Consider the following 142,666-nt stretch of genomic DNA (forward strand, 5'->3'; position numbering starts at 1 on the left):
ATCTTCAGAGTATCTTCGTGTTAGGGGAACAGGAGACTGAAATGATACGTCTAGTTTTGTGAAATTATTTTTGTTCTGGGACAGTCTACATCACAGATTGTTTCAACCTCAAATTAATGTTTCCGGTAATATATGGCAATTACAACTAGTTATAGACACACTAGGGAGGGGATGTGGGGTTCCTTGAGTCCTACCCTTCCCGTGGTTTAGTGGAGCACTGAGGATATGTCTTCATTGCACGACTGGTCCATATGGTTGACACCCTGTTTAGGCTTACTAGGATGAGATCATCCTTTACACACAAAGATACCCATGTTATGATGAACTCATTCGCTCTGCAAATGTTTACATGTGTGATGGTACAGCTCTGAGCAAAGATGAGACAGGATTCACTTTCTGTCAATTACAGGGAAGCTTTTCCTCCTTCAGAAAAAGTTTTGGAAAAAAACTTTGAAAGACTCTACTTGAATGATTTTCTTAAAAAAAAAAATTACTGCTATTTTTGCCCTCCCTAGTGATCTTTATAGCAATATAATTCCCAGCAGAATGTGATTACAGTCCACACTGTAACTTAATTTCTATTCCACTGTGTAAGATGGACCCGCACCCAGATGAGAGTTTTCTCTGAGTGACTGGTAGGGCCATGTTAATATTAGGCCTAATATAACTGTCCAAAATTTGCTCTCATATGTCCTGTTGGACATGATTTACAGGAGCAGATCACTTGAGTCTGAATCTTTTCAAAGCCTCCATGTGAGGGACAGTCTGGGTGTTGGAAGGATGGGATATGAATTCTGCCTTGCCATGTTCTGAGCAGACTTACGAGTCATGTCAGTGAGTTTCTGTGTTGTTCAGACGCGCTGAAACTCCCAAGTCACCAGTGAAGGCAATAAGCCGTTGTAATCACTGGAATAGCAGCCATTTGGCTTGAACATGTAAACACTGACATATAAACTTTTCCATTGGATGGAGAAGTTTATCAGCAAGATGAGACTTCTGCATTTCTTAGAGATGACACTATTTTTTCTTCAGAAAATCTAGGACAGTAGAGTTCTGCCTGCATGGACTGTAGTGAGAGGAAAAAGGAGTGTTGGAGGAATGTTTTGATTGTGCTGTGAGGAAAGAATAGCAAAAGCAGTTTAACTGTGGAATTTTGCCAGGAAATGTTTCAGTTATCAGATTAATCTTTGCTCACTCACTGCAGCATAGAAGGAGCAGTAAAGAGCTTGTCTTCCATTACAGTTGTAAGGCTGTTCTGCTAAATATTTGTGAAGTTTGACTTGTTAATTTTGAAGGCAGGGTGTGTCTGGGTTTTCTGTTGTTTCGTTTTGAAGCTGGATTGAAATTCCATGGAGTGAGTGAATAAGGTTAACGATAGGAATATATTATACCTGCAGCATCTCTTAGCTTAATAGCACACACATTAGAAAAAAAATTGACAACTGTTCATGCCTATTGCAAGCCAGTTATCTCCTATTTGGGGTTCAGATCACTAAGCAGTAAATTGCAGGATGCAATACTTTAACTATCTCAGATTGAGCAGGAACTTTGTTGGCAAATGGGACTGAACATTTTAAAGTCGACCTTTTATTGGCCAGAGTATCTGGAATAAAACTTGAGTTCTTAGTAGAGAAAGTAAGAAAAATGTCCGATGTCCAGAAGGATGAGTTCTGCATGGGAGAACGAGGATCTCTAGGCACCTGAGAAGGCTAATGGAAGTTTTGGAAAGTCAGGAGAAGTAAATAAGTTAAGGCAAGAAAGTTGTTGCAATAATTTGTCCTGTTTTCTGAAGTGCGTGTTTGCATGTTCACATATACGAGCACCTTATTTTCTGAAAGAAAGTGCTAAGTTTTTGAAAAGAGGCCAAAAATCAGTGTATGTGTGTACCATATTGTGCCAGGTGAGATGTCTGTCCAGGCTGGTGTTTTGTGTTGGCTGGTCGTTGACTATGAATGCCTTGGAAGGGATGTAGAACTGCGGTGTAAAGAGAGATTCCTCCCCTTCTGCTTCACCCTCCCATCTGATTAGGGATAGCCTGATACATTCTTCAGACCTGGGGTATTCAGCAGTTTGAAGTTTTCTGGAAAAAAAAAGCACTGAAGAAAATACAAAGATTCTTTTGACTGGTTATGGGGTTTTGCTTCTGTAAAAAATTCGCAGATTCCCTTTACCAGGATAGGCAGATCAGGAAAAGACTCAGTGCTGGACCTGCCTTGAGTCAATTGAGATTCTGGAGAACATGGATCTTAAGTGCTGGAAACTAAATGCAGCAGCATGGTGATTGTTCAGCTTTATCAGTGCTGTTGCAATCTTAAATTGGAGGATAATATTCAGTGAACCAAGATTACTGGAAATTAGGGATTGGCCAACAGAAATCTTCAAATGAAATGCATTGCTAACTTCTCCACACTTTCATGTGTGAAAAGTGGTTTCAGGGATATCTGAGTCTCCAAAAAAAAAAATATCCCGAAGGAACAGCAAACTAAAAAATAAAAATCCCACTGAAAACCAAGCTATGCCAAAAACTTGCAGTGAAGTCAAGATTTAATATGTGGATAAATTTCACTCACTTATAATTTGTGATTTAAAGAACCAACATCATCACAATTAAATTTTGATGTTATGTGCTTCATGCAGTCAGAAGAATGCTTTAGCAAAAATGTTTTGCCAGATTCTCTGGTACCTTGTTCATCGTGTTGGAGTAGCAAACTCTTAACAGGGGTTAATTGTTTACCATCTTTGTGGAAGACTTTCCTTGACTTCTTGAGGCCTTTTTGCCTTGCCTGTTAGAAAATCTAGGATCTGCAATTCTGTAAAAGGTACATTGTAAGTATATACTTCATTGCGTAGTCTTGCATCATTATTTTGTTTTAATTACAGTTGTGTCAGTTTGACTGCTTTATTAAAGAAAAGTAATTACTTATTATGGGTTCTCACATTAAATTAATTCAGTAGTTGTAAGTAATTCTAAATATTGACTTGATGACAAATACTGTAAGAGGTGGCAGAATGACTTCGTGATTCTGTGATACAGCCATGATTAATGTGCCCTGGCACATTTTATTCAGAGAAAAATAGAAATATTCTCTGTAGGGGAAGTCTCTGAAGCAGTAGTGTCCTTACTTCTTTTTTTCCATTTGTACTAGTATTGTAAATCCCTTCTCCTTCAAATTAGAGGAGTTAAGTGGAGGAGAGTTGACCAAGTACATATGCAATTCATTACCTGTAGCTCCTTCTGAACAGTGTAAACAGAATAAAATTCTTTTATTTGTTGGGGATCAGAAAACTCACATTTTGTGTTATGCTGACTATCCAAGCATTGAGCCTAATCAGTCTAATTGGTCTTATTCCTTCTGATGTTGAAGTAGTAGATAGCTTATTCTATATATGTATTTTTTTTTTAAATTTTTTTTCCTTTTCACTGGAACTATGTTAATACTCATGTCCAAAGTCCATCTGGTCTAAAGTTTGTATTTGGGGAGGTGCCTGTTTATTTTTTATTTTATCTTATTGACAAAATATCATGGCATCTCGACTGCAGTTCTGTGCTTCTGGTGGGTAGGAAGCCCTAAAGTCTGAAAAGCTCGGAGGAGGAAATGGAATGGAAACTTTGATGATGCGTATTTTTTTTTAAAGGTGGCTAAGGAAGCAGGAGTAGAAGCATGACAACTTCTGACCCTTTTTATTGCCATTTGAGGCAGCAATCTTCCAGAGCCTCTGAAGTAATTATTTTCTAGTTAGGTACTGCTAGTGTACACCTGTTAGAACTGTATTGCCAAAGAAAATGATGTGTTACTTCAGTACATTTGTGAGTTTTTAAGGTGCATGGGATGGTTCTTCTCCCCCCCCTCCAAAATGGGATTCCCATTGCTGTCTTGACAGATCTCTGTAATGTACTTTCATCTTTTCCCTGTTTTTGTGTGGATGGGTAACCTGCTGTGATAAGCTAGTTATAACTGTCTTCAAGTTCTTCAAGTTCTGTTTAAGAATGATTTCAGTACATGGATTGGAAAATTGAGTATATGATTTGGTGAATATTCTGCCTTAGTAGATCTCAAACAATGCATTCTTCAGAACTGACAAAGCAGCAGTCCTAAAATAAAAATTCTGCTTTGCAAGTAGCATGGGTGTGTGTATACCAGCGTGGCAGTCTTGATGGTATGTCAATCCAACTTCTGTAGTGTGTACCAAATGAATTAAAGATTCTGTTTAAAAAGAATCCCAGATAAAGGACTTTGTTCCTTACTCTTAAAGGAGAAAATGGGCTGTGTTTGATTTGTTTGGTTGTTTGTTTTTAAATCTCTGAGTATTTGTGTCCTGTTTTTTCTTTCAGTGTCTGGGGAGAGAGCTGCTGGCATGGAAGTGAGCTGGGTTTGTCCGTGGGAACTGTGAGTAAGGTATGTATTGTGTTCTTTTTTCTGTCTTTAGTCTGCACCTTTTGTTCTTAGGTTTTGAATTGAAAATTGCTTGTAGTCACTAAAAGTGAGGGATAGTATTGTTTAGAGATAAAATATTTTGAATTTGTTTTAGTGTCAAGTGTGACAGCTGTGCAGCAAGGACTTTATAATGTTAAAAGAGTATAAACGGCACACGTGTCCATTTTTCAGTGCTGCTGAGCAATTAGTAAGACTTGTTGTTTTAAAGAAAGAAGCAGTTGAATTTGGTATCCTATGAATTGGGTGAACACCATGTTCTTTACTCACATTGATTAGATTTCCATGTTAGGGAGCACTTGCTACTTCTTTTCAATAAACTGGTTAGCTTAAACAAGACAGCAATATTGTTCTTAGCTTCTCTATGAATCACTGAAGAAAATTCTTACCTGTTTTCAGTAGTGGGGAAATCCAAGGGTGGAAAGTCAGCTGTTGTAAGGGAAAAAGGGAACAGAATATGTAGTAAATCAATTGCTGGGCATTCCACTTAGTGAATGTCATGCTGGGTAGCTGCATTAGAAGGTGCCAATAAATGCAAAGAAATTTGAATTCTACACCCAGTGTCTGTTGATGGGGAGCAGAGACAAAACCAGTTGGTTTAATTTCTGTAGACAGTTTCATACTGTCATGACTAAAGAATGTGACTGGGGTCGGAAAACTTCTTGCAGGCTGTTTCAGGCTTTGGTTTTACACTGTACTTCACATGAGGTGACTGCAAGCTGTCATTTTTCAGTGGGCCCTGCTCTTCTGTTTTTTTTCCTCTGTTTGTTGGTTTAGGGTGGGGTTTTTTTGTATTTTTTTGTTTGTTTTCTAATGAGATCTGAGGAATCTGGTTGCATGGTTCAGGTTGCTATCACAATGGGCAAATAAGCATGTTTCAAGGTGTAGCTTTCCATCAGAACAGCAAGCTGAATTGACTTGCTCTACGGCTGCAGTGTCACTACTTGAAAGAGAGAAGGTGAGAATTTCAAACTGTGGTGAGGTGTTACAATATGGACATGCAATCTCAGTCACAGCCCGTGGTCAGACTGAATTAGATAAAATGTGAAACTACTTCCTCAGACACACAAAAGTAAGTTGCCAAAAAACCTTGCCAAAAAATCCTTAAGATTCTACAGTTTTGAAGTTTTGCCTGCTGCTTTGTGCTGCAATGAGTGTTTGTGCCAGGAACTGAACTGACTGAAATTTAACTACCTTATCTTTGTTTTAATTCTTCTTTTTCTGTGAAAAATTTATAATTAAAAAAATATTTTCTTTTATTTTAGTCTAGATTTGTTCCCTGAGCTGTCTTTCTTGCCTTGCCCAAGTCACCACTTCATTATGTCCTGTCATCCAGTTCTAGACTCAAATTTCAAGTTTTCTGTCTGAAAGCATTTCTTCTGAGGTCTTCCTTCCATGCTTGTCTTGTCCAATGACTTTCTCATCTCAGTCTGCTCTATATCCATATTCAGCAAGAGTTCCTGCATACTGTTTCAGCTGTGATTTTCCAAGTCAAAGCTCACATCTGGCTGCAGATCATCAGCATTCCCTCTTCTAGTTTGCTGTAGCCTCCCTGCTTCCATCAGTTGTAGGCATCTACTGCCACATGCCGTTGCTGCTGGCTGAATCCATTGCTTCCACTACTTGCCCCTGTGGGGTGGGAAGGAGTGCTTTGCCTTTAACATGAAGGAAGTTTTAAAAGGTGCATCAAACAGCAATTGCAAGGAAGCCAGCCAGTCAGAAGGTGGTGGAAAGCAGGCAGTCTGTTCCAAACACACTGCAGTTCATATCATGCATTTCTTTGGGAGCAGTGCAGGCTCAGACAGCTTGCTCCCTTTCTCAGCTCCCTCTGTTTTGCTGGCATAGCTGTTTCTGTGGCCATGGTGAGCCACTCTGGAGAACACATCCTCCTGGAAAGAAGTGTTTTTCTCTAGGTTATTTTTCATCTGGTCCAGTACATGTTGTCTCTCTAAGATTTATGCTGGTTTCACAATGAGGAAGGTATGAGAGTGGGAATGTGTAGCAGGCTGCCTAAGTTGGCACTGCTGCTAGATATTTAAGTGTGCTCTTTGACATTACAGTTAAGTTGATCTTTCAGTGTGCTGCTCTTGCAAAGGCAGGTCAAACCTCTGCACAGCCATGCACTCCTGCTGCTTCCTTTGCATCAGAGCTGGTGATTGTGCAGCCACAAGGCACAGCCAGCCAGCTGACTGATCCGGGAAAAAATGGTTTCTGATCTTTCACAGAGTGAATCGTCTGCTGGTTCGGCTGACCTGAGTCACCCCATGGGTGCACAATCATTAGATCAGACAAAAGGAAAGCAGCAGGAACCAACAGCTTGGTAGCAGTAGGCTGAATTCTTCTTTTAATGATGATGTTGAGCTCTATCATGGCCAAGGTCTAATATACATTAGTGTACCCACGGACACATGACACCTGAACATGACATCTTTTTTGCTCTCTTTTGTTCATGGAACTTCAGCAGAAATTGTTATTTCTTCAGTAGCTATGATCTTTAGTCTCACAAGCTAGATCATTCATTCACACACTGGGTGGTATGAGAGCATTAGGTGTCTATAAAGGATTTTACCAGTTTGAGGCTTAATGTCCTCTGAAATTAGAAGGATGTCGTCCTCATTCATGCTCTGAACAAAAGTAAGAACTTCAGAAATTGGTGAAGAATTAATTTTTTTTTTCCCAGCAAGGATTGTTTGTTCTAAATATCATTGCTAATCTTCAAACTAGCTTTGGTATTATCAGTTCTCTGTGTACCCAAAGTTCCATGAGCTTGAAAGCCACAAAGTTCCTCCAAATAAGGTATGAGAGCATTAGGTGTCTATAAAGGATTTTACCAGTTTGAGGCTTAATGTCCTCTGAAATTAGAAGGATGTCGTCCTCATTCATGCTCTGAACAAAAGTAAGAACTTCAGAAATTGGTGAAGAATTAATTTTTTTTTTCCCAGCAAGGATTGTTTGTTCTAAATATCATTGCTAATCTTCAAACTAGCTTTGGTATTATCAGTTCTCTGTGTACCCAAAGTTCCATGAGCTTGAAAGCCACAAAGTTCCTCCAAATAAGTATTGAAGAATGAAAAATATTTCTGAAAAAATAGCTGGAATGTCAAACTACATTTCTTAGCTTGCTATTTGTGGGCTTTAAGAAATTAATGTTTAATCATTTTTCAAGACCTCTTAAAAATTTTCTATCACTGCTGGATGTAGTGAAGCAAATGTTAATGTTTTATGAAGGAAAGATTTAGGGCTTGAGAAATAATCATTATTGATGAGTGGTTGTTAAAATCATGTGCGAGGCTGTGTTTGTCTACAGCACAAATGATGCAGTTGATTGCTTTGGACTAGATGTGCATCTTTTCTCCCTCAAGTCCTCACGTCTCTAGACAGCTGTTCATGCCTTTTGTCTGATAACATTTCTTGCTGGCCCAAGCATATTTTGACTCTTGTGCCGCTAGATTTGTTGGAGGTGGTAGTAGAAAGAGAGACGGTGAAGATTCAAAGACATCCTCTGTTACTGCAGTGTAGTTACTGGCACAGTACACATACAGATTCAGGTTCTTTAGCTCAGATAAAGTTGTGCTCATCTGTGTTTTACCAGCATCTTCATTCCCATGTGTTGCCATCTTTGCCTTTATAATACAGGCTTTGCAGGGTAGTGGCTTGTGATCATGGTAGAATGGACAGTTTACACCTCCAAATCACTGGTTCTAATCCAGAACAAATTTGGTTACTTTTTGACTGCTTTTGCCCCTCTGCCCATCCCTGCTCCCAAATACTGTGAAAGTGAAGGAAGCTGATGACAGATTCATTTTGCAGAAGTCAAATGCATGTGGAATGTGTGTGTTAAAATAAAACTCCATCATCTAAGGTGGCATCTTTTTAGTGGTCTGCATAGTTTGGTTTCTTAACTTAAGGTGGTTCCTGAAGAAGAAGTCCTCAAAACTGTACCTCTTCCAGGTTACAGTCTTTGTGATGTTTGCCTCACTGCTGACTCTACTGTATATTCTTTATGGACAGTGTAATCATGTTAGCTAATTCTGTCAACAGTTGTGTGCCTAAGTTAAGCTGACTGACAGGAACTGAAATAATTTTTTCAATACAACTTTATAGGTCTTCCTTTTGGTGACTCTGATATCTAAAGATATCTCTCACTCTGATTGTTATAACTTCTCAAGCTAATGTGGTGCCTCTGCTTCCACCTGCTGAAAACTTCACTTCTCCTGGGTTATTCTTTTAATTTGTGATGTCCTGGGGGTATAGTTGCTTTTGGGCATGTCATGACATTCTCTTCAAGTCTTCTCACTCATTTCAAAGATTTGTCCACTTAAAACCACTTTGCCCCAAGATTTGTCTCTTAGCTGGATGATCTCAGCTGGCATAATCATTTAACAGAAGGCTGCACTTAAGTTTAAAATAAAAAAATGCCCTGTCTACTCAAAATAGCCCAGCTGCACACACATGCTGTTGCTGTTAGGTGCTGGAGGTTGCTTAGCAATTCTTAAATCAGTAGGAAATTGCTATTGCCCTGGCAACTTGGTCCTATAATGCAAACAAGGGAGAGCTGTTTAGAGAGGTGTCCTTTCTTGATTTGGGAATTGTATGTGTTCTGGGTTTTTTTCCCGGTGCTTCTTTGATTTTTACTTACTTATTTTAAAATTTCTTTTATGTTTTAATTTGAAATATGTTTAAATTTCTGTATGTTTTACTCTGGTTATTGAGTTTTCATGTAATGGAAGGTGACAGTGTTCCTTGGTTCGTTTAAACACTGACTGTCAAGATCTTAATTATGTCATGAGTATGCGAATATTGCCAAAATCATGCAGAGCCATAGCATGCTCTCAGGAACCAGGAGTTTTTAAATTATGTTCGTATAAAACACAAAACCACTGTTACAACACTACAAGCATGAACCATGACACCTGGGGGGAAATGGATCTGAGAGATCAAGAGAAACAGTGGACATTACTTGTAAACATATAAATAATCTTTATCCATTTCTAACTTCTGAAGGCATTTAAATACTTCAATTTCAGACAGACAAACAAGACAGCATCAATTTTGCACAAGGTATAGGATTAAGACCCACAGCCATTAAGAATTTTCAGAAAAGTATTCCCTTTATCAAGCCTGCAAACTACAAAGACTAAACTGCTCTGATGCTTGTTTTGCACGATAGCTGTTTAAGCGCATCCTCTTGCCATTGCAACACCATATCACAGTAAACATACAGGAAAGCTGATTATCTTAGTCATTGGTAAAAACAGTATTCTACTTTGCATTTACCATATGACAAAATTACTCATAGAAATTCCTCTTAAAGTTGCTCATCCAGAATCACTGAAGGATAGCTCAAAGCCTGGAAGGTGAGAGGGAAACGAAATGGACAGACATGTACAGTATGGAAATCTGTCTGCCCAACAGTAAGCTAGTGAAAAGTAAACTGGGAGGGGGAGAAAGGTTTAGGATTAGTTTCCTGTCATTTTAGCTCCATTAATCTTCCCATCATGAGGGCAGACAAGCACCAATGTTGGCACAGGGAAGCAACAAAGGCATGCATCCAAGACCGCCCCTTTTGGCAAGAGCTGGCTTAGATCAACTTAGCTGTATCATACAACCACATCCTCTGGTTAGACACTAAACTGGCACTGCCAACAAAAGGAGCAGTCCATCCTGCTCATTCCTCACCTACTGTCAGCCAGCACAGGCTGAAGCAGATCAAGGAACTGATCTGTGTTCAGTTTGACCTGGTCATACACACACACACACTACTAGTTTTAATCTGCATCTGTTGCTGATCTGGCTTGCCAGCCAGCCAGGCAAAAACTTGGTTATCATGAGGGAGAATAAGGCACAAGGAAGTAAAAAAGAAATCAGGATGGCTACTTTTGGTAGCAGTCATCTTAATGTGTTATTAAATGGTTTAATCTATCCAACATTTATGTTGGATATGGACACATGCACTATGGTGGCACAGCTGTGTGTGTAGCTGGCAGTGGCCTGGGGAGCTGATTTTATTGAATACCCAGGAAAAAATGTCTGGTTTTCAGCTAAATAAGATTCCCCAGTCGAAGAAGGGACAGTGTAGAGACAGAAATGGGCAGCTGGACAGTGGAGGACTTAAAGGTTGCTTAAGCTGATGTTGCTGCTGTGAACATCTGTGGTATCACAGCCGCTCTTGTCCCAGAAGCAGCTGGCCTAAAAGTAGAAAAATGCCATGATAGAAAGCTTTTGCCTGGTTAGGCAACAGATACAAATCCTTGAAGGTACTTACCCTGAAACCCTTATTAAGGATAAGAAATACTTGGTCTTACTACTATCCATCAGCTTCTGGGTGACTCACTTAAAGTTCATGGCATGGCACATTTCTCTATGGGAAAGTTTCTAGTCTGGTTGGAAATGACAGGAAAACAAACACTGTAAAATTTTAATTAGGTTCTAGATATTAATGTGTGTAACTATCTGATTGATCATTCTACAATGACAGTTATAGAGTGGTATAACTGTCTGGGAAGTCTAGAAACAGACTTATGTTGGTTGCAGGAAAGGATTCCATGTCTTTCACAGGACTTCCAAACATTGTAGCATGAATGGTTATAAATCCTCAAAGCATCTTTCAAATCCCTCTCTGCCCTCATCAGACTTTTAATTGAAAACATTTAAATCAAACTCATCCAATTATAGCTTTTATTGTAATCTTGAGGACTGGATGCTTTTTTTCATGTGGGGATGTGTTCCATACTAAGACTTGGCACTGATCTGAAAAAGAGTTCCCTTTCCCTTAGGAAGAGGCTGGATGTTTGGATGTACTAATGGTATAAGCTGGTTCTGTCCTTGTGAAGTGCCAGCACAAGTGCTGGTGGTACTGCACAGCAAACAGGGACCTGATTTAGCAGGAGTGTGAACCAAAAGACTGGCTTTTACACCTGGGTCAGTTTTCTAATTGGTTTAATGTGTGTCACTGCAGAGTCTTGTTCTGGTCTGAAGTGGGAGGTGATACGGAGGAAGGAGAAGACAGGCTTACCAAAGGCATTTAATGGTTCATCCCAGTTTAGTTTTATTTGAGCTGCAGCCCTTCTTGGACAGAATTGTCCAGATTGTTTGAGATGCAGAGAGTCAGACTGATTTTTTTTTTTTTTTAAATTTTGTGGCGGTGTTCCACTGTACCGTGCTGGTTCAACTGTGCCACGTATGGAGGAATTGATCCAGATGACAGATTGCATTTCAGCTGGATCAGCTTTCTGATACAGTTCACAGTATGGCTCTACAAGCAGCACTTCTGGCACAATTCAGGACATAGTGGCAGAGCAACAATGAGTGTCAAGTCAAGTTTTGCTTAAGCTGTGTTCCTTTGATGTGGGACAAACACTGACTGACATGCCAACTAGGATTAAGATACCTTCCATCTGTGTCTTTTTCTGCATGAGTTAGGAAATGTGCAGGTTCAGGTACAATTGTAGATAGTCCAGCTACTGTGATGAAGTTTCATTGGACAATTTACTGGAGGAGCTCTGGTTTGTAATCCCAGTACTAATTAACGTGGTTTGATATGGTGTTGCTCAAGGTCACATAGCAAACTGGTGTGTGAGCATGGGTCTCTTGCTCCTTGTTGTGCTGTAGCTGGCTCTGCTGGACTGCTTTTACTGTGGCTTGGTACCCTGCTTTTCCATAAATGATAGAGTTTCAGTAGTCTGGCTAATGTCAATATACTGATTAGGGAAATAGATTCTGTTTTACAACACTGTTGTTAAAGTGGTGTTTGAAATGTGATTTTCCTAGTTCACCATGCAGGTTACAAATTCCTCTTGAAAAGAAAATCCAATATGTTTGAAGTTCCTGAAGACGTTTTCTGTTTACCTAGTTGAAGCAGATCTTGCACATTTGAGACACGTCAAGGTTTTTTTGTACCTTTTGAGAAGAGGAAGGAAGTCTTTTTTTTTCTAGAGTAGATTGAGGAGGGAAGGTTGAGAATTCTGCCATTTCATATCCTTGTGGAGTGAGTGTTAGATATGTCTGTCACCTGTTTGTGATTTCAGGCCTGGCTGCACTTGTGCTTCTGCATGATCTGACCACCATGTGGAACTAGGCAAAGTGTAATGTCTCCAGTAGTCTCTTTCCATAAAGCAGGTTGGCTTTGGCTCCTCTAATGTGGTGACAGCAGTCGTTACCAGCCAGCCTCCTAACTGGGCAATTACTCTTCCTTTTAGCCCCGTTCCACAAGTCTCCGGTCCTACAGGGACGGGGCCTGAGGCCAACTATATTGGTTGTGTTTTAACTCTTTCCAGCCTTTGCAAAGGTTGTTGTGGTGTACCAAACTCTGTTCTTTTAAGTCTGTGGTTTAAGGGTGTGTGTTTTGAGGTTTTCTCTATCCATTTTTAAGAGAAGGGCATGATACCAACTTTTTCTCTTTTCAGATTACCGCTACAATTCGCTGTCAAATGGATATGATTCTATGTTTGCTTTGGACAGCAAAAATATCAGGGAAGGGGTAGGCACTTTCTAGCCAAATTTTAACTGAAGTAAAAGCAAATACTTCATATGGCAGTAAGGTTTGGCTCAGTCTCATTTGTTTTAACAAGCACCAGCTTCAGTTGGTGGTTTTTGTTGTTTTCTGCTTTTTTTCTCCACCCTTCTTTTCTTTGCTTCCGTTTAGATCATGACATAGGGTTCTGGGAATGAATATATGACAACATGGATGAAATAATGTTTTCATTACCAGTAAATTCTTATTGTTGTCTTAAATATACACTGAACACATTTTTGAAACAAATTTTTGTACCACTTATAACTTTATTCTGGATATTACAGAACAAATGTTGCTAATCAACTGAAATACGCAAATGGGGGAAGTGACTATTTGAGCTCTTTTGTCAACTATGGATGTGTTGATGTTGTCACACTTTTCCAGGTTAATTACGTTAAGTGGGGAATACTTAATAAAAAAATATATTGTTAAAATAGTTGTTTCAAGTTTGTTTTTTGATTGAATTCTGGAGGATTATCCTGATGGTTTTTATTTAGGTTGTTTTACCTGCATCTTTTTGAAGTTTGAGGCTAGCCTCTGCAAATACCTTTTACTTGCTAAATTACAACAGTGCAGCAGAGTCTTCCGAGATTAGACTGGTTTAAACAGCAGCATGCTAAGAAGCAGGAGACTTCCATCCTCATTAATCAAAACCAAATATGATTGCCCTTGTATAATGTCCGTTACTGTTTAAATGTTGACACAGTAACCATTTCACTGGAGACTTACAGCTGGTTTGTTTCTGTTTAAATTACTGAACAGAAAAGAATTTTAATTTGAACATAGTAGTGGCTTTTGAATACTTATTTAAAGAATTATGGAAATATAATAAAACTTTAAAAAATCACTTATTTCATTAAAGCCCTTTATGTATTGCATATTTTGGTTACTGTAGCTGAGGTTTGAGGCAGAAAAGCTTTTTTGTTTATGTGGAATATTTTTCTTTTATTAATTTTCACTGACTGTAAATGGGGAGGAGAGAATGGAACAAGAGAATTATATTTTGAAATGCAGTTGATTTTTATCTGAAAATCCTCATTTGTCATACTCAGCTGTCTTTCCAAGTTTATTATGAAGGATTACTTTACCCGACTGGATTTCAGGTAGACTGTTGTTAAAACACTGTTGCTGATATAAAAGGACAGTAGTCAAGAGTTCAGCAAGGTTCCAGATAGGCTGACTTCACTGCAGTGACTCAGTCTGTGTCTTCTCAAGACTGGGTTCCTAAAACACCAAAAATGGAGAATGTTCTCATACTTTCTAAGAAAATTATAATGATCTGTAGTTTCATCAGTAGTTTCTGTGGTGATGCTGTTGGAGGTCTATACAAGTTTTTAAACTGCTGAGTTGAGCAAGGTTCAGTGTTTTGTTGGATATCAATTGATGATGATCACACAAACTCAACATGTTTCTCTATAGCATGGAAGACACCACGTCGAACTGGGCTTATGGCTAAGACTCTCATGTGAGATTTATGGTCTGTATTTTTCTGCTTTGTCTTGCAGGTTGCCATCACGAAAGCCAAAGTGGATTTCTCCGGTGTGGTGTGCCTGCCCCCTTCCGTCATTGCTGGAAATGGGCTGGACGGAGGAGGGGCTGGCGAAAATGATGATGAGCCGGTGCTGGTGTCGCTGTCAGCGGCCCCCAGCCCGCAGAGCGAAGCTGTTGCCAATGAGCTGCAGGAGCTCTCCTTGCAGCCCGAGCTGACCCTCAACCTCCATCATGGCCGGAACCCCAACCTCCCTCCACTCAGCGAAAGGAAGAATGGTAAGGGGTGCAGTGTGCTCGTGTCTCATGTAGTGTGTCCTCACCAAGTGGTTGTGTCACGGTACACGTTCTGATGACAGATCTGCGTTTTATTGCTTCTTACTATGTTTTTCTGGTAGGAAAAACTAATGATCTAGAGTTGACAAAACCTATTTACAGTGTTTGATTGGAAGAATTGATGTTAGTGGCTGTGGAAGTTCCACAGAGCTCCAGTGATAAATGCTTTATAGTATTATTTTAGGTGAATACCAGAAACAGCTTCCCTGTACTTTGTGGTGACTGAGTTGTGCAATGCTGAGACAGTCAGTGAAAGGAAGTGATAGCTCACCTTCAGTCTGTAGCCATCTGTAGATTCTTCTTTGCCACCTTGGTCTGCACTTACCAAGAACGAGTAACCTTCTCACTGCAAATGTCTGATAGGTTCTTTCAGACTTCCTGGAAGGAGAAGCAAGACCTAGAGTTAAAAATTAAATGTCCCAGTAGGCCTTCTGATCCTAGAGTGAGAATGGCCTGTGTATGTTTCAAGTTGCAGGTACCTTATGGGCAACTATATAGTGGCAAAATACAGGGTCACTCACTGGCCAGAATTCCTGGCTTTTAAGACTGTTAACTGCCTGAAGCTCAGGATCACCAGGCTGCCATGAAAGCCTTTGCATATTCAGACTCATCCTCTGAGAGAGTGATGAAACCATTTGATACGTGGTGGCTTCTGTTTGTGAATTCCTTTTGGTGAGCTCCCTTCACTCCATCTTCTGGGGTATATGTTGGTAACTCTTGGCAATATGAGGGTCTTGCTGCAGTCTGAATTCATGCTATCACCTGCAAGGTACTGTGGATTTGAGCATGGTCGAGTCCTGTGCACCTTACAGTGTTGGACATTATGGAGTTGCATGGCACAGCGTATTAGAAATGCTGGGGAGCTTCAGAGTGGCTTTATAGCCCAAACAATGCTTATGGTAAAGTGATTTAGAATATGTGCACTGAAGACAGTAATTTGGATTGAAGGGGTACCTCACTTAACATGGCTGGATCTTTATCTCCAGAAAATGACTGTGCTTTTCTCTGAATAGCGTATCAGTATTTTGCAGTTTGGAAGAATTGATTAACTTAAATTGATTAAGTGTTGGGTTTTTAAGAGGTTAAAAAGAGTTTCCTCATTCATATACATTATACCATCATTGTGATCACAGTTATGTTTACAAAAAATGGAGAAGATAGAAACGGCAATAACAGAACAAAAAACTTGTAATCCTTAATGTTTGCAGTCTTCTAAGATAAAATACAACAGATGGAGATAAAGGTGGTGATGGTGAATAGAAGAAAATTGGAATTTTAGTCAGCAAGGTAGACTGTGATCTCAGCACATCTCAGCTAATGGTAGACTTGGGCATTTTATAGTTACGAAGGCAAGGAAGGATTTCAAATGGAATTTAATTGAGATAGCATTGAAAGTGATAGTGAGCTGGAACATGGGAAAAGCATATGAGCCTTTGTTTCTAGCACCTGACAGCTGGCCACCTGAAGGTGACATTGTGATTTTTACATCTTAAAAAATGAAACTTTGAATGGTATTGTTATGTTCAGAAGAAAGGATATTCTGGTACGGGAACAAAAGTCTTCACTGGATTCAGTTGTTGGGATAAGTTTAAAAATTGGTATTTTGGGAATCTTTTACAGAAACAGATAGTTTTCCTCTATCAGAATAATGTTATTTTTATGGACTCAGCTTTGAAGCGGTGTCATTTTGGGCTGCAAATCTGCTTGACTGGAACAGGTAAAATAGAGTTGTGCTTTAAAAGTATTTGAAAAGGAGCACCTCTGCCCAAAGCATTTGCCAAAGAAAACTAGGATATTCCCGGAAATGACTCATTAGGTGGGTCTTTTCAGAGCTGATTCTTTATCAGGGCTCAGCACAATAGTGGGAATTTTACTGCTGGAGGGGCAGCTTTTCAGGCAAGGCATAAAGTCCAAAGTCCCTGAGCTAGATTACCTGAATATTCCTTATCTTTGTAGGTACACAGGAGATACACAATGCTCTTTTCTCCTGGGCTGCAGTATTTTGTTGTGTGCTGTTTGTGTGTACATTCATTAAAGTACTATGAGAGTTAAAAGTTCTGTTGAAATATGGTTATTTGCAAACTGTCACAGCATAAAAGAACACTTGGTTTAGTGAGCTGTTAAGAAATTTAGCTGATGCATTTTGAATTAATAAATGTCTTCCTTCAAATGGGAACTTCTTAGTTATCTTGGAGTGGAGGTTGCGCAGCTGTTGAAAGCTGTTGAGCTTGTTAAAACGCCTTTTTAAAATATGGTGTATCTTTGTTGTTGTTGTGTCCTTGGCTTTAAGCATGTTAAAAAACGTTCAGAGATGATCTGCCAGTTGAGATGGCAATCTGCTTAAATATTTGAGCAATCCAAAGTGGTTGTAGAATATATCTTGTGCAGTGAAACTGCTTCTGTGACAACTTGCCAAATTCAAGGTATGAGGAAGATGCAAGCTGAGTGGCAGTGGGAGGGGAGGAGGTGGTAAGTAAGAGACTTGCTGGAAGCTGCCTATCTGTGTCAAAGGGTCTCCTGTTTGCAGTTCTAGACAGGCGCTGCTGACTCACAGCTGAACTAACTACTTAGCTGAGAGTTTCTAACAGATTAACTCTTTCTGTAGCTTTTGCTAAACAGACTTGGCTTATCTGTAGGTATCTGTAAAAAAGCATTGCATGGGTTTGTACAGTATCTGTTGTGACTGACTGTGGTTCTGGAACATAAACTATTAGCTGAGTTAAAATAGCAATTTCTTTGGCTTGTGAAGCATCATGGAATTATGTATCCCATGGGAAAACTGGGAGTGCAGTCCTGTATATGCATGCTGCCATGTGCCCTAGGACTGCAGATGGCTTTTAAATTTTTTTTTCCTTCTCATAGAACTGAAGACACAGACACAGTTTCTGGGGCTTTTTTTATTGCTTTTGGTTTGTTTCAGATCCAGACTTCTCTTCATATTCTCCCTTATCACAGCCACGCATTCTCCTTGTAGGCGTGAGTACCTGGAAGGATAGGTACAGCTGGACACGGGTGTAAAGACCTTGAACAACCTGACTGAACAGCTGCTGCTAAGTTACACAGTTAAAATGCAATAGAAGATATTAAGGGTATAGAAATCCAGTATGAAGCATTTGAACACAGGTAGCTAGGAAACAATTTTTTGTCACTTCAGTGGAAGGACACCTTCCGTGGTAAGGTGTTAGTAAACTATTTTGACAAAATTATTAGGTTCTATTCAAACATCAAGCTTAATGGGACATTTAAGGTGTAGTTATTTAATTTGTGTTTCAAAGTGAGTTTTCTACTCCAGATTTACATTCCTTCTCTTTTTCTACCCATGTTCATCAAGGCCTCAACTTTCTTTAACTATGGAGAGATTACCTGTGACCAACTCATTTGTTGCCACACAAGCCAGAAGAAGACCATTACGAGTCATCTGAAGCTCTTCAGTATATCTTGATTTTTCTCAAGTCACCTGTACTAAGATGCCAAGATAACTTTTCCCAGCCCTTAGGGCAGGGTTAGAACAAGTCCCTGATGAGTGCATTTACAAAAAAAAAAGAGAAAAACCCCTAGCTGATGAGTATACAAATCCTAGGTAGTTTGATAATTTCTAAAAAAAAAAAAAAAAAGTCCTTCTCCTTAACCTTCAATTCAAATTTTGATAATTGCTCCACTAGCTTATTGACTCTCTCTCTTGACCTCTTCCCCGCAGATGAATTCATAGTTATCTTTGACCAGGGATCATGAAAAACATTGTCTTAGAACCCACTGGCAGTCCTGGTTTCTTCTCACTGCAGGCTTGTTGAAGATGAGGTAACATTCTTTCCAGTGAACTGTTGCATTTTATGATTACCAGTTTGGACGGAACTTGCACCAGCTTGCCAGTGTTTGGGGTTTACTTGATCTGGGATGGTTGCCTTCTACAAAGGCAACCATATGTGTTGGGGGATGAGTCTAGTTGGAATGTGTGGAATTTCAGTATGACTCAACTCACATAAAAGGCATGTGCTTTAGGTTTGGGAAGGTACTCGTGCTAGTGCTGTACAAAGCATAGGATAGTTGCTACTTAAGCTGTTGATGATTATACTCAGAAATTGCAGAGCTGAACTTTTAAAATGGTTCTAAAGAGCTAATTTAATGCCTGTGTTCTTATGCCCATTTACTACTAAAATACATGAGTATTAGGGGACCCTATTTTGTTTTAAATAATTGTGTAAGTGATTTGCTCCTATAATTCTTTTATTAGGCTATACATTCCTACCTTCCTCCTCTGCTATCCCTTTCCCATTTTGAATTGTCATTACACTGAATACAGTTAGATTCAAATACTTAAAATACAACTTATTGTAGGGGTTTGGAAATTTTATTATTGTCTTCTTGTTACTCTGACTTTAAAAACATTAATAACGTTTTCTTAAAATCATAAAATAAACTGTCCTTTTAAGAAGTGAATTATGTGACTCATGAACTCATTTGAGAAGCTAGGCATGTTTACTTATAAACAAGGATGGTATTTTATTTCTGAGAAAGGGCTTTAAAGAGATAAGAGTATTCTGAAATTGTTTTCTCAGTTTTTGTGGTTTGGCGTGGGTTTGGGTTTGATTTTTTTTTTTTTTTTCTTCTAGTATATGTCTGCCTTCTGGAATAGTGTGACTCAAAGTTACATGTAATTACCAAGGGGTGGTTACTGCCTCATCCAGAACTTAGATGTGAAGAAGATTAAGTTTGTATTGTAGCAAAAGGACCAAGACAGGAAATATACAGTTTTCTCTGATCCGTTCTTCACACACATTCCAGTGAGACTTGCTGTTTTCTCTTGTGTGAGAGTACAAGGAATGGTTGTTAGAACAAAAACAACCAGTCTGTCTTGGATAGATTTGTGTTAAGAGACTTTATGTCCCAGGAGACCATAAATTTAGCATGCTGTCAGATAGAGCTATGAGATCCAGAGCATGACAGAAATGACTGGCCTGTTACTGATGGGAGCTACCAAACAACTGAGAAGTGGTAATCTCCATGAAATATTTTAAACAAACTTTTAAATACTGATGGGGGGGGAATAGTTGAGCTGGAAAGAATAATACCAAAGGCAGCTTTAATGTTGTGGCTTTAACAAGTTAGCTCTCAGCAAAGTTTTTGTTCCTTATCAAGTTAACAAGACTAACACCCTTCTACAATCACTGGCTTGTACTATTCCTCTCCTGTTTTTCCTTTCCAGTTTCTCTCTTCAGTTTGCCTTTGAGGTTTCAAGGTTCAGGGCTGATGGATGAAAATTAGACGTATAATTTGATAGCTGTTTAAAGAACTTTTCTTTTTCATGAATTTAAACTGCTTGCTAAACAAGTCAGGCCCGGATCTGGGCAGCTGTTTTGTCTGTGTAAGGACTTCTGTTGCTGGTTTTGCTGTTTTAAGTGTTAAGGGTAGTAATGGGGAAAAGAAGCCTGGCTCTTTAAAGGGAGAATGCCATTCAGCAGGATTCTCAATCTGTTCTACTTAAACAGAGAGCGGCTGCTTCACGCAAGAAAGGTTGCACTATTTCACAATAGTCAATTGCTGTTAGTACTTAGCCAAGTGAATCCTAGCTTTGGGACCTTTGTTGCTTCTGTAATGTGTGGCTTTCTATAATTAATTTTTATTGGAATACTATCAGCCACTTCTGCAGCTGTAGCTCTCCCCCTACCACAGTCGACACATTGCCATGAAGTATAACGAAGGAATCTCTGTTGGAAGACATCTGGTAGTTCGGTCTTCATCTTCCTTGCCGGTCAAATAAGCAACATCCTGGTTAATGCATTAAATTTCATTTGCCCCTTCATGATCACTGACAGTGCACACGTGTGTACTTCAGGGTGTTAAGTGATGTTCCTGGACACTGTGAAGGATTTCCTTTCCACTTGGGTCATACTGCTTCCTCTTGTATTTCCATGTATCACAACAAAAATAAGCATACCTTCTGCTAAAAATGGATATTTTCCTTTATTTATGATGCATATGAATATTCAGGGTAGGTGGTAAAGTGACTTATTTCTGTCACTAGTGTCTCTGAATTCTCAGGTTACAGTCTGCTGCTGCAGTTCCTTTTCATCGAGATTGCACAGCAAGAAGGAGCATTTTAGGCCTGCAATTTTTGCCTATTCTGGCTGCAAATGTAGGACTGCAAAAAAAAATTTGAGTTCGGGAGAAACCCAGATGAGCTGATTCTTGTCCTTTTACAACATACTGCTGATGTAAGGGGTGTGAAAATCAGATAAATACTACAATATCATCACTCTAAGGGATTTTCCTGCATTTTTTGAAGCTGCTAAATGAGTTTTTGCTGCCTCCTTTAAAGTTCCAGATGTGTTTGTGTGTGGGAAGGAAGATATGTTGCTAAAACCTGTCATGCTCTTCCCTCAGCAGTTGAGCAGCTGTCGGGGAGTTCTTGTGTCTGAGTGCTAGAGAAGTCCTGAAGTTATTTCACATAAGAGGGGTCAGCAAATAGGGTTCAGCAGTTTTGCACACACAACTACTCATTTTTATGCAATCCGTTGTGGCTGGAGAGGGATTCTGACTTGCTACAAAGGGATTTAAAACCTAAAAATTGGTCTGTATCTCAGATGCACAGCTCAATATATTTTAGGGCTTAGTACAAATATATGCAGCTACTTACTTAGATGACCTAAAGAGAAATGATGATGAGCCTTGTGGAAAGATGGGGAATAAAGGAAAAATGCTCTGGGGACAGAAGTGGTGGAATTAGTTTGTTAAGATAATTAAATTATCTGTTGGGCAAATTACTTGAGACTCTTCAGAGACCGAGACTGAATTTCCTTTCTGTTGGGAGCTGGAATTAACTAGTGAGGAAAGACTTAATTCTATTTTTATCTTTTACTCAATAAATACTTGACTATAAAAGTTTTGTCCACTATCCCAAATAATTTGAAATTGATCGTTTGGATGTGGGAAACAACACTGAATTTTTTTAACCCCTAGTCTGGTTGGATGGCGGGTGTGATCCACGGTGGGAAAAGTCTGAGTGACAAAGGCCAGTTTCTTGTTTTTAAGAAATAGACACTACCATCTCTTAGAGTAGCTCAGGTTTAGTGATCAGCAAGGGAAATTGATTAGGGGAGTAGTTTAATTATTGAGGAAAAAGGACCGGCAAAGGCTGAAGAAAAGTGACTGATCTGTCAGCAGGATGTATATGACTTTGGCCATGTTTCAAAGCTGAGGATGTCTGCTTGTTTATGTTAACATTGTGTCTCCTTGTCCTTGGAATGAAATTGCCTCATCAGCAGAGCCCCTTAGGGGATTGAAAGTCTACCCAAGACGTCATCCTCCTCTTATAAAAGGGGAAAAACTGCCAGTTCTGGTGTCTCTGACCCCTTCCGACCCCTCCCTTCGACTTACAGAGCATCAAGGGGCGGGCTTTACTTCTGCAAACTACACATCTTGCTCTCCCTTTGCGTATTCATTTTTCTCCTAGCAGTAATTTGATCTTGGGCTGTTCCAGCTTGCCGGTAGTGAATAAGCAGAGAACTGCATATTGAAAGACTTGAGTTTTCTCACTAGGCACAGTTTTCATCATATAAGGATGAGAATTTCTTGCAAGTTTTGAATGAGATTAAAGCTGAGAAGTCCTCTTGGATTATTTTTTTTTCTTTAACATATCTGTGTCTATATAAAGAGAGGTCTTTAAGGGCTTGTGTTGAGAAAAGGATCAACATGACACTGCTGGAACCAGAAATGCAGATGACAACACTCCAGTCAGGTATCACTCCAAACATATCCTGTGGTTAAATTTTGCTAGTGAATCATGGTTGCTGAACTATATAGGAAGTGCCAGGAGGCTGTGTGACTTTGGATAAAGAAAAATTAGAGAACTGCAGTGATTTCGTGTTCAGGTTACAGATGGGTACTTTTTGGATGTTAAATACTGTTCAATTTAGAGCTTCATCAGAGATAAAATGATCTCTTTTTTCTTCCCTTGTTGGTCTCCAGAGTTAAATTTACGTGGCTTATGAAGATTAGAAAACTCCAGTCAAAGCTAAGACTTGTTCTAAAGAGTTGTTCCTCTCTTTAGCTTTTGACTGATTTATGTGGTTTTACTGTTAATTATTTTCTGATTAAACATATTCTTGATACTTTGGAGAGATTTTAAATTGCGTAGTTTGGGAAAAACTCTTACTTGAAACTTTCCAATACTTGTTTCATATCTTGAAAGTCTGTTTCCTTGAGAATGACAATGGTATTTTGTTTACATGATTGCATTGTAAGCACTGTGGCCTTTTCGTGATTCTGTGCTTACCCTTTAGATAAAGACAGGATTGCATTTCTCACATGTAAGACATGCTAGAGGGAGAATTATCTGTTAATGGGAGCATGATATACTTCTGTAGGGCAGTTTTATCTGAGGCTCTAGGACATTATGTAGTTGTGAAACTTAATTAATATATGTAGAGATATGAATGACCTTTGCTCTATGGATGGGAGCCATAGAGACTGTAACCTTGGTAAGATTTCACCACAAACTTGTAGTAGCCTAGGAGTTTGGGTTTCCATTTGTGTACTCTTAATCTCTTGGGCAGCACTGTCTGAAAAGCAGTACATAGGTAATTCCAAAAGTGTGAAGACAAACTTGTTCCTGAAAGTAAAATGCTTTTTCTTTTTCTTAAGTAATGAGTGGGAAAGAGACAAGTAAAACAGTAATTTCTTAGTTTAATATAGGGTTTTTTAATGTTCTTTTTAAGTATCTGTGAAGATTATATATGTCTATAAAGGTCCTGTATGACCTTTATTTTATAGTCCTGACATATTCTTTGTTGTTTAGAGAACCAAAGTCTGGTTATTTTCTCTCTCGCACTGTAGATAGGAAAGACAGGCCTACATCTTATGCAGTGTTTGTCTCAATTCAGAAGGGTGTTTGTACATAATACATCATTCCTCTAGTTGTACTCTTGCAGTCTGTGAATTTTGGAGGTAGGGTTTAGACACTAAGAAGGTGTTTGGTATTGAACAGGATGCAAATGGCAGAATAGTATCTAATCTGGCTTTGCTGTAAAGAAAGCTCTTATGTGAAAGCCTGAAAAAAGATGTTGACTTTAACATGCTTTGTTTCTAATAAGTTTTTTAATTTTCTTTTTCCCCCAAACAAAGAATAGCCATGGAATTTACATTTCAGGGTAATTGTAACTAAATTTGTGCAGTATATTCTCAGGAATCTCACATAATAAAGTAACACTTGTTAAAATGAAGAAAACAGCCTTCGTATTAGTATTGCCTTTTCTCAAAGCTTTATTTGTGGTTGTGTTTCTTGTCACTTCCAAATTATGGGAACTCCTGAGGCTTTCATTTAATTCTGAGGGTGAGAGTTTCTCCCACTAAGGAGTACTTGTATGGAGTTTTTGCTTAAATCAGCTAACCCTAGTCCTAGATTATGCAGTGGCGTACTGTAACTTTGAGGCAATTTCCTGGCAAGCTTACCTTACCTAATGAGGAATACAGATTTATTGCACCTCTTCCATCAGTGGTCACTCTCTTCTCTCCTGGATCAACTACTGCTGGAAAAATCTTAAGCAAGAAGCAGGCGAATGTTTACGTAAATGGATTCTCAAGATTGGTGGGGAAATGGAGTGTGACAATAGGAACATGTGCATAATAAGTTTTAAAGATCTGTCTTGAATAATGGAAGTGTATTACGAGCTTCTAGATAAGGAAAACAGCTACTTGATGGCGAGGCCAATTTGTTCAGTTGTCATATTTAGAGACTTCAGATGCTCTTGGTGGCTGCTCTTGTTTGGCTTAAGTGAGGTAGTTGTATGTTGGGTAAACTGAGACTTTAGAGGCTGAAGTTGGATCTCCTGTCTGTTGAGAGCTAGAATGAGGAAATGAGGAAGATGACTTATCTGAGGAAAGACTTAACTTCTCAAATCTTCTTGGTCCTGATGTTCATCTCCAGAAGCCCTACTGGAAAGATGGAAGCTGGAAACAGTTGTCCCAGTCAAGTCATCAAAGTTTCCGAACAGCCACTGAAGAAATAGGAGAATCATGGCCTAAGCTGGGTAAATAAATTATCCTGGTAGAGCTTGCACTCTGTAGACCAAAAGTTCTTCAAGACTGCAGGTCAGGAGGCTGTGCTTATTTACTGCTTGGGTATTAATTGGAGTTGACTCAAGAAGTAGCAGTATCTGAAGCCATTGCTGACCTAGGACATAGTGTTTGTATTCTGTGTTGGTGGGCACATAAAAAGCAACTACTTTGATACTAAAGATGAGAAAGCATTCTTAGTGTTTTGGAGAAAGAACTGAGGAGGACATTACAACTTTACTCTTCTGAGAGCAGAATAGTTTAAGCAGGGAGGGACTGTTTCTTCAGAACAAAAATAACTGAAGCAAGAACAATATGAACAGTGAGGTGCACATTGTATTAACCAGAAAAAAATTAAACATGCCTGTCAAACTGAAAAAAAGGAGTAAAAAAACCAATGCGAGTGGTGACAGCTGAGGAAGGAAAAAGTAAAAGTGAAAATCAAGCTGAAAAGACATTCCAAAAAGGCAGTAGACCTAGAAAAAAATGCAAAAATAAGACCAAAAAACCTGCTCTATTTGACATCTCATTGGACTACTGAACTTACTTAAAGAACTGGTATTACTGATCCAATCATTCAACAAGCACACAAACACAGTGGGGCAAAATTCTACTTTCATTTTCAAGTGTGTAGTTTTGAGACCAGCCCTGGGCCAGTTTGTGTGTTTTCATTCTGTTGATGATGAAGCCAATGTGCAGATCTGTACCAAGCTCTTAGCAGTGGGACATCCCTCGTTAGTGTTTTTCCTCCAAGAGTCACTTGGTCTTTTTTGCTGCTCTGACTCTCTCAGCATCAAAACCATTTGTTTTCTTTATATTTATTTGCTGATTCCAAAAGCTTGCTGTTTCCTTCCCGTTATCTACTTCAACCTTATCTCCCTATGTAGCCTCTTTTTTTTGTTCCCCTGAAGCCTTTTTGTTATTCGTGTCACTATCTCATTATCACATGTCGAGATCTTGCAAATTCTTTTGCTGTTGGTCACTGTTCAGTCAGGATATGGACTAAACAGTTTTTAATGTGACCTGGCTTTGTAACAGGCTGGCCACTGAAGGAATGAGTCATGAATATTATTTTTCCTTTTTGTTTTTTTTTTTAATGCAGAGGCAAGAGTGCTAGAAGCATACGTTTTTTTGGACACAATCTACAATTCAGTAACACTTAAATGTTTTTGAACGGCCATATGAGGGACTCATGCAACTGGGGGAAATCTCAGGAGTCTTGGGTGTGCTGCTGGCCTTTATATGCAGATTTTGTGTTTAAGTAACAAAAACACAAACTTTCAAATAGAATTTCACTTTCTTTTTAATTTTAGTTGTTTCTGCCACAAGTCTCTTTTTGTGGCTTCTAGCAGGTGGCTGGGCAGAAGTGTGCCTGCAGTACTCATACAGAAGTGCAATCAGCCAGAGAGAAACCCTAAATTTCAGATCGTTGTTTCCCGACGTTTTGCATGGATGGATAAGAATTATGACCACTTAGGGTCATGTAGAGTCTAACAGTGCATTGCCAGAATTAATGGATGTTAGCACTTGGCCAAATGGCTACTTCTGTTAATGAATTCTATTTCCTTATGATTTTGCTCTATTTAAAACCTTTGTTTACTGTTCTGGGTAGCATTGGTTTGTTTTGGTGCACAGCACTGTTGTTTGCACTGTCTTGGTATAATTGTCCCATTTTAATTTCAACTTTTTTCTGTGAGCGTACTGAAAAAAATTAAGATTGTTCAGGATAGAATAGTCTATTGGATAGCATCTTTGGGTTTTGATATGTTTGTTCTGCTGACCTGCTGAAAAAAAATCTTCAAGTCTATTAGAGATCAAGGCAGGTATGCAAACCCAGAAGCAGGTGGTTCTAAACTGCCAGAAGTTTGGTTTAGATGAACAAGAGGGTTTTTTCCATGCATATTTAGAGAACAAAAAAAAGAGCTGTTTTGAAGTCAGCACTGTAAATGAGCACAGACGTAATTTAGTTCTCTGTAGTGGATAAAACTTGACTTCTGTGGTCTAATTTGCTTTTCGTCCAACAGGTTCTGAAAAAGGAACAATTCTTTCAGCTAAAAATTAGTGTCATTTTGAATCAAATGCAAAACTTCCCTCATTTTCCAGGGAAAAGTTGGATTTTTGAGCTACTTTAATGATTAGGCATATATTAAATTTAATTTAGGAAAAAGCAGTGCTGATCCCTTCATTCTTTCTTTCAAAACACAACTTCCAGGCTCTTCTTCTTCCCTCTTCACAGGATTTAAGTTGAAGTGCTTTAGGGATGTCAGCTGCTAAACTGCTTTTAATTGGAAGAAAGGGGACAGACAGCCTATCTGTGTATTCTTAGAAGGGAGATGTCCCCTTCCTCAGCCCTTTCAGGAGTGACAAATGTTGGAGCTGCAGTTTGTGGTTGATGTTCTCTTTCCTGTTTTAAATAAATTTAAAATTCAGTACTGGCTTTTAGTACATGAGGAATGACCTTTCATTGATGCAGTAAAGTGCCTTCTAATGTTGTCTTGTCTTTTTCAAGCACCTGTTACAAGGATTTTTTTTTCCTTGCTGTTGTTTTTATTTCCTAATGAGAGGTTTTTCTAGTTGTGAGGATTTTTTTCATTTCATTTTGTTTGAATAGTAGAACTTTTATTTTTCTTCTCTTTTCTTCACCCCTCCCTCCGACTTGGAATTTCAAGATTGCAATGAGTTCTTGAATCAACACAGTTGGGATTTTGGTTTTGGATGGAGGGTGGAGCTGAGGAGAAGACATTCCTGGCTCTGTAGTTTGCATCATCACTACTTTAAAAATAGAACTTTGATTTCTGGTTGGAATCTATGGCATTTGGAAATGTAGCCTTTTGTATCTAGGTAGCAAGGTCCTGGGGAGCGTAAAGAGTTCCCTGGTTACTGGTACAGCTCCCAGAGTGTGTATATTCTGAGTAGTGATAAAATGACTCTTCACTGGCTTTTAACCAGAATCCTGCATGTGATTCAAAGACTGAACAAAGTTATGTGAGCTTCATCGTCATCATGCAGTGGGAATTCTTTCCGAAGCAGCAAATGGGATGTTCCTGAAGTCAGCTTTAAATATGGAGATTTTTGTGCCGGAGCTACAAACTGCACAAAGTTCTGGGTTGGCTGTTATAAGATGTGGAGAGAGGAGTGCACAGCTGTAAGCTACACGTTAGTGAGTTATTCCATTCATGAAAGCTTTGAACATAACCTTTTGCTGCCTTTTATCCCTGTGATTAACTATTGAGTAAGCAAATCGCAGTGTGGTTGTGTTAGCCAAGCTAGAGTTAAAGGATTGTACTGAAACTAAGTATATAAGGGATGCTTTTCTTTTTTTTTTTCTTTTGGTGTCAAGAATGACAGTGTACAATGAATAGTACTCATTAGAACCACTTAGCTGAGCAGTACCTATTTCTACTGACAACCTTAACTTTAAACAAGAAACTCCTGGAAATCTCTTTAAACCTGGAGTATTTGTTGAAGCATTAAATCATCTTTTGAAAAGAATACTTTTTTTCTCCATCTGCTTTGAGAATACTCTGTTTATTCTTTTTATACAGCGTTACCCTATAGGTTGAGAAAGAGAGAGCAGGAAAAAACACTCAGGCAGCTTTTTGCCCTTATCCATTCTGTGAACTAAGATGAGCTTGCAGGGGGGCACACACAGGCTGCACTTGTTCTAAAACAGTAAAAATGTGGTAGACACAAACCAAAAATTCACTTGACTGCTTTGTCTCCTAACCCCTCTTATGGCTTCAGCTTACTTTAAAATATAGCTACTGAGAAATAACTTCAGGGGAGTGTGTGTGTGCATTTGAACCAGCTTCCAGTGTACACAGTAAAACTGTTATCATCATACTGCAATTTTTTGTATCATTCACCAATTGTTATTAAAAACAAGATGAAAGTTTAAAATGCATGTAAAGTCATGTCAGGTTTTATATGTTGTAACTGTAATCAAAACGAGTCTTCCTTGCTGTGAAATTAATGCATTATGTATAATAGGCCCTGTTTAGTTGTTGTCATCATTCTCTGTGAGTTACCCATTCAATTACATGATGAATATGAATCAACTTTTTTTTAGGAACATAGTTCAAGTGCTTTGGAAAGATGAAGTGAAAAAGAATTACTTTAATCAGGTTCTTTTTTGGGGTCTTTAGGCACAATTGTATAGAAATTATTATTGATTATCTGTGTAGGCTCAGACTGATGATTTTTCTCTGTGACTCAGGCAGATCATAGACATCTTCGTGGCCTGCCACTAATTTAGGTTCTGGATTAATATCTGAATGTGTGCTATGCTGAATCTCTCTAAACTGGTATGATGATTATACCACACCTTCTTTGCCTAAAGGGATACACTGCAGACACACATCCGTTCTGTCTCCCAGTTACCTGGTGACTCCTTGCTATCCAGTGTTTGCCAGATTTGAGAGATGACTAATATTTAACAAAGTGCTCAAGTTTCCATGCCTGTGTGATAGCAGAAATTTGCATTTGTGTTTATAATCAGGATTTTTTTTTTTTAATAATGGGATCCATGTTCAGTCTACATTTTGATCGTAGGCATTAAAGTACAATTTTTTAATGTCTAAACATCAATGTGAATCAATCTCTAATGTTCTAATGTGTGCCCAGAGCTGTATAGATCAGTGGTAGGAATTATAGGTAACTGCTGAGGTTCTGGGAATGTTTCTGATGTTATTGTTTGATGTTATGTGGAAGCTACTATAAATAAATTTTATTGTTGACCTGTTTGCTGTCTGCTTTTACCAGTCTCAAATGACTCCTGCTGCACCAAAAACCCCTCCAAAACCAAACAACAAAAACCCACAAAAAACCCACCCCAAAATCTGAAGTAACCTACAGCTTCGTGTTGCATCTGGATTCTCCTTGCTCCTGAGCTGCTGCACCTCAGTTCAGACTTACAGCACCCTCTGCTGTTCTGACCTTAGGGTTTTTCCAAGGAGAGACTGGCACTTACTCCAAATTGTCTTTTCAAATGGAGAAATCTCAGCTGGTCAGCTTGAGGCAGTCTGGTTTTTCGTTTGTGTCTAAAGAAACATGAGCCCTACTTTATGGAGGTGAAACTAGAATCTTAATGGAAGAAATATTGCTCCCCTTTCCCCTCAATTTCTTGTCAGGAGAATTTTACTATCAGAATCAATATAGAAAATGAGTTTAATTACATTGGCACAGCTCCCTTTTGTGATTAACCTTAGTGTGGCTGTATAATTTAGCAATAGTTTGAGTAGATAAGAAGTCATAAAACGAGCAAACCGGAATTGCTCTTCAGGGTTGCAGAGCCCCCTCCCCTGCTGCTGCAAGTAATCAGGTCATAATACATAATTTTATCAAGCACCACTTTAAAAAGTGTTCGATTTCTCACTCATACTGGAAAGCTGTCCTAGAATTTCTCTCTTTGGTTAAAAATCTTCTATTTTTCAATATTAAATGTACATGTATGGCAGTGGTTTTCAGTGCAAATAACTCCTCATAAACTGATGCAAACCTTAACGCAGGCAAAATATTTTCCCTAGAAGAAGCTTTATCTACTTAAAATATTCTTAAAGTAGGCAAGTGCTAAAATAGTGTCTGCTAATGTGTGACCTGCTCAATGTTTCTTTTATATCTTCTGTAGTGATACTTATTTTAAATCAGATCCTCTAAGTAATGTTAATGATGCTTCCCAGGCATTATGCACAGCATTGGATTCCCAACAGGATATGAACCTGTTTAATTATCCCATGTGAAAAGTAGGTTGCAAAATGTATTTGTAGTTTTTTGTAGTCTTCCATTTTCTTTGCCCTGTTTGTTTTTCCTCAAAAATGAGCGTATCGTAAATAAAGAAGTTGCAGCTTCCAGTGAAGCACAAGCAGGCTTGATCAACCTGTAATGATAAGTGACCTTAATGGGACTTTTTTTTCTTTTTTTATTTTAATTCTGCTGGAGAAACTCTGGTTGAAGCTGTTGTTCCTTGACTATGTTTTTCAATATTTGAGATTTGGACTCTGTTCACTGATGTCAACTCAAATATATGCCTTTTAAAAATAAATTGAGTGGTTTTGATTTATTAAAGTTACTGTGTCACACAGAGGTACCACAGATTAAAAATTGCAACTCCCAAAACATTTGGTTCAGAAAGTACCTTGAGCTCGACTTACTGCAAAACACTCCCAAAACTTACAGCCTTTAATGTTCTTTCACTAAAAACTAATAAACAGAAAACACTTTTCAGTATAGCTTTGCTGGTTTCATGTTACCTCTAAATAAGTAAGAACAAGATCCAGATTAGTAGACTCCTTATGGAAAAGCCTCTATTGCTAATCTTATCTTGGAAACCCAGAGATTAATGAGTTTCTGGAATATGTAGTGTATGAAAAGTGATATCTCAGGCAAGAAAATTTCAGCCTATTTAAAAGTCAAAGCATCTTTTAAGTTTAAGCTAGAAAGTTACTGGCAACTTTAAATGGACCAAAAGAGAACAGCAATTCTAAGCAGACGTGCAGTGCTCTACAGAATTTTGTTTTGTTTGTTTGCTTTTTAATTTATTATGGTTTGTATATAGTGCAAAATATGTAATCTCAATTCTGGGATTTTTAAAAAATTTCTGTTCTTATGCTTATTTTTCTTCTCTTTGTCCTGGGCTTTTGCGTTATGGTGGCAGACAAAGTGGCTGCTTTTAATAAGAGACTGTTCCACTCCTCCCAGTTTTCCTTGGAGAGAGGCAGTCACTGTTTGCTGTGGTTGTTGATTTAGTGCCTGGGAAGAAGGAGGTTTTTTTGGACCCCTTCCTCATCTCTCTCTTGCTAAGGGAGCCTGCGTCATTGAGAAATGTTTAACCTTCTGGCCCTGAAGCAGGACTGGAAACTTTGCTGCAAAATCTAGAAGCTAAAACTGGATCTTGAAAATGTTATTTATGTGAACTACTCTTTCCTTTGATTTAATTGGGACAGGAGATTGCAGAGCTTGATTTAGAATTTTGAGTAGCAACTAATTTGGAGAGTTAGCAGGGGGGAAAACAATTTTTAGTGAAAAATGGTGAGTAACTGATTTAAGGGAAGAGAAGAGCTGGGGGCAGAAAATGGAAAAGTGTGGGAGGACTGAGTGGAGAAAAATGTCCTAAGATCATAATTCTAGCATTGTCAAGTACTTGAGTAGTTCTTTCTAACTTGTATGAGGAGGCTGGCTGTGCATAATTTTATTCCTATAACATAAGCTGGTTGTGGAGAGCCAGGGGCCTAAATTGTGGTGGGAACCTTATTTCTGGGGGGTTGATTTAATAGCAGATACAGCTTCTTGTATCTGTCTTATTTTCCCAGACTGTCTACTTTTTTCCTTCTGCCTCCTCCCCCATCCTGGACCATGGGGGTTCTTCTAACATTTCTGCAGAATTTCCAGATGTCTGGCTGCCCTGCTGGAACTACGCTCCATTAACTGAGAGGGAAGAAGACATTCAGAAATCCCAAACATTTCTGCAGCATAACCATAATAAATCTGACATATCATGAAACTGTTGTGCTTGTGCTAATTAAGTATCTAGTGTGCTTGTAGTACAAAGAGTAATCCTGATGTGCCCACAGAGTGTTGATTTTATTTCACATGCTGTGGCTATCTATACACAGCACATGCCTGTATGTTTATCTTCAAGATACTCCAAACAGAAATGTGGCAGCTCTGTCTCTTGGGACCCAATCTCTTTATGGTAAAGAGATTGAAACTAAAATGAAGAAGCTTGACTCAAAGGTGAAATAATGAAATAACAGGAAACAGTTTAAACTGACCCAATGATTTGTCATGACCAGTGGGAGGGAGGGGAAGGGATTGTATTTTCCTTCACTCCTGTTTTGCAGCAGCTCAGTGCATCTGCTGCTTAGCCCCAGCTAGCATGGACAATTGGACTTTCTTGTGAGAAGTCTAATTCACTTTTGTAAAACAAACCCATTAAAACCCCCTCACTTTTCTGATGGAGCAGTGAGCCTAATTAACTCTCTGAACTTTCTTATCAAATCTCTAGAGCCCTCAAAAAGAAGGAATGATGAGAGGATACGGCTAGGTTATTTCATCTGGCTTGAGTAATGCCACTTAAACTCTGTACTGAACAGTGAAGCTGAGGAAACTTCAACAGTTTCAGCTCTGAAATCCTAAGTAGAGTGAGAAAACTACTGAGCTCTAGGTCATGGAACCTATAAATGGTGTCAGTGGCTGGGTAGTAAGTCCAGGAGACAGAGAAGATTGGACAGCAATATTAAGAAATTGAATATTAAGAAATACATTAAATTAGAAGTGAGTGATTTTTAGGAGAATATTAAAAATATGTGCATTTGCCCAGTATGAGGTTTGTCATGTTAGAATGTGCTTTGTTTTTACTCTGAGGTTGCTACATATCTATGAATGGACAAACAAGTCCCTGGAAGAAGGGTGGTTACATATCTCTCACAGAGTGGTTGAAGCTGGAAAAAAAAAGAAGTCATCTTCCCCACCCCCCCTGCTCAAGCAGATTCACCTAGAGCCAGTTGCCTAGGACTGTGTTCAGATGGCTTTTGAATATCTCTACGGATGGAGAATTCACAACTTCTCTGGGCCAACCTGTGACAGTGTTCAGTTGCACTCAGAGTAAAAAAATTCTTTCCTGGTGCTCATAGGGAACCTCCTGTGTTTTGGTTTGTGCCCATTGACTCTGGTCCTGTCACTGGGCATCATTTGAGAGAAGTCTGGTTCTGTGTTCTTTGTACCATTCCTTCAGGTTTTCAGATGGATAAGATCTCCAGTATGACCGTGTCTCTCCTGTACTGGGGTACAGAGCTTGAGCCAGCACTCCAGGTGTGGCCTCATCAGGGCTGAGCAGAGAAGGAGGATCACCTCCCTTGATCTGCTGGGAGCATTCCTCCTAGTGTGGCCAAGGATACCTTCCTTAGCTTTTTTGTCCGGCACGTTGCTGTCTCATGTTCAACTTGGTGTACAGTGAGATCCCCAGGCCCTTTTCTGCCAAACTGCTTTGTGACCACTTAGCCCCCAGCATGTGCTGATGCACCCTCTGGGCCCAACCAGTCAGCCAGTTTTCAGTCCAGCTCACAGTCTCCCCACCTGACTCATACTTCCATCAGCTTCTCTGTGAGGGTCTTGCAGGAAACAGTGCCAAAGCCTCACTAGGTCAGGGTAGACAGTATCCACTGCTCTCCTCTCTCTCACCAGGTCTGTCTCTCTACACTGTAGCTGAAACCTAGAGACAGTTTTGCTGTTGTGCCCAGGGAAAATATTTTCTGATAGGAGAGAATTGTGAGTTCATAGTAAATTCTGCCTTACTATAGCATAGTTGCTAAAAGTAAGCATATGGCAATGTCTGTACTGTTAAAATTGGCTTTGTTCTAAAGAGTTTGTTCTTAAGTGACTCCTCTTAAGCCGGCTTTTAGATGTACTGGCAGTGAGCAGCCAAGTCCTGTCAGATCATAACAACTGGCAGCCATATAAAAACCATCTTTTTTCCTTTGCATATTTGTCCATTCAATTAGATCATCCACCTGTTTGCTTTTATGCAGTCCCACTTTCATGGTCCCTCTCGTGTCTGGATTAATAAAATAGATTCAGTAGCCAAGGAGGGAAGGATACAAGGGTTTCTAATTCCAGTTGTGACACACGGACTCTGTGTTATATGTAAATCTCTCTACGTGTTTTAACCCAGTTTGTCCAACCAAAGGGTTTTTTAATAGATTTGAATTGATTAGAATCCATGAATGTGAGGTTCTGACTGATAAGTGCTGGCAACTTATACCAAAGCGAGAAATGAACATCTTAAAGGGGTGTGAGGCAGCTAATAGAAAATAGTGACTGAAGAGACTTTCTGCATATTGTTTCAGGTGAGCTTATAGATTTAGGAGGCATGCAGAATAGAAAGCTGATGTCTGAATCAGAGCATCATGTTCCAAGCACACTTACCCTTAGAGTTATAAGCACTTAGGCTACATATACTTCCAATGCTTTTAGGCCAATTGGTGATTAAAACTCCTGAGATCTGGCAGGTTTTACTGGGAAGAGGATACACTCTCACAGTTACTTGCCTTTTTTCTTTGCTTTCAAGGCTGAGATTACCAGAAATCTTGAATGTGAGATAAAATTTGTTTTGAAAGTAATCATGTTCCTTGCAAAGGAGGCCTGTATCTTCTCCCACCCAGATCAAACCAAATGCAATATGTTATTGTGCTTTCCCTACTTCTCTAAAATATTTTCTGCCTTCAAATTTTGCCAGTGATTTTGGTATCATGAGCACTTAAAAAAATAGTAGTCTCACATATGTGGAAGGGTCTTTGAGGCAGAGGTTTGGAACATGGATATGTGCTGGCTAAGTTTAGGATATAAAACTATGGCATTAATTTTTGTGGCAATTCCCAGTACGCTTGAATTTACGTTCTGATACCAAGCAGTAAAAGCAGAGTAGCTCACCCTGGTTTTCACTGCAGGGAGCTCTTGTCTGTGCAAGATTGCTATTTCTTGCTTGAACTTGGATTTTGCTGAGCATTTGTTTCCATCCAGACATGATTCTTCTCAAATGCCTGAAAAAGAAGATGTATTGTGAATGTTTTAGGTCACTTGAGGTTGTTTAGGGAAAATGCTGTGTTTTGGTCCTGTACCTATCAGTATTGTGACCAAACCACAGGGGAGAGGCACAAATGATGTATGAACTGGGTGAAGTTACAAATTTCATATCAAGAATCTGTCTTCTTTTATAGCCTTGAACAGGTTTAGATAAATAAAAGTAAAGCTGTGGTTTGGTTGATGCAGAATAGGATTCACTTAGAAATGTAGTCTATGGAAAAGGAATGGTGATACTGTCAAAACTGTATCTTCCTAAAGTGATGGGCAAGTGAGTCCCATGAAAACATTAAAGGACTTCTTCCACAATAGCATGACCAGAATATTTTTCCTGCTGATCAAAAGCAGGAGTAATTTAGCAGCATCCAGGTAAAAACTATCCCAAATCTAGTCTAAAATTCTCTCCTCCTTGAGATCATGCTGTATGTTGTACTTAAGGTCTGAAAGGTCTGCATGTGTGGAGGGGGCATGAATCCATACAAGACCCTGGAAGTTCTTTCCAGGATCAGTTTGTCCATATCATGAGTTTAACTGTATGATGGTTGTGTGCCTTGACATTTTCTCAGTCTTATTTCATGTTGTAGCTATAGATTAAAACTCAAACACACTGTACATTTTTATATTGGAAACAGAAAATCAGTTGTTGAAACCACCACGAGAACTTGAGATTGGCATTGTTAAATCCAGGGAATAGCTGAATTTCAGCACTAAAGGAGGATTTTGAGCATTTGACATTGGAGGTGATTTATAGATTTTTGGCAACTCAAGAACTGAATTTTACATTCTAAAGAGAAATTTATTTTCTTTCTCAAATAATCCTGACAATAGCATTTTTTTACTGTGGAGTGAGATGAGCATCCATGATGATGGAAAAGGAGGCCACTACTTTTAGTGGCAGCTGACCACTGAATTGGTTTAGAGGTCTCTGTCTCCTTCACCTCAACCAAGCCTCCACTACTACCTGATTGTGACAAAGGACTTGAACCACTTTTAGAGAAAAAGTTAAGAGTTGAAAAAAAACCCACATCTAAAATTATTAGGATTGGCTACTAACTTATTAAATGAATGGGATGGTTTATAGTCTTTTTAGAATTATGTCTCTATCAGTGTGTAGTTTTTTCAAGTTGTGAGGAAATCCTCTGTAACCATGAGGGGAAGATAGCCTTAAATGAAAACCAAGATTCTGAGATTGCAGTTCTGTATCAGATTAACCAAGAGTAATGGTCACATTAAGCCTCAACGATGTTGTTACTGCCCATGTAAACAATGTATTTGGAGAAGGAAGTAGCTTTCTGGGCAAAAGTCTGGAATGAAGGTTTACCTAGTAGCAATTCTGCTAGTATAAACTGAGAAGTAAATGAAGGGTTTGCTAATCCTTTCACAAGCGCTGTGCGTGAGCACAGAGTACAGCCTCTCTTGTTTAGGTACTTTAAAAATAGACTGCATTTTCCAACTGTTTGCAGGTAACCCTCTTGTGCTGTAATTAGGAGGGTTTGATAGAGAAGAAACCTTTTATTGCCAGACGTTTAAAGAATGTGGGAGAGAGAAGTGCAGGATAGCTTTTGCTCAACAGCCACAGGAAGTAGTGACATAACTTTTCAAACTCTTAGACATGCCTTAACATGAGGGGAAGGGTATCTTCCTCCTGTCCTTTCTCAGTTACTCCTTCCTAAAGACAATTTGCTGTTTTAAGACAAACTCAAATTGCTTCCTTTTCCACTCTATCCTGATCAGTAACCCCCTTGGTCTGGCAGCCAGAACTTCCTCTGTTTTTCTGCTCTTGAGAGCAAAACCAAATGTTTTGGACTTTGCTGTTTTCGCTTGTTCACAGTGGTTTAAATTAAAGTCTGGAATATCTGTAAGAGGAAATGTTTTGAAATGTTTTGAAAAGTCTTGTGCTCCGTGTTCTCCACTGGTCACAGTGTATACTCACATGTCAGTGCTGTTCACTTAAGAGTTGGACTTGATGCTCCTTGTGAGTCCCTTCCAACTCAGTATTCTCCGTGACTCTGTGTGTGTGATTCCTGCAACCTCTGGGTGTTCCTGCCTTTCTGCAGTGGTGAGGGTGGGGAAATGCACATCTGCACGTGTGTGAGCACATCTGCTTACCCCTGGAGAAGTTGAAGTTTTCTGGGGAGCATGTGGGCGAATTAGCAGATGAACTGTAGGCAGGAAGGCTGATAAGAACAATTTTGACTTGAACCTTGAGTAACTGTCTCTGGCTTGAAACCTCTGACTCTTTTATAACAAGTAAACTATTGCCCTTAGGTAAGAGCAAGGAACTGTTACTTCCTTTGGTCTAAGTAATTATTTTAGAGCAAGATGGGTAATAGCTGAACTAAAGGAATATATGGAATTCTGTTGTGATTCCAGCTGGAGCAGCTCTCAGTTAAGCCTCTACTGGAGATACGCACCCCACATTTGAGATGTGGTACTTGATGTGTGAGTTCTCACTGTGAAGCTCGTTGGCTTAGCCAAGGTAATTTGAGCTAATCTTTCTAACTTTGCACTGGAACACAGTGAGAGCATTCATACAACCAGTTCTAGGGGCTCACAACAGGGTGGTAACTTGAAGAAGGGCTAGTAACTTTGAACTATAAAGAGGTATGCAACAGTGTTTGCATCTAACCAGAATTTATCAACCAAAATGGTAGAAATAACAAATAAGATGTGCTTGGATATGTGTTTTTAATTTACTTGCTTGGTTTTTTTGGGCTTATATGCACAGTGGGCTGTAGTTGTTTGGGAACTAGTTATAAAACTTCTTTCTCTTAATCCCTCTGCTTTTCTTCTATCCTCTACTGTGAAGTTTTCTGTCATGGACAGAGTCCTTCCACTGCTTTGGTCAGAGAAATCCACCATTTCTTCTTCTCCGGGCTAGAAATCTCTACTTGAACAACACCTTTTTGTAGTCAAGGAGTGTATATGCAGCTTTTTAGAGCACAACATTGACAGAACTTCTGTCAATGGTTTTCTGAAGAAAATTCAACTAAGTTAACCAACTTGTCTTTAAAAGTTGCACCATTTTCTTTGGCTGCACAGGTGACACCTGAGCAGATGTAACACTAACATGTAGTAGTATCAGGAGCATGTGCTACATAATGCTTTTGTTTGGACATGATCTACAGTAGTACAGACTTCTGGACCATTTCCTTCTCTTTATCCCACCCAGCTTGCTCAGTGAAGTGGGTCCTGCAAGGAGGAAGGAGGAGAGTCATGGTCCATAAGTGAATCAACATCTCTGCTTTCCTTCCTCTCCCTCCTTTCCCTCTTTTCAGCCCTTGTAGCAGTATTTCCGGAGTCTCTTTGCAACACTGACATCTGAGTTCCTGGTCTGGGGAGGGGAGAGGTGGGAAAATCAAAAGTTTTGGCTTTGTTGTGCCACACTTTGCTCCTCAGGTCTGCAGAGCCTGGGAGAGAGGCAGGGCTGAGTTACTCAGTGTTAGCAGAGGGGGATGGGATTGCTGCTGCTGTCTTTCCACACCTCACTTACCATGTTGACTTGCCTTGCTGGTTGGAAATTGCTTATCTATGGAGTTAATCAAATGCAGATCAGAGTTGCATTCCTTGGACTGAACTGATTCTTCTTGGTCCAGTATTTTGCAGATAGGGATCGAGGATTTCATGTGCTGCGTGTTTTCAGGGAAAGGCAAACTGACATCTTGGCTGAATCCCAAGGAATGGAGTGGGTGGCAGAGTTTATATATGGGCTGGGGGTTGATTTGGCTCTAGCTGCTGTGTAAAGTTCACTTTGACAGCTGAAAGATGCAGAGAGAAGCACTTTCAGAATTAGAGACAGTGAGGTAATGAGAAAGTGACATAGGAAAGGAAGTGGAAGGGGGGAGGTGGGGGGAAGGGAGGGCTCAAAACTCGCCTTGACATCATCTGATAGGTTTTCCACCCTGTGCAGCAGCTATTTTTATGCTTTCAACTCACAGTAATTACAGCTCAATGACAGCCAACTTGCCAAAAGCAGGGGTGGTGGTATATCCCAGAGTGGGTTGGAGGACTGAAGAGCTGCTCAAAAGCTACAACAAAAGTCCAGGTTCCCAGGCATGGTTCCTGCTGCTGTGACCTATTTTTACATCTGCATGGTGGTTTACCTTTGGCTACCTGTCATCTCTAGGAGTTTTCTGAATGCTGACTGGCAGCACTAGCTGTCACCAGCTGGTTGAAAAGATAAGAGTAGGTAAATTTCAGGCTCCTCCTGAGAACTGGAGAAGCAAAAATGTACGGTGCTCCCAGCCTCGCTTTTCTTCCTCTTCCTAAAGGTCACTGTTGGTGGGAGGCACTGTTGGTGGATCCTGGGAATATCCACTCAGTGAACTCACGTTACGTAGATGTGATCCCTAGCTGAGAAATAAGCAACACATGTGGCAGTGTGAAGTCTGTATTTATTTTGAAGTATAAGAGGAATTGAGTTGTAAGACTTCAAAGCTTTACAGTGATGTAGTGCAGCATTCTATTATTTTTCCAGCTTTTGTCTGCTTGCTAGAAATCTCAGACAGATCTTCAAATGTAGTGGGCTCATACTTCTTTCTTGGGATTCATCTAGCTTAGACCTTGACTGAGATCTCTCTCATGTTGCCTGAGTGAGCATATTTTGCAGCTGTTTGCAAGTTTTTAGCAGTACATTGTTTATATTTCATCACTAAATTATGTGCATGCAGATGATTGCAGGCATTGTGTCCTGTGAGAACATTATTACTGGGGGAAAGAGGAGAACCTGCATTGAGCTGCAGAGAGGACTGGAGGTGAAATGAGGAAAAAAATGCACATTTGAAGGTGGTGGTGGTGGAGATTTTAAGCACATTTTCTATCTGCTTATTAATTTGAATTTAAAAATGCAGTATTTTTTGGGGGAGAAAACTAATGATGCGGTTTTGTGCTACAGCTGAGCTCATCCAAGGTCTACCCTATGTCAAGATTGGTGTGTCTCCTCTCTCCCTTTCCTTGGCTTTTCAAGATAGAAAGATACAAGAAGAGAAAGTTAATGAATTAATTAAAATTGTGTGTATTTGAGGTACCACTACCTACTCACCACTCACAGTAATGAGTAGGTAGTGGTACCTCAAATACAAGTGTTGTGTTCCATGCCCACCAGACCTCAGAAGGAGCAGAATGAGTATCTGTGCAAGCTGTGTATGCACCTGATGCAGCATCTTGAGGAAGAATACATCCCCACAGTCTGCACCTCATTTCACACTTGAAAGTCAAAGGATATATGGCTCAATTGATTTCTCATGCATAGATTATGAAAAATGGGCCTGATGTTTTTCAGATGAGAAATCTGTGGCAAATTCTCAGGTCCCCTTGGTAAAGGTGATTGTTTTGCCAACAGCACTTCTGCCAATTCCAGGGTAAAAGTTGTGCAAGACACTGAATGTTGGGTGTACATTAGTGGGGTTGATCCTACTTTCCTGGAGTGGTTAAGCAACTGAAACTGTTGTTGGAATCCTACCTCTGCTGTGAAATGTGTTTTCCAATCTACCCTGCTGATTTCCAGAGTAACTGTCAAAGTTACTTGTTCTTACATTGATATTTCTGTCCATGTGATTGTTGATCAGACTTTCAGATCTCTTACCAGTACATCAGGATCCAGTAAAACAAATTAAACTTCTTAAAGCTTTTTTGATGCTTATAAACAAGTGAAAATGGTATCAGTGTTTCATACAAGACAGGTTGCTCTTGGCCTTTACTTACCTATTAGAGTCCATGTTTTGCAAGGAGGTACCCCAGAAGCGCTTGCTCGTGTTGAAGGTATCCTCCAATCTAGGCCCTTTGGAGTTTATCTTCTTACAGCATGGAGGACATTATCCAAGTCTTTTTCAGAGTGCTGTGGCCCAGATGATCTGGATAATTACTCCTTCTTTTAGAACACTAAATAATGCTGTGGGACAAATTTGATGTTGTAAGACAAAATTTTAGAATATCTTCCTCAGCAAATAAAAGATTTCTCTACCATTGAGCCAGTCAAGTGTTTTTCTACCGAAGCCGTTTTCTGCATAGGAAAAAGAAAGGTATGTCTGTGTACATATCTACAGCTCTGCAGTAGTACATTGAAAAGACCAGATCTTCATCAGTTCTCTAAATTTTCTTCATCAGAACTTGAACAACGTCTTAGGGCTGTTTTGGCAGTACCTGGGTATTGGCAGGTTTGCTGGATAGAGCAGCTAGCTAGCGTTTCCCAGGTTTCGTATGCTGTAGTGACCTACTCAGAGGCCCTGGTTGGCAAAATACTAGCAGGTTCTGACCTCTGTAGCTGGATCTTGTCATTTTTACCATCCAGATGGTATATTGCTTGCCAGGAGAAGTAGAACTGGGTCTGACACTGGATAGTTGTTCTTCAGTTATTGCCGTAATTATGGGAACTCTCTGCTCAGACTGTCAGGCCTGACTCAATGTGCAGTTTTGTGTTGCTGCTGAAAGGGGGAATCTGGACAATGTGTTTCTTTATCTTCTCCTTCATCCTGTCTTTAGCACTCTTGTGGTGTGCTGGGTCTGTTTCCCAAGGCAGCTCTCCACAGTGCCGTGACTGCTAATGCTCACACAAAAACAGGCTCATCTATTTATGCAGTAATTTGACCTTATTGGCTAAAGTTCACTGTGAGACTGAACCTTCACCTGACTCTTACAAATCCTAAATTGAAGATGAAAATTTGAGTATATGGTGGTAATTCGGGAGTAGTGCAATTACAGAGCTTTATATTATCACCAAAGGTGTTTTTTCACTCATGGGAACATTGGAGTTTGGATTCTTTCCTGGGTAAAGGTTCAACATTTTGAAGTAAGAAGAGTACTGTTGAAAATACTCAGAAATGTCACCGATGCCATCTAGCATTTGGTTGAACACTACTTTTCTTAGATATTAGTTTCATTATTAGAGACAATCTTTCCCTGTGATTTTAATTCCAGCCTAGCTTTATAAAATGGCTTGAATGCCTCTCAAACTGTTTGAAAATGAGAAACTTTTGTCTTGATTGGGATGGGAACAGAATATGAATTGGAAACTGTTCCTATAGTGTTTAGAGTATTCATCTTTTTATTTTGGTAATGTCCGTGTGGTTATTGTTGCTTCAGGTGTGTAGGATAATGCCCATTGCCATTCATCTTTTTTTTTTTTTTTGAAAGACACAAGAATACCTTTTTTAGTGTAATCCTTGGATGACTCTCTTTTCTTTTCTTTTTTTTACCTCACCCCAGACTTCATTGCATCTCTTATGATTCATGCTTAGCAAAATTAAAAACCAGCAAAGCTACTGGCTGTACTGGTGAGAGTACCCCCTGGTTGTCGCTCAGATGGAATGTGTCTTTCCCTGGCCACTTCCAATTCCAGTACCATGCTGGGCAGTGTGTATAATCAAAGTTTGTCAGCCATATGGCATCTGTTCATGATGCACATGAATTAAGCTTGAGATGAGGTGGCTGCCTCCATACAAGCACAGATTCTGAAGTTCTAGTGCTTGCAGTAGAGGGTTATTGATTTGGGGCTGCAGATTACCTTCAGGTAGGTGTTTCTGCTAGGTTGGGAGAAAGGATTTAAGGGAAGAAGGGATGAGAATATGTGCTTGTACAGAAGTAGCCTGCTTCTTCTGTGTGTGGTCTCAGAGCAAATGCATATGAAGATTATGCATTATTATCAGTATTATCTTGGATTATCAGTTTAGCTTTCTCCACAGCTAAAACTCTTGTTTCTAATGGTTTAAGCAAGAAGGGAGAAAAAGCACGTGGCTTCTGCACTCAGAGCAGGGGTATTCTCCTGGCTGTGTGCACAGCGTGCTTACAGTCGGGAGATGCAGGGGCAGAGAGGGTACTGCTCAATCACATGATATTGCCTGTCTGGCAGGTGTCTGCAGTGTGAGTAGAGAAACCAACTGTTCACTATTTTGGGTGAATGAGGTTGGCTGTTACTGCAAGTGGCCCCACAAAGAAGTCCACGCATCTGTTGATAAGCAGTGCTCTGCATACTGGGTTCCTGAATGCTTATAGCTGCTTGCTGAAACAGTGAAGTTTCTGTCTGAGCTTTGAGATTGTAGGAAGAAAAATTTTGCCAAGAACCTTGCTGGTTTTAATCTTTAGATGTTGGCTGTCAGGGTTTGTCTGTGCCTACAGAACCTCTCTGTTCTGATGCAAGCACAGCCTTGGAATCTAGCAGTAAACTGATTTTTTTTTCTGCTCTACCACTTGGTGCAGTGACCGAAACCTGGTAGAGAGGGATTGCAGTTGGGTCTTTTGTGAGGATTAAGCACTCCTTCCACTTGCTTGGGACGCCTCCTGTGTTACAGAATCTGCCTTCAGGTCCAGGGATTTCCTCTAATATGTTGGATAAAGCCAAGACACTCCAGCCTGCCTATGTTGGGATTGTGCCACTTGCAGAGACTGTGTCAAAGCAAGGGAAGAGCTGTTCAAGCACATATCAGGATTCATACCACAGCTTACGAGAAGGTTAGCAGGCTCTGCTTTCTTTGTTGTCGGCACTGTGTAATTCATTTTTGGGGGTTTTATTTTGGGTTTTTTTGGTGGTGTTGTGGGGTTTTTTTCCCCTCTTGCATATTAAATCTGCCTGTTTTTTGTTTTCTGGGCAATAGTCCAGATTTTGGGTTTCCCACTGACTCCTGTGACCTCTTGTCCCTGAGGGTGCTCAAGCACATCACTCGACAAGCCCTGGAGCTCTGTATGTAGTGACTTGCAGTGCTGGGACCTTGAGACAATTTCACTTGAATTTGGAAGTTTTGATTTCAAAGTTAAGATTTCTTCTTCTCCCCTACATCTGTAGGCCACTTGGGAGCAATGTTTTAAGGCTGTTTCATTAAAGGTGTAAAGGCTTGTTCTGGAGTGGCAACTGCCTTGAAGAAGATAAGAGTATCACATTTTAAATTTCTGTGTGTTCTTGTTTTGAGAGCATGCAAGGACTGTGGTGTATATATCCAAATGTGACTTTGTTTTAATTGATGGTATTCTCCTGCAAATATGTGTGACTTTTTAATGAGGATTTAACAATTCTGAAAGATTATGTAGACAGAGAGAGGTCAGATTTCAGGGAGTGATATCTAGAAGGAAAGAAGAGGATCTGGAGGGATTGAAGAAGAATGAGAAGATGAAAACAGGCAATGATCCATTCATAGTGCGTAGCATAATAAATATCAACAAACAGGAACTGGGAAAAGATTACAGGGAAGAATGGCAGAACATCACAAAAAGCCAATGGCAAGCAGCAAGGTTTATGTTTTATCAGAAATACTGGATCTGTCTAGCTACAATTTTAGTAGGAACTTGCAGAAGGGAACAATGATCTGGAGTACAGTGGCCTCAGAATAAGGTGATGACTGATTTTAAGAGCGAGTAATGTCATCTGAAAGGAGGGGAAAATAACTTTCTGACATTTTGGACAGCAAAGTAAGATAAAGGGGGGGTAGGTGTTGAGGACAAGAATCCAGCTAGAATAAGGCCATGTTTGTTGCATAAAAGATGGCCAGTGTGTGGAAGAGGATTTTAGCAGCTGCATTTAGAGGATTTTTTCTCTGGTACGTAGTCTTAGCCTGCTGAAGCTGCCAAACAAAACTGTTAGGTTTCTGCCCCCAATTGTCACTCCCCCTACCAAGCCTATTTAACATCTATCAAGAGCTAGCTTGTTGCTAACTTTTAAAAATATTACTATTTTTGTTGCATGTTTTCATTGGAATATTCTTTGTTAAGAAAATATGGAAAAGGAAAAGAAAACTGAAGTCACCGTCCTCAAATTCAAGTTCAGGAGTTATAAATCCATTAGTATAGGCAGTGTTCCCAGATTTCTTTATCTGCTTTGGAGACATAGAGCTGCAGCATATCAATCTTCAGAGGAAAAAAACAACCCAAAATTTAAAAAAGTCAGAACTTGCATCTGTCCTGTATTTGTAAGCATTGATTTTCACAGAAGGTGAGCACTTTGCATTTGGATGTGCCAGGATGCATCTTTCATCCAGTCACTAAATATCACAAGCTGTACAGCAGGATAACATGCACAACAAGGAAAAAGCAATTCTGTCTTACTTTAACCAATATAAAAAGTTTTGTTGCTGTCTCGAGTTGAAGTGAATTAAGGCCATTGAAATCTTGTATAATTCTGGTTATTGGAAAAGCTGTGTTGACTCTGCAAAGTCCAGCAATACCATCAGCCTGCCCCATGGCTAATTCATGATACTCTAATATATGTGATGAGGAAAGCTGCTTTCCACCAGCTACCAGATGAAGGTTAGGGAGGAGAAATAGATGCTGCCAGCTTCTTTCCTGTCAGATGAAGAAAATAATAACCCTTTAGCTTTGCTGCTGCTCCATTCAAGTCTCCTGCAGTTTCGGGATGCCTGTTGTATTTATGCTGTAGCATGCCCTGTGTTTTGCGGAGCCAAATCTTACAGGCAGTGGAGGAAGAGATGCACCCACGTGTAAACCCTTCCAGAATTAGCATTGAGCTGAAACTAATGACTGTTGTCTTAGATTCTGGTCCCCCTAAAAATGGGACAGCTTAATTTTGTTGTCATCAAGACAGAGAATTCATGCATTTGTCTTCCTTACTCTTTACCACCTCTTAATAAAACTGGGCAAATAAGGGCTGTCTGTATTAATGCTGACAATGCTCATACCTATTCTCTTAATGATTCTCATGGGAAGCAGCTATCTGGAATAGACTATGTCTTGCTTCCTGGTTTCTGGAAAACAGATGTCTCCTAAATCTGATATATTTCTTCTTTTGAATTAGGACTTGACATTGAAGTTTGGGAACTGGTGATCCTTTCTGCACAGAAATGGGTTTGACATGCAGAAGTCAAAGAACTTAAGCTTGTATTTTTCAAAGTGTGTGTTAGGGCAGTTATTTGCAAAATTCCTAGAATTCAGGAATCCATAAACATGTTTTCTATTCAAGAATGCCTTGGAATGATTTAGTTTTCAAATACTAGAGCCCGGTTTGCAGTTCCTAGATCAGTTAGCACAACAGTATGGTAGCCCCTCATAAGAGATATGAAGAGGGAATTGCAGAAGGCTACTCAAAACCCAGTTAGCATTCACGTGAGTTTAGCTTAGAATTAAGTACTTCCAAAACTAAATTCCAACTTTTCCACTTCTGTGCTGCGTCTTTAATTTGTTGCTCTTGCACTAAACACTTTTTTTTTTTTGGCAAGTCCTCCCTTCAGAAACATTCAGTGAGACTCGGGGCCTGACAGTGAAACTCACCTGTCTTTTTCCAAGATTTGTATCTCCGGGCCCAGACACAGGAACAAGTTCCTGCATGCCATCTGATCTGCACGAACTGTGTGCACATTCTTGGTCCACAGCAAATGGGAGGTAATTTGAGTTAGCTTAGCCTTTGATTAAACTATTAATATCTGTTCAGTACTTTGAAGAGATCAGGAGTCGTGCAAGTGCTGGTTAACATTTGGATTTCTTCAGGAGTAATCTAGACCTTACTGTCATTACACCTGTGGGCACCTGAAGGTCCAGCTGGCCCATGGCCATACCTCATCGAGGAGGGGTCAGGAAACCTGCACATGTAGACTTGGAAGCTCTCAGTCCCAAGGAGATCCCCAGCAAGAGGGCAGCCCCTGTGCCCAAGGCATCTCACAGGAATGCAGTGACATTTTTCTGTAAAGGGTGATCTGTGTCTTCCTGCTTCAGAGTGGACCTGAAGTTGCTGTGGGAGATGCGTGAGCAATGCAAATGCATGGATAAACAGTGTCAGAAACCAGTCACAAAACACACAGATGCCTTTCTGAATTATGGCCTAATGCATCCCACTGTTTGGAATTATTTATGCAAGTAGTGCTCTGACACATTAAAACACAGAAAATGTGTTGAAAGTACGAGGAGCTGATGTGCTGGCATTTCTTATGGCAGATCCAGAGGCACACCAGAGTCCCTGTAGCCTCTTGCTGCAACCACAGCTTGTGACTATGCTTAAAAGTAAGAGGTGCATTGAAGGTAAGATAATGATATATTTATGTGAAGTGGCTTGAAGTTGTCAATTTAAGGGTCAATTTAACTGTCAATTTAAATTTATTTTTACTTAATAGCCAGTGTACCTTGTTTGACTGTGAGGACTAGAGGTGTTTCAGGGTATTTGTTAACTCTGTGACATGAGTGGGAAGCTTGGGGAAAGGGTTAACACTCAATGATCAGGGTTTTTGTAAGTCAGTTGTTATCAGTGGAAGAAAAGCCATAGCATTATCCCTGGAGCTGAATTCACATGTTTTTTCAGTCTTGATGCTCTAATGTGTTTTTGGTTTTTTTGGATATGACATGTTTTCCCCTCTTGCAGTTTACTGAACTATTCCTGTCAGTGTAATGATCCCCAGCTGTTGCTTTAGCCCTAGCTATTTTCATGCTGGGAATGGGAAGAGGAGGAGGAGTGGGACAGAGGCTAACTTGTTTACCACACTATGATCTACTTAATTTGTCAAAAATGGCTATTACAATGCTTTCTGTAGTGCAAAGTAATACTAAAAGGAAAGAGTTGCAGACTCTTACATCCTGCAAGAGCAAGGAGATATAAGGACTCAACGCATGCAGAAAACGAAAAAGAGTAGAAACTGGGTGTGGTGTGATGAGTACAGCTGTCAGTAGCATTTATGCAGACAATGCTTTGAACTAGTAATGATACCAAGTAAAATTTCCAGTAAGTGCTTTCCTGCCCTGTCAACTGAATTTTCTTCACAGTTGAACTGAGCTTCATATTCAGTGGCAGTGGTGCTGAGGTACTGATAATCCCAGCAACTGGGAAACATATTAATAAAGCTTTAAAACACTTGTGTGGCTTTCAGATTGTTGATTTTTTCATAATTATCTGTTGTTTCTTTTTTCAAGAAAACATCTCTGTTTGTACTTTTAAACAACAAATGACTGATGCTTAGACTTCCCAGGAGCTGTTGAAAAGCAGATGCTTTTTTTGAAAACAGAACTATGGTATTTAAACTCAAACTGCTTTCTTTGCATCCAGAAACAACTTCTGGAGTCCTTGTCCAAGGATGAGGGTCAGTGACAGGAGTGGGTTTTCCTTCTGTTTTCGGATCCACCTCAGGCTGCCTGTGTAAATCTTATCTCAGTAGTCACCCCCGATTTTTCATCGTGCTGTCACACCTGCAAGTCATTGATCAACAGCTTAGTGAATATCTATACCAAAAATAAGTGCCTGCTTAGATCTTTCATTTCGTGCCCCAACTCCCGTATCTCCAGTCTTTTCTGAGCGTTGAATTACTGATTTTGTCACCTGCTGCATCAATAAATTTCAGTCCAAAATGCAAAACCAGCACATTTTTTGGCAAGAACCTCTGCAACCTATGGTAGAAAATGGGATGTGACTCCTGATGTGGCTTAGGTTTATCAAATTAAGATGTGGAGTGGGCCTGTGGGGCAAATTGTGCTGCTTTTTCTTGCAGGAGGCTCTGCAGGATATATAATCTGCCCAAGGTCATTAACATGGAGCAGAATTCATAGTTTCTTTCTTTTACTTGGGCTAATGAAAGTAGATACAATGTTTTTCCCTGGCATTATGTAATATTTACTAATCTGGTATCTCTCCAAACTACGAGCAGACCTGCAGTAGCTGAAATACGTTGCAATATGGCGATTGCTAAGAAGAACTACAAAATGTTTTTTTGCTCATTGGTGTATTCAGGAGAGATGAGATGGGTAGTAAAACTGTGCAGGTGATCTTCTGTCAGAGTTTATTGTGCATATAATATAATCAACATTCTTTCAAGTGAACAAAGATTTGAACTTTCCAGCCTGCAGTTCTGCCATCTAAAGTTATATTGGCCTGATGCAGCTAATAAGAGATGTGAAAGAAGTTGATGATAAGGAAGAGGATATATTGCTTTGGGACTTAAATTGTTTTCAAAATTAACAGTGAAAATCCAGATTTTCTAGACTATCTTATTTTAAAACTGGCTTTCGGAAATAAACTATAGAAATCAGCTGTAGAGAAAACCTTTTGTAAAAAGATCGCTTTTTTGAAAGTTTTCAGTGGAAGTGCCTGTGATGGACTTTTCTCCATCATAGGGACAGGAATCACGTGTTGCAGTCATGCTTATAAAGACCTCATTCTGTGGTCTCCGTCCCCAAAGGCAGCTCAAAGGCCTGTCACCATTCTGAGGGTATTTCCCATAACAACTGTGCTGTACCAGCTGACACATTTAACATCTTTTGGTAACCTTCCTCACTCAAAAACGCTTGTCAGGCACAAACGTTGTGCTGCCCCGCTGGGTTGCTGGGGGCTGAGCTGAGTAGTGCTCTATGGGTGACAGAAGGAAGAGATCCACTTTTGACTTTCTCCAGTGGAGTTTCTGTAGCTTCCCGCTGCTCCATGTTTCTCTAGTAGTAAGTGTATGGAGACTATAGCTGTGTTTTTTGTAGGAATGGAATGTGGCAGGAGGTGTGTTCTTTGGTTACACACCTCTGCAAATTTCACAGTGGTGCTGGAAGCCAGAATACTAGCCAGAAACTCCCTTTGCATAATTTGATCAGTATTACAAGCAACATGTAACCTGTCCCTGGAAATAGTTGTGTGTTTTGTTTCTTATTTTGGTGGATGTTCTTTTTAATCACTTTCACTTTCCTAAGCATTCATGCCTCTGTCTGTGTTACACTTAGGTGTGAAGGTCCTTCTAAGCCTGCCTGCAGCCCTTTTCCGCTCTCTGATGCCAAATTCTCCCTCTTCAGAAGCAGAAGACGACATTTTAGAAGTAGATGCTACTTTGTGTCTCCCTGAGAGACTCTTTTACTGCTGCTAATAATACCTGTCACACTGACTGCAGGCAGTGTAGAGCGAGGATTGTATCTTCAGGACTGACATGTGATGGTGAATCTTAACTACGGCTGCAAACGCTGTCTCCCACAGCCAGCTCCCTGCCTCATTGCTGGAGGCAGTGACAGAAGGGAAACGTGTCTGCCCTTCACTTGCTTTTGTTCAGGATATGAGTGAAAGCCCACCTCCATTACCAGTTGGAGAGAATCTTGAAGTGTGTGTAATCTGCTGCTGCTGGCAGTCCCCTCTGTGCCCTTCAGCAGAGGACTGAGCCAGCAGTAACATTCTAAACGACTGCAGAATTTATCCACCAGTCTGAAGTTAGTGGTCATGCAGGCCATTCTGGACTGCTGGGTTTTTTTGGTTTGCCGATTGACCTGTTATACAGAATTATATTAGTTAAATATTTATAGCTATGATAGTACATTAAGCCTCATAGCTCGAATTGTTCAATACTGTGGATCTTCCCTCATGGAAAAAACCACAGTAGTCAGTCCTGGAGATGTGTAGTCCAGAGTTTATTTGAAAGAAAGTAAATGTCTTTCGAGAAAGGAGGTAACAAACAGTAGATAGATGTTGTATCATCACGGTGCGAAGATTCTGAGGGACTTTGATGTGCTTTTTATGTGTAATGCAAATTCTGGGGATCAGCTTCCACACTGGGCTGCTGTGGAGGAACTGATTTCTAATGCAGAGTAATATGATGACCACAGCTGAATCTTGCAATGTTTTTACAAGTAGCAACAGAATAGAATAAGTACAAATAGAATTTGTACTTAAACGATAAGAAGGTGTCAGACTGTTGGAATACGGAGGCCAGGATCTTTATTTGAACCTCAGATGCCATGACTGTGGCCTGTGTTCTTTGCAGAGAAAACAGCAAAGATGTTTTTAACTACCATGCATTAAAGAAATATGGTAATTCCTTGTAGCATCCACCTGAAATTCTTGCTAAGAGAGAATGCTGGGGCTTGGAGAGAAGCTGGTAAGAGGAATGCTAACTAGATAGGGAATGCTCTGAATCTTCGTTTTGCATGTAATATGCACCTTGGACAAAACCACTGTTGTTTTCCCATGAAATAACTGTCAGCACAATGAACTGGCTGAAGCTGGGAGATACTCAAGCTAGCTAATTTAAAATTTTAAGGCCCAGCTCTCTGAGTTCCCTATATAACTAGTTAATTATTTCTTCTAAAGAACTGCTGGTTTTGTATTTAAATTTGCATACTTCTAAGTAATTTTTTTTTACTACTTGTGGAATTTGCTCTCATTTGCATTTGGTTTCAGTAAACCAAAGATCTTTAGGTGGTTTTAAATCCGAAATGGTCTTGGAAATACAGAATTATTCCATGTTTTAGTGGAAAACCCCAAAACACAGCTCATATGTCGAGGTGTCCCAGCTGTTGCCACAGAAGTTCTGTGGTGTTTTGACCATTAGATGATTCCTGTGAGGGGGACTTTTAACCTCTATCTGTAGAGGGTGCCCTGTGGCAGAAGGAAGGCTGAGTCACTGGGCCAAAACCAGTCTCTCAGAAATGTTTGAGGAAGTTTGTGACCTTGATCTATGAGGCTCTTTGTGCACTGGAGCACTCTGCTGTAGCAGAAATTGAAGTATGGGAGGTGACCTATGAAGGAAAAATATTCAACCATGTCTCATTTGCTGCAAGAGGCATAGAAAGATTTCCTCATCAATTTTAGTGTTATAAACATATCTAATCAATCATGTGTGTTTATGGATGTGTCTGGGCATTGTCTCAGTGCTTGATTTTCTTTCTGCATGTTAGAAACCCACAAAAACTCATCCCTCGAACTCAGAATTTTAAATACAATGAAAAATTGTTCAGATTCTGACATACCTCGAAATGTTTGTTTTTTTCCTTCTGTATAGTTTTTCAGAAAAACTCCCATATATCATCTTTATGGAAAATGAGCTAGTTGGAACTCTTTCTTCTTATAGGCAGAGATTCCACTATCTTTGCAAGAAAAAAAATGAAGAGTTTGAACTTGTATTTCCCTTGTGTAGCCTGCCTTTTGTACTGTCACCTTAGTAGACAGCTGTAGATCTAATTGCCAGGATATATCTACCTATTCCTTCTTCTTTCTTCATTTGTCCCCATCTGCCATGTCATACTAAATTATGGGGGAGAATTTCTTTCTAGGGTCTTCTTTGCAAGCTGGTTAAGGGCAATGTTAGTTCCTCCTTATTCATTGTTTCATGGAAAAATACAAATCACTATAGACTGACTCAAGTTTACACAGGGAGTTGGGAAATTCTCTCTGTTTTTCCCTCCTCAAGACTTCTCTTCCAGCTATAAATAGTAACAATGGATATATAGATGGCATCAACAAGTACTGATTACAGTTAATATTTACTGTACTATGATACCAGTGGGTCAATTTTAGGTAGACCTTTCTGCCTAGGTATTTTGTTACAGGTCATCTTGTTGGATCATGCATGGTAGCCAGATTCCATAGATATGGATATGTGCCTAGTTACTCACATGCTTAGTTTTCACCTAACCAGCACTATTGAGACAGAATGATTTTATAAGAATCAGTACCCTGCACAGAAAGCAAACCAACTTTTCCTGCTGACTAGCTTGTTGTGCCTTTTTACATGTTGCATATCTTTCTAAATATACCATGTTACGTGTATTTCAGGTTAATTTCTTAAAGTTGTAACAGTTTCAGCAAGTGCTGAGATGGATTATAGGTGTACCAAGACTTTATGGTTGAGAGTGAGCTTTTATGTGTTCAGTAGAAACACTTATGTACTAATAGTAACAAACATATCTGATTTTAAAATTTTAGTATCCAGTAAGACAAAATTGGCTTTGCATGAAAAAGTAGCAGTGAATAAAATGGCATTAACTCCCCCTAAATCTTACATGTTTAATGGAAATGGAAGAAGTTAAGTTATGAAGGAAGAAGGTAAAGGTAAATGCTGTAAAATGCACAGCAACTGCTAGTCTTAATTATAAATATGTATGAAAAGAACCCTCCAAAGTTCAGCATAACTTTCATGGTAATAATCAAGTTTGCATTTATTTGGAGTCATATACATGAGTAGCTCCTGTGAAATAAGCATGTTCAATTGTGTGCAGTATTGAGACTGAATCTCAGAAGTAAAGAAGTAAACTTCTAAGGCTGTGAACTGGCTCTTTCTCTGGGATCTGCACATTTTACCACCAAAGCCAATGCTGACTTGAGCCTTGGAGAACCACTAACAGGAGTAACTGTTCTGTCCTGTCTGGAGCTTAGATCATATTATGTCTTGGTACTTGGAAGGAGCTACTGATTTATTTTGTTTTATAGCACTGTGTCCTAACAAAACTAAAATTGCTGTAAATGCTGGTTTTATCTTCTAAATACGGTTTTTAATTAACATTAATGCGATTTCTGCATTTACCAAATTTGATATTAAGCCTCAAAAATGACCTGCTGAGGTAGCTTGTTGTTCTATGCTCTGTGTGAGCCAGCTACCTTGTGGTAATATGAGGATGGAAATAGATCCTTTTACTTTTGACTGTGTACTTCTGTTTTCATATTCTTTGGGGAATTCTGTAGGTTGGGACTTACGATTCTGCTAAATGTATCAAAGAATCTATATTTGTCTGTCTCCACTAAGTGAACTACTTAATGCCTCATGACATTGACTCATTAAAAGATAATACAGTATTCCATCATCCTTTGAAAACATCTTTTTAAATTTTTCCTATTTCATATTTCTCTTCCCGTGGCATTGTTGGGAGATTTGCTATTGCCCTGAACCTGTTTTTTTTTTTTTTTTTTTTTTGTTTCTAGCCAAAACTAGTCTTCTGGAACACATTCATATAGGCAATCAACAGGCATGTGTAAGCTGCATGCCATGTCAATGATTTTATATGACCCAAGAATATTTTGAGCATTAGAACCTTTGAAGAGTGTGATTTTATCAAGAAACAAGCCCTTCTTCTTCTGAGAGTGAGAGTCAGTTAATTTTCTCATTTCCCTGTCTTTTTCTGTTCTTAATTGACCAGTCACTCCTTTTTCTGTACTTTCAGCTGCTTTTGAAAGCTTCTGGGCATTTGAGAGCCTGAAGGCTTTTAGAAGTGCTGGATGGCAAAAACCAATTCCAGCGTGATGTGACCCACACTGCATCCTTGGATTATTGCTAGCACATGCACTGTGAAATATTTTGAAAGTTACTGCTTTGGAGGTGAAGCACCTGTTCTGTTTTTTAAGAATCACTTGATAGAAGGTTTAGGTCTGCATCAGGCAGAATCATACTCCTGTTCACATCTGTATAAATGTTTAATGCTTTCATAAGCTTCCTAAGAGGATAAGAAATAAGAGGTGGTTATGGAAAAAGTTTCAAGTCCTCTATACAAGAAGTGCCTTTGATGCAGTTGTGTGGCTTTTTTGATTAAACCTCCTCTTTGGCTTTGTTCCCAGAATCATCTCTTTTGGACAAGCACAGCTGGGTAAGGAGTTGTCAGTGTTCCCTGGACTGGTACGAGACACCTTTCCATGTCAGCATGTTGCAGCAAGACATGCTGATTTCTGCAGGGCTGCAAAGAAAACTGCTTTTATCACTCTCAGAACCTGCAGTAGGGAGCTGCTCCTGATCCTGGTTTTGTTTCCTCTTCAGGATATGCTTCACAGAACTCCTCTTTGGGTGTATGGAGAGTGGTCCCAATCCTACTTCCCACAGGGGGAAAACCACAACATGAATATAAATAAGTGGCTTTTGCCTCTAGTGTGAAAGGTTCTTGTAACAGTTGAAGAGACCAAACCAAATTTTCTTTCTATGCTTTACCCTCCCAAACTCCATTTTCTCCACAGCATGGTTGCTAAGGAAGGGCAGAGGAAGCTGCCTGCACTTTAATAGCAGCCCTTGTTGTTGCTTCAGTAGAGAAAAGAGGTAGTGGAATGTGAGATAGTCTCAAATGGTAAAGAAATAAACTTCTGCTTAACTCTCCCTTTGTGCAGGCTTGCTTCAAGCTATTCTTTAAAATGCATTGAAATGAACAGAACCGTATGGCTGCTGCTCCCAACAACAGTGGATGCTTGCAAATTGTGAGGATCAACAGTGTATCTGCTGCTTCTCCTTCACGCCACAGAGGGACACGAATTTTTGGCATCCACTTCCCAGGGTAGCAAACTGTCATATAATCCCTGCAGTTTGGGTGTCATTTACAGTCTGCTTCACTTAAATGCTTCTCTGTTAACTGCACAGTCTGCTTAAATGCAAAGCCAGCATGTATTCTCCATCAGCAGTTAGTGGATTAAAATGCTGTTAGGCTCAGAAAATTGCCTTTAAAAAAGGCCCAAAAAGTTAGCTTTTCTTTGTTGGTAACGCCCATTCTAGCACATTCTGTGTAGTGTGGGGTGTGCTGTCAACAGCACCAGAAAAATGCAGCTCTAAAACAGAAAAAGCAATCCTCCTCAGCAATTTAAGTTATTGAGAATTAATTTTGACCATTGTATACTCACTCACTGATCATAAACTATCACAGCTGATTTTTTCTTTTAGCTTCTTGTGGATGCTACAAGTACTTTGGTACACTAACAGCCCTTTGCTGCTTTTGTACAGAAAGGTGTTGCAACTGGAGTTTTACAGATGCTGCCCTTGCTGTTGAATCTAATCTGGCTTCCTGTTGAGGCATGAAAAATCTAATGCAAGTCAACATTTGTTTTGTAAGCTGGCACAGCTGAAAAATGCTCAGAGACCATTTTTTGGTGTGAGACCATTTTTTGTGTTCTTACCACCTCTCCAAGGGACTGAATTCAGTAGGCTGTAGCTTCCACAGAAAACAACAGCTGGTGTACTGCATATTCAAAAGCTGAATTTGGCATTTGCTTCTGGTCAAATGTGACTATTTAATCAGAAAGTAGGAAAAATATTCTCTTCTTAGTGTAATTAGAAGGGCTGCTGGCCGAGTGGTAAGTGGAAAGGTGGCTTCATCCTTCAAAGCAGTAGTTACATGGTACTGTGATATTTGAGTTAGAGGCCCCAGTTCTGCACAACCAGCTGTGCCAATTTTGTTCAGCAAATACCCCATGCCATCAAAGTTGTCTTTTATTGTTGCATATTATAATTAAGTTGGTTGCATGCAGGCCATTGCATACGGTGTTAAACACACTGGACTGAAAAATTGGAAAGTGTGTGTGGGCTGCAAATGGTGGCCATGTGCCACATCTCCTTAGTCCATGGTCTCTGACCCTCACAAAGTAAACCTAGTCAGACCTGCTCAGTGCCACGCCAGTGAAAATTCTCCTGAAATACCTTTGTCACTACAGAAAGGCAGAGGTGTTCAACTAACTGGCAAGTTCCCATCCCAGCTTGTGCTGTATTAGTGCTTTCTTGTGAATTAACAGGGTACTGTAGCTGTTCAGTGCTTTCAAAGTGGGCTCTGCAGAGGTGCTGAACAATTTACAAATAAATGACTGTGAGCCCTTATGAGCATTAAATTGCTTTTTACTGCTTTTACTTACGCTTGCACTTTCCTCAGCTTAGATAATGAAGTTAGGCTAATTTCACTTGTTCTTCAGTAGTTTCTCTTCCTGATCACATGGTTTATTGATTGGGCTGCAAGGATAAATTCTTCTATCAGGCAGACTGCTTTCACTGAATTTACAAAATTGATAAATCACGTCTGTGAGCATACAGCCTTTCTTATTAATATGCAGTTTATGTCTTGCACTCTCCCATTTTGCATGGGTATCCCAGCCCGAATTCCATGGAGTTCTGCCTCCCTCAGTCCCTCTATAAGGTTTCATTTGGCTTTAGCAGCCTTCCTTCCTTCCTGCTCTGCACTGCTGCTCATGCTGTCCCAGTTGTAATCCACCATATGGCTGTGCTTAATCATTACCTTGGTTGGGTGACCTTAAGTATCGCCTGGGATTCCTCAGCAGGAAAGGTTTTGTAGAAATGTGAGCACAGACTCCCTTTGGCAGTAAGTCTGTATTGAATATAACATGCACAAGGTCTCACCACAAGCTGCAGTTCACAGCCCTGTGCTTCTTCTCTCTAGTTTTCAAAAAACAGGAAATGCAGAATATTTTTAAAATGTATTGTCACAAACCTATCCTGGTATGTGAGACAGTTTCTGAAAAGAGATCTTAATTTTATTTTTCTCTGTTGAAATGCTGAGATGCAGAATCTGCAGTCTAGTTTTCTGCAGTAGTTCTAGTCACATTACTAAATGCAGTGTGGTTTAGAAATAGAAGGGCTTTCAGATATCTATGTCTAAGGGCAGGCATGCTGCTGCAGATTTAGGTGATGATCTGCAAAAAACAACTTAGCTCATCATAGATATTTGTTCTTGCTTCTGCTTACTACTAATGCACCCCTGCACTACCACCAGAGTTGTAGCTGTCCTGAAAGTGCTTATGGGTGCAGGCTCTGTATATTATTTATGTGCTGTTGAATCTGAGCTGCCACCAGCTGTGAGTAGCTGGTCCTGGAATATGCCTGTGGCTGTTGAGAAAGTTTTATGCTAAGATGAACAAAAAATAATCATGACATGCTGTATTTTACTAACTCTGGTGACAGTAGCTGTATCACAATATTATTTGTCATTTAATACATCTCCCAGCACCGCAGGTCTTCTCTACTCCTCTTAAACTGCAGTGGTCCTCTCTCCTAGCTCCCAGATTTCTCTGGAACGTTTTACTGATCCTTGGAACAGTCCATTCGGGGATATAAAAACATTGTTCAAAATTTAATTGGGAACGTTTCATACTTGTGAAGTAAATAAATTATGCCCAGTTTTGAGTGGGAAAATCTGACAAGCATGCAAATCCCACAAAATATTGCAGATACCAGGTACCAGTTTGGAACTTACTTTCTAGCCAGTAGTTATGCACTGCCTTTTATATGACCTGATTTATTCTTAACTTGAAAATTAATGTACAGGTTACGTAAAGGGCTAAAGGAAACAGAAGATTGTCCATTAGTGATTGAAAGACTTACACTTCAGTTTGTCTTAGAGTAGCTTTGAATTTCTCTGGTCATTCTAGACCTTTGGCTGAGCTCCATGTACAACAGCCTTGGATTGGTGCTTGGGACATCTGTTAATCTATATATAGGATTCACACACTTGCACATGTAAACAGGTGATCTCCTAAATATATGAAATGGCATTGGGAACTCCAAGTACTTAGTTAAGCCAAAATGTATTCAGGAGTGAACTGAAATAATCCTTTTTGCCTTCTTCCCTGCCACAAAAATAAGCTGTATTGGGGAAAAAAAAGTACTTTATGGGGGTTATAACTTGTGCTTAATACGTATTTATATACATTCATAAATCCCAGGAATTACTTAGTCTTATAAAAAGGGTCTTGAAAATGACTTTTTTTCTATTCTCCAGTTTAGTCCTCTTGACAGTTTCTTTCTGTCAAGGGACATAGGGTTTAAAAATAAAAGGTGCATATAATGGGGAGAGAAAGCGGGTAGTAGATTGTAACTAATAAAGAAATAAGATATATTTAGAAAATTCATAAGGGAGGCTGCAGTTAGCAGGGGAATTTAAAATCATTTGATGAAGTCTCTAGCAGTCTGACTGAGATTCATTTCTAATAATTCTGGGAACAGCAGGGAGACTTCAGAAGAGCGAAAGACCAATAACATTTTGCATCACGAGTGATGTAAAGTGAGTAAAAAATGGCTCATCTGCTATCACTTCCAGGAAAAAAACTATGGAAAATTTTATCAAGAATTTAGGTGGTGTAAGAATAGCAGTATAATCACACTGATCAGCTTTTCGGTGTGTGAAAACAGGTCTGCTCAAATGTGATTTTGTCGTTTGGATTAGTGAAATTTGGTTGCTAGGGGTTTTGTCTGGGTGCAACAGATTTTTATAACATCTCTAACTTAGTAGTGTGGTATATTTTGGTTTTAAGAGGTATATTTGAATTTAATGAAGTGGTGCTTAATTGGATTAAGAACTGGTTGTAATCATAGAAAGCAGAAAAGTGTTTCTGGTTGAGATCAGCCTGGTAGAGTCTGGAAACACATGCAAGAGATTGTAACAGTGTGGACAGAACAAATACTAGTGGAGGAATAAATAATGACGTTAAAAAAAGGTTTAGACAATTTAAGCCAACTGAGACAGTGGAGCAAAATGCGCATTAATACAGATGACAATACAGGTGTGCACCCAGGAGCAAAAAATGCCAACCACACCTGTGTGGGGGAGTTTTTTGCTGAAAATCCCTGACTGGGAGGTGAAAGGTAAAAAGTAGGCGTAGTTAGAAATGTGAGGGAGGTAGATGGTCGTAGCAAGTAAGTGGCAGAAAGGGCTAACACATGTTACTAGATTGTAAATAGGAAAATGTGAGTAATAGTAAGATTATGTACACTTAAAGCTGGGGAGGTGGACCTGATGCTGTAGGTCTGTGCCTTGTCTGTATACATTTAGTAACATGTGCTAAGTTAGGGTATGGCTATGAGTCCCTAAACAGGTCAGTAGTAGAAGTAATGCCATGCAGTGGGAGATTTAATGGGCAGAAATCACGTAGTGGCAGTGTGTTGTTCGAAGGATGAAGTCTAACTCCCACCTTCAGTGCTGGCGAATACCTGGTGTCCTGGTTGTTCCACTACAACTCCTGGCTATGTGGTCATCCTCTTCAACTTGCCAACACAAAAACTGGTGCCTGTTTTGACTGGGCTGCGGTCACTGTCGTGCCAGTGAGTCCAGCCACCAGTCAGGGGGACATGAGAGGGGATAGAGGGAGTGAGAGATTTGACACTGTCTCAGCAAGGTGTTTGTTAGATCAAGTGCTTCTGTAGATTTGGGGTTTGATAACCTCAGAAGCAATCCAGCAAATGAGAAGCTCTGTGAGCAGGCTGGCTGTGAGCTGTGTTGGCCCTCACGCTAGCACAGAAGTAGGAGTGCGATCTCATGCTGGGTGGGAGGAAGAGTCTGGACCTACCACTTCTGTTTGCAGTTTCACAGCCAAACGAAGGGCCTGTTCCTTCCCCTCTGTGTTCACTCCTCCTTCTTCTGGCTCTTGGCTGATCCCACACAGAATTACCATGGTGCTCTGTACATCCTCCTCTCCTCTCTCACTTCCATGTACTAAAAGAAAGTAGTTTCCTGCCCAGGATCCATATAGTAAGAAATCATAATTTGTCTTAAGAAACAGAAGAGAGGTGAGTTGTTTGCACACTGTGCACAGAGGTACTTCCACAGGTAGGAGATACTTTTCTCAGTATCATAAACAGTTTCAAAGAAAGGGACATCAAGAGTCAATGGAAGTGGAAGCCAGACAAATCCAAGAAGAAAGTTAAGTGTGCATTTAAGTGAGGGTGATTAGGTGCTATGGAAACAACCATAGGAAGGAAGAGATGGATCTCTTTTTTTATACAGAACCCTTATTGGAAGATGTATCTTAGTCAAATGCAAACTGCATAGGTTGAAAGAAACAGGTAAAATGTGATGATGTCTGTAAGTAGACAAAGTGGCATCTTCTTAAATTTTTTGATTTCTGCTTTAGGGATTGTGCAGTACATATTTGGATATAATGTATGGAGTTAATGTACTGGACAAGCAAAGTACTTAAGAAAGGAGGCGTAAGGGTTATAATGGGATTGCATTGTTAGACTGTAGAACAGTTTTGCTCTGTAGTGGTTCCACTGCATTCGTGTGGACTTTCATTATGTGGACTATACAAAAGGCTTTAGCTTGACAGAGAAATTAAAATTAAGACTGGGGAGATGAGATGCCTTGCCATTCATTTTACAATATGTGGAGTATACTTAGGAGTTTGGGCTTGATTGCAAATGGGATTCAGTGATACTCAGGTTGTCCTAATTTGAGTCATGTGAATTTTCACATTCATGTGAATTTTTTCCTCAATTTCAAAAGGTCGCTTTCATATGGAAGCTGTCTTTGACTGTAAGAAAAATCTAGAATGTTGCTTTGATTGTATACTTTAAAGGGAAGCTGCTATTACAATCTAAATGTTGAAATTATGACTATTCCAGGGATTTGCACTAGAAAAAAACCCAGCTAATTGCATTTCACACAGGTCATGAATATGTTGAATATGCTAAAACAAATAGGAAAAATTCTAGTGATAAGGGGATTCCTTTTGCAGTGGAAGGACACCTCTAGATGTATCCGTGGTATTTCACTTTCACAAGATGTTTCTGAAGGTGAATTTCTGAGCTGAGGAAGGAAATCAGCCTTGTAATTTAGAGTAACGACCAACAATTTTGACATATCGTTTAATCTGCACATAGTAATTAGAGTCTTCAGGAGTCATTAGCAGCTGGGGTGTCACTCTGTGTTTATTGGAGGACTGTCAGCTGGTGTTTCTCTTTGTTTGTTTTTTAATATTAATGGTTTGGAAAGCAGTTGGTGCTCTAGAAAGAACTGAGAAACAGGCCTGGCTTTGTGGATTTTTATCACCCTGCCAAGACCCTGCGCAACTTCCTCTCCCCCTGGCTGCAGAAGCCTACGGAAACCTGACTGCTGGGGGCCACTTCTGCAATTGCAGCAGGGCAGGGCAGCAGGGTGGGAGGGGGGGTCTTTTCCTTCTGCTGCTCACCAGTGCCTTGGCATCCAAAGAAGAAAACAAGATGCATTTGAAAATGTCTCTTCAGTTGTTTCTTGCACTGATGGATTTCCTTCTCTCCCCTCTCTCTGCTGTCGTACAGTGCTGCAGTTGAAGCTCCAGCAGCGACGCACGCGGGAGGAGCTGGTGAGCCAAGGGATCATGCCGCGTAAGTACCACTTCAATTCTTTGCCCTGGTGTTTTTATGCATGTTTTTTGGTAGAGAGTGGTTTCCCATATGATTTGAAAGATCAGGTTCTCTGTTTCTGCATGGAAAACATCCTATGTAAGAGCCCCACCCTGGGGACCAGCCTGGTCCTTCTGAAGTGTTGGTGCCACCTCCGATACTGAGGAAGAGGGTAATGGCTGCAAGTGCAACTGTACTGCAAAACTAGGCTTGCATTTCATCACGGTGCACAGTCTTCTGGAGAACGTGCTATGTTAGAAGTGCCTTATATACTTGACTCCTGCTGGTAATCACTCTTCTAACAGGCTTCCTGCCTCTGCATTTTGTGTTCTTACAGTGTGTCAGCTCCCCAGACCTCTGAGGCACTTTTAACTTTGTGTGTACATATTCCATAAACCGACCAAAACCAGGCAGTGTGTATAAGATGTTAGCCAACAAGGGGCCCTCTTTTATGTTTGTAGCTAGAAAACAGCTAGGAAGAGCCCTGTGGGCATCAGCCATTGCCCTTCTTGCAGGGGAAGGCAAAATCTGTGGAGGTAGAGAACGTTTACTTTTCTGGGTAAACAGAGAGGATCTACCCTAAAGCCAAGCTTTCACTGTCAGATTAGCGTTGGAGAAGGTATTTTTCTGTTTTGTTCTCCTCCTTCCCCCAAAAATGCAAAAAAGGTATCTGACAAATAGTTTTGTCATGCTTTGGTACCTCTGAACTAGATGACTTATAGGTAACAATTTGAAGCAAGACCACACAGCAAATGTTTTATTTTTGAGGTCCTCTCAGTTTTACACAACAGCTGTAATAAAAGGCAGTGGATCAGGTATGTGTTTTCTTCTTTCAAAAGCTTTCCTGCTTCCCTGTTTCAGAAGCTTTAATTGAAGATGGTGTAGTAATGAGGATTTTCTCACTTCTTCTGTTTCTGGGGTGCATGCTGTAATATGACACAGTGGTGTGACTTAGACTTCGCTGAGGGCTGAAGGTTAGACTGTCAGCTCCTGCTCTGAGTGAAGAAAACCTGTCAGCAGCACTCTGTCAGCTGAAGTGGCTTGCTGGATGGCAGTAATGTTCTCAAGAGGTTTCTGGGACCCCTGCTTAAAATTATGTTACCAAAGCAAAAAGAAAATATTATCCTGTCTGGTTATATCCTGTCTGTTGTCTATTTTTTAACCTGGGGAGCTTGTATACAAGCTTCTACAGAATACACTTACCTGCTTTTGGATGAAAGTCTAGTGTCCCAGTGACTGGGCCTTTTTACTAATGCTTCTCAGAAGAAAATGTTCCTGACTTCTTTGTGGTCTCCTGCTTTAGGTGGATATGTATGCAAATACTTTATTAACTCATGTTCAGTACTGGCTTTCTTCAAAGTGTGGCTGGCCAAACTTGTGATTCCTGAGAGGGGTCTGTTTTACAGGCCTTTTGAAAATGAGGCCCTTGCAAGTAATTCAAGTAAGGCATCCAGAATAATTAGTAAGTCTTAAATTTGTTTAAAACATAGCCTAAATTACTAGTCTTTGCAGATTTGTGCCCTTCATTGCTTCCTTTATATCCTACATGTGAGTTTTGTGATGGACCAAAGAAAAATACTCAGTGAAATATTGTGAAAGTATTGGCAACACATGAAAAGGTCCTTTCTGCAATGGAGAAAACCCACTTTAGCACATCTGTTCTAAACAGGATTTGAAATTAGTTCCTCCCAGATAATGGTATCATTATCATTTACCCATACCTGCCAACTGGAAATAACTGCACATAGGGAAATGTTTAAAACATAATTTGCCTGGGCCATTTTTGAAGAGAAGATCAGATGTGAGATAAATTGTGATACTTAAAACAAAAGTCCCATTTTTGACCTGAGAAGTACAGAGGATGACTAGGGACCGTGTTCCTCCAGAAGGCATCTCAGAGCCACAACAGCTTTACTTCTACTTTCAGGAGTTCCTGGATACACATTTTTACTACTGCTAGGAATGTGCAAGTATCCTGTATTCTTTCTTCTCTCTGGCCTATACCTCTTGTCTGTGAAAATGTTTAGGTACTTAATTTTGTCTTGCTGTCATCTGCTACTGAACATGGCTATGCTGGACTCATGTGTCCCTCTTGGGTTTGTTAGCCAGGAACCAAGCTCCACACAGTCCTTTATGATGATTCAGCAAAAGTATAAAAGTTGGAATCCAGAGGATGGTTTGGTGCTGAACTAAAAGAGCTGGATTGCTCTTTCCATGTCAAATGCTAGTTGGCTTCTTTTCTTTCCTTTATTTTCCATCTGGAAAGTCTTAACACTCTTGAGAGAGCTGTGATGGCTGCAGTTCTATCTGCATTACAGGAATGTGCTTTTGAAATGAAGTTCCTGATTGCAACTGCCTACTGTACCTTGCTTTGCGCCATAAAATGAAGTTTGAGAGCTGGATTAAATTGGAATGAAGGTAAAGTGGAAAATATTTTGCCTAGAGCTAATATGCATCCAGCCCATGGCACCAGACTACAGCTTGTCTGGCACCACACCTCCAATTCACCTTCATATCCAGAGTGTGGATGTCACTTCCTCAGCATCGACTTTGTTTCTGTTTTGGTCTTACTGTGCTTTCCTACATGTTCGTTTAGATTAGCCTGTGATACAGATCAGTTCCTGTATATCTTGAGGCAAACAGCCATGGAAAAATCCATGAGCCAAGTGTGGGAGAAGCGAAAGGTTTTGTTTTACATTACAAGCTATGTAGTGTGCAAACTCCCATTGGTACCTTCGGTTCTCCTGACTGAATCTAAACCCCACATAAGATTTATTCTGCAAACTTGTGCCCTGAAAAAGAAATTTCATTTCAGGCTTTCATCAGCATGAGGTTTTTTGACACTGGAAATACGAGGAGTGGGAGATGACACATTTGTGTCACCTTTAAGTGAGAGTGAGAGTCATGCTACTCCTGTTGTGCTTGTTCATAACAGAACTGGGAATTGCTTACTTTGTCCCATGTGGAATTTTGTTTATATGATAGAGTGGAAAGGCAAATGTTTCAACATTTTTTTACCAAGTACACTTAATCTCACTTAAATAACCTTCCCAACCCACCAGCCACCTACAGTAGGACTTTGCTCCACTGAAGGATTAGTGTATTGTAGTAAGAAATAAAGCATTTATAGGCAGTGAAAGAGGATTCAAAGTAATTGGGTTTTATGCTTCATTACTTCTTCTTCCTTTCTGTTACCACTTTGTGTAACCTTTTACTAGTAGCAGGATTCATTAGTTGAAGATTAAAATTCTCAATTGCCCTTAGAAAAAAATGTGGGAAGCAAGTCTTCACCTGCAGCTGACATACCTGTGATCTGAGGTAGAATGACTGTATCTTGAAAAAAGGAGAGCTGAGTTTTTCTATTTATTCAGGTTTTGGCCTATTTTCTAACAGTGCAAATAGAAAAGCCATTTTGCTATTTGCATTTTTTGTAGCTATGCAGAGATGATTTTCATCTTCTTGTCCTCACAAAATGCAAGTTAAACAAAATCTGCTGTCTGTGTTCAACTCTTTGAACTCTTGTGCTGTAGAAGAACAGTCAGATGCTGTCATTTTTTAGTGTCAAATTTAAAGGTTACAGCTATTGTAAGGGTTTTTTGGTGACTATTAAACACCCCATTTTTCACCCTTGAAGAGAATATTTAAAACAGTAGCTAATGCACATCTGAGTAGATAGAAAGTTATGTGGAAAGATCTTCAACTAAAACAGCAAAAATTTTTAGGGGAAAGACATTTTGCAAATGTAGCAGTACTCTGTTATACAAAATATGTGGCTCTTTTTCTCTTTTGCAAGATTTAAAGCTTCACATGCCCTTTGTTTTATCCATCAGGATTGTAATCTTTGGCTTCTGGCTGCAAACACAAAACACAGGCAAGAATGCAAGGTTGTCATGTGGCACAATCCTGCAGGAAAGCTGTTTTGACCATCACTTCTATCTAAGCAGACGAAGCAGAAGTAGATAATTTCTGGGAATGTGCCTTGTGTTGCTCTGTAGTCGTGCTTTGTGAGTCTCTGAAAAATGTCACAGGCATCCTTTGAAAAGGGCATTGTGAGCACTGAAAGCTAGAAGGAGGGTGGCTGCTGTACAGGCTGAGAATTTCCAGGAGCTTCTTTTTCACTTCAGTGTATCTGATGCTTGCCAGTTTTTGTGCCCACATCCAACTCCTCTGTGTGTTTGTGTTCCGGGATGCAGAACACATGACTCTATGTAGATCCAAAGAGGATGGAATTTGTGCATGGAGATTCCAATAGGATTGCTTTTGCAGGTGCTGAGGTGTTTCTGTGCTCTAGGTCTGTGCTACCACACTCTGATGCAGTTTTTGCTTGGATGTGCAGCCTGCTGGATGCTCGAGCTTATTTCAGAGTACGAGTGTATTTTATCCTCAGACTCCATGAGGGGAGCGTGCTGTGGTTCAATTGCAACACGTCACACAATTAGAAATTATTGTGATACAGCAGGCAATCTCATGATTATCATCTTATTAGGCCTCTCATATCACTAGCTGCATTTTTTTCTAGCCTAAGGTTAGTGGATAAAACGTAGTATTTGTTATAAAACTAAAATGCAGTATTTACATTCTTGGGAGTCTGTGAGACATTACTTAAAATGAATTCTAAAGGAATTGCTATTTACTGGGGACAGTTAGTGACTTAAGGGTACAGAACACAGGTTATGCTTTGGCATACCAGTGGTGATCATCATCTAGACAAAGCTTGTGGTAGCTGGTCTTCTGCATCCAGCACAGCCACCATCACAAAAACCCAAGGATCTTTGAGGTACTGAATTCAGGAAGCGCAGTGCTTGCCACCTGTGAGTTTCTAAGGTTAAGTCATGTCTCTAGACTTCAACATCTCAACCCCAAGATTTGGCCATACATCCACACTTGTGTTTGTGTAGGGTAGCTAAAAATGCTATTTCTGTGTTAGTCTTTACCTGATAGTCTAATCACTTCTCAGTTAAAAAAAAAAAAGAAAAAGTTTTTTAAATACTTGAAAATTATACACTTCCAGCTTTATTGCATGGGTCTATAATTAATATTTCTGTTCATATTTTTGTAGTTATTTCTTATTATGAATCTTGTCAATATGTGTGCTAATTGAAGGAGACCTGTCTGTTGAGGATATAATCAACCTTTGGTTCCTGTTACATACAATAGCTACAGTAGAACATATTAAATGTCAGAAACAAAACAAAAGAAAAAGACAGTAGTATAAATTGTTTAACTGTTAATTGGGAGGTAGGAGCATCTTTCTATGTTTGTCAGAGAAAGGAGAGACAGCAAGCTGTTGGAACGTGATGATTACCTACAGGTGCAGTATTGTTCATGACATGAGCTGCTCTGCCATCATGCTGGTGACTTCAGGGGCAGTTCTTCAAGCCTCAGCCATATTTTGTCTTCTACCTAAGGGCTGGGATAGATGAACTGCTGTGCCTGCACGGAGTTTTACTGACTTGGAACCGTTGCAATGTGGCTACAGAGCCGACATTTCAAGGTTGTAGCGTGTTCTATTTGAGCTGCAGCTAAACCCATTGCTTTAGCACCCTGAAATAGCTCTTCCTGCTACGTAACGTGTCCCCGTCATTCTCACACCACTGTACGTATCAGATCTTTGTAGTGACATTCCTGTAGTTTTATGGAATCTATTTAGAGTAACGAAGCAAAAATTCAAATTTGCGCTTCCACATTGGCACCTGCTTCACTTCCAGGCTTTTAAGCTGGAACTGTAATTTCATTTAGGACAAGGAGTTAAAAACATATATGTGGACTGTAACTATTGTTACTCCCAGACTTGATTAATAAAATGTACAAACCTGTAAAGTCTTTTAAGATCTAAAAATGATAACTTATTTTAATACTCCATAAACCTCTGAATCCTTGCTATTTTCTGGTTCATAGCATATAGCACAGCACCTCAAGTACAGAAGCTGCAGCTAGACTTTTAATATACTTAGTGTCATGCTCTGAGAGTAAGACTGGAACACTAAGCAAGTATTGTAAAATAAAAAAAAAAAAAGTAGAGGACACTTGCAGCTGTCCTCTACATTTTTTCTGTTTCTGGCATGTTGCACAGAAGTCTGTAACTGGTTTTATTTTAATTTGATCATATACCTATAACTTGTGTCCCAGGAATTATTTGCTGGTTATTTGACTTTGATTTTTTTTTCTTGAAGCAAAATTTCAAAGCCTTCAGGCTTTATGTGTTGAAGGAATCTGTACATTTAAGTGGAGTCTCATTGTCAGAGGCCTAATAACTGCATCTGCTTTGTTTGTATTTTTAGATATCTGACTGTGTGTGTTTTCCATGTGTTTATATGATCTGTGCTTAATAAGACATGACTGAGCAATAAAGTTCATTGTGTTAGGATGGAAATATGCCCTTTCTGAAGCTGTAGAAGGAAGAACCATACTCAGGTGTTTGATAGGCTGTGTTTGGTCCTTGATCCCTGCCATGATAAAAGAATTGCAAGAGAAAAAGTTGCAAGAGAAACATAATAATTCAGGGGAGTAAAGCCTGATATGCAATATGGGTTTCTTCCCTTCGCATTCCCACAGTTGTCTTAGCTTCATTCTTACTTGTTGTCTGGGAATGGTCTCCTTTTTGTGGCCCCATACCTTTCCCACCCTGGGCACTCTGGAAAGTTATCAGATGAGTTTGCAAAGGCCGATTTTCCATGCAAGAAGCAGGTATGAAATCTGGTCCACGAATGCATGGATCAAAGGGTTCCTGGTAGAAGTTCCTTGTCTCCCTTTTCTTCTTCAGTTTGGAGGTGGTATAATCCTGATTGTAATGAAGCTTTGCCTTTTTTTATTTTTCATTTCAAGATTTAGGTAATGTCTTTTGAATGCCAAGAGTTAATGGTGGTGGATGGAGCAGATTATACCTTAGTTGTATTTGCTGTAAATGTTTTTTGACACAAAGCCGTAGCCATAGTCACCCACAGATCTGATAACTGTTACCATGGGTGACAATTTCCATTTTGCTCCTACAGAGGATGAACTTTGTGAGAAATTTCACATATGTAAGATTTTAAATTAACTCTGTGTTAGGCCTTGAAAATATCTTAGTCCTTTCTGCCAGTAATTTCATGTTTACTGTGACAAACCAATACCTCAGGCTTTTCACACAGTTAATGAAAATCTTAAACTTCAGCCGCATCATCAGAGAGCTACTGCTGTACTAGAGTTACTGACAGTCATGCTGAAAGTGGGCTCTGGTGAGCTGAAAGCAGCTCAGCTGGTGAGTGTCTCCATGGTGAGCTGAGGCAGGGTACCACAGTTCCCCCTGCCTGTGTGCTTCAGCAGCCAGGGCAAGCCCAATGCAGGCAGCTGGAAAGTGGCTCTTTTTGGGAAAAACAGCTGCATGAGCCAGTAGGCTGTGCAGGTTCAGAATGCTGACCCAGGAGAAGGGCTGGCTCTCTGAGGCAGGGTGTCAGGGAGGCAGGACCTCAGCTCTGGCTTCCACAGCAGCCTGGGACTCACCAAACAATGCAGCTAATGGGAACTTCATTTGGCTGTGTTCTGTGCCACGCTTCTGTTGATTGGAATAGCTGGGCAGTGGGGAAGACTCTGAAAAGCTGCAGCACCGTGTCTGTAATGCCGTGCTTTGGCAGTGCTGGCAACAGTAGCAACGTGGAAAGGAGCCTTTCTTCTGTTTGGGTCTAGGAACACTCATAATTCTTCAGTCACAGTAACATTCTCATTGAAGGGTGTCACTGAAGAGCAAGCTTCATCTGTTTGAGTGCCAGAGATGTGTTTCTTACCTTCATAAATATATTTGGATTGACTTTTTTAGGTCCATCTTAATTTTTAATTTTCTGAGTTTGTGTATTTTTGGATTTGAATAATCACAATTTAGCAGTTGTGGCTTCTTTTCCTGTCCTTAACTTGACACTCGTATTTTAGGCTTAATCCAAAGTCATTTACCAATGTTGGGGTATGGTATCTGCAAGAATTCTCAAGTATGATCAGGTCTGTGTACTGGATGAGAAGCTCCTCAGAGCTGCAAATGGAGAAAAGGATGCTGATGGAGATCTCTCTTCTCTCAGCTGTGTATTCTCCAGCCCCTTTTCATATTTCTGCAGCATGCAGCAGCTCTTAGACACTGCCCCACTGGCAAGATGACAACCCCTTCTGTGCATGTGACCCAGTTTTTTAATACCTTTTTCCTCCATGCTGTGAGAAATGCTTTTTGAAAGTGGGGTGAAGATGATGGGAGCAAGAGAGTGCTAACTGCCTTGCTCTGTGGTTCAGGTTCTGTGTCTCTTACCAAATCCTACGGGTGGGAGCCCCACCCTGAACCGACAGCGGAAGTCATCGAGCCTATTTGCAGCACTTTATCTCATCTTTTTACGAAAGCATAGTAAACAAGAGAGAGAAACCAGAATTTGGTTGAGAGCAGGGGTGAATAGCTGCAGCAGAAGGTCTTCTGCCATTCTGGATTAAATCAGCATGTCTGAGGTTGGGTTTGGACATGACACAAGCTTGCCTTTGTCATAGCAAAGGAAGGTTTTTCCTTTCCCTTAGGAACAGGTCTAACTGAAGAGCAAAGTATTTTACTCAGTATTCTGAATTTAGCTGTAGCCTTTCTACAGACACTGTGTGTTGTCTTACCAACTGTTTGCAGTTCAAATATCACCTTGTTGTCTATGATGAGGTAGATACTATGGCCAAGGAAAGCTCACATGCTGCCTCTGCTCTGTCAGTCTACAAGTCTGATAGCCTCGAGTAGTGATTTACTGATTATAGAAGGCTTTGCAGTCTCTGCTTCCCACAAGACACTTGAGCTATGAGGATCTGTGCAGATCCTTTCGCCTTTCTTTCTTCCCTGCGTTTGGTTCCATGCAAACCTCAGTGTTTCTGTCAGCTGCATAACCAAATGCAGGGTGTACGGGTGTTTTGACCTCTTTTTGTCAGCAGCTGGGTCAGTCCCCTTCCCCTGCTATGTTTCATTCTTAGAGTGTCTCAGCCTAGTTCTGATTTCACTTATTTCTTGTGCTAGATAACAGGAACTTGGACATCTTCATGTGAATATCTCTGAAAGTTTTGCACAGCTCAAATCTGCTTTTGTACACTGCAGGGTGAACCCTGAACAGAAATGTTTGGGCCATTTTGCCCAGCTTTTTGTCTCTGCTGTTATATTGAAGATTTGGGTTTGATTCCTGAGTCTTGATCCAGTCCGTTGTATATAGCAGCACCAGACTGATGCTTTGCTTGGCTTTTTGTGTCTCAAGGCCAGGCTGGATGGGACTTTGAGCAACCTGGTCTAGTGGGAGGTGCCCCTGCAGCCATAGCAGGGGGGTTGGAACTACATGATCTTTAAGGTCTCTTCCAACCCAAACCATTCTGTGGTTCTGTGATTCAGTCACACTTCCATTCACATCTGCAAAATGTGGCTTGGATGGGGGGAACACTCAACTCAGGCATTGCAGTTCTGGACCCTGTTTCATACAAGTTAATACATTGCTTTGATGTGAAGATTAGCAACTTTCATCTCTGGGCTTTGTATGAAAAGGTGTGGGTTGATGTAGATGGTCTTGTGTGCTTCTGCTTGGCTTTGGGGGGTCAGATGGAAGGACACAGTGGCAATGTACAGCTGCAACATTTTTGAAGCAGGGTGGAGGCACAGAACAGTTGCACCAGAACAGTTGATCTGCAGGGAGATTTGTTGTGGTAGCTGAGGGTGTGACCACAAAGATGCTCATTCTTCAGGAATTCTGGAGATGAAGCATCAAAATGCTCCAGAACAGGCAACAGAGAGACTAAAGAAATAGGATGTATGTGGTAGGAATTTCATGAGATCCTTGCTAGCCAGCCTGTCTGTGGCAGCAAAATCAAGTCCTGCTGTCAGTCATCTAAAGGTGAGGGGTAAAACTCATCCTCCTAACAGCAGATTTTACAAACTGCCACAGTTGTCCAAGTGGGACAAAAATGTGTACAGCTCAGTGGAGGGCACCTGCTGGGCTGTGCTGTCCCAAGCCCTATTGATGATGCTATTGTCCCATCTGTCACTGAGCCTTTTTTAGTGCTTGTTGGGCCATTTGTAACACCAGGCTGTTTTCCTGTGGTGGGTGGGGCAATTTGAAGACATGAGGGGCCGGCCATGGTTCAGCAGAGTGGGGGCTCCTGCTGCAATGCTGGCTTTAAACTCAGCCTCTCATTTCTGACTTTGTCTGGCAGGGCAGTTGTGCTCAGCTTTGCTGACACTATTATTTGTGGAGCAGTGCTGTAAACCAGCATACCAATCCAGGTTAAAAGAACTCTTTCAAAACAACTGTGATTGGAGTCCACAGACCGTTTTGTCAGCATAACCAAGGGCTGACATGCTTTGTCCCAGACCTAGGTACAGGAACGAGGGCAGAAAGTGTACCTGCAGGTTGCTGAGGCTGAAAATACCATGTACATGTCATGTAGAAGTAAAATCAAAAGGCAGGCAGGAGGTAACCTAACTGAAACTGGGCATTGCAGAAGTTACTTTTGCATTCTCAACTATTTCTTTTCTGCATACAGTGAAAACAGAAACTCAACAGCTCCTACAACTGTAGTTTGGCAAGTTTGGTGGTTTTTTTTCCTCTGGCAGCACTCTGTTCTCATCAGGGCTCACTCAAAGTTAGCTGGATAGTTAGATCAAGGATTCAGGTTAAGTTTGGAGAGGGGCAAGTGCCGTGGGGAGGTGCTGGAGATACTTTGTGGCAACAGTTCCACAGTACAGCTCCCTGTGCAGTACAATTGGAGCATCAATGGCAAGGCAGAAACAAACGGAGGTGGAAAAGAGATCATTACTTAAGCTGGATCTACCAGCAGACTAAATATTTGTTGAAATGCTTCCCAGGGAATTTGGGGTGTTAAATGTGTTTTTGCACTTCTTAGGTTTAGTAAGGCACTTGAAACAGCCTTGCCCGATGTTTTTGGAAGCAAGCTGGGACTACTTGAAGCTGCCTATGCAACTTGTGAGGGAACAGTATTGGAATAAAGGGTTGGTGTCAGACTGGGAGGTTGTGTTGGGCAGGGTTGTTGAATGGGATGGGAAGGGAGAAAATCAGTGTTTGACATGATTCAGTATTTTCAGTGATTTGATGTAAACAAAGGAACGGTCTGCATGTTTATTAAGCTCCTGGTCAGTAGGCTGGGGGGAGGACAGGACTGGGACTCACAGTGTTTGGAGAAGCCAAGAACTATGGAATAAAATGAAAGAAAAAGGCAGAATATCTACTTTTTGTAATGCCTAGTTGGTGGCATGAACTGAGAAGAGTGGCTGGCTTGGTACCGGCGTGGTTTGGTTGAGGTAAGCATAACTGAATGCTCTGCATTTCATGTACACAAAAAGGCAAACTGGCTGGGACATGTGACTGAGAAGTGTTATTGAAGAATCATTTAACTCTGTAACAGCCAATAAAGCCTAGGCTGTGGTATGTACCCAGTTCTGGACACTAGGCTTCAGCAAAAATGCAGATCAAATGGAAGGAGTCCAAAAGAGACTAAACAAGCAAAGGTCTGGATAATGTTCTGTGCAAGGGAACGTTGAAGCAACTGGCTTTGTTCATTTTATATAACAGAAGATTGTAGGAGAACCAAAGTTTTCAAAAGGGATAGATGCAAAGAGGAAGAAAATAAATTGTTCTTTGTAATGTTTGCAGGTAAGGTGGGGAACAAAGAGTATAAATTGTAGAAAGGGAAATATAAGTTAGACATTCAGAAGGGTTTTTAAATAGTAAAAACATGTATGCACTGGGATAATTTCTCTGCAATAATATTGCATTTTTCATGAGAGGCCTCCAAGAACAGGTTAGACAAACTACTGTAAGGAATAGTTTAGTGTATTTTATGCAGGTTGAGCAGTCAGAAAGCATCAGGTGACTGGAGTTGCCTCACCCATACCCTCTGTGGTTATATCTGATGCTTCAGGTACTAAGGGCTGTGGATGGAGTGGGAATGCTGCCGCACGCCCACCTGGTTCGCACAGGTTCTGCTCCACCAGCTCAGCCACTCATTCACATACATGGCCAGAACGAGCCACCACAGCTGATATGGCTGAGCACGGTAGAGCTTTATCAATATGGGTAGTTTTGAGTGGAATGGATAAAGCAGCACTCTGGTGAGTGAGCCAGATGGGTTATGAGGCACAGGAATAGTTTTGCAGGGATCAGTGCTAAGTGGCCGGGAACGGCAGTGGTAGGAGCTGGAAAAAGGGCATTTCTGCACTGTGGGTCTCCTTTAGAGCTCACCCAGAGCCTTATTGCTTCCGAGTTCTTCACAGGATTATATTTTTCCTTTTTTTTTTTCAAATTTGCTGTACTAAAGTTAACAGAGTTGTTCCACAGCTCTGGGCTAAGTAGTCATTTCAAAGCCAAAAAATGTGCAAGGCTTAGTTAACTACAAATGGAGTATGATTTTACAACAGACAGCCTATTCTGACATGTCAGCCTCATCCTAGATTGCTGAGGGAAGCAGTGAAGGATTTGTGCCCTCTTGACATTTTCAGAGGTCGAATATGAAGTCCTCTGTCATGTTGCCAGCCCAGAGAGCTACATCCCAGTGCACGTTTCCACAGGACTAGTCATGAGAGACTGAAATTGTTCTTTATGAGATTATTCCTGTAGCAGCTCTGCATTACTTACTGTTAAATGCATATGTGTTTTCCTTTTTTCCTACTCAGGGATTCTTTTCTTGCTTTGTTCTTCAGTATGCAAGAGTTTTCCTGGACTACCTGTGACACCAGCTGAACTCCTGCACTTTTCTGACCATTAGCTGTGGTCAGGGAAATGTCACTTAAAGTTCATCTGCTGCCTCATACTGACAGCAGAGGTAGGCAGGAAGGAGAGAGTAAAGAATTACTGCTGTGTCTGCACATTCTGGTAGAGAGCTTTTGAAGACTCAAGATGAATCCTGCTTTGCTTGTCTCCAGGGTAGATGTTTATGCAGATTTAAATGTTGCTTGCTATCTTTGCCCAAGTGGACCTGAGCTTTTATTTCACTTTTCCGTGATATGCACACAATGAAAGGAAAGCATGTTCAGCTTCAAGCACGTGTGTATTCACAAGCAGCTCATGCGACTTGAAAAGAGTATTGTTTGTTCCTTGCTCTTCAACGAAGTGCCACGGTCAGACTGCCCAGGACGCCTCCTTGCAGGCATCAGCTGAGGCCTTCTTGGTGCCTCAGCTAGATGGGAAAGTTTTTCTCATTACTTTGTAGTTGCTGCAAAACAATATCCCTACCATATGTCTTTGGTTTATCTCAAAGTGCATTTCACAGCTTGTGTGACTTTCTCTGGTGATTTCTCTCCATAACCAGATTTATGAAACTAATCTGAACAGGACCTATTTGGCCCATGTTGTAGGGTCTATATACTCACTCACTATAGTTTTCAGTTATTGTTAATTTATTCTACAAATTATTCTTCATTCACTTCTGTAGTCCAATTCCCATCTGTGATGCCTGGCATGTTCAGAATTCCTGCCATGTGGACTGAATTCTACTTCTTACCCCATTGATGTGAACCTAGAGGGACTCTGTATTTCATAGGATGTGTCTTAACGCTCTCTGTGGCTACTCCATTCCATTCTGTAGGAAAGGGCTTGGAAGGCTCCACATACATTAGAAGTAGTTTCTTACATTACATTTATGCAAGGGCTTTTATTTTTTAATAGTCTTTTGAGACTTCATTATGAACTTACCTTTGAGAAATACTTAATCACTGGTCTTAGGTGAAAAATAATATGAGCAGACTATGTTTCACAGGGCCTAGATGCAATACTTTGGGGTTACTAACTATGAGCTTAGTTTTATGTCTTTGAAGACTTGCAACTTATCTTTAAAGCTGAGATTCTTTAACTTTTCTGTTTAGCTTGATGGTAATTCAGACAGTTTAAAATATGAGTATTTCAGAAATATGAAAAGAAATTATTATGCTCCCTTCAGCTAATTCTTAATCCAAACCACAGTGTGGTCGTTTTTAAAAAAACAAGCTACTTGCAGCTTCAGGGAAACTGTGAGGAGCTGCTACACCCTCTCTCTCTGGTTTTACTGTGACGTGAGCTTTGTGTGCTCCAGAGGAGCCAGGCAGAGTGAGAGATTCCTCCAGGGTTAGTGTGGTCCTGGACAGCAGAGGATCAGTTTCTTAAAACCTGATCCATTTTGGCTCTGGTTTTTAACAGGGCCCGAGGGGGCAAGGAGGTCTGTTCTATGGAGAGGTGAAGCTAATTCCTCAGGTTGTGGTTTTCTGTCAATAGACAGATCTACTTTTCACTCCAAGTGTTCCTGTTCTTGCGGTAATTTCTCTTACAGGGAGCAATATATGTGTCCTGTGGACCTGCAGGATTTGCAGCCAGTCCTTGCACGTGTACAAAACACTGGTGCAGATTAAGGAAAGACTTGCACCTTCCTTTGACATTAAAAGATAGTAAAGGGGATTTACAGTTCATTTGCACTGTCCCCCATCCTTCCATCCATTTGATGTATCTCTTCAAAGTTTCAGAGTGTTTTCTTCCCATAAGGGTCCTGGGTATCTTACTATCTGTTGAAGCTTGTAAAAGGCATTTTTTGAGGGGCTGGTTTTGAATCATGTTCCTGGACCCAACTTTGGGAGCAGTGGTTAGTTTGACCAGAAGTGTACCTGTGTTAGACTCCCCAGTGGCCCACAAAAATTTCAGATCAGTTCCTGTGTCCCTGTGCTGTCAGACAGAGTATGACAATTCCCATTGCTTTGTACCAGCTGGAGATCTGCCTCAGTGTGTTGGAAGATGCAGGAGGCAGTTGCTGCGGTGCATTTGTTGACTTAGTTGGCCTGAAGGGTTGTGCAGTGAGAGAACTTCCATCATTCTAATTCATTCACTAAATGTTTTTCCTCTCCACAGCTCTGAAAAGTCCAGCTGCATTTCATGAACAAAGAAGGAGCTTGGAGCGGGCCAGGGTAAGATGCAATATAATCTTTAGTGTTTTGGGAAAGTCAGGAATAGTATGTCTTGTGTTTTGGGTATCCTGTAGCTGCTAATGAGATGCAGAAGGGAATTGTTCATATTCTGGATGTAATACAGCTTTCTGTAGTCAGAGATGTATTGGGTGGGGTGTTCTGCAGCTTGCATGTGGTGCTGGTTAACCCTCAGTGAACGAGTTGTGCCTAAAAGCCATTGACTATGGTGGCTGGATCTTCCCTAGAGTCATCTTTCCGGAAGTCACTGATACTCTTCTTCCTCACTGTCCATGCACTTGACATTTTTATTTTTATAGTGTCTGTTTCGCTCTTAATTGCTATTAAATGCTCTTATCATGTGGAGCTCAGTTCCAACCTTGAGGAAAGTTTCTCTGTTACCTGCACATACAATTGTTTATCTAGGAGACTAGAACTTCAAAACTGAATAGAGAGGATCTCCCCAAAATCTCGTGACACTGAAATCCCAGACTTCTGGCTCTATAGAAAGAGGAAGCTAGGCATCACACTTCATGTGCCACCTTTTCTAACTAGGGAGTTTCTTGGTAATTTCTGTTCCTCAGAAGACATCTGGGGCTGTTTTTTTCTGATGAGTCTACAGTGGAATGAAACTTGTTATGACCAAGTTTTGTTTTAAAAGTGAAAGCAACATAAGTGAAAAAAAACCAGCTGTGATTAAGACCTGTAAGGGAGGCCCTTTAAACTGTGGAAGGATTTGAACAGGGGATTTTGCATTAAGACCAGTGACCAAAGGGCTTTTGCTTATTTCTCCTCTTTTTTTCCTGAAACTTTATTAAGTTAATATTTTTATGTGGGCAGTTGAGCAACTATGGTGCAGTTTTCTGACTGACTTTAATACTTGCTTTCTCTGAAGGCCCATCCTGATGGCCAGTCCTTACCAGTCTAGTACCCACTGCTTCCAGATTCCCATTCCTCAGCTGTGTAAAGAGTAATGTGTTCAGCCTGTTGGGATCATCTCCATACATTGCTCTGTAGCACATTCTCCAAAGACAGAGCTAAAAGCAGCTGTGGAAGTGAAATAAGCTTTGTCACAGTATTTAGATTCTGCCCCCCAAGGGACTGCATGGGGTCTTCAGCTTAACAAATAACATATCTTTAATCAAATTAAAGAGTATGCCCAAACCATAACTCAGCCCTGAATGTTGGTAGTACACGAAAGTATTTTCTGTGAACAATGGAACCCCAGTGCATTTATCTTTAATGTAAAAAGAAATCTCATGGATGTTACCCTGGCACAAGTTAGTGGTGGTGCATACAACAGGAAAAGAGGACTTCATCTCCTGAGGAAGTCCTTCCCAGTTTCCGTTCTGTGGGGCAGCATTGCACAGTTGACTGAGGTAATTACACTGGAAGGTCATCTTTAGAGTAAGCTCATTTTCTGGGTGCTCTGGGACAGGAGATAGGCCCCTTCTCCATTCTGTGCTTATTTAGATCTCAGTAACAGCTAAAGATGGTTGTTTCTTTTCATTGTGCTGTTCAAGATTACCTCACTCCTGTGTCTGATCAGCTGAAAGTGGTTCTTGCTTGTCTGTTTTTGCTGCAGACAGAGGACTATCTGAAACGCAAAATCCGGTCTCGGCCAGAGAGATCAGAGCTGGTTAGGATGCACATTCTGGAAGGTATGGCACGTGCTGAACGTGGAAACACCGAAAAGAAACTTTATTGTAACTACTTTTTTAGCAGCTTTCTGTTTTGCCACTGACCTCCAACGCTTCCTTCCACTTGGGAGCAGGCAGAAGATCATGCCTGTTTGCATGATTCCTTGGGAGGGATTCAACTCTGCTTGCTTGGAGATTATTGTCATAAGGACCTGTTGTGTGAAATCAAGTTGTGCAGTTTTATGTAGCTGAGCAACAATGAAATAGAATGACCATGGACTGCTCTTCTACTAAGGGAAGACACTGTAAAATGTCCAAGAGGGAGTGAGGCAGATGTGATCTGATTCCTCAGCTTCAGAGAGGGAGTGCTGTGCTGCTGCTGAGCACCAAGCTTGGGGCACAACCAGAGGGAAAAGATGAACGAGAATTGGGTGACATCAGTTTAAGAACAGTGAATTTGTCACAAGGACTACTGTAGTTATCTTTATAACCTAAATATATATAGTATGTGTCATATGCCTTTATAGTGCGTATCTATTGTTCTCTATCACCTATTTTTCTGTACAGTTATCTACTGTTGCCTTTCTGAATAGAATTAAACTGCTGAAGGGTATGGGTTGACCATTGTTGGATTGATGCTATTTTATTTACTTTCCCCCAAACAGAGACCTCAGCTGAACCCTCCTTGCAGGCTAAGCAGCTGAAGCTGAAGAGAGCCAGACTGGCAGATGACCTCAATGAGAAGATAGCACAGAGGCCAGGGCCCATGGAGCTGGTGGAGAAGAACATCTTGCCTGTGGAATCGAGCCTGAAGGAAGCTATTATTGGTAAGGTCAGATGAGGATCCTTGTGGAGAGCATTTCCCACATGTGGCTGTGATTACCTATCAATCCACCTGCATGTCTAAGGGAGTGCAATCCCATGGCTGGTCTTGTTTTCCTGGCCCAGAATCACAGGCTTTCAGCCAAGGATTTGGAAAAGCAGATCTCTGGCCCAGATAATGCTATGGAGACGTTAAATTATAGGGAATGTGGACGTTCTGGAAAAATGTGAAAGTAATTGTATGCCCTAAAGACTTGAAAGACTGTTGAAGATTGTATTCCCTAGATTGTCTCCTTAAAATCCCTCTCTCAGTATAACATGTCAACAACATGGTCAGGCAGAACTCACTGACTTAGATCAGGAGGGGAGACAGAATATAAACAGGTGTGATGAAACAAAAGATGTCTGTGAACTCAAAAACTTCAGAGGATTCAACCCCTTTAAAAATAAACCAGAACAGATGTAAATCATGCCAGTGCCATTCCGAGGGTTGAAAGGAATGCTGAGGAATAGCCTTCCCACTGCCTCAGCAGTGCTCTTTCCCATCTCCCCAGACTGAGCAGTCTATGTGTCTGTGGTTATTCATCCCCTCAAACACGCACACCTACTGTAAAGACAAATGGGACACAACTGTGAGCGGGACGGAATACTTTCCATAAAAAAGGAAAAGGATGGTGTTGTGGGAGAGCCTGGCTTCACTATTGAGCAAGAAGTAGTTGCGGAAGGGTGAACTTGTGAACTGAAGCATAAGAGATGTGGCTTCCTTCTGACTGGGCAAAGTACATCTCTGGATTCCTCTTGATTTTAGGTGAGGTGCAAATGACAGTATTTCCCTGCTTAGCAGGATTAATTTGAGAAAATGTAGTCTAAAAAAACATTGTTACATTACAAATGTACACTTGTGAATTTATCTACTGGGCGTGTAGATGGACAGAAATGCTAATAGCAGCCAGGGCCACCACTTAATCCATACCCCTTGTTGCTTGTAAGACTAGAGGACAATTTGGGATTCTGTCTTCCAAGACAGAAGAATCCAGGAGAGATTCTACCTTCCACCATACAGGAGGAATACCAAAGAAACTGTGGCTCAACCTTATACTGTCCAGTCTTTTTCTTTGGTGCCAGATGATAGTGAAGTAAGCCATGCCACAGAGCTGGGTTTGGGCAGACCTAAGTACTCTTCTTACACTCACTGATCTTGCCTGGCTAAGAAGCAAGAGAAATGGTTCACCCCAGTCTGCATCATTTTATTCTACTGATAGACAGTGAATGTAAACACTTAAACCTGATCCAGGTGGGACTCTGTTCTCTCATTTTAGCTGGTGCTTTAAGCACAGCTCTCTCCATGCCATCATTGTCTTTGTGAAACATCTAGTGTCGAGCGAAATCATTTCTTACTCCACTTTACAGACCAGTTGATGTTTGTGTTTTTAGTTGGACAGGTGAACTACCCAAAGGTTGCAGACAATTCCTCCTTTGACGAGGACAGCAGTGATGCCCTCTCCCCAGAACAGCCAGCCAGCCATGAGTCCCAAGGGTCTGTCCCATCGCCGATGGACTCCCGGATTTGTGAGCCTCTCCCTAGCACCACTGGCACGTCACTAGCTCAGGTGAGACTGTGGAGGCCTCCTGCAGTGCCCTGGAGCTTCATGCTGATTTGTGGCAGAGGATCCTAAAAAGTGAGACTAAGGCTTTCCTAAGAGGTGTAGTCTGTGAGATTTCACTAGGGATCTGAGCTCTGTGTGGTGTCAGTCACGTCCTCCTCTGGTTATTCAGAAACCCTCATGGTGGTGCCATGTGGGGAAGGAGGCAGCCATTGCTTGGTGATACAGCCTGTGTGCAGCTGATCCCAGCAGGCAATGCTGGGAGATACAGGTGTGAGATTTTGATTCCTTTTCTGCCCTAAGAAGTTGTGCTGCTTCTCAGGGACAACTGAAGCAGTGGGTTAAAGGAGTCTGATTAAAGATTTGAAACCTGTGCTCCTTCCTTCTAAGTGGACAGTTCCTACACTCTATTAAACTGTTTCCCTCCTCTTGTGTGTATTCATGATGCCTTTTTCTGTCCCTGCAGGGTTCATCCCAGTTGCAGATTAGCGCAGACTCCAGTGAAACTCTTTTCCTACCTGAGCAGCCACCTCCGCCACTGCCACCTCCACCTCTTCTGCCCCCTGGTCTTACCAATGGAGTGGCTCTTACTGCTGCCAAGCCCCCACCAACACTCATTAAGGTACTATTTTGGGTGATGTCTTCATTGTTGTCGTCTGAAAGAAGATAAGGTGGTTACTTTTAAGCAGGTTTGGAGCTGGAAGTACTAGATTAACAGTTGCAAAGGAAGGAAACGTTTCTCATTAGTGTATTCCTCTGACACTAACTGTAACATATTTAATGGGATTTTCTGCTCCGTGGAAAGCAGAATTCACCTTCTATAAAATGAGTGCTGAATGCAAAACGTTTTGAAACAATAAGTGTTATCTATAATTAGAGTCAATGAGTCTGCACTGGATGAGCAGATGATCTGGTGTGCTGGGAAAGGTGACCTGCATTATGGTGCAGTGTAAGCTGCTGCCGGTGCTGTGTCTGTAATGTTATCTCAGAGAAGCATGGAAAGACCCTGAGGTGAACAAACTAGAGAATTTCAAAATTAAACTCCCAGTCTGTGTTCTGGTTTACATGGGATGTTATATCAGTGTTTCTATTCTTACTTGCTTCCTCCTTTTCTTCTGAATAGCAAAGCCAGCCCAAGTCTGCTAGTGAGAAGTCTCAGCGCAGTAAAAAAGCCAAGGATTTAAAGCCGAAAGTCAAGAAGCTTAAATATCATCAGTATATTCCCCCGGACCAAAAGCAGGACAAGGGAGCTCCTCCCATGGATTCATCCTATGCCAAAATACTGCAGCAGCAGCAACTCTTTCTCCAGCTTCAGATCCTCAACCAGCAGCAGCAGCACTACAACTATCAGACCATCCTGCCAGCCCCACCAAAGTACGGGTCCGCAGTGGCAGCTCTCTTAGGAAGTGCTTGCTTCCCCAGCATTGTTACCAAAGACGTGGTGTCCTGGGTGTGAGGGGTGGCCACTGGGTGTGACGGGTGTGACACACTTGGTCTTGTAGGTTCGAGAGGGCCTCAAAAAGAGGCAGTGCAAGATGAATCAGACAAAAGCAGCTGAAGTGAGTCGGTTGGCACAGTAAGGGGCACGGATATAGCCAAGAGCACTGGTGTGCTTCAGTGTTTAGGGCAGCACTGGTGACCCAGCTGTTTCTGAACATGTTTGACACTGAGGGCCTCTGGTGTCTTCCCACTGTGATTTTGATGTCTGCTTTCTTTTTTTTCCTGCAGGCCTCCAGGAGAGCAGCAGAGTGGTACCAGTGCCCCTACCGTACGCAATCACTCTGCCACAGTCAGCAGCACATCTTCAGTATCCTCTGGTTCTAGTGGGCTGATGAGACAAAACAGTAACTCTGCGGTGGGCAAGCCTGGCCCTCTCCCTGCCAACCTGGATGAGATGAAGGTAAATGTCCTGTGAAGCCGCAGAGACCCTTTTTGCCATTGTCAGTGGGGAGTACTGAACGATGTTGCTGCCCCAGAGCAGGGCTGAGGTGGACTGACAGGAGTTAGTGATAGCAGCTGGGACTGCTACCCCCCAGTCTGTACCTGAGGTGCAAGTTTGTTGGCCTGCAGGAAGATCAGTTTAGTCCTTTGTCTCATAGCTCTGGTAGCTGTTGATAGTTGTTTAGTTAGAAGTGTATGTTCTCTTAATGTTGCCCTCTTTTTTCACCATCTGTCAGGTAGCAGAGCTGAAGCAAGAGCTGAAGTTGAGGGCCTTGCCTGTCTCGGGCACAAAGACGGACCTAATTGAGCGTCTCCGAGCTTACCAAGAGCAGAACGGTGCAGCCGGCCAAACAACCCCCACTCCCAAGCCCAGCACAGCAGCCGTCCTCCCTAAAGCTGCCGAAGTGGTGGTAGCCTTCCCAACTGCCAGGCTGAGCACAGGGCCAGCCCTGGTCACCACTGGCATTGCACCAGCAGAAGTAGTTGTGGCCACAGTTACTGGTGGAGGCGTGATGAAGTTTGGGAGCACAGGCTCAACTCCTCCTGTTTCTCCAACTCCTTCTGAGCGCTCGCAAATGAGCACAGGGGACGAGAACTCGGGCACTGGAGATACCTTTGGAGAGATGGTGACTTCACCTCTGACCCAGCTCACCTTGCAGACATCTCCAGTGCAGTTCTTGGTGAAGGAAGAAAGCTCCAAGTCCGCCTCCTGCAGCATAAATGCGGCAGCCAGGTCAGAGCGGTGTAGCGCTGGTAACAGCAGAGATGCAGAAGTTAGGGACAAAGACCAGATGCTGCAGGAGAAGGACAAGCAGATCGAGGAACTCACCCGCATGCTGAAACAGAAGCAGCAGCTGGTGGAGATGCTTAGGCTACAGCTGGAGCAGGAGAAGCGCTCTCAGCAATCACAGCCAGCCCCAACAGCCGCAGGAGAAGGAACAGCCCTCGCCTCCAAACCAGGAGCATTCGGCACCCAGATCAAGAGTGAAAACGGTTTCCTGAGTTGCCAGTCTGCGAAGCAATCCAGTGGCCAAACAGACCAATTCAGCCCTGCACCAACCGCTAGCCAAATGGACACTTCGAATACAAGCCCAGTGCCAAAGAAAGCCGTGATAGTGAAGCAGGAGGTGCCAGCCGCGGAAGTAGAGCCACCATGCCAGTCCCACAGCCCGCGGCTTTTCCTTGGCCAGCAAGGGAGCGCCCTGAGCGACCTCATCAAGGGCACCCCTCCCCCCACCCTCATCACTGACTCCACAGGGACCCACATCGTCCTCACCGTGACCAAGCAGAGCGCTGAGAGGCAGGGCCTCTCTCCCCACGGAAAGGCAGGGAGCAGCTGCCCACCCTTGCAGGTAGGCAAGGGTTGGATCCCATCACTGCTGCATTGGATCCCATCACTGCTCACATTTGGGTTCCTCTCTCCTCTTCCCACTGCAGTTACCATAGGATGACTTAATGGGGTGGAAATTCAGTGCAGTAAATACTGAAAGGGCTGAGTTGCTCGCTACAGTGGCTGCTAGATCGTGGCTTTGTAAAACAGAGCAGTGTAAGCAGATCTTCAGCAAAACGACTGGAATTTGACAATGATGACCTGCATACAGCAGTGCACGATTGGCTCTGTGCATCACAGGCTGTTCAGCATTCTTCCAAACACATGGTTCTGCCTTTTGTCAGGCAGGACCTCAGGCTTGGATGACAAGAGTTTGCTGCCACAGTTCACTAGTTTTTGAAAGAACAACTATGCCTGTGGTAGTAAAATGAGCAGTGTATTTCACCTCTTGTCCTTTACTGTAGAGATCGTAGTTGGAGTGATAGATGGGTCATCTTATCTACCAAGAACTGAAATCAGACCCTGGGAGCAGACTGTTTGCTTTTTGGCTGCTCTTTGTTTTAATGAGTGTCAGTATTTCAGTGTTAACAAAGTCTTTCATCAGAAATGATTTACTGTTCCCCTGCTGGCATGAGCTCAGCACTTAACAGAAGTGTTCCGAGTGTTCCTTCCAGGAAGGGATAAATATGCCCAGGTTTTATGGCATATGTCAAACCCCAGCACCTTCCATGACATCAATGATAATTTTCATTCTCTGCTGATACATTTCTTGCACTTTCTGCAGAGCAAGTGGCAGTGTCTGCCATCAGGGACAGGCACTGAGCAGGCTATGTTTGCTGTATAGCAGGTGAGATGTTGGCAGCTGTCTAAACATCAGCATCCAGTGTCATCCTTGATACCCCAGAGTATCTCACCTGAACTCCACTGCTGCTCCACAAGAGCACAGCTCCTGTGTCAGGTCTGGCAGCCCTCGAGGCATGTCATGGGTAGCCCAGGGATTTAGGCTGGTACTACCTCCTCTCATAGGACTCTGAATTGCACCCCATCTGATTTCTCTGCTCAGTGAAAGAGAAGGATTGAATTTCATGAAGAATAAAGAGTGGGGAAAAACAAACTTACAAATCCTGTAAGAAACCTAAGCCCTGTGTCCATGTCATGTCTGGGGAATAACCTGTTATGGATACCCTTTTCTTTCCAGAGCGTACAATCATCACCCGCTAAACCTTCCAGCCAACCGCCGTGTCAGGTACCTACAAACACCCCTCAGCAGCCCACGCAGCAGCAGCAGCCCAGAGGACCAAACCAGTCTAAGGTAGCTCACTGCCTGCTCACTTTTCTGCCTTGGTTTTGTTTGTCTGCTGCCAGGGTTTGTACCCACAGGCAGATACCAGTGGGTGTTGTCTGTGGATTAAAAATGACGAGGGGCCAGAGTGGGCAGCCTTGATTCACAGGGATGTCCCAGATTGTTGAAGGAGTGCTGCTGAACAGAAAAGGTGGCTGCTGCATGGAGAGAGGGTGATCTGGGCAGAGTGCATGGTGCTGAAGGGGCATGCGAGCTCAGAGGGGTAAACAGGCTGTGACCTTTTAGTCTCTAGTAGTGCCGAGCATGCTGTAATTTCCATTCCCCTGCCTTGAGCATGCCAGTTAACCACCTCTTTGTGAAGTGCTATACTGCTTCAGGAAAGAGAGCACCTCTGCCTTTACCCCTCTCCAGGTGCTGGCTGTAAAGAGGCTCTGCTGTGCATCTCTCCCTTTCTAGCCTGCTTAGCTGTAGCTCTAACCTGTAATTAAGATAAGATACAGAAAGATTATGAAGAGTTTTTAGAGCTTGGAGGATCATTTCTGAGTCAGTTCCTGGAAAGGATATGAAGACAGAAGTAATTTCTAGTATATTTAGAGTGAGATACTTGCTTTGCAAAGGGTCAGTGCCTTGGTTTTACTTTGAGACCTTGGATAAAGTGCAGAAGGTAAATGAAGGGACCTTTTTCAAGAGTCCCTTAGCCTGTGTGCTGCAGAGGCGTCTGTACTGACTCTCCCAATCCTTTTGCCTCCCTGTAGGGTCAGAAGCTAGGTCTGCAGGTGGTCGGTCACAGGGCCGCTGGCTCACACCATATTGTCTTTCTCAATACCTGCAAACCTGCAGCCTTTCTTCCCCAGTGGTTTCCATAAGCAGTCCCTGAAAACTGGTGCTTCTGGCAAAACCAGCCCACCCAGTGTATCAAAAAAGGTACCCTCCCAGCACGTCCCAGCGGCCTGTGCCATAGCGATGGTTTCCAGCTGTTCTCAGAAGAGTGAACCCTGGCCAGCACAGCTGGTCTAGGGTTGCTCCTCTGCCTGTGGGTCACAGAACAGATGAGCAGCTTTCCAGGGAAAACAGGATGGGCAAGGGCATCAACATGTACACACGTGTTGGAAGTAGCATTCAGCTGCTGCCCAGGGTTTGCTGCTCCAGGGGAGCAAGTGTCCATGTGGGTCATGCATAGCTGCTGTAGAGGCAGAGGCCTGATGCTTGTTTCAGCTGTTCTTATGGGCAGTTGTGTGCTGATTCATCTGGTAAAGCTGAGTCATGAACACCGCTTCCTGCAGCACTTGGGGTTTCCTTTGGATCTCTGGTGCTGCTGAGTGCTCTGGTGCTCTCTGCCCACCATCAGGCTGTGAAACTTGTGCTAAATGAAGCTGGCTTGTTAACCCAAAGCAGGCACTGCAGAGGGAGGCAGGTAGAAGACAGGCCCTGGATGTACTGCACAGAGTAGGTTGAACACACAAGGGAAGTGCCCTTTTCCTCCAAAGTGCTGGAGGAATCCCCCACTTGGACAGATGAGGCTCTCCCGGTCCAGGAGAAGTGAGGAGGTGGTTTGTGGTGTGGCTGCTTTAGCACTGGAAAAATCAGCTAAAGATTTCCACCTGTGAGTTGGAGGGGAAATTTGTCTTCTTCCCCTGCAGCCCGGGCATAGGGCATAAAGTCCAGGAGAGAAGGCAGACCGCTGTGCAGTGCTCACAGGGAGAGGTGATGGTCTCTCAAAGCAGCCATGAATCAGGAGTTGATGTGGACTTTTCCCTGATTTGCATTCATTCCCTCTTCTGCCTTCATTCTAAACAGTCCTCATCGCAGCCTGGCTCTCCTGCTGCCCCTTCCCCCTCCCAGATGGACCTGGAGCAGCAACAGCACACGCCGCTTTTTGGAACTCCTCCACCACCTCTTTCTGTTCCCTCGGTCCCAATGAAAGAGCCACCACCAGGCTATGAAGAGGCCATGAAGCAACAGCCAAAGGCCCAGGTGAGAGCAGTTACTCTCCCTGGTTTCCTTGGAGAGCAGACGAAAAGTTGCCATTGTGAAACTACTTAGTTTCTTGATATGGGGGCCAGTGATAGGAAATGGAGACACAACTGCACCTTCCTTGTTGAATTTCCTCTGGAGGGTTTGGGGCAGACCGTAAATCACAGGTAAAAATCCCAAGCCATTCATTGCCATTGCTGACCATGCTTTCCCAGCCAGTAACAGCCTGGGTTACAGAGGACTCTGGTGCCATGCTCGTGGTGTGCTCGTTCTTGCTAGAGAACAGCCCTGTCCTTGGGGCAAGGGAGGAGAGCCAGCAGCCAAGGGTGCTGCTGGAGGTGGAAGCTCTGCTGGTAAATAGGAAGCTAATCCTGCACTTGCTCTCCCCAGGAGAACGGCTGTTCCAGCCAGCAGATGGACGACCTGTTTGATATCCTCATCGAAAGTGGAGGTAAGGAGACAAAGCCAGCATTTCCCATAGTCCCTGGGTCCGAATCTGGGGACTGCAGAGCACCAAGAGGAGAGTCTGTCATGGCCCCACTCTTCTCTCTGGTGTCCCTTCCAGTGCCTTTAGCACTGGCAGTAGTCGTTAAGGCACTGAGGGAGATGTCAGTCAGGCCTTAGTATGGTTCTGTGGTTCTTGATGGCACTGCTGCATCAGATCCGGGCACATTGCTTCTGAGATAGTGGACAGAGATGGAATTCCGTGGAGGTGGGCTGAAAACTCCCCATAGTGCAGCAAGCACAGGCACAGGATGAGTTTCCTTATCCCAGCTGGTGGTCAGTGATGGCTTAGTCTGGGGGGGGTCCCTGTGGCCCTGGTGGGTGGGAGGGATCCTTCTGATCTTCAGCCAGACTTTTCCTTACCTGGCTTGCTTGTTCCCTGTACAGAGATTTCTGCTGACTTCAAGGATCAGTCGTCCCCAGCTGGGAAAGAACCACCTGTGGCCCCAGCCTGTTCCCCACCAGCCAGCAGCCACCCCTCCTCTGAGCTGGCGGTGCCAGTGTCCTTGGGGCAGCCGGTGCCCGTGGGCCGGCTGGAGGACTTCCTGGAGAGCAGCACCGGCCTCCCGCTGCTGACAGCAGGCCACGATGGGCCAGAGCCCCTGTCCCTCATTGATGACCTCCACAGTGAGATGCTGAGCAGCTCGGCCATCCTGGACCACCCGCCTTCACCTATGGACACCTCGGAATTGCACTTTGCTCACGAGCCATCTGGGGGCATAACCCTGGATCTGGCTGAGGCTAACTTGGACAGCATGGACTGGCTGGAGCTGCCAGGGGGGTCTGTCATGAGCCTGGCTCCCCTGAGCACTGCGGCTCCCAGCCTCTTTTCCACAGACTTTCTTGATGGACATGATCTGCAGCTGCACTGGGATTCTTGCTTGTAATTCTGTGAGCAGAGACTGAAGGGAATGGGAGTGGGAGGGCACAGGCATGCAGGGGGAAGAGGCCAGTCAACCAAAAAAAAGAAAAAAGAGCGAGCTCCTAAGTATTTGTACTCCTCCCCTAACAGTGTCCTTCCTGCATGAAGCTGGCAGTGGGACAGGCCAGGGCAGGGAGAACGGCTGCTGGGGGGGATGAGGCAGGAGGAGCTGTGGGGCTGGTGGCCTCCTGCCCGCTCCACACAGCCTGGCCCAGCCGGGCTGAGAGCAGAGCCAGCAGCCCCTCTTCCTCCAGGCAGGAGCAGCGATGGCAGTGCATTGTTCCCTCACGTGGGACAGAGCATGACTGGGCCTGAGCTGTTTCCAGAAGCAGCCCTCTGCGCCTTCCTGGGATTGGCGGATAAAGGGGGTTGTGCTGCCCCAGCACGGTCGGTCTTAACGGTTGTGGAAGGGGATTCTACCTCTGGAGCAGGACACACAGGCAGGACGGCTGCCCGGGGCCCAGGGCAGCTGCCCTCTGCAGCACCTGCCGTCTGTCGGGGGGGAGGGTCTGATCTGCCGCAGGGCTGGGAGGAGCTGGGCAGAACAGGCAGCTTCTCCAAATGTAGCCAAAGGGAACCAGGGCTCCCCACCAACCTGGTAACGTCTAAGCTGGTTTCCCAAATATTGCTGAGCTTGGCAGAGGCCTGCTGGCCTGCCTGCTTGCTTCACTCGCTTTGGGCTGCAAAACCATTTTTTAAGGTGCTAAAATCAGGTCCTTATATGTTAAAATTGCTGTCAGGCACAGCCCATTGCCCCCAGCTCCCAGGCACTTGTGACATCCCCAAATGAGCAGGGCAGTCAGCCTGGGGCAGGGGCCGGTGTGTGTCCTGGGTAGTGGGTGAGGGCCACAGCTGGTAATCAGTAACATATCATTGGGGGGCCATGTGCAATCTGTCTCCTGCCTTCACTGTGTTGGTGCCTCACTGCAGCACATGCCCCAGTGGAAAGCAGCAGCTGGGGATGGATGTTGGACCCAGTAGGCAAGGAGGGGGAAGTGGGACTGCAAGAGGGGTGTTGTGTGGCGCAGCACAGGTCCCGGCTCAGTGACTGTGAGGGCCCCTTGCTGGGGAGGAGCCTGAAAGCAAGCAAGCTGGCCTCTGCTCTTCCCTCCCTCCAGTCCCACAGGGTAAGAGGCAAAAGTAAATGACTGCTTACACTGAGCTGGTTCCCTGTGTCCTTGTAGGACCCCAGGCTGGTGCCTCAGGGGAACTACAGACTGAGGAGGGGGTGGACAAGCCCCCAGGACCTCAGAGCCATGACAATGCTATCCTTGGGCAGGGCTCTGTGGTAGAACAGCAGCCTGTGGCTCACTCCTGTGCCTTTACTCCGTTACTTTAAAATTCCTGTGTCAGTTGTAACTCACGGCCATACTGAGCAGGTGGGACATGGCTTAGGTGGATGTGGCCACCTCGCCATGAAGCTGTCCCTGCTTTGGCCCTGAGCTGGGTCCAGGCTGCTTGGGCTGAGTGAGGTGGGGGAAGCTGTGGCTTCTGAAGTCATGCAGACTGAGGTACTGACCTGCTCAGGCAATGAAAGGATCAACTGCCATCCTCAGTATCTCCATGAAGATGCTGTCCCCACCTTTCCCCCACGCTGGGCTGCAGGGCTTCCTGCTGGGGAGGGGTAGCTGTGAGCCACATGCTGCTTCCCTGCAACTTTGGTACCTGGTCCTCTTCTCAGGGGGAGGCTGTGCCACAGGGGTGCTGGTACCTGTATTCCGTGGTGAGGCAGGTGAATGCCAACCCTGCACAATGTGCTCTCCCTCAGCCACTGAACTGGCAGCTGGGTGGGGTCACGCCTGTTTGCACCTGGGAGATACTCCTGCTTTCCTGAGCCCTGTTTTGCTTGTTAACTGCATGGGGAGCCACTTTCCTAATCATTTGCAGGGGGAGCCTGCTGGCAGCTTCCTTCTTTTCTGTCCCCTCCTCTCTCCTCTGGTCCCGAGCTGTAAGCAAGTTGGAGCCTCTTACCTGCCTCCCTCAGTGTCCAGGTTGGGGAGGACACCCTCCCTTCCCCCTTCCCCACAGTCTTTCGATTGCTGAAGCAACAGTGTCACATATTAAAATCAGAATAAAATAGACTGCTGGGCATCCCCTTTATCTTCATGAGCCCTCTCTGAATTCTCTCCTGGTGCAACCCAGATGCTTACTGGGAGCAGTGAGTATATAGCAATTGCCTTACAGAGGTCCCACCAGCTCCCCCAGGGCAGCTGCCCATCGGTAGGGGCAGGAGGCAAGGACTTTCTAAGGAGGAAAGTATGGGGGGAGTGGGAGGATCTCTGAAATGCTAAGGGGAAAAGTGAGGCTGCCTGTTTGTCAGACTCAAGCAAAATCAGGTTCTTCTAGCCCATAGTTGCAGTAGCCCCCAGAAAAACCAGCTGTGTAATTTCTTTTGTACAAATAATTACAAATCTGCAGCCATTAAATAAAGAAGGAAATTATCAATAAAGTGCAATGAGCTCCTAGAGGAAGGTGGGAGCACTCCAGCTGCAGTCCTGGCCTGACCCAGCCCTGGTTCCTTGCCCTGGGCCAGGTACTCCAGTCATTGGCAGAGAGATGCCAATGCCTGTTACCAGTGTAGCCCTTCCAGAGGTTGCTGGTGAAAGGCTGAGCTCACAGCTGCTCCCTTTCACCTTCACCCATCCACCATCAGGTGTGAAACTGTAAGAATTTAGTGACCCTGACTTGCCTACCATACTTGCATTGGCTGAAGGGCTGAAGAGCTTCAAGGAGCCCAGAGGATACAGAACCATGAGCCTCATGTTCCAAGGAGCCCGGCTGACCTGTGAGAGTCCCTCCGTACAAGGGGCTTCTGCCAGGAGAGCGAGCGATAACCCTGTGCCTGGGGGCAGAGGGGAAGGTGGTGCCTCAGCCCCAGAAATGTTAGAAAGTCTTTTCCCCAAGCAGTGCCCAGAGCAGGCTTGCCCAGTTCTCTGCTTTCTTACTATTATTTGTTTGAATAATAGTTCAATAGTTCTTTGTCGGAAGAGGTATTCCCCTGGACATACATTTTTGCACCCATTGGGAAAAAAGAAGTCTGATGTTCTGCCTCTACCTTGAATGTAATCCTGAATCTTTCTGCTGTAACCACTACTTGTTTGTAATGTGTATTTGACTAGCACGCACTCTCCCTTCCACTATGCAGCCAATGGCGAGGGGTGATCAGCACCATCACAGCTGGATGGTGTTGGGGCATCAGATCCAGAGCGAGTATTCAACTGGAAAAGGATAAAAGTGACAAGTTAATGGGGGAGAGAACTGATCTTTAAATTGAATTATTTTTTCAGTTACAAATATTTGAAGAAAAAAGTCCATTTTATTAAAAAAATTCCAAACAGCCACGTTCTCAAAAACTTCTCTGCTATGCTGGTGGGAGGGCTTGGGGCCATTCTGCCTTTTCCAGCTAAGGGTGGGTGATCCCTTTGTGTCTTTGTCAAACCTGAAAAAAGCAGCTTAAGTGGTGGTGGCTCATCCTTCTCAGCTGCAGGGAGATTCCCTCAGTGTATGGAAATTACCCACCCTGCAACCAGCAGGTTTTTACCAGGGGCAGCTATTACAGTCTCCCCCAGCCCAGCAGGCTGGTCTGGGCTGCAGGTGGTGATGAGGTGACACTACCCCTTCCACAGCCACATTCCAAAGGAATTACCTTCACTGAAAACACTCGCTTTCAAATCAGTACATATGCTGCAACTTCCACCCTCCCACGAGCTTGGACTTCTGAATACAGTTCTCCCAAGGGCCTGTGCCCTGTTACTGTCCCACTTTGCAGCTCAGCCTACACCTACTTTTTCCAGAGACATTTCTGGTACAGACAACACTCCTGTCCCCACCACCCAGCCCTGCTTTCTGCCAGCCTCTCTCCCTTCCTACGGGCCCTCCCCCTGCAGTGTCCTTACAACCCGTAGTTTCCAGTATTTCTGGCTTTTCTGGGGCTCTGCTGCGGACCTGCTCTTAGGGCTGGTGGTGCAGAGGCGAGGCAGGGCTGCCACTGCTGGCAGCAGAACTGGCTGTGCCCCGGCTGCTGCCTGACCTTGTGGGCTGCTCTGATGCAAGGAGCTCCCTCGGTGCCAGCACAAAAATGGAATCACCATTGTCAAATGGAAGAAAGGAAAAATGAAACTGAGTCCTGGTCCTGTCAAAAAATAAGACAAAGCCCAGCACTCTCCCAAGACGCAGTTTTTATTTACAAACCCACCAAATAAAGGAAAGTAAGAATCTAGTGTCATCCCATCAGTAGTTTGTGCTCACAGACAAGCGCTTTCAGTAGAAAGTCACAGACCCCGTATCCAGAGCCACCACCACAAAGCAGCAATTCTCCACTCCTGACCCGCGTCCCCGTTGCCATCACAGGGCAAGGAGGATGAGTTAAGTCTCCCTGAGCCAGCTCCAACCTAAACCTTGTCCTGAGCTACAACAGTGCCAAAATATACATGTTCCTGGAGTAAATTTACAGCTTTTTGGTTAACAGTAAAAATCATCTAGAGACTAAAATGACAGCATGAAACACTCTCATTTAGGGGAGAGATGGTTTTTGTCTGCTCCCAGAGGAGACAAGGACCATCCCCTAAGGCTGTTACAGTGGTAACAGGCTGGTAAATTTGGGCAACTCTTGTCAACACCCCACACCAGTGCCAGGGAGGTGGGATGAAACTGATGCCAGCTCCCCTTTCTCAGCTCCATGTCAAAGGAACTTGTCCAAGTGTCCCCCAGCACAGGGGAGCCCTTGGCCAGCACGGGGAGGGGATGTGCCCTCCCTGCTCCCATACTCGGACCCGCCCAATTCCACATGCAGCTGCAGTACCCACTGTCAATGGCAGCAGCCCTCATCGATCAAAGCCACTGCACAAGGGCTGTCTCTTCCCCACAGCTCCAGCCACAGACACACTCACACCCCTACATGACTGCCGGCCCATGGGGCCAGGCTGCTTCCCCAGGCACGGGTAGGGAGGCAGGGCTGAGGAAAGCAGAAGATGGGGGGGCAGAGATGTGAAAAGCTGGGAAGGGGCACTTGGTTTTTGTAGCCAGAACACACTTGCCACTCTGCAGCATCACCCTCGACCATCACCACCCTCGCGTCTGCAGCTCGGCCTCTCAGCCCTGCTGCCATCTGTCCCAGGTGGTCTGGCAGCCCCCGGGGGAGATTCTGTCACAGATACAAGTGGGTGGGGTGGGGAAGGACAGGGGGTGAGACATGAGGGGGTGGGGCAGAGGAGTGTGCGCCATCGAGAAGGTCCCCACGATGGGGCGGGGTGGGGGTCACCCATCTATGTCCCAGCTGAAGAGGTGGTGCTTCACAAGCATGTCCTGCACCCCTTCCTTCAGTGGCTTCTTCTCCTTCTCCTGCAGGACAACACAGAGACCCGGGTCAGTGCACCACACCCAGAAAAGGGGGAGGTCGTGTCTGTGGGCAGAGCCCAAGCACGCCAAGGCCTCTGGCACCCAGACAGAGCAGCTTCCTGTACTTCCCACCTTTGTACAGCTGGCACAGGGAGAGGCCCTGTGGTTTGGAGAGCACCGGGGAAAGGGAACCTGCCATTTCCCTCTGCCCCAGTTGGGCAGGGCAGGCAGCCCCCTCTGCCAGCACTGCCACACAGCTCCTGCTGCACAGCCTACTCTGGCAGGGAAAGCAGCCCCATCCACAGCCTCTGGAGCTGGCTCCAGAGGAGGCAGAGGATGGGCTGAAGCAGAAAGCTGGGAGAGGGAGGCAGTAAGCAAAGCCCCTGGCTGAGTGAGAGAATGAGAGATGCCACCTACTCACCTCCCTCTTTATTGGCAGCTCCCAGTCCTGAGAGAGGCTGAAGGCAAATTTGCAGAGAACTCTGCAATGCAAACAGAAGAGAGTGATGTTAAAACAGATCCCCCAGACCACACTCCCGGCCTCTGCCCACAACTGCTGCCCCAGGCACACAAATACACTGTGTCTCCCCAGCTTGTGCCAGCGCGCCACTAAGCTTACAAGGATGAAATTCCTTGTTTGATGGTGTTGAAAAGATAGCAGCAAGTCACTCATTCCCTGTTTCCCCTTCCTTGCTGGGCTTCACATCCTGCCAGGCCCAGGCTGCAAGGAGAAGCTTGAAGATGTGACTCAAGTGCAGCCCCTACAGAGCCTGGTGAAGTAGCACAGGGAGGCACAGGCAGCTGGCAATGGCAGATTGCAGATTCCCCTCCAGGAAGCAGACCCCTGCCAGTAGCACCTCAGAGTTCTGCAGCCTCCTCTCTCTCTCTGGAGCAAGAGAAGTGTCCTGCAGCAGAAGTGCTGTAAGGGATTGGCATGAGAAGCTCCCTTGCTGTTTGGGAGAATGACATAAGACATGAACCAGTCCCCCTCGGTTCTTTGGCTGTGCCCTACTGGCACTGCCCCCATGCTGTGAGAAAGCAGCTGTGGGACACAGCAGCCCAGAGGTGGAGGAAACCCCCTCCCATTCAGCAGCAGACTGAGAACACAACACCCTGAGGTGTGCACACAGGGGCCCGAGGCAGCCCAGTGATGCAGACAAAAGCCAGCTCCCACTGAATGGCAGCAGCAACGAGCAGTGGTGATGGCAGGGGATTTTCCCTCTAGCTCCCTGGGACTTCACCTGCCTTTGCAGAGTGCAGGATGGCCAGGAACACGGATGCCAGGAGTCGCAGGGATGTGCGCCCTGGGCTCCAAGCGACTGCCTTGTGTGAGCTCAGGCACTAATGCTGCTTTCAGCCCCTGACATCACTCCCTCACCTAACCAGGGAGTCAGTGGGTGACTGACTCCTTCCCAGCCAGTGACAGTCCAACTGTCTCCCTCACACATTCCCTGTTCCCTGTGTGGACTTAAAAGTGGCTGGCAAAGAACATGGAGAGCAGTGGGGTTGAAAAGGCAGTCTCTCCATCAGAGTAGGTGTACAGCAGGAGGTTGCTGGCAGGCGAAGGCTGCCTGCTTGTCACAACAGGTCCCCAGGAGCCAAGCTCTACTCTTGGATCAGGCAGGCACAGTGCCTCACATTAAACTGTCGAGGCATTTGTTGCTGCCTTAGCAGACAGCAGGAAATCTCTGCAGCTGGGATATCTGGGCAGCCCATGCTGCAACTCACTGGAGAGGGCCCAAACCCAGCCGTAGTCAGGGCCACCTCCCGCAGAGGAGGAAGAAATCCATTCCACACACTGGCAAGGCCCATGAGGACACTCACCTCAGCTCACATTTGATCTGCACCCAGCCAGGACTGCGCAGGAATGACCAGGGATGGAACCATTTCTCCACGGTCTGCAGGCTTGAGCACAGCACCTCTAGCCACAAATGCAGCACCTGCTCGCTGCAACAGTGGGGTAGAGGCACGTTACTCAGCTGCAGCCAGGCAAAGAAACCCCATCCCTCTGGGATAGTCTATTTTCAGCCCAAGCCTTGACCCCCACCCACAGTCCTGTCCCCAGTGGGAACAGGATAACCCAGTAAACTTGTGTGAGCCACTCCACACAATAGAAGCTCCTTCTTCCAGCTAGGAATCAGGCAAACACAATACACAAGGAGCAAGTCTCACCCAGTGGCTGCAGTGAAAGGGGGGAAAAACAATGCTGTGGCCTAAGATTGAAACCACTGCTGCCTTTAAGCCCACTCTGTCCCCTCCCAAGCTCTTGCACCCACAATGCTGAGGGTATCAGGGCCAGATGACTCACTTGAGTCCAACACAGATGAGAGAACGAAGCTTCACATCCATCTGTGCATGTGCAGCATCGTGTGTCATGTTCACAGCCTGAACCGCCTGCAGGGAGGGAACGTGTGGTTATGGCTGGGCAGCCATTTCAGCAACACAGCCAAATGCTGCCCTCCCTGGAGCTCCCACCCTCACCAGCGCACCAGAGGGGCTAAGGGAAGGTCTGGGAGACTTTCAAGCATCTCCCTCCAACAGTCTCCACAGGAAACATCCCCTAAGGAGGAGCTGGGCTCTGGCTGGGCTTGGGGAGCACTCACCCGGTAAAGCAGCTCCTCTGGAGTGAGGACTTTGCCATCTTCATCAAGCCTGCAAAGATCACAGCAGAGACCCAGCTAGCTCCAGAGACACCCTAGGCACACACAGGCCTTTCCTGCTTCATACCCCAACAGCTCTCATGTTACTGCTGAGCCCACAGGTGCTCCCACAGGCACAAGAGAGCCAGATACAGACCCAGAAGCAAATAGATGAGCCCAGGGGAGGGGACAAGAGCCAATGCCAGCCCAGGTCAGCACAGGCACAGCAGCCTACTGACACCCCACCCACAGGAGGATGGGACAGACCATGACCCTTGCCAAGGTGCAGAACAGCATCAGTTTTGAGGAGCGCGGAGAAGGAGGGCACAGACCTGTAAGTCTTGCAGAGCACGAGGCGAGAATACACAGAGTCAAAGTCCCGTTCCACTTCCCGGCTTGCAGCCTAGAGGAGCAGAAGAACAGTCAACACACTCTGCCCTACAACCCCTCACCTCGGCCCTCTGGCAATACTGCCCCAGGAAAGGAACTGGGACACCTCACCTCTTCGATGAACAGCCAAGGGTGGCAGGCTCCCCCCAGCAGAGATGGCTTCTTCAATCCATGTTCAAAGATGGACTTCAAGGCAGGACAGAGTGTCCCTCGCACCAAGTCCGTCACCCCCTCGGTGACAGAGTCATCTCCAGCGATGGAGTACTGAGGAACAGGAAGAGCCAGCTCTCAGCATACTGGCAGGCAGCAGAGCATGGAGGTGGTTCACTCACCTACACCTCTGCACAGACCAATTCCATTCCCAGGTGCCTGCCAGAACCCCCTCCCCCCTCTTTAACTGGCATGCTCTTGACATGAGCATGTTCTGTGCTACTGCAGGGGATCTCCTGGGACCTGTGTGCTTAGGTGGTACCCAGCAGACTACACAGCACCATCCCAGCACCATCCTGCAGCATTCAGCACATAGGAATGTGATGGTGTGATGCTGACTGAGCTAAGGTATGGAGAGGGACTTGCATTGAGGGTCTCTAAGACTCTGTAAGCTGCTAAAAGTCAAGACAAACAGAACTAGACAGGAGTTTCCAGGTCAAGGGGTACACCACTCTGAGGTAGCACACTGACGCTCTGCTAACACTCCCGTAAGTGGGATCCTCTCTGCTTCCACAATTAGGAGGAGAAATGCTCAGCAGGACATGTTTGCACAGAGAGGTGATCTGCATCTAAGGAGCCAGCCCTGAGAGATGGGGAAGGAAGCAAGTGAGATGTCAATAGTGACATCTCTCCGGGGGCTTCTCCTGGGCCTCCTGGGTCAGACTTTGAGCTCTTCCTCACTCCCCAAATGCTGAGAAGAGGGAGAACTGGGCCTTCTCCACTTCCCCTGAAAATTGCTTAGGTCAACAGCTGCTGCTGTTTGTCTCATACACACTACCCCAGCCTTGAGGGCATATTGAAGTATCTGCTACAGGTAAGTGCCATCTCATCACTGCCAGCTGTAAGAGGAACTAAGACAGCAATTGTCCCCTTGGGCACAGCTGTTTGGGGAGAATTTACTGTCATGGTCACAAAGCATGAGCAGGATCCATAGGTACAGCCTCAAAGGAGGAAAAGACCACAGGCAGCTGGGAGCAGACAGAAGCACTGCCCAATATGATCCTCCTGCTTCTCTCCCTGCTGCTTTCTCAGCTTTCATCTCTAGGGTCCTTGCAACCCCAGGCATCCCACATAGGTGCCCCTGGCAGCCCTCTGGGGCCCTCATTCACCGCTTGGTCAGCACGAGGAAGTTGAGCAAACAGGCTTAGGAAGATAAGCTGCCTGATCACATCACAAAGCACTCAATGGCCAGAGAAAGCAAACAGACTGAAGGAGGGAAATCTGTGGCTCTTTTCAACTGTGTTTTTTTCAGTTATGACGCAACCCTTTTTTTAATGTGGGGTTTTTTAAGTACCTCTTTACTCCGCTCATCCAAGATCTCCACAAATTTTGCAGGAAACCAACCTACAAAGAGTGAACAAAGAGATAAGCCTGACAAAGGTACAGAGAAACCCTTACAACAAAGCCCAGTGGGAGCTGAGAATAAATCCGAGTTCATAGGGCCCAACCCCAAAGAAGGAAGCAAGCAGCCTCAAAATCACAATAATTAAGGCAGCTGCATGAGAAAGTCAATTGCAGGACACTGCCCACATGCAGCAGTGGTGACATGCATCCAACCACCCCGTGCCAGGAGGATGAGGCCTAAACTTGCCATTTGCAAGAAGTAACCAGGTCACTGCTGCATGACTGCTCTCATACATTTCCTTTGTCCCTGGCAGATACTCTGGGTGCCTGGCACAGCCTTTGCTGCCAGAGCAGTTGTTGTAGATGAATGGATACTCTGCATCCGGCCCCACTCTCCCCAGTGCAACACATCCTGTTCTCACCTCTCAGTCCATTCAGCTCTCCCACCCAACAGTGCTCATCCTTCTGGGAAATGATCTGAAAAAGAGGGAGTAGAAAATGCCAGTTGAAGAGGTTGCAGTGGCAGGTGGGGTACAGTTGCCTGGCTTTATGTCCACAATGAGGAACTGCTTTCTTCTCAACTGCTTTGCCATAGTTCTCACACGGCCCAGGGCCTTCAAGGGGACAAAGCTAATGCAAACATCCTGTTCTCCCCAATTCCAGATGGGATGCTCACAGTTAAATGCAAATGGATGCTTTTACAGTCTTACCACAATTCAGTGTGCAGTGTTAAACTGGGACTTGGGTTGGACCAAATCCATGTTTTGCACATCTGTACAGCAGCCAGGAAAGGGACTTTGTGGTGGCAGCGAGAACAACCCACAAGACAACACTCACAGAAACACACTGCCTCATCCCCAGGCAGCCCCCAGGAGCACCAGCCGTTTCTCCTGGGCTCCCAACTGGGCTCTGAGCTTATCTTCTCCCTTCTTTCCTTGCAGGAGAGGTAGTGCAACCTCCCAAACAAGCTGGGTCTGCATGTCCCCCCATGGTGCCTGTCCCCTAAGGTGACACACCGTGATGATGTCGTTCTTGCGGAAGCCCAGCTCATCGTCATCGTGGCGCTCAAAATCCAGCAGTGCCTTGGCTCGGCGGCGCCGGTTACGGGAACAGGCCACGTAGTTCTCGTGGTCCCGCTGGTGGCTCTCCATGCTGTAGTCCGGGGTCAGATCCTAGCAGGCATGCACATAAGAGCAGAGAGGAATGAAAAACCACAGGTGACTCCCAGCTATCTGCCAAAGCTTGCCTGCCCCTGTTCCCAACCTTTTTCCTGCTCCTAGCCAGCAGACAACTTCCCAGCACAGCCCTCCTCCACCAGGAATGGATTAAGCAAGCCTCACCCTCAAGCCATTACACCTGGCATGTTCTTTCTCAAGCCCACACTTCAGGAGCATTTGAACAGCCCTGTTCTGTGGTTGACACTCAAAACCCATGCCTGGAGCACACAGCAGTGCAGATCCAGCTGTTTCTACTCACAATGCTGCAGTTCTTGGGATCCACACACTGGAAGTGCCGTGCCACCTGGAGAATGGCCTCACGCAGGTCAGCCACCAGCTCTGTCTGCTTGATGTTCTTGGCTTTCAGTGCCTCCAGATCATCATCCCCTGGTGGAACCCACACAGCCAGAGGGAAGGCCAGGGAAGGAAAACAAGTACATGGTATTTATTTTTTGTTACCATTAGAAATTACTGGTTCTGAAGAAACCAAAAAAGCCTAACCAGAAGTACCTAGACTAAGGCAAGTACTGCCAATCTATTCAATAACGTAAATAGCAAATACCGATTTGGCGGCATCAAATTTTAAGGAGATCGTACTTCAAACCACACATGGAACTGGGATATGTCATCTTTGATCTGTCTGGGAAACTCAGTATATCAAGCTACTACTTTAGGGAAGTGTCTACAATATATAGTCAGCTGAAGTGTGGCACACAAGGCTGGAGAACTAGCAGTAATTCTGTTCAACTGAAATTATCTTGAAATTGAATCAGCTTATGGTGGAACTACTTCTGATATTTGTATAACTCACAGGCTGAGAACACATTCTTCACTGAGTCTTGGAAAAGATTTGAAAAACCAAGTCAGCCCACTTTCCTGTGCCAGTTGCGAAGTCAGAGCCACAAGAGCAAAGCCACCACCTGCTTTAGACCAACCTCCTTAGGAACCACGCTTCAAAGGTTTGGGGTGTATAAAAATGGTCATGAGCCAAAATAAGTTACCAAAGAATCTTTCAACTATCACTAATCCGCCCAGGGTTTTGACAGCCTACGTCTATTACTTTATGCAGAAAGATACCTGATGGGATGGATTCTTTAGACAGTTAATGTATCTGAATGCCTTACACACTGGGTACATGATGTTTGGGAACAATGAACCATTTGCTTCTTTTTCTAAAAAAATCCTTTTGTATTAAATTCAAAGTGTACTTTCATATATCTATTTTTGCTCTCACTACAATATACTGAAGATATGGTAGCTTGATTAACAAAATGAACATTTAAATAAATGTATTTTTCACTGAACTCCAATGTTTATACAAACACAGCTTTTATTCAGGAGCCAAGAAAATCACTGGCTAGCAAATTAGTACCCTGCTTATCTTCTAGCAGCATTATAGAAAACAATATGAATAGAGCGTGGCCTGAGCTACAGCTGCTGCAACAGCTATATACACATTAAGCTTCTGCTAATTTAAAAGTTATTAACAGTGTCTTTTAATCATGTGATCCTAATTAAAAAGACCCAAACTTTAGGAGCGTAAATAGAAGCACAAAATTAGATTTAAAATTATTTTTATAATTGTTTTCTTTGCTACATTAAATTATTTGAGATACATCAGATACACAGAGCTTAACAGAAAAGTGAACTTTGCTTCTGGACTAGAAAAACTGTGGGGCACAGTTGCTCCCAGTCCAAGCAATAAAAAAATAAGAAAATCTCCCCCTCTGTGTCCAGGGTTAGGATACAGAGCATGCAAGAACTCTTACTATTCAGAGATGCAAAGATTGCAAACAGGTAGGTGAGCACGTAGATGTCAGGGATTCCCAGAAATTTCACGCTGCTAAAATAGAATGCAACTAGAGAAGAAACTAAACCACAGCCACAGCCACACTAGCTCTGTGGGCTGCTCTCATTTACATAGATCATTGATTCTTTCTGTCATCTCTCAGTCCCATCTGGTCAAAATACCATGCTCTTCCCTCTGTTCTCACATCAATCCTACCCAAACAAGGGCAGGAAACATGGGAAGCAAGTTCCACACTCTCCCACGTTAGAGTGGACACGGTACAGCGGAAGGCAGCTGGCATGTCCCTCAGCCTCACCTCACTGCACTCAACACGTACACTTTCAAACTTCAACACATACATTTCCAAACAGGAAACCAGTGCATGATCAGCCACACGTGAGGAGGCTCTACTTTGAGCCTTCAAAGGCTGACGAGCTGTACAGCTCTGCACAGGATGAGCTCTCCTGCATTCCCTTGGTGCAATGCCCACACAACAGGAAAACACATCTGGCACACTCTGCTCTCCACCAAATTACCTTTCGTTATTTCTTTCTATTCCTGCATTGGAAATCTGGTTCAGCTCCTTGAATCTCAGCTGGAGAAAGCCCTGACCAACCTCATCTAGCATGAGCAAGAGTCTGGCTTCGAGTGGGAGCTGTTGGAATACAGACACTGAGAGGTCTCTTCTAAACAGTGCTCCTGTGATTCTATGACTCCTGTCCAAGTTACTACCACGTCTGAATTCACTCGAAGAAGAATTATGCTCTGGGTAAATTCTCATTCCCTCCCAGATGAGGGCTAAGTACCAGTTCTATGCAGTAACTATGACAGGCAGCAGACTTTACATTTAGGATGGATGGATTGTCAGTTCACAGTAGAGGGTGAATTTATCACACCCAAGCTTTCCTTCCTCTCCCTTGGGCTGAATTTTTCCATTGTGGTCAACTGCTGCAGGATGACAACTTCTCAGTTTTAACCAACATTTTAAGTATTAAGAATAACGTCAGGTAAAAAACATGATGATCATTGTACAGAAGCGCCACTAAAATGAGAAAACCCTATCAATTATCTTGGTTCTGCCACTGATATATTTTGAAGCTTGAACTTAAAGTTTATCTTTGTGCATGTGTATAACTCACTATCACCTCCATAAAAATAATCAAGGAGACTGAGACACAAGAAAGGTGCATGTGGCAGCCAAGTTCCTGCCAGTTCAGTCTGTACCGACTGTATGATAACATTACATACAAAAGCTCTGAGTTTAGGTTGCACAAGCAACTTTCCTGTGTTTCTTCACTTCTGCATGCTTGACTTTACAGCATTATGGGTATTTTACCACAATTTTTCTATGTAATGCTCCGTGCACTTGTAGGAAGCCTGTGACAGTGTATCAGCTTCCTGGAGAACATCAGAAAAGCTGCTCTGTGGAAAGAACAGTAAAGCCCATTTTTAGATTTATTCAGGCCTTTCAACCACAACAGGAACACTGTTTGAGCCCTGTAAATTCAGTACATTGTCTTCTTCTGGAAAAACAATTCCTGTGGTGACATGTGGCAATTTCAAGAAAGCTAGCCAATTTCAAGTAAGGTGATGACAGTGAGGCTTACAGGAGAGGGCTCTCATGGAGTCAAGAAATAAGTTACTCTTAAACCCATGCAAAAGCTATTCTGACTGTGCCCTTTCTGGACATATGTTGGCTTGGTTTGTAAGTGAAGAAATTTAAGAGTCAAAAGCATTCACAACATTGAAGTCTCAGAGTAAGTAAGGGAAAATAAAATGATGCTTTCATTTATAATTTTGATGGGTGACACACTAGACATCCTGTCCTGTCTCAGATCTTCAGAGATGTTCCTGAATTGAGCACAGTAAGATCAGAGAGTACCACATCCAGACTGTGGGCTGCAGAAGGTCTGCCAGAAAATGTGTTTGACCTGTTGGTCAGTGCAAAAAGGACATTACAGCTGGGCTGAGCTGCACCTGCTGCTGGTTACAATTCATGGACTGTCTAACCTAAAATTTACTTTCTGGGCTCAAATCAAAGAAAGCAAGTAATAAACTGCACTTCTTCCCTCTCATTCTTCAGTTCTGACTCCCTCCTCTCCAATCCCTCCGTCCCAATGTTTCCCTGCTTTGCCTGCTCCCCCCTCCTTCCTAAGCTGCTGTAGCCATCAACTACATCAACACATGAAAGGCGTGGGATTGTCCTTACCGAAAAGCAGAGAGGTGATGCCAGATTTCCTGCGCTGAGTCCTGCGCCGCACAATCTGAGGGAGAGGGAAGAGTGAGAACAAAGTGCACACATTAGGACAGATTTCAGAAATAAAATAAAGCAACTCTCCACACCAGTCAGCTCTGGGCAAGTGATCCTGACAGCTACCTCCAGAAGGGGCAGGCCAGTGAAGTGGCAGTTTTAGACAGGAGTTGTTCTAGTCCTAACACATTGAATCAGCTCTACTGCTTCATCTGCTCCAAGTGCAATAGGTTATTTATACCTTAATTATTACAAAGGCATAATTGAAGTCCAAGAATCAACCATGATCCATGTAAAAAATTTTAATTCTACTTCTATTTTTTGTCAAAAGCAGTTCCACATGTAATTGTATATAAATTTCTAAGTGGATAGCTATTAAATTTTAGAACTGCCTGAGCGTCTTGTCTGCAACTGTGGATCTCAGTCCAAGATTAAACACAGGCGCATTTTTAATTCAGCTTCTCAAAAGCAGCTGCTGCTGTTTTCTGACTCTACCTCTCAAGGTTATTTTAGCATACCAGTTTCTTACTAATGGATTAAACCCAGTTCCTACTCTCTGTGTGCTTCAAGCAAATTCTGCCAAAAGCATATGTTGTTTCTTTAAGTTTCCATTAACTAAATGCATCACATATCATCATAACTCTCATGAATAATAATTACAATCATTGCCAATATCCCTTTCATCTGGGGATTTATCAACAAGGACAGATCTGGCACCATTTAATTGGTATAGAACTTCCAAATACATTTTCTCCACTGGATAACAATTATCCTGGAGCCAAAAATCCTCCCAAACAGGAAGACCTCTTGCTCACAAACCATAATTGGGTGGGAATACGTAAGGGAATGGTAAAAAGGGAGCAGCAGAGGCAGGTGGGACTCTGTGCACTCACTTTGGATAGATTGTTGACAGTGGTGCTGGAGTTGAGCAGCTGCCCCTGCTCAGCGATGAGGTAGGCCAGGTGTTTGCGGCGCTGGGTCTCCACTGCTACATCCGTCAGCGAGCTGGCCACGCGCATGGCCTCCCGCAGCAACACATCTGCGTCCTCAATCTGGCTCGGGATGTCTGACAGCGTGTTGAAGATCGAGGCAGAGTTCTCGGACTGGATCAGCTCATCCTCCTGCAACAACACAGTTATTTTTGCCTCATGGAGTGGTGAATACGACAGCTGTGCTCCTGAGGCTGCTAGATGCAGTTTTACATTCAGCGTACAGCCTGGGCAGGTACAACCAGAAAATTACATTAAAAAACCCTTCAGCAGGAAAAGTTCAAGCTACTTTTGAGAGGGGGACAGCATCTTTTACTGCTCTACTGCCCTCTCCTCCCAGAATTCTAGCTGGGGTTTTTTTTGAATCACGGCACTCACCATTGAAAGGAAATCAAATCAGCACAGAAAACCAAACTCAAACCTATTCTGCACCAACCACTAGGACTGGTCATAGCAGGGATCTTGCTAGGGATAAGAGAATGGAAGCTGCACTCTGGAGCACCGACCATGTCAAATTGTGCTCCACCTTCCCCTTATTCCCAGCAAGATCACCCTTGTCCTTCACACAGCAAACTGAATACAAAACTGTTTTTCACACAAAAAAGGAAAAGATCAGGCCAGCCAAATCAAATGCAGGCAGGACAACGCTCATCTCTTAGAGCATTCAGCAGTGCCATCCAAAACTTCCCAGATGATCACAACTTCAGCTTTCTCTCTCCTCCCAGACTGTGCAAAATCAAGAGGTATCTTGGTTCAGGTAAGATGGACTCTCAGGTTGGGATCTGGACTGATTAGAGGATGGCAGCTGATGAGGTTTAATTATGCGCCAACAAATGAGATATGCACAGGAAACAGCAATCTCTAATTTCTGTGAGGTGCCTTACAAGTTTTTCACAGCCTCCCATTCTGAAGGCAGCAGGAAGTTGTCTTCCCTAACACAATTCCAAACCACATACAGCAAGTGGATACAAAACCTTTTTGCCCCAAAATCTCAGTTAAACACTGAAGTACTATAAAGGAGGGAGAGGAGCTGGGAATTACCTTCATACTTAGCATGCCCAAAGTGACTTGGAACAGCACCAGAGAGCCCTCGTAGAAGAAGAGGTCCCAAATACGCAGCAGCAGCTTGATGTGGACAACACTAGCGAAAGAGGTGAGGAACCAGTGCAAGGTAATCAAGGAGAGCTCTGTGAACAGAGACGTGGAAAATAATCACAACAGAAGTAGGCAGTCAGTGAAGGTAGTCTCTTCTAAGGGCTGTCCTCCATGCACTGCCTCCAGGGGCAGGAAGTTTGCTCCTCTCCCTGATGCTTCCCTTTGTGAAAAAAGAACAATACTCTTTGCATGTCACCCTGGCAAGAAAAGCTATGGTTTCTAGGGCACACTTTTACCAATGTCGTGCTCCTGAAGCAGCTTGTCCAGGCGGGGCAAGTACTGCACGATGAGCTGCCGCAGGACACGCTGGTCTGTCTGCACACCCATGAGGGTGGTGCTGAAGTAGGAGGCAGGAACCAATTCCTCGATGATAGCACACATCATCCAGAAGGCATCTTCCTCCTCCAAGAAGAGCAGCAGAGAGGCAGCCACCTAGGATTTGGAAGGAAGAAAAACTGCATGTCCTAAGAGGAATAGAACTCTTTCCCCACTTTCTCACATGGAGAGATAGACCAGGATCTAGGTGACAAAAATCTTCCTTCTGCAGGAGCTCTCCTGCAATTTCCACTGAACGGATTTCTCCTCAGTATAACTACTGCCCCCTCCCCAACAGATGAACCAAAGTCTTCCGTATCTTTGGATGTGCGATGCTACTCTGCTCTCTCCTCCTTAGGAAAAGTATTCCAGGTGGAAGGGATTTCTCTTCAGCTCATCTGGAGACCACAGTATCTGCCAGCACTACCTCAAATCATTCTCTGGTACAGCAACCAGAGACAAACGGATCCCTGTCACAAAGACACTCTGAAAGCAGGTTACCATGCCAGTGCCCTGGCAATATCCAATGTCTGGGTAGAGCCAGGCAAGTCCCCGTAGTATCCTGCGCAGCCGTGGCACCCCGATGCTGTTCATGTTGGAGAAGCAGGCATTGCTGGGCATTGTGCGTAGCAAGTCCTTTTCAATCTGTCAGGCAGCCATAAACAAGGACAGAGTCAGCTTGCAGCATCTGAAAAATTGCCTTCAGCTTTCTGCACTTCCCCCTGGCCCCCTGCCTCAGGGACTCTGCCTTCCTACACACCCATCTGTAAATCCTCAGGCACCAAAGAAGGTGCCCTGTCCAAGCACCTGAGGTCAGTTAAACAGCCTTCACTGACATGTGGGAAAATGCCAGCGCAGACAGTGACTTGCCGAGTCCCTAGAAATACTTCCCTAACTCAGACCCTAGTTTCACTACTGACAACAGTAAACATACACTAGCTGGGAATTTCATCTGCTTGGATTTCAAGCGTGCCTTCCCAACAAACGTATTCCAGAGAAAAACCAACAACCTGGCCAAATCTGAGAGGTCAAAGGAAGAGGGAAAACACCCTCTAACAGTCTTGTTGGTGTTTGGAAACTTTGTGTTCGGGGGAACAAAGACAAGCCCTGAAAGCAGCTGCCACAACCTCAACAGGGGTGCACCTGCCAGCCTTTCACCCTTCCCTTCCCTCAGGGAGTACCAGGATGTTTGCTGAGATGCAACTGCAGCACTGTTTTCTAGTCTACAAGTAGCACGGATCAAACCTTTTCCCCGCTGTCCTAAGAAAGAGCAGAGCTAAACAATTGCTATTCCAACAAAAAAAAGGAGAAATATGCCCCACAGGATTAAGCTTTAGCAGGACTTAACCACACATCCTCTCAACTGCCCCTGCTGCAGGTGTCTTGCAGACACCCCTTCCCCCTCACACAGCAAATCTTGCCCTTCTTCCCACTCAGCACTAGGAAGTATCTCCTACCTGTTTGGCAGCAATGGTTTCATCGTTAGAGCTGTTTTTCACGATATCCCGATATGACATCTCTGAGTTCCTCTTCTTCTGCAAAGCCCCTGAAAGGCGCATCCACAGCTGGGGGGACAAGGTGAACAGAGATACAAGTCACTCAGCCAGCCACAGAAGGCCATAATCTGGCACCCCCTCAACCAAGAGATCCCACTCCATGATCTCGTACTCTGGGCAGGAGTGCCTGCCCAGAACAGGCAGCACTCTCACCTGTGGCCTCATGCTATGTGGGATGCCAGCCAGCACCAGGGAGCGTAGCTTGTCTGAATGTGGCAGGGTGACTTCAATTTTGTCCCAGGTGAGGTCACCCACATCATGGTTGTGTGTGAATTCCAGATGAGCCTGCCACTTGAGCCTCTGCTGCGGCTCCTCTGTCAGTGGGACCCCCAAAAGCTTGCTGGAGTTTGGCTCAGCACCATCTGCTTCAGCAAAGGGAAGGGAAAGGAATGGAGACAAGTGAGAGAGGGAACAGGAGAAGAAATGAACACAAGGCAGGGTGGGGAACAGGATGGCCATCTGAAAAAAGCACATTCAAAACATTAATTTCTTCCAGTCAGAGCATGGAAAGGCAAAGGTTGGTTTCTAACTGCCTACTCCATGCAGCAATTTTTATGGTCATAAGCAAAAGGCTTGGGACCTTGAGAACTAAGCTGCTGTCAGCAGGCTTCTTGTCTCTACTTACTCATGATTTAGAGCACAGTGTGGCTGGAATTAAACAAGATCCTGGCAGCAGTTATCCTGCTGGGTTTTGTAAGGATCTGTAAATCAGGCTGACAAAAGCATAGCAAGCCTCAGAGCTGGAAAGCAGAAGCTATATGTTCATGGAAGTAATGAGGTGCAAAATGTTAACTTTGGGGATATTTAATCACCAAAAAAGCTTTAATAAGGACACTTCCAAGTTCCCAATGAGAGAGCACCTTAACCTGAGGCTGGCTTCCCAAAATAGATACTTTCGCACAAGGACAGGTTTGACATAAGGCACTCTGTCCTTCATCATATAATACATCCCAATAATGCACTCCAAATCTTTCTGCTGATTTTATAATGCACAGGTCTACCAAATGCTCTGGCTGAAAGAAATCACTGTGTTCTGTCTTCATCTTCAGGTCACTGCTTCAAAAAGGATCCTCTATGACTCAAGGTGCCTCAGGGCACACACGAAAACAACTTCTCCCCTCACATTTTATAGCCTGAGCCCTGGGAATGACCCCCAGAGCACATGAAACAATTCCTACATCTCCCACTCCTTTCTCTTCCTCTTTGCTAAGGCTGTTGTAGTTCAATGCTCAGCTGCAATAGCACTCCATGCCTCCTTCTATGTGGTTGCCTGCCTCCATAGCTTGCAGAAAAAACAGGATGTAGGTTTTTCCCCTACAATTTACCCCACATAGCCGAGATGCTGAGGTGGGCAGAAGACAGAACACTCACCTTGGTCATGAGTTTTTCAACAGACAACACATTTCACTGTGCCTGCTATGAGCCCTTGCAGTGCTACTGAACACAATGGAGATCCCACTGTGAAATGGGAAAGTTGCCCTTTCCCAGCATGCAGCTGCTAATGGAAATGGTAACTTCTCAACTTTTCTCCCTCTTACCCGTGGCACTAACGTACGGGGAAGGAAATGACTGCTGCATAGTCTATGCTCTGGACTTCCATAAGGTCAGCACATCTAATGCACTTGATTACAAATGGTAGGATACAGAAACAGGTGAGTAGACAAGATCTAGTACAGGACAGTTGCAAAATCCTACCCCACTTGAAAACATGGGAAGGGCTGGACACAGTGCGGGTTGGAGGGACAGGACCGGTTTTACCTTCCTTGTCAACTCGGAAACCAAATTCATCATAGCGGAACTCTGGCTGCTCGACAGATTCTTCTTTCTGGGAGATGTGAGGAAGGAAAACAGACATTTTCTGCAGTTTATCACTGAATAACTAAACACAGACACATGGATATTGCCCCATCCCACCACTATCCATACTGTGTCCTCTGAGCAACTAAAGCCCTTGGCCCTTTAATTTTTAAAGCCTTGCACCACAATTTCCAGCTGAGGAGATGTTGCATGCCATTCCCATTTTGACTTCTCCATGGAAAAAACCTACAGATTTTCCCAGCAGGACATAAGCTCACCATCTTATGAAGATCAGAACTGCCCTCCTGGAGCAATAGGAAGCCCTCCTCATGGACTGAGGAATATACACACAGCAGCTGAAGTGGTCTTTACGGTCTGCATCACTAATACACAGCAGTCCTTCCTGTTACCTCTGCACACACACTGCAAATTCAGCTTCCTGCACCACTCCATCTCCTGCCTGTTGCTCTCAAATTTCCTTTGAAAGGCAGTGGGCAAAACTGGGATTTGCACGTGTTAGGCAAGTCCAAATTATAGGCCAAAGAAACTTAAGGTCCAGGACCCAAATCTCAACCTTCCTCATCTGTGCTCATGGTTGGCATTGGGGCATATTGGGGGATGCACACTGGAGGTTACAACCAGGCTTTTTTCAGGAGTAAAAACCTACTGCTCTTTCCCCTTTCCCGCAAGCCCACCTGTGCCTCCTGTGGGGACTCTCGCAAGCACTGCACCTGGGCAGCACTCAAGAAGCAAGAAGCACTGCCCACATAGCTCCACAAAAAGCTCTACTCTGCTTTCAGCAAACACTGTGGCTAAGTTACAAAATTCCACAGCTGCTTCCTTCCTTCCTGCTCTACCCACCTGGTAACAAGCTTGAGGCTAGCACTTCCTGCCATGCACAAGCCATCCAGAGTAGCTTGATGATGACAGAGGCTCCCTGAGGGTGTCAACATTTTTACTGTGGAGCAATAGTTGCAAAACAGCAGGGAAACAATTTACACAAGTTTCTTTGTGCTCTGCAAGATCCTCTTGCAAGAGCCAGGGTGCAACCACAAAACATGTGAAGTCCACAACCAAAGCACTGGAGGAAAAGTGCACCTCTCCCTCCTTTTCCCTGTGGCTTTCAGAGACCACCAGAAAACACCAGGATCCCTCTACTTTTGCAGAGTCAGAGAACATCCCCACCCTGCCCCACACTGTACCTGTGTGTATTTTGCCAGGATCTCCTGAGGCCAAATGCTGGGTGTGAGTGCTGAGAAGGGACCCCCAGCAGAGGGAGTGTGATGGCCTAAACAGAAAGAGATCAACAGGTAGCAGTGAAAACCTGGAAGAACATCCTTGGTGTCAATACAGACTGTTCCAGCATGGGAAGGACTAACTCAGCAGTTTGTTGCTACTGCTACTCTAGACACTGACACAGCTCCCACTTCACCAAGGAAGCCAGTAATTTCAGATGGTTTTGTTTCTTATTTTTGAGCAAAAGAGGCAAAAAAGCCAAATGGAGTTCCCTCCAAGAAAGTGATTCATAGGGAAGAGAAATAGTTCCATGGCATCATATGATCACTCACCTACTTGGAAAAGCTCTGTGATCAGCAACAAGCCAGGGAAATCATCACCAAATAACTATTATTTTGCAGAAGTAAATGCCTCCTATGGACTAGCATCAGCAGCACTCCAGAGGTTCCCTGAAACTCTGTCACCCAGACACCAGAATGGAAAATCAGAGTCCTCAGAAAGATGCTCAGCTGCTCCCTTTCTTCCCTGCTGGCTGGGATATTGTCAGACCACGTATAGAGAGCTGCAGCAATGAAAAGTATCCCTACAATCTTGGTCTTTTGTGTTCAAGACAAGCACCCTTCCAGTCTCACGTAGAGTCCCAGTGAACAGCTTCCCTTGGAATACAAGCAGACATCAAGTATTGCAGTTGAAGCAGACAAACATGTCCCAAGCCTTCAACTGTTCTATCAGCAAGACAAAGGTTTACTTGGCTTTGAAGCATTGTCTTCCCCATGGTTATATGCCCTGAAATAACCAGCTGGACCAGGAAGGAAGGCTTAGAAAAAAGTACAAGGTGGGAAAGCTGGCTTCTACATGAAGCCGAAGACCTAGTTTTAGTAAAGCTTGTATCTCAGCAGTCCACAACTGAACTCCAGTTATTCTTCAGCATTCTGCCTGCCCTAGAGCTACCACTGTACAGCAAAAATCTCTCACAGTCATTGTGAGCCACTCACTTTGGGGGAAATCTTGGGAGGAGAACAGAACCAAGCAAATCTTAATGAAAAATGGGGAAGGCAAACCACATTTCAACCTCCTTCTTCCTCTCTGTTCAATGGCTGAAAAAGGTTCTGCGTGGTAAAAGAAGGAACGGAATTCACCCTGAGTGAAAAGGCTGCTGGGTCACAAAGTTTCCTCTCTCTCAATCTGACCAGAAAGTATGTTCACGTAAAGAATGGCTCTTGGACCCAGAAACCTTTGTAATGAAGTTTCAGACTTCATTTCAGACTTTGTAATGAAAGCTGCAGACAGAGCAAGCAACCAAACGAGAAGATAGTGTGGCCATTTCTGTGTGCTCACCTGACATTGCACTAGGCAAGGCTGAGTGGCACAGGTGTCAGCAGGTCCTGAAATGCTGTCCAGAGAGGTGAGATGTTACACTCCTGTTAGAAAAAAAAGGGTGATGAGAGAATTCAATTAGCATCTAAGAACGTGGTGGGGGACTGACAGACCCCTCACACACAACTTCCTCACATGAAAATTAAATTCTTAAATATTTAAGTTCCACCCCCACAAAAAATAAATTCCAGAGACTGGAATTTCCTTTTGGTTTCATACCTACTGACTGGCTAGAAAGAGCACACTGTCATTTGCCAAATTTCTTGTGAAAATAACAGCATTGCTGATTGAAAGAATGACAAAAAACAAGTCAACTTTTACCACCTTTTCCACTGCATATCGTGAGTCCTGTATTTAATTATGTAAACTGAAAAAACACACCATACATCATCATTCTCTGAAGACATTAACCATGAAGAAGGGACAGGAATGGTGAAAAAGGTTTAAGAGGGTATCACTAGATGCAGTAAGTCCAAAAGAGATTTTTGGAGTAGCACCAGGAATAAAGTGTGTAGGACTGTGGACAACTCCCTGAAGGATGTGGATGTGGACAAGATGCTATCAAGTACCTCTGCAATGAGTCTGGAACCAGGCTCCTCTGAACTAAATCAGGTGATAGAGCTCCCCTCCTTGCTTTCCCGACACTAGATAACAGCAGATTTTTATGGGGATTTCTATGGGGATTTCCAGGAAAACAATGGAATATTTCAGTAATCAAAGAGAGAGATTCTGGACTTTTAAGATCAGCCTTACAATTTGTGTGTGGGAGACAGCAAGAGCCACCTCTACCAAGCAGATAAAGCCAGTGCTGGGATATATCAGTCACTCACACTTCCTTGGGAAAGAACCTGGGAGAAACTAACATTTGCACATCTAGGATGGTTTTTCCAGCTTCCCTTTTCAGTAAAGCTACTTATAATTGTAAGGTGCTAAAAGGAGGAACCCCACGGATTCATCCCACAAGCCCTATCCAAGTTGTTTCACAGTGCCGGTTAGTACAAGGTTATATTGCCTTTGCATCTTAGTGAGCTTTCCAGGGAGCACTTGCAGCCAGGAAGCGACTTGCTAGAGCACTCCAAGATAAGCAGCTCTACAGCACTGCAAAAGCATAAAAAACAGCTGTGTCTGGGAACACAAATGATAAGGTTTCCTCCTCACAGATTTAAACAGCTCTCTGCCAGAGAAAGGCCAGCATGGATGAACAGACACTCTGTTCCATTCTGACACCAACTCTTAGGGCAAAAAGAGTAACAAAGAAACAAACAAAGAAACAAATAAAATCTAACTTTTGTTTCTGAGAAGTAATGCTGTCCACAGGAAGGTCAGCTGCATATCCACCAGTTCTGCAAACGTTTGTCTGTTCTTCCCATCACTCTAGTCCCATTTGTTCCCTTAGCACCAACTCTTCTGTTAGTAGCTGAAGACGCATGCTCGTATTACTTGGGAACACACACAGTGTGCACCCCAAGCAGGTAAATTGGCAGACAACACTTACTTTCCTTTCAGCATCACTGTGAATGTATTTCAATGCTTTTTTCACTGCCTTGCAACCATGGCTGTTCTGTTCCTGAGCCTGCAAGGTTCTTCTCCCCTGCCTGTTCTCAGCCCAGTTAACCCTGTTCCCAATGACTTTTATTAGGAATGCAGTTACCACGTGGTATGTCTGCCACGCTTCTCACTGCCTGTGCGCCGAATGCATCCTCAGTGCCTCAAGCCTGTGAGCAGGGATTCCCCTCAGCCATTATTAACCTTCCCTGCATGCACAACCACTGCTGACCCAACCTGCTGTGGAGGAGCCAGGCCAAGGTGTCAGGCACGCGGCTGAGAAAAAAACCCGTAATAAGGGAATTAACCACAGTGCTTGGAAACAGGAGAGCACTGAGTGAGTCTCTCCTTGTCCCAAGACAGGTGTAGCAGATGGAACACCTTCCCTTGTCCACGTCATCACACGCTGGCCTCCGCCTTGCTGGGGATCACTCCCCTGCCTGCCCTCCTGTCCCTGACTTTACAGCACGGAACTTGGTGGGCAGGTTTTTCCTGCCCCTGGTTCCCATAGAAACCTTCCTGCAAGCACTCATCTGGGACAGAGCTCAGAGAGAGCGTCAGGCTTACCTTGCTGCTGGTGTGGTTGTGCAGAAGGGCAGGGTGAGAGGCATGAATCACACCAAGGGAAGGCTCCTGCTGTGGCACATGGAGACAATGACCTGGGCACTGCCCACAGGGCCAGGTATCTCCAAGAGAAGGTGCTGAGGCCAGTACACCAGCCCTGCCAGCACCACAGGAACTGACACAGCCAGGCACCACCTAGTGCAAGCCAGGAGGAGGAGGAGGATATCTGGTATTTGGGAATGACACAGTAAGGTCTTTCCTTTGACTGATATAAACCTAAAGCAACTCTCAAGCTCTCCTAGCCAGCAGATAGCAAGTAACAAAAAGCTTATGAAACCACATGTGTGAAATTGCTGTGTTATTTGCAGTGTACACATTTCTGAAAACAAGCAACAGTAAGAAATACAAAGGAAAAAACACATCAGATCCAACAAATATTAATGGCAACTCCCAAACCCTCAGTACTACAAAATTAAAACCAGTTCCACCCACACATTAAGGAGTATCGCCCAAGTTTAAAGGCAATTTAAGTTTCTTGTATTAAGCAATTTTGGTCACACAACAGGTAGTCTTCACATTTTGAAAGAAATGTACTTTTTGCTAAAATGCAAATGATACTTGTTATTCACAGAGTTACTTTTTGAATTCAGTGTCCAAAACAAATCACACCACCACCGGTTCCAGCCTGCTAGAAGACAGGTGTAATGAATGTGTGTACCTGAAAAAGAAGACTGCAAAGGAAGCATGCAGTCAGCACCAGAAACAACCATTTGAAGAACTCTACCTGCAACACCTTTGTTGGAATTGCAAACACACGCCATGCAGGATTATATCCAATTAGTTTATTTTCCAGTGCAGGTGTGCTTTGGAAATTGATGTTTGCAAAGGAGTCTTGCGAATTTACTTCCACGTGGCAATTCTGTGCCTCCTCTGGACACATTGGCTCTTCACCACAGCTGTAGTATGAGAGAATTACTTGGCTCCTGGCAAACACCAGATGGCAATCTCCTGCTGCCTGTGTTTTACTTGCTTGGCCTCTTTTGCCACATGACCTCCACCTAAGCCTCTGGTGGTAGGGCCTGGATGTGCTAAGCACAAAATGACGCTGTCTGGAGCCTTTCAGTAGGATCTTTATTTTGGGACAGAAGCTCCTTCCCAGGAGTGTTCTTCGCCCACTGATTTTAGCAACAACAACAAAAGGATCCACCAAAAAGGCAACATACCTCTAGCAGACTGTGCAGAAGACAAACATTTTATCAAGCAATGTTTTTGTATCCTGAGAACTTTACAACCAGTAACTATGCAGGAGCCTCCACTGAGTATCATGAGAAGGAGCAGAACAAGCATAATAATTCTTTCTAAAATAATTCTCATCCACTGTTACAAGAACTGCACCTCTGTTCTGATGGTTACAACACCTCTTCTGACAGTAAGCTCACATGGGAAAAACTCCGTTTTCCTTTACGTTTAACGAACAGAAAGCAACAGTGTATGCAGTAAATCCCACTGCCACCTCTGGACTGTCAGCTGGTATCCACTGCTCTCTATTCTCTTCCTTTATTAAGAAAAAAAGCTTTGGAAGGGAGAAAAGTGATTGAAAGTCACCGTAGCCATCAGGAGGCTATGAACTTAGGTGTAGTTCTAGAAGCCTCTTCCAGCTCAGCTTTTGAAATCCCAAGTAGATTGGATCCACTTTAACATCTCCCTCTCTCAGAAATCAGACAAAAGCTCTACATGAATCAGGCAGTTCAATTTCATACTCTCACAACCAGAAAACTTACATTTTCCAAATTAAAATCCTGACTTGCTCAATGAAACATCCAAGGGAAACTCTTAGCAGGATGCTCTTGGCCTTCCTTCCCTTCCCCCATCAGTGTCTCCCTCAGGTCAGGCAAAGGCATATCCTGGAGCTGCAAATGCCATTAGTCCCCAAGTCAATATTTGCTTTGCACACAGAGTCAGAAGAAAACTCCAGCTTCACAAATACCTAAGTGAGCAAAGCGCAGCCACATACCTGAGCAAGGGGCGGACAAGATGCAGAGAGTTCCTGGCCCTCGCACCCTGGCTTTGGAAAAAATGCAGAATCCCACACAGACACTGACACACCCCAGCTCCCGGTTAAGGAGTCAATATGGTGTTAGTGAACCTGGCTCATCCCAAACTTTTTGTCCAAGGCTTACAAACCACAACCACCCTCACACTGCTTTGGGTGTTGAGCAACAAATACAAATGCAGACCAGAGGTGCTGAGGTGGCCTTCATGCTTCCTCCCGACAAAATGACTGGGAATGAAGAGCTGGGAACTTTAACTACCCTCAGCCCACTTCCTTGTGGCACTGGAAGTGAACCAGAGATACACCAAAAGCCTAGGGCAGGTCTCAAAAAGGGGATGCAAGACCCGGAGAGCACCAAGGGGGAGGCTTGCAGAGCCAGGTGGACAGGCAAGCAGGAGGGCAAGCTGCTGACAGGTTATGCCACTGACTCCAGAGGCACCACCCAGGAGGACTCCAGTGCTGCCCAGCCACCAACTGGGATCACATACTGACAGCAGGAATGTGGCAAAGCGAAGTGTTTCCTCCCAGCTGCCTCAGGGCACTACTAAAGCAACAGAGACAGCAAAAGGTAAACTGGAACTCTGTGTCTCCTGCCATAAAGCACCTTGTAGATTGCTGGCCTCTTTGGAAAAGTAATTCAGTGTAGAAATGTAACTAAAAGGTACTTCCATGCAACAGTTCTGCTCCTTGCACTGCTCAGTGTCCAGCAATGCCCACTGCAATGACAGGGAGAGCCCCAGTGGAGCTGAAGCTGCTGAACCATTCTCAGTTTACACAAAAGGAACAAAACAGTAACTTTCAGTTTTGTTCCCATTGCATCTCCATTTTGAAAATAAGGATGTGAAAAAGCGGAATCCTGCTTCCTACTGCTTATGCATTGGACAGACAGACCACAGATGGACTTCCTGATCCCAGTTCAGTGTGTCAAATTTGTCTCAGAAACCCCCTACGTAACACCTACTTATGTAGAATGCAGATGTCTCCTACATATCAGCAGATATTTTATTCCCAGAGCAGAACTGCCTTTTACCTGGTTCCAAAGCAAAGAGCATGCCAGCTAAGCATGAACCGCACCTCTGTGGAGAACCTCTTGTTAGCCAAGACCCTTGGGATCAGAGGAAAAGGAGGAGTTTCCCCTTTCCCAGTACTCCCACTATTTGAGTGGTGAAAAGATCCATGACAAGAATATAGAATGCTTCTTGCAACTCACACAGGAGGATTACAATTGAGTACTGGAACAACAGTTTTGGGGGTTTTCTATCTGCATCAAATGAGGTTAGAAAATAGAGGCCAGGATACAAACTAGCATGGTGGTCATCCTTTCTGCACTGCAAAATTCTCCTTGCTTCTAACACAGAGACAAGAAAACCTGTATGTGCCAAAAAAGGCAAGCCTGCAGTCACCCTAGTCTTCAAGACTTAGGGTAAAGGCAATTCCATGTTAGACACCACTATGCAAATATAAACCAAAGGTTTCTGATTAGTGTCTAAGGAGACCCCAAACATATCTTCCATGAGAGTCAAGTACTGCACAAAAAATGGGCACTTTCACCCAAATAACCACAGTGCAGGGCCAGGGCACTTCTGCAGAGCTCTACAGAAATTTGTTTTCCCAAAAAGTTTTCCCAAGAGTTTTTTACCTTCTGGTCCATTGCAGGACTGCAAACTATTTATGAGATGTCTGTGGAAAGCAATCACAACTGCCCAGTTTCATTTGAATACAGAAGCTTGAAAGAAAATATTTCTGTTAGAGATGCAGGGCTGCCCCCATCAAAGAAAGGCTGAAAGACACTACTGACAGTAGGGTGTTAAAGTTGGGTATTACGAAGTGTTTCATCTCACACTCCCGTCCCGAGTGGTGACAAGCAATGCCATCCAAGGCTCTCTCCATCACCAGCCCTGTAGGCTCACACAGGGGGAAGCTTGATTCTCAAGCTGGTCTCATCCTACTGCTTCCAGTGACAATGGAACAAGGGCCTGAAGAATGGCTCTTCCTTGATACAGCCTCAGAGGATTTGCAGAGGTTCAGCCGTCAGGGCTTGCTGTTACCTTGGTGAGGCACAGGAAAGGCTCAATTCAGGTCACTCTCCTGTAGTTCTGTTTTGTTACTATTTGCTCTGGTATTCACAAAAAAGTCAGATTCACTTCGTAGGACTCTAAGCAGGTCTCACTTTGTTTGGCTCCAGAAAATGGCTTTTAAGGCAAGTATATCCCACAGCATTCAAAACATTTCTCCTTTAGGGCTCTGTCTTTACAGGACTCAACTTTCTCAAGAGGTTAGTAACACTCAAAACACCTCTCAGGACTGTTTGCAAAGCTCTTATCTAGCATGTCATGCTGGACTACTTAGATCTTGCTCCTGCAGAAATTTATATGCACAGATAACTTAAGAGGAAAAAAAAGCAAAATATACAATGATTGTTAACACTTGTAAGAAAACAAGACAAAACCTCTGATATTTCCTGATTCTGGGGATCAGGAAGATTACGTCTCCAGAAAAAAAAAAGACTATCACGTTATGGACTTTTTCTCTCATCTCTGAATCATCAAATACTTCCCAGCCAGCAGTGATTGGGCAGTAACAACAGTTCTTGTAGTCATACTAACACCAATATACTCTCTTCTCTTCAACTATCTCATAAAAATGTAGGCAAGACAACATCCTTCTCTTCCCTACCCGGTATCAACAGTAACACACCGACAAGTGAGATTTTCCCCAGCGCTCCCACATACTCACCCTGTGTAAGCTTTATGTATCAAAACCCTTGACCTTGTGATTAAAGAGTGGCAGAAGAAAAAGTTTAGGCAAGTCTTTGTGTGGCTGAGGACACAAACCTGAAGTACCAACACCTCTCCATCTCTTAAGGGACACTTAGGACACTGCACTCACAACACAGAATGAAGCTGTTTGTTTACCTCCTCCTACTGGACAGTTGCAAATTCTATGTATCTTATCCATTTGAATTAGGGTAGGATCTAGAATAACCAGTGTGATACAGATCACCAGCAAGGGTCATTGCTAATTTAGCTAAAAGAGCTGTAGGACCACATACACCAAAATATAAAGCACCTGAACTTTACCACTGCAGATAAAGTTGCAATGCTCCTTAGGATTTATTTAAGTTTTCATTACTTCTGATGTGTTGCTGAGAAGTTTGCAATTAACAGTCAGGAAGAGGCATCATTCCAACCATTTCCAAACCAGTTATTGCCTTAAAAATGGTATCACCAATTCCTTTGTCAAAGCATCCCAAATACCAAACATGGGAAACAATTTTGCAACACACAAATCAATTCATCAAGAATGGGACTAAGACTGGCAGCTCTCACACAGATCTCTTAACCAATAATCTCTACTGTTACCATGTCACCTTGGTAAGACACATTAATTTTTAAAAGCTAAAGATTTTGATTATTTTCTGGTTTTTAAGATTATCACAGTCCTTTAGAACACTGAGATTGGCAAAAGATCCCATCTTGTGGGAGGTGACAGGTTAAAAACACAACAAAGAAGAAAAACCTAAACAACATTAGCAGAGACCTCTAAAATTGAAGAATTATTTCAGTCCTGAGCAGGTGTGCAGAACTTTCCTCACCTCAACTCTATCATTCCCTGACCAGTGCAATTCCTCCAGAAATATGCCCCTCCTCTGCTGCCCCTCAGGGATTCCCTTCATCCTTCTTCAGAAGAAGAGTCACTATGAATGACATCCCCCTAAGAATATCAAACCACATTATCAAAATATTATCACAGACAGGAATTAAGAAAGGCAGCACTTGTCATTTTAATCTGTTAAATACAGAATAAACATTGTATTAACATGACACAACCAGTCCCCACCCTGACCTCTTTAATTACATGTCATGCCTCTTCTCACCCTCTTCCTTTCCTTCTACTTTATGAATTCTCCAGCCTTTATTTCTGCATAGGAACAGTCACACATACATTGTGTGAATCCAGAAATAAATAATGAAATTGAATTTTGTTTCAGTGGCTGTTTCTTTCCAGGCAACCACTCCAGACTCTGTAGCAGCTGAGAAACTATTCTAGAATTCAGATTATCCAGCAACTGTATTCTGATCAACAGCTCAGCAAAAGCACGGCAATGCTCCACTCCTGCTAGCCTGACAGTTCCTTCTTGAGTGATTTTAAGACCTAGTCTTGCTATTAAAACCCCACTGATCTTAATTCCAGTAAGACTGCTTTGCTCTCCCATCTATTTGCGCTAAAGGATCCTCCATTTCTTCAAGACACTGCTATTACTTTATTCCCCCCTTTATTTGCCCCCCGGAAAAAAAAAAAAATCACGAACCATGCAGAGTAGGGCTGAGACATCATGAGAAGGAAGCTATGACATCACATAACCCCCCCCCCCCATCAACACTTAAACGGACTTGTTTAGAAGGAAAGTACCTGCTTAAAACCAGGCATCCCTCAAAAAATTAGGAAGGAAGGAAAGCCGACACAGAGGAAATTTTTTCTGTCCCGCCCTTACCAGTTCTGTGAAGAGACATCAAGAGCCGTCCCGGAGCCCACAGACACTGCCTGCAACGAGATTAAAATCCGCGTGACTGTGGCTCTTCACTCCCTTAGATTTACATCACCAGGTACGAAGAATTATATCTGTCGCCTGCTCTCCTTCTAACATTTATTACAGCTGACAATCACAGGGCCTGCAGCACGTCTATTTGTGCCCATTACCTAGAGGATACTGCCATATTTCCATCTCTGTTTCGTGACTGTTCCTTCCCCCCAGCCAGACAGGAGACAGACTCTGTCTCTCCTCTGGGGCACCTCCGAAAAGGCGCAGGCGTGGAGAGCAGATGAGTATGGCAGAGCAGGACCCCCGGGAGTCGCAGCCACAGGCAGAAGAGGCGGGTTAGAGGAGAGGCACGTCCCGGGGAGAGCCCAGCCGGGGGAAGCGGGGCGCAGGGAGAACGTGCCCCGGGCAGCCCTGACGGAGAAGCACAGCGTGAGTCACTCTCCGGAGCCAAACCCTGCGTCAGCGCGGCCGGTGCGCGGAGCCTTCCGCGGGCCGGGGGTCCCTCCCCTGCTCCCCCGCCCCAGCCCGGCGAGCGGAGCCGCGGCCGCGCACCCCCGCCCCGCACACAGCCCCAGCAGCGGGGCCGCCCCGGCGGCCTCGGCCCCCGCTCCGTCCGAGGGGGGAGCAGGGCAGGAGGGTGCCGGGGTGAGGTGTGCGCGGAGGTCGCCGCACAGGTGGCGCAGCCGCTCCTGGGGAGCCCCCCGGCGCGGGGGCAGGCGCGGGGCTCAGAGCCCCGCAGGGCGAGGGGCGGGTCCCCGCCAGCCCCGGCCCGCACCTGGCCCGGCACCCACCTGCTGCCGCCACCGCCGTCCCCTCAGGGGCGCCCGGCCCCAACCCGGCGGCCCCACACGCCGCTGCCGAGGCGCATGCGCGGGACGCGGGCGGCGGCGCGCGGCGCGGCGGGGGCTGTAGGCTGGGCAGGCGCGGAGAGGCGCCGGGATGGCGCTGGTCACCGCCGGCACGGGCTGCGGGGACATGCACCGAGTAGCCCACAGTGTGATCTGGCCTCACGAAGCTGTCACAAAATCAAAGAATCAATTAGGTTGGAAAATCCTCTGAGATCGTGGAGTCCAGCCTCTGACCGAACACCACCTTGTCAGCCAGGCCATGGCACTGAGTGCCACGTCCAGTCTTCCCCTAAACGCCTCCAGGGACGGTGACTCCACCACCCTGTCTAATCACCCATTCTGTGAAATTCCCTTGAGGTCCAACCTGAACCTCCCCTGGTGCAGCTTAAGGCTATGCCTTGTCCTGTTGCTGGTTACCTGGGAGAAGAGGCTGACCCCCATCTGGCTACAACCTACTTCCAGGTAGTTGTAGAGTGACAACTCACCTAAACATCCTTCTCTCCAGGCTAAACAACACCAGCTCCCTCAGCTGCTCCTCATCAGACTCATGCTCCAGACTCTTCACCAGCTTTGCTGCCCCTCTCTGGACTTGCTCCAGCACCTCAATGTCCTTTCTGAACTGAGGGGCCCAGAACTGGACACAGTACTCAAGGTGTGGCCTCACTAGTGCTGAGTACAGGGGGAGAATCAAGAGCTGTACATCTGAAGCACTGCTTGGTGACTTCCTCCCAACAACCAAGCAGAGGGGAGAATTAATCTCTGGCTGGTGCCACTGCCAACTCTGTGGGAAAGTAGAAGTCTCCTAAAGGATTTGCGCATCATGCCAGTTTTCTAGGATGACATTTCCTCTCTACCAGTTACTCTTTTTAAAATTTCCAGGAAAACAAGTCCAACAGCTCACAGCTGGCAGCCTCTACCTGACAAAAATTTATTTCCAATGATGAGAAAAGATACATTAACTGTTCCTCCTCTCCACACAGGGTTGGTTGGTTTTTTTTTTAAGGAGGAAAGAGGACCAAAGAAGGAGGACTTACACATCTGTCTGTTTTCTTTCTTGGCTATCCGTTTGAGTAATAGCCTGAAAATTATGAGGGTTCAATTAGAGTTATCCTTTCAAACAGATGGGTAATTAAATGTTAATAGCCCAAGCAAACAAAATGTTTTAAACACCATCAAACTCACAAACGTTTGAGACATTTTGAATGCCATATTCTAGAGGCAAGGTAAAGCCAGAGCAATCTTGACAGAAGGAGACCACAGCCTGAAGCTTCCCATTACTCTGACTACTTAATAAAGACAAGCCTTATTAAAACATACAGTATTTTTAAATCCTCTTTCATCAAGGATGGCCTGAAGGACAGCAGGTAGCTTCTTTCAGTTACTTCCGCTTTGCTTAATTCTCTTCAGCAACCACACTTCAAAAATCAAGTAATCCTTATCGTGTCATCTCTGAGAGTCTGAATAAATAACAGAGGCAAGAGGGAGCTTTTTTTATTGCACTGATGCAGAGGAAATGCTCTGTGATTTAGTAACACTGGAAGAAGAGTTAAGGGAATTATTCCAGTTTAAGTCAAAGGGAGAAGAGTTTGATCCAGTACTGAATGTCCAGTAAAGCACAGACATTACAAAACAGATCATTAATGTCAGAAATAAACCCAATTCTCTTGAATTTCTCTGGCATTCAATGAATTTCCATTATCTTTTTTCTTTCCTTATCAGACAAAACTTGTAGTAGACAACAACTTTCACATGCCAGAGTCCACCTGCCACTCAGTATCAAGCACCTACAGCCAAGGACCACAATCACAGCCAAAACGTGACTGGTTTCTTACCCACACCTGTAAATGTGATTTTCAGAAGCTACAGAGCCACAGCTACAGTATTAAACTATGAAAGCAGCACTAAAGGAGCACCTGTTTGATGACCCAAGAAGTTCCATGGTTTCTCTCATTATTTTTAATTTTTTGGCCTATTTGCTCCCCAAGGCACATCACTCTGAAAACCAGGACAAAGTTTTATCAACTTTGAGACACCTGTGGAGAAAGTTTCAGGGCATGGAAAGAAAGATGAAAATGGGAGTGGACTCAGCTCCCCTTACCTCTGCTCTTCAACAAGTCAGTCCTACACGAATGTCAGGCAGCACCTGGCCTCGCTCTTTAAGAGCTGACAGTGCTCTGTAAGGTGCCAATGAAAGGTGCTGTGATAAAGTTACCTTGTCACAATTGGGTGTTTCTCAGTAACTCAGCACACTATAGATGGAGGCTTGACCAAACAGCAGGCAAAGAACGAAAAGCCCATCTGGAATCGAGGTGGCTGTAAGCTCTGGGGGTTAAATGTACTGTAGAGAACCAAAATAACATGACACAGTAAATAGACCTGGGTCAATAAGGCTTTTATTATCTTCCTGTACCCACACACATTTGCAGACAATAACTAAAGTGCCAGTTCAATTTTCCCACCCATCTGGCTTTGGTATGGAATCAGCGCAGGTCGAACCTCCTCCTTCAGAAACTTTGCCACCTGTTCAAGATGAGAAAAATAAAATTAGGAAAAGGGCTTGCCTCCTCCTCCCCACTTAGACCTGCTTGTTTCACTGGGGTTTCTCTTTCACAAAGACACCCAGCAGTGGTATGTCCAGGGTCAAAAGTGTGAAGCCACAGGGAAGAAAGGCAAGAAAGCCAAGGAAATCCAAAGAGAGAAATGTGTCTTAGTAGTATGGCCAGAGTTATATAATATGTGCACTCTGTAGCATACAAAAAGGATGCAGGAATTAACTACACATTGCATTACAACCCATAGCCTCTTCCCACTACTTTACCTGTTGAGGAGCACGTCCAGTGAAGGAGGAGGGATCCAAAAGGCTTTCAAGCTGTTTATGGATAGGGCTGAAGTAAGGATCAGCACGGACACGGGCAATGAAGTCATTATCACCCCCTTCCTGTTTCACAACAGCTGCTGCTTGCTGAGAGAGAACACGAATCTTCTCATGGCAGTCCTGTAGGTATAGGGGGAAGAAGATGGGAAAAGAAAAGAATTCCATTGCCACTGACAGCACATGGTTATCTCACCAACTTGTGTGGGAGGGAAAAATATTGCCCTGGACAGTGCAAAAAGAAGACACAGTTTGGACTGCAGTCTCACATGCCACTACATTAAAACAAGATTTTCTTCATGCTTTCAAATCTGCCCTTTGAGGCTAAAACAGTCTGAATGTCACATACACTCCCTGTTGAACTATAACATAAACTAATGACACTGGAATCATTTTTACTTCTTCAAATTTCCCAAATACTCTGAGTCACTATAGGGTTTTTTTTTTCAACTGTAAACCATGTAAAACCTCTACAGATTTGAAAAAGGGAAAATAAAAGAATCTGTCCAACTTAACAAGCAGTGAGACTTTGCAAACCATGGCTTACATAAGGACATACTGAGGAAAAAAACCCGTTCCTTTGGAATCAATTGGTAAGAACAAGGGAACCCAACTGTAGTCAGGTACCACCTGCAAAATCAGATATTGCCATGCTAGTCCTAAAATACAGCCATGTGGTTGCATTTACAGCTATGCAAGCAGCTTCTCCTTAAATGTATTATCACTGATCTACAATTAGGACAAAAATTATCCTGTTTCCTCCATCCAAATATAATTTGGCTTCAGCACTGACCTGCCTCAGGTGAACAGATCTATCTTCTGGATGTTTAGGAGACGGAGCTGTTTAATAGTGGGGAAGTGAGCTTCTGTGCTATGAGGTGGGAAAGCCTAGAAAATATGCTGTTCCAAAGTTCTCAGCACAGGAAAACAGAACATACGAATGTGAACATGAACACCTTCTACAAATGGACTAAGTCCTATAGGTGTGTAATTAAACAGCACCAGAAAGAAGGCAGGTCAACAAGAGACACAAATGAATCACACAATGTGATTCACATGATGTGACCCTTAATGTGTTTAGTCAGGAAGCTTACTCACTGACCCACTGACATCAGAGACACAGGGGAAAGGAAAAAAGGGAAAAAGGATGTTTCCTGACTAATACAGTGGCTGATTTGACACAAGTGTTTCAGAAAACTAGAACTATTCTGCTCAAAGCTTCTATCAAACCCTTTCGTTATTCTTCCAAGTTTTAACTTCTGTCCTTGATGTGGAAATAATCATAGAAGGAAAACTTACTATCTAAAAGGTAAGTGAAAATTAGGTGTTTTATTACAATGGAAATTTAATTATCAATTTTGACCTGAATTGTGAAATTAAATGATAAGGAAATATAATCTAATTGTGTCTGGCTTTACTTACTAAGGAAAATATTTAATTACAGTTTGCTTGAACACAGGAAGCCGAATGAAGAACTATAAACAAAGTGGTTAATACACTATACTGAGTTAGGGAAGAATGACACATGAATGAGTGGTTCAGATGGTTTTACTTGCTTTTTTGTTAACAGCACTGATTCATCCTCTTCTAATTTATAAGGTAGCCAACTGCCAACATGTTCCATTTAAAGAAGCTTGGCCTGTGCTCCAAGTTCCTTCAAACACTTAAAAAAGGAAAACGCCTACGAGTATCAAATATAAAAATAGGTCTCCCTCTTCTCCAGCACAGCCAGCTAGATCAGCTCAAACACACAGTGTTCCTAACAGAAAATAGGGATTTCCACAAGTGCTCTCCCCTCAGAGAACAGACCCTGGCTTTGCAGCAGCAGTGTAATTATCATAACTCCATGGGAGCAGGTGAAGAGCAGAGAAAGGTGAGACAGGACAAGAGCTCAGATACATTTGTTTCTCAGGAGACAAACACCAGGCCGTGAACAAAGGTATTCTGGACACTTCATTTGTACCTGACGATTGCCCCCAGCCTTCACCATTGCCATGATTATATTCTCTGTGGCCATGAATGGCAACTCCTGACGGATCCTTCTCTCAATCACCTTAAACACACACAAAAAAAAACAAAACAGGAAAAAAGAAACAGCATTATAGAAAGCCTATAGACAACTGAAAACTTCACAGTGAGGTTTTTTTTTTCCTGTCCCCTTGAATCTCTAGGACTGGACAATGGTCACAGAATCGCAGAAAAGTAGGGGCTGGAAGGCATCTTTAAAGGCCATCTAGTCCAACCCCCCTGCAATGAGCAGGGACATCTTCAACTGGATTAGGTTGCTCAGAGCCCTGTCCAACCTGACTGTGAATGTTTCCAGGGATGGGGCATCCACCACCTCTCTGGGTAACCTTTTCTAGTGTTTCACCATCCTCTTTTTAATAAAAATTCTTTCCTATATCATCTAAATTGTCCCTCTGTCAGTGTAAAACTGTTACTCCTTGTCCTATATAACAGGCCCTGGTAAAAAGTTTGTCCCCATGATGCAAAGACAAATTCTTGTTTTGAACTTAGCTCTGGAAATCCAGATGTTGAAGTTGATAATACTTAGAAGCCATATCTTGTAAGAGACATTACTTTGGAAAAGATGTAGTAAGTTACAGGACTGGACGAGATCTGTCTAGACAGTATATTTTGCTGCTAAGTTATACAGATCCATTCTGTAATTCAGAGAAAAATATCCTTTGTGAGAAGTTTCATATTTACTCTTATTGACCTCACAAGAGACCTTTCATGTATGTCCTACAACAGTGAGAATATGGCAAGAATAGAGCAAAATCCAGAAACCATTTGAACAGATAAAAATGTAATCCTTGGAGTGGGAGCATTTTTATACACTTTGGCATAGTTGTAGCATTACCAAGGAAGTCCATTATCTCCTGCTTTACCTTTGGATACACCACAAGTCCCTCGGAGACATTCTGCAGCGTACTCAGAATGATGTCAGCTGTGAGGAAAGCCTCAGCCAGACACACGCGCCTACGAAACACACATACCCAGAGCCCTGGTCAGCAACAAAGGCCAGGTTCCAGATCCTTCAGGTTCTGTAAATAATGCTGTAAATAGCCTTACTGTGGCCTAACCCTGGAACTGTTCTCTTTTTTTTTCTTTTTGGTTAGTACAGAGGGAGAGAGAAAAGGGTGAAGGCACACACAGAAAGCTCCAAGGTAATGCCATGATTACACAGATAGGAAACAGGGCAGCAATCTACAGTATCTTCCCTTGTGTGTTCTGTGTTGAACTGTCTACTACTGATCCTACCCTGCAGGAGTAAGACATGCTGCATGCTCACGCTGTGCTCAGTGGGGAACTTCCAAAGAGATCCATGCATTTGGTGAGGGCTTCCTCCACGAAACCAGCTCACAGTCACAACCAGTCACAAAGGTAGCTCCTGACAAAAAGGAGAGGAGGGAAGCAAGAGGAGTAGTGGAGACTGAGCTCTATCAGGCAAAATGCTCTGCATCACAGTGCAGCAAACACAGCATCATCCATCCGTGACAGCAGGGCCTGGCCCATTCTAAACTGTGGTCTTATGAAACGTTCTAGTTCTCGAACCTTGTGCTACATCTAGGCCCTCCAATTCTATCACAGTGTCTTAAAACAACTTTTCTGGACTGCAGATTTATTGAACTTATTCTGGCTTGTTCTCCTTCCAAAACACTAGACCTTTAACAAGAAAAATCCAGGGCACAGATTTTTACAATTCGTTAATGAAGTGGACAAATGAGTCTTTTTATCAGATGAGATGAAAATAAAATTTTAAAAACATTCCAGTACATCTCTCAACACTTGGTAGCTATTGGGAAATAAACACACCATATCAACCAGTATGCAATTTCTTAAATTTACATTGTTTTCTGCTGCCTATGCAACTCTTTTTTTAAAGAGACTAGGAGCTGTGGAGTAAAGTCCCTTTGGGAAAAATCTATTTTTAAATGAAATTTTATGCAGGTATTACGTTTGTGGAGACATTTTAAAAATAACGTTCTCATCAGCAATCTTAATGCTAATCTACAGCCAAAACTGCTGCTGTTCATTGTTTCACAGGTGCCATACCTTGGAATTATAGAGATTTCTAAGATTCTAAGAGATCAAATTCTGCAACAGAATATGACTTTGAAGCTAAAATGTTTCAAAGGTAGGTACGAGCTTTATGCAGATTTAGTACTAAATAAAGGATGGAAGCATTGAATTTAATTGCTGTAATTTACTTGATAATAATTGTAGATAACTTCTGCTCAGCTCAAAATAATTGTAATGAGGAATCATAAAACAAAGTAAAATTTGCTGAGCAATATCCTAAAGACCTGTGCAGATTTTCATGAAACATTTTTTAAAAAAGTAGAGTAATTGTGCTCTTTCTCTAGGATCTGAACTACTTCTTGTAAAGAACAACATTTTTCAAAATTAAGATATGTTTGTTTAGATTATTTGGAGGGTTAAGGTATTGAACTATTCTTTAAGAGGCCAAAAAAAGCAAGGTCAAAACAAGGAGGAAAATTTGAGAAATGGGAGTACTGTAATACTATGCTATTGAAACAGGAAGACTGTGAAAGCAATTTATTACCCTGGCTTCTGTATCCCTCCCTTTCACTGCTGGTTTACTTAGCAGAAGATCTTGACATTAAAAAAAACTTAAAAGTTTTTATCTCGTGTTACAGAGGAAACCAGTTTATAGTTTCTAGGTTCTACTGAGACCGCTTTTTGTCAAGGTGGTATCTTGTGGGTTTAGTTTAAAGGCAGTATTTTCTAAACAGAGCCCAGGACCTTTCTGGACAAGGCCATCTGCAATTGCTGCACTGCACAATCTGAACAGACCTGTTGGCACTGTCATCCAGCGTTCGCTCAAACCACTGCACGGCGGCTGTTTGGAGGGGATCCATCACCAGCGTCATCAGGTGCCGAGCGAGGCTGCAGCAGCGCTCCGAACGCATTGGGTTCCTCTTGTACGGCATAGCACTCGAACCTGTCAAAGGAGGAAAAGGGATGCAAACAGGGCAACAGCAGGAGTGCATTCGGCAAGAAGAGATGAAGGTCCTCCCCCAGGAAAGAAAAATGTGTCAGGAATCATAGTTTTGACTAAAGCTTCAAAACACAACAATTTTCTAAGGGCAATATGTAATAACGAAAATGACACTACCACTTTCCCCTTCAGACCAGAAACATCAAAATGTGGGCACAGAAAAAGTGAGAAGACATTTTTGCAATTCTGCAAAATGGAAGTACTACCACATAAAAAGGACAAATAGTCTTACTTTTTAATGTAGTATTTAGCACCATCTCTTTAAGGCTACCCATGGTAATCTTAGCAGTGTTTGAGCGTCCACCTGTTCAATAACACTGTCCTTCAAAGTCAGATAGTTAGACTGCTGCCTGTTGCTCTAGTGAATGGATATTAAAATCATCCACAGAATGTAGAATGGTACAAGTACTAGATAGGACTAAGGCTTAATTTGCTGATTCAATTTTATACAACTATTTAGGGGATCTGAACTTTCAGCCAAGAGCAAAAACACTACATTTCCTTTCCCCTTTCTAGCAATGTCAGAATCACATCTTCTGGCAAGGGTGAAAGGGTCCACCCTAGCTCCACTGTTCCTAATTTGTCTGCTTATAAAGATAAAAATGCTGAGTTGAGATGAAAAATTACTTTCCAGTCAGCTTCATGAGGACTGGAAAATGTTAAGCACTCCTCAGACCCAAGTCTTCCTCTCTAGGCAATGGGGCATACATGGGTACTTCTTCTCTCCCCCCAAACACGGAAAGTGCACAAATACAACTCTGATTTTAATTACTTAATATCCAGAAACCTTTAGGTAAGGTGTTTTTTTCTTTTTCCTTCTCTTCTGCCCCCCTTTCTTTTTGCTTTAAAAGGGCCCAAAATACTAACAATGTCAACTCCAGTTCATTTAAAGCAACTTCTGTCAGTGACATTTCTAAGTTTGTTTCAAAGGCCACACCACATAAATGAAAAGAAATATACACCAGTCCAGGAAATCTCTCTATCCCTTACCAATCTGGTCTTTCTCAAAAGGCTCCTCTATCTCCTTCAGGTTGGCCAAAAGACGAATGTCAGTGCAAATCTAGAAAGCAAGCATAAGAAATTAACAAAACAGAACCAAACTGACACACACCAATATATCTTACTCTTAGTGCTCTTGAAGAATCTTTGCATCTATGTGCAAGAAGTACACTGGGGGCAGTGAAAAATTTGACAAAAAAATGGACACTGCAATCATACTTCCTGGCCTAAAAATGTTTGTCAAGAAAACAAAGACAGCATTAGATGAGAACAGGACTCCAACAAGGGCAAATATTTGCAGGGAATTGAAGACAGATCAGAAGAGAACACTGAAAATGCATAACAAAATTACTCAGTGATTTGCAAACACATATAATGTGTGCTCACTGAACTGGGAAAAAACCAAAACAGAAGAAAATACCACAGATTACTTCAGCCCAGGAGGAGGAAAAGGGAGGGAACAGAAATAAATCAATGAAAAGAATCCACAAGGATAGAGAGAATAACACCATTATCAGAAGGGCAATTAACTAGGACCAAATGGTGAAATTTAAAAACTCACACACCACTAGGAAAGACATTTACTCTAATGGGATCAATTTAGCAGAGATTAGACTAATATCTAGTGTGGGAGTTGTTAACCCATCTTGGAATCTGCTCAGTTAACTTGCTTTATTTGTCACTGGTCTTAAGATCTTTGAGATTTGAGTACCAGGTGTGTACCCAGCGGTGAATTTACATGATCACAAAGAAGACAGCTAAACAAGGAACACCAGTATTTCTTGAGAAGAGCATTCTACACCATGAGCATGTTCCTTCAAGATCTGAAATCTTTCTCCCTCTTCTCAATGTATACAAGCAGGGTGCTCACCTTGTGTATAGAAGCCCCCAGACTGGCCAGCACAGCCAGGACTCCAATATCCACCTTGCGACTGTAAGTCTGCCCTGTGACCATGTAAGCCCTAGAAACAAGCACACAAGTTGAGTGTTCCAGCCAGACACAACAGTAGCGCAAGACTGAGCAAGGAATGACATGGCTTGTGAAGTGGAGGGCTGTCATTCTGCCCTGATGAAAACAACTTTGGATTCAGGCTGTCAATTTCTTAGGGCAACATGAGATGGGAGAGAGGTAAACAGAGGAAAAATGGACAGCTGTGCTTTGACAGGGAGACAAGTAGAAGTGGCCTATTTAGGAGGTGAAGCTTCATGTGGGAAAATGCAACTGAGAATGGAAGATATCAAGGGGGAATAAGTGAACAGCAGCACAGATGTCAATTTGGCAACCAGGGGAATCTGGGCCAACACCACCAGCAGGAGTCACACACTACTAAGAATGCTTGTTACATACCGCTTAAATCCTGCCTTTGCAGTCACTAATCTGTCCAGTTCTTCAACCTTGGGATGAAGTGAAAAATAAAAGAGTTCAAAATACAACTCAGGTAAGGTCAGCAAGAGCAAAAATGATCCTTTGCTTTTCTCAAAAAATCTTTTACTTTCTGTGAAACATCCCTTCCCAAATGCTGCTCACTTTCACACAGAGCCTTGTCAGTGAGCCCCAGAGGGATCATGGTGCCCTTGTAAATTTAATGCCAGAACCTCAATGTTCCCTCAAAGAGAACAGCATTCCAGAACAGAAAATAGCTAAGACTGTAAGTCTGCACCCTGGGCTGTCTGACGTACTTTACTATGGTCTCCCTCAAAGAGCTGCAAGAAGCTGGCTTGAGTGCCAGTGGTGCCTTTCACACCCCGAAAGAGCAGGTCATCCCGAGCCCGCTCCAGGCTCTGCAGGTCCATGCACAAGTCCTGAATCCACAAGCAGCAGCGTTTTCCCACAGTGGTGAGCTGGGCAGGTCTGAAAACAATCAAGAAAACAACATGACTGACTCATTGAGGATTTGCACAAGCATCACACTTCACTGCTGAGTCTGCCATTAGGACCTCCCTACAGATTCATCTCGACTCATTTGAGCAGAAATTAACAGGTTTTGGCTTAGGCAGAAGGATGGACCAATGTCAGCAGTAAATGGTACTGAAGATGCAATCATTCCTTTCAGGAATTAGATGGAATTACATTACCAGAAAACAGCAATTTCGTGTCCCTGTGCCAGGCGGGCGCCCCCTGCCGGCCCACAGGGGCTGGGACAGACTGGGGGCACGTCTGTCCCCCCACCCCAATTCTGCTCACCTAAGGCACGGGGGGCACCCTGGCTGACTTACAGCACCGGTGTGAACTTCTCAGCACAGAAACATCTGCCTTCGCTTTGTGATTTTAAATGATTCCTCTCAGGAACCATTCCTTCTTATTTATAAAAATGTGCTCCTCAGCCTCTGGGCAAACACACTTCAACAGTGCTGTCAGCCAACACTTCTTGTAGGACCTCTACCTTGGAATAAGTAACTGCAAGCTTCAGCTACACTTCAGTCCACCTGAAAATGCTTTGAGGCAAAAACAGGGGTGTTACGCAGAACCCAGAAATAGAAATATTTCAAATTATCCACATAAACTCCAAAGAAAACCTCTATACTACTTCAAAAAACCATACACACATGAAAAAGGTGCTCCTGACTAAGCTCAGACATAAAAAGGAAGCTTGTAAGATCTGGAAGCAGGGACAGGTGATCCAGGAGGAATACAAAGACACTATTCCACACTGCAGGGATGGGGAAAGGAAAGCCAAAACCCACCTGGATGAATTTAGTGTGGGATGTGAAAGGCAACAAGACAGGCCTCTGTAAGTACAGAAGCAGGAAAAAGGAAGGCTAGGGAAAACATGGACCTAATTCTAAATAGAGCGAAGGCTCTGCTAACAAACAATGCAGAAAAGGCTGAGGCATCAATTATGATTTCACCTTGTATACACTTCTTGAATACTCCTCTGTCCTCTTTCCAAGAGCCAAAATAAAACCAACAGAGATACTCCTCCAAAAAGCTGTAGAAGAAGAGGGCCCTAGGACTAGAGCTGATGGAACTGACACTGCATGTACAGTAAGACAATTAATCAGAGACCTGACCTTTCACTCTCCTTTGGGAGAAATGTTAACGTGCCAGACAGAGCCTGACACGACCTGTGCGTAATTTCCCTGCCTCTGCTGTTCCTGTATCACTGGGGTAGAAGATCCAGGCTTACCTCATGGTGTAGTTTAATGCTTCTGAAAACAGTCTTCATGAAGCAGGAGATTAAACTACCCCAAGAACAGAACCACCCAGATCTCATTGTCCTTTGACTCGCTATCTGTAGTAACAAGTAGCCATTAGCAAAACTTTCTAGGCTGCAGCAGAAAATAACTCAGAGAAAAACAAAGAAAATGTGACTGGAAGACAGGCTTAGTGCAATCCCGTTACAGTTTCTCGAAACAGCCCAGAATATGCACATCTGTGTTTGCCTGAAAGTCATCCTTTATGAAGCTGAGTTGAAGCAACTGCTGACAGCTAGTCAAAGCAGCAGTCCAATTTCCTGAGACAAGCCTGGAGTCAGGCACATACGCCTTTTCTCAACCACCAACTGCCACTGGTCAGAGATGGGAAAAAGGATGACAAAAGAGCAGTAGCAGGTCAATTTAATCAAAGCACAGAGAACAAAAAGAAAGCAAAGACTGATGGCTACTTACTGGTAGTGAGTGAAGCCCAAAGCAGGCATGTCAGCATACTTCTCAGCAAAGTCGGCCAGCCGGCTGATCACCCTTGCAAGCTGGTGGAAGCAGGAAGGATAGAAAAGAGGTGGAATGAGACAGAAAAAAACCCCAAACAACACAGCAGAAGTTAGCATGCTTAAGCACAACATTATGAAAAAAGGGGAGGGAAACAACTGTGCAGGAAGGGACAGTTGTGCAGGGAGGGACTTTGAGGGGCAATGGTGCAGCCCCCTCCAACTGATGTAGAATGTAGAATATGGTGTGTTTCAGTTCTTCAGGGCATGCATGCAATTTCTGCTTGCTACAAAACTCAAGCAAGAGCTAACACAAATCATTGGACTTGAGCTCAAACTAGTCTAATCTTCATGCCCACCCTAATCCTGCAGTTAGTTCATCCTTGGGTATTTTCTTTACTCCTGGAATTGGTAAGAAATAAAGTTGGTTTGGGTATAATCAACACACGTACAGTCCAGGGCAAATTGGATGCCAACTCATTCAGGTCAGATAGACACCACTGCACTACACTCCTGCTATATTTGACCTCAGAAAATTTTATTATATAGTTTCTTGAATGCTGACACACTCCTAGGAATACAGCTAAGACTAAGATAATCCTGAAAGCAATACAATTGCTTTCTGAAACTAGTACCTGTGGCACAGATAAACAAGGAGAGGCTTGTAATTCCCACTGTGAGCAAAAAAGCTCTGGGGAAAGACTTGAGAAAGGAAGGGAACTGTTCACTTTTCTGAGAACAACCCAGACAGACAACTCCTCCTAGCTTCCCACAAAGGTTTAGGAAAATCCAAGTTAAACACAGGCTTTGCACAGGACATGAGTGCTCCCCAATTCTGAGACACTGCAGAACCGCCTTCTCACCTTGGGTAGCAGCAGGTTAAACCCATCACGGAGGACAATCAGATCCTGAAAGAAGCAAAGAAATGAACTTTGGGCCATGTCTAAAGGACCAGATGTAACAGTTTCTCTCAGAGAGGACACAGATCTTGCTTCGTAGACTCAAAAGTCTCCTCTTAAAACTTTCTTAAAGCTTTACTCTCCTTCTTGTAATAGAACTTGCACTGAACTTGCACTGAACTTGCTTATGACAAAAATGCTGGATCCACCATTGCTCCTTTTATACTGTCCATGGAAAGTCATAATGAGTGGTGGAAGGCCTGTTTCCACCAAGTGCCTATGAATGATTATTTTGAGGTTCTTGGGACTGCCCATGGAATGACAGACTAAATCATACCGTCCCCAGTGGAAAACACAGGCATTGTAGGCCAAAGACAGCAGGAGGGTAAGTGGACTGATGAGGCACCAGTCATCTTTACTCCTTCTTTTGTGACTGAGGTACAGCTGGGCGCAAGTGTCACCAGGAAGGTGATAGTACCAAAAAGCTAAACAGGTTTGCAAAGAAGTAGAGAAAAAATAATCACACAGCAGCTTCTCATGTGACAAAAGCAGCTGTGAAGTTGCAGTGGCTTCAACAGTGGAACAGCAACATATACTGAGAAATGAGGCTTCCATTTGTACTCTGTTTTAGATGAGGTTTTTCACAAATATTTTACACTTTTATAGAATGGTAGTACTTCCTTTTTCACTTAACACTGATCCATTCTCTTGGCTGCTGAAAAGCTTGTTTTCCCCTGAATTACGCAGGGGTTCCAAGAACAAATTGAAAGCTCATGGACCTTGTTTTGTAAGTCAGTGACCTCTTGTCCCAGTGTTGTAACTGATAAATCACACAGTTCACATGTTTCTTCGTGTGCTTGCAACTCCCGTCTTATCTCCTTGAGTATTTAACATGCGAGCAGAGGTGAGGGAACAGTTTCCAGATAGATCTTGCTTCACATCAGAAGAAAGAAGGCAAGTGAAGCTTGCCTTCCTGGGGTAGCCAGGTTAGGGAACTGAATTAACTTCAACAGTAAAATTAACAATAATGTCTGAAAATCCATTTAATATTTTATAAAGAAAAGCTTTTAAAGAGCTCTAAAATAAACAACTGTAGCTTTGTTTTGCCCAGCTCTGCAGGCAGAAAACTGGAAATATTATATTACCGTGTTATCCCCTACATAGCAGGAAGTTGCTCCAAGGTGAATGATGGCTGCAGCTTTCGGACAGCAGTGGGCAAAGGTGTGCACGTGGGCCATCACATCGTGACGCAGCTTCTTCTCTTCCTCTGCTGCCATCTTGAAGTCAATGTTGTCCAGATTTGCTTCCATCTCCCGTATCTGCTCATCTGTGATAGGAAGCCCAAGTGACTGCAAGGGGAAAAGAACTTTTATTGCTTTTTCTCTTTACCAACAAACTGAGACAGAAGCTGTTTAAATAGTTTACTCCTGTATGACATCTCCCAGAAGCATGATAATTTGATATAATTGAGCTGTAACAGCAAATGCTTTCTTTCTAGGGCTCTCCAGCCTTTTCCAATAGGATAGGACAGTGTTCATTCTTAGATGTTCCTCTTGGGCTTCATACTTTCCTCAATCATGTAACATTCCTGTGAAAACTACAAAAATTAAAACACATGGGGAAAACTGATATAAAACCAGTACAGTTTAAACTTCTTTTAATGAATTTTACCTTTTAGGTAAAGAAAAATCCAGCTACCATGTAACTAAATAGCTTGTGTCAGGAAAAACTCTGGACCACAACTAGACCTACACAACTGTAAACAGGGGGCTTAGAACACATGGAAAGGTATATATGTTTTATATGTTTGTATCTTTTCAAAAGTCCTGAAGTACCTCATCTCCGACTGAATATGAAACCTTGCAAAATCAATTACTTGATCTGGAAGAAGGAGATGAATGCTCCTAGTTCATGTTCGAGACTAATTGCTAGAGCTTTTCAGCAAGCTGACTTAAAAACAAAGATATCCAACCACAAGATTACACACTGGTGTAATTCTTGCACAAACTAACTAAGATGAGAAAAATGTCTTTTCCTGATGCTGAGAAATTAAAAGTATCACAAGGAACTTGGCATTATGGCCTTTTCCAAATTAAAATTGTATTGTCCTGTGCATCAGTAATGAGAAATCACCAACCAGGAGGTTTCCAGGATTCAAAGTATTTCAAAAACTGGTTCTGTTCAGAATCAAACTGATTGAAAAAATGTTTTGCAGACATGGAACCTGGAAGTGAAGAAGACAGCAAGTGAAGCAGATGTGTCAAGGTCCTCATCAGATAATTAGTACCCAAATTTATTCTACTGCAAGCATATACACGACTGTGAGTGTCCAGCTAAATGAGGAAAAGCACTGGGCCCCAGACTGCTGCCTTTGAGGTGCACTGATACAGACTGTAACTGCCTAAAAGCACAGGCAGCTCAGCAGGGAATACACTCTTGTGCCAAGATTAAAATCTCATGCCTTGCTCAGATATCTGTGATCCTTTGGGAAAAGCTGACCATACTACAGAGTCATACAGACAGCAAGGAAATAACCCCCCAAAAAGGGATGACTTGACATAGAACATATGCAAGGTAGGGTAGTACCAAGACAAATGATGTTCTCATCTGTCCACAAATGTGTGAGGCCTCTTCCCTATGAGCTTTCTCTGACATTGGCAGTACCTCAGAAAGAAAGCAATCAAACGTCCTTCAAACCCATGTACCTAAGAAAACCAAGTAGGAAAGCTACAGGAAGGAGAACATAAGGTTTTCCCAAAGCACCATAGGTCAGTGAGGTCAGTGATGAGCTCTCTGGACTGTCCTTTTAGGGTGTCATTCCTTCAAGACTGTCCCAGTATTTTGATGTGCCACTCTAACAGCTATGGCTATTCATCACTATTCCTAAAGGATGGGGCAGAGCAGGCAGATGACATGGCACAGCTCCTTCACACAAAATGAGAACACTGGGTTGCTCATCATATAAAGAACAGAAGAATATTGAAAATTGAATTGGACAGAAAAAACAGATGGAGGGTTACAGAAAGAGAGAAAACATTTCTATTTCACATGTGCAAAACATATTGTAAGTCAGTTTGATGCTGCAGGATGTCAAAGCTACTTCTACGAGAAGGAAGAGCTCCAGGAAATTTGTACTTAACTTTCAAATACAATTAAGTCAAGAATTCAAGATAAAAAGTGTAGGTACAAAAATGCTGCTAGCAAGGATTTTCTTGCTATTTTCTAAGTCTGTGAGAGACTTTTCTCTCTCACAGAAGATGTAGCAGGGAATGTAAACAACCAAGACACCTGCAACCTTGGAAAGTCTTGTTTATGGTATAGTAGAAAAATATTTTGACAATGGATGTTTTAGGATTTTAGCCAATCACCCCCAAGGGGTGGCTGGTCCTTTGTCCAATTAGACTATGAAGAAAAAAGTCTATAAAAGAGTTTGTAAAATAATTAAACAAATCAATCTTGCTGCACAATTCCTGCCTGCTGGATCTTCTCCTCCTCCTCGTCCCTATGGCTGCGGGACACGGTGATACACCGTAGGAACCAGGCCTACGATAATAAAAAAGTGTTAACAGAAGAATCATAACACAAGGGAATTTATGCAAAAAAATTAAACTAGAGTTTTGGGATGGGTACAAATTCAGCTCTTAACCCAAACTTTAAATACTGTCAGTTGGGAAAAAAAAAGCTTTTCTTACTAATCACACACTTTGCTAAGCCTGCTCTTTCAAACTCCTGCTATTGCCTGCTGAAAGGAGCAAAACACTGTATAGACTTTCTGCCAAATTCAGCTTCTACTGAAATAATTCTTCCATTCTTATCTCACATATTCCAAGTGGACCACTTGAAAATTTCACCTATTAAGTAGAGTGAATATTGAAGCCATCAGCCTGGCCTTGTACTTTACCTAAAATTTTATCACTAAGTTGGCATGTCTTCTCTCTTACTACTCTCTGCAACTTTCAGAAAACCGATGATTAGATCCTCCTAGATCTGATTTATCAGAAGACAAAAGTAAGTATTGCCATTGCCCACAGTTCATCTGTTACTGTTTGGTTTTTAATGTATCTGAAAAGATACACTATGTATCTTCAGTAAGAATGACTGAAGAAGCAACATATGAATATCTTGGAAGTGAGGAAATGTGCTGCAGTAAATTGCCATAGTTCATTTATTACCTGGTATTGGAATTGGTATTCTTTTCCATAGAAATACTATGCATCTTCTATAAGGAACCTAAAGAAACTGTTTATATCTGTAACTAACTGATCACTGACAGAGGTAACAGGTGGTGGAAGTAGCTGACTCTTCCTCCTTTAGTCCAAAGCTGACATTAGATTACAAACTGCTCTGGAATGAGAAGACAGATAAAAATAGTAGTCTCCCTCTTCCCACTATGAAAAGAGAGCTCAGGAAGTTTTAAGACCTGTCTCTACTTTCTGGGAACAAAACTCGGGGGCAGCAATGGGAAGCAGAGCAAGGGTCAAGAGATGGGGTAGCCCCTAATTCAGGGCTTGGGAGTGGAAACCTAGAAATATCAAACTGGTTCTTTCAAGCAGATTGCTTTCTCCTATTGGGCAACTCACGTATCCTGTTCTTGAACAGAAGAAAAAGTGATAATTATCTGCTGGAATTGATATGACTACATTTAAACTGTCATGTTTCCAATATGCAAAGCTCCTCAAGCATGCATTCATGGTATTGGCACTTCCTGTGCTAGATAAGATTTGCAGCTTTCTCACGCCAGCATCTAAACTGTGACAAAATCAGGCACGTGGTACTTCAGAAGGTGACTCTTGTTTAGCACAGATGTATAAGTACATCTTCAGATTCTGAAACATCACATTTGGTCCAGCATATTATTGACAAAGCTGCTGTAGTGACACGATCCTTCATGGAGAAGGAACAAGGTAACACTGTGCATTGCTTGTTCATTCTCCAGCATGGTGCTTCTCTGCCTTTGCACTCACAGTAACAGACAGACCTAGTGCTTGGATTTCTTCCTAACAATCCCAGGGCTTTGAAAACAGAAACTGGACTCTGCACAAAGTAAACAGGCACCTATTGAGTCTGAAAGCTAAAGCCATTCTGTCAGAAAGTGGGTCGGTTTTGTGACTTTTTTATTTGAGGTTTTTTTTTTTTTTTTTGGAACACATTACAGCTTTTTCACTGTCAAAAACCTGGTAAGAGTCACAAGGAATCAAGTTAGTGCATCTTAAAACTGACTGTCTCAACTAAGATGTAATAATGGCTGTACATGTACCCCTAATTAGGACCACAGTCCAAGTCCACTCTACTAACACAACAGCTTGCAATTAAATGGACATGCTCTCAGTTGCTGCTTCCTAATAGTTGAATTAATAATATACACAATAGCCAATCTTTTGTGGTACTGCCTACCAGAAACATCACAACTACTTCTGCTCACTTTGGCCAAAAGTAAACTTATCTCGGAAAAAAGAGTTATGCAAAAACAACTGGCTGCAGATGCAGGGGGTGGTCCGGTTGGCTCGGACTGACAGCCATCGGATTGAACGGGACAGTGCACCTCATCCGTCACACCTCCTGGAAAGCAAACAGCCGAGCGCTTGAGAAGGACACCGATGTTTGCTCAAAGGCAATCCCTCACCAAAGATTGCTTAGCGAAGCTTTTACAAAACCAATTTTATAGTGCAGGCAAAAGTGCAAGGGGAGGGTACGAGGCGAGAAGAAGTGATTTGCTGAGGGGCGACAGGTACGCGGAGGATAGTGTATAGAGGGCTGGGTAACCCTGAACTCGCACACCCCTCCATCCCCTGCGCCCCCTTCCTCCCTGGAATACGCCAAGGAGCGCCTGGAAAGTTGCTCTGGTCGGTTCCCCGAGGGTAGCTCCGCGAAGGTACGGCCGATTCCCGTCAGTTCCCGGGCGCTCCTTTGCCAGAGCCCTTAAGGGAATCGGGACGTGAAGACGCCCCGGCACCACGCTCCCCCCGCCCCGGGCCGCTCTGCCCTCAGCGCCCGTCCCGCCGTTACCTTCTCAGCCTGGGCGAGGTAGAGCCAGAGGCGGCGCCAGGTGCCGAACTTCTTCCTCTCGCTGAAGTTGAAGGCCATCTCGGCGCTGGCGTACCGCGACACCAGCGGGGAGCGGTACCGCGCCATCACGTCCTCCTCCTCGCCGGGGGCCGCCATGGCAGCGGCAGCAACAGCTGCGCAGGGCAGTGGCGGGCAGCGCGCGGCGCCGCGGGGAAAGGGCGGGCAGAGGCCCCGCCCCGCCGCCCTCAGCGGGAACGCCCCGAGCCCACGGAGGGCCCGGCGCCCCCCCGCGCTCGGAGGCCAACGCGGCCTGAGGGGCCCCGACACGGCCGCGGGACACAAAAACGTGCAGAAAACACGAGCTTTAAATGCTTAGCAGCCAAACACATTTATTAGTCTTTTTTTTTTTTTTTTTTTTCCAGGAACCCAAAAATAGTTTGTAGTTATAATGTAAGCAACTGAGTTGCACATAATACAATCATATCTTTCAAAAAAAGAAAAAATAAAAACGAAAAAAAGCTGTTTAAAAGCCCAAAAAAAAAAAAACCTTCAGAAAACTTATATAAGTATTACACCATCTCTCAGTTTCAATGAAATGACGACGACTTAATTCCTTATTACTCTTAACTTGTCACACTCCAATAAAACATCACCCTTTTGTTTGTTTTTTTTCTTTTTTTTTCCTTTTTTTTTTTTCTAAATCCAGCATGAGAAATACAGTACCTGCTATGGCAAAAATACACATAAAATGCAACATTTCAGCTTATTTGTACATTAGTAGAGTTTAAACATTTTATTGGTTTTTTTTTTTTCTTTTTAAGTGAACCAGTGATCTTAAGTACCACTATACTAAAAGTAAAATAAAAATATAGAAAAGGAGGAAAAGGGGGCAGCCAGCCTTACAAGAGCACCTTCTAAAGTGCTGAGTTTCTGTGTCCATGGAAAACCCTTAGGAAGTTCAAACATTTCTGAGAATATGGGACGAAAATTAAGATGAAACCTGGATATGCAAGACATTGTGTCATCTCCTCTACATTCTCCCCATTTGTCCTGTAATTTTCTTTACTGCACACTGTAGAAGGAGGGGAGAAACCAGAACTATGGTAAGAGTTTAGTAAAGGAAGCCATTTCAAGTATAAGAAAAAAAATAAACACTTACAGGTAACTTGCAAATAGCATCAATATACACACAGCCACTATTTTTATTATTACAATG

At 43.2% G+C, this 142,666-nt stretch overlaps 3 protein-coding genes and 1 long non-coding RNA gene across 8 annotated transcripts in view; 2 read left to right on the forward strand and 2 right to left on the reverse strand.

Moving 5' to 3' along the window:
• The window catches only part of LOC138104025 (uncharacterized), an 8,581-nt gene extending 4,192 nt beyond the window's left edge, over nt 1-4,389 (forward strand). The window contains exon 3 of the long non-coding RNA XR_011147919.1: nt 4,334-4,389. This is a non-coding gene — a long non-coding RNA (uncharacterized lncRNA). The remainder of the gene's footprint in view (nt 1-4,333) is intronic.
• Nucleotides 4,390-14,701: 10,312 nt separating this feature from the next.
• MRTFA (myocardin related transcription factor A) lies at nt 14,702-88,887 on the forward strand. The gene is made up of 14 exons (XM_069002713.1): nt 14,702-14,715; nt 61,818-61,883; nt 76,754-76,809; nt 78,392-78,467; nt 79,112-79,273; nt 80,703-80,878; nt 81,339-81,494; nt 81,996-82,246; nt 82,601-82,772; nt 83,050-84,165; nt 85,342-85,455; nt 87,244-87,420; nt 87,811-87,871; nt 88,312-88,887. Exons 2-14 carry the CDS (start codon nt 61,877-61,879, stop codon nt 88,809-88,811), a joined length of 3,024 nt encoding a protein of 1,007 aa, XP_068858814.1. The 5' UTR covers nt 14,702-14,715; nt 61,818-61,876; the 3' UTR covers nt 88,812-88,887.
• Nucleotides 88,888-92,142: 3,255 nt separating this feature from the next.
• On the reverse strand, nt 92,143-122,017 carry SGSM3 (small G protein signaling modulator 3). Of its 5 annotated transcripts, XM_069002717.1 has the most exons (24): nt 121,945-122,015; nt 121,106-121,155; nt 120,206-120,324; nt 112,410-112,492; nt 111,038-111,123; nt 109,797-109,863; nt 108,192-108,400; nt 107,940-108,047; nt 106,984-107,127; nt 106,404-106,599; nt 106,054-106,199; nt 104,917-105,144; nt 103,982-104,036; nt 100,243-100,370; nt 99,783-99,938; nt 99,189-99,243; nt 98,717-98,766; nt 97,324-97,476; nt 97,155-97,225; nt 96,787-96,835; nt 96,492-96,577; nt 96,008-96,130; nt 94,605-94,665; nt 92,143-94,186 (listed from the first exon to the last, which is right to left on the reverse strand). In XM_069002717.1, exons 4-24 carry the CDS (start codon nt 112,414-112,416, stop codon nt 94,103-94,105), a joined length of 2,262 nt encoding a protein of 753 aa, XP_068858818.1. In that variant the 5' UTR covers nt 112,417-112,492; nt 120,206-120,324; nt 121,106-121,155; nt 121,945-122,015; the 3' UTR covers nt 92,143-94,102. The 5 variants fall into 5 exon arrangements, with proteins under 5 accessions (XP_068858818.1, XP_068858815.1, XP_068858817.1 ...); XM_069002714.1 differs by lacking the exon at nt 120,206-120,324; XM_069002716.1 differs by lacking the exons at nt 120,206-120,324; nt 121,945-122,015 and adding an exon at nt 121,312-121,391.
• A 2,355-nt stretch (nt 122,018-124,372) lies between these two features.
• Nucleotides 124,373-141,666, reverse strand: ADSL (adenylosuccinate lyase). Its single transcript, XM_069002719.1, has 13 exons — nt 141,451-141,666; nt 136,590-136,793; nt 135,409-135,453; nt 134,508-134,587; nt 132,579-132,750; nt 132,247-132,293; nt 131,770-131,860; nt 130,890-130,959; nt 129,695-129,842; nt 127,765-127,855; nt 126,837-126,926; nt 124,820-124,996; nt 124,373-124,521 (listed from the first exon to the last, which is right to left on the reverse strand). The coding sequence occupies exons 1-13, from the start codon at nt 141,604-141,606 to the stop codon at nt 124,435-124,437; spliced, it is 1,458 nt and encodes a 485-aa protein (XP_068858820.1). The 5' UTR covers nt 141,607-141,666; the 3' UTR covers nt 124,373-124,434.
• Between the last annotated feature and the right edge of the window lie 1,000 nt (nt 141,667-142,666).

This window comes from Aphelocoma coerulescens, chromosome 1A (assembly GCF_041296385.1).
Source record: "Aphelocoma coerulescens isolate FSJ_1873_10779 chromosome 1A, UR_Acoe_1.0, whole genome shotgun sequence".
Lineage (NCBI taxonomy): Eukaryota > Metazoa > Chordata > Aves > Passeriformes > Corvidae > Aphelocoma > Aphelocoma coerulescens.

What these genes read in the sequence shown, in the direction of transcription:
- SGSM3 (XM_069002718.1), bottom strand. An exon ending in GTGCTCTGCAAGACTTACAG is followed by an intron (nt 96,836 to 97,154) that starts GTCTGTGCCCTC and finishes TGATCTTTGCAG; the next exon opens with GCTTGATGAAGATGGCAAAG. An exon ending in AGCTGCCAATAAAGAGGGAG is followed by an intron (nt 94,187 to 94,604) that starts GTGAGTAGGTGG and finishes GTTGTCCTGCAG; the next exon opens with GAGAAGGAGAAGAAGCCACT.
- MRTFA (XM_069002713.1), top strand. An exon ending in CTGGCACGTCACTAGCTCAG is followed by an intron (nt 80,879 to 81,338) that starts GTGAGACTGTGG and finishes CTGTCCCTGCAG; the next exon opens with GGTTCATCCCAGTTGCAGAT. An exon ending in CCCCACCAACACTCATTAAG is followed by an intron (nt 81,495 to 81,995) that starts GTACTATTTTGG and finishes TCTTCTGAATAG; the next exon opens with CAAAGCCAGCCCAAGTCTGC.
- ADSL (XM_069002719.1), bottom strand. Translation starts at nt 141,606, where the DNA reads ATGGCGGCCCCCGGCGAGGAGGAGGACGTGATGGCGCGGTACCGCTCC. An exon ending in GCAAAGGCAGGATTTAAGCG is followed by an intron (nt 131,861 to 132,246) that starts GTATGTAACAAG and finishes GCTTGTTTCTAG; the next exon opens with GGCTTACATGGTCACAGGGC. An exon ending in TTTTGAGAAAGACCAGATTG is followed by an intron (nt 129,843 to 130,889) that starts GTAAGGGATAGA and finishes CTCCTTTGACAG; the next exon opens with GTTCGAGTGCTATGCCGTAC.